The sequence below is a fragment of the Arachis stenosperma genome, chromosome 8 (genome assembly GCF_014773155.1).
Source record: "Arachis stenosperma cultivar V10309 chromosome 8, arast.V10309.gnm1.PFL2, whole genome shotgun sequence".
In the NCBI taxonomy this organism is placed as follows: domain Eukaryota; kingdom Viridiplantae; phylum Streptophyta; class Magnoliopsida; order Fabales; family Fabaceae; genus Arachis; species Arachis stenosperma.
This window is the reverse complement of record NC_080384.1, coordinates 37,336,117-37,480,295: the sequence shown is the minus strand read 5'-3', so window position 1 is coordinate 37,480,295 and position 144,179 is coordinate 37,336,117. Positions and strand designations below refer to the sequence as shown.

The 144,179-nt window shown below is 35.2% G+C and overlaps 9 protein-coding genes, 1 non-coding gene and 1 pseudogene across 10 annotated transcripts; 2 read left to right on the top strand and 9 right to left on the bottom strand.

Moving 5' to 3' along the window:
• Positions 1–427: 427 nt before the first annotated feature.
• LOC130945930 (uncharacterized mitochondrial protein AtMg00240-like) lies at positions 428–793 on the bottom strand. Its single transcript, XM_057874619.1, has one exon. The coding sequence runs from the start codon at positions 791–793 to the stop codon at positions 428–430; it is 366 nt and encodes a 121-aa protein (XP_057730602.1).
• A 7,840-nt stretch (positions 794–8,633) lies between these two features.
• LOC130946886 (probable terpene synthase 2) lies at positions 8,634–13,340 on the bottom strand. The gene is made up of 7 exons (XM_057875778.1): positions 13,115–13,340; positions 12,255–12,534; positions 10,636–11,014; positions 9,773–9,991; positions 9,499–9,640; positions 9,130–9,381; positions 8,634–9,006 (listed from the first exon to the last, which is right to left on the bottom strand). Exons 1-7 carry the CDS (start codon positions 13,253–13,255, stop codon positions 8,707–8,709), a joined length of 1,713 nt encoding a protein of 570 aa, XP_057731761.1. The 5' UTR covers positions 13,256–13,340; the 3' UTR covers positions 8,634–8,706.
• Positions 13,341–23,950: 10,610 nt separating this feature from the next.
• On the bottom strand, positions 23,951–25,693 carry LOC130945929 (uncharacterized). The gene is made up of 2 exons (XM_057874617.1): positions 25,358–25,693; positions 23,951–24,562 (listed from the first exon to the last, which is right to left on the bottom strand). The coding sequence occupies exons 1-2, from the start codon at positions 25,691–25,693 to the stop codon at positions 23,951–23,953; spliced, it is 948 nt and encodes a 315-aa protein (XP_057730600.1).
• A 5,268-nt stretch (positions 25,694–30,961) lies between these two features.
• Positions 30,962–36,137, bottom strand: LOC130943967 (coatomer subunit alpha-2-like; annotated as a pseudogene).
• Positions 36,138–51,546: 15,409 nt separating this feature from the next.
• LOC130947112 (small nucleolar RNA R71) lies at positions 51,547–51,654 on the bottom strand. The gene has a single exon (XR_009072522.1). It is a non-coding gene; the product is annotated as a small nucleolar RNA R71 (small nucleolar RNA).
• Positions 51,655–74,045: 22,391 nt separating this feature from the next.
• On the top strand, positions 74,046–76,380 carry LOC130945928 (uric acid degradation bifunctional protein TTL-like). The gene is made up of 5 exons (XM_057874616.1): positions 74,046–74,064; positions 74,268–74,485; positions 74,595–74,696; positions 75,998–76,091; positions 76,190–76,380. The coding sequence occupies exons 1-5, from the start codon at positions 74,046–74,048 to the stop codon at positions 76,378–76,380; spliced, it is 624 nt and encodes a 207-aa protein (XP_057730599.1).
• A 6,430-nt stretch (positions 76,381–82,810) lies between these two features.
• Positions 82,811–87,621, bottom strand: LOC130945927 ((-)-germacrene D synthase-like; the record flags this gene model as incomplete). Its single annotated transcript, XM_057874615.1, has 7 exons — positions 82,811–83,104; positions 84,740–84,985; positions 85,087–85,228; positions 85,372–85,590; positions 86,184–86,556; positions 86,784–87,066; positions 87,550–87,621. Coding segments are annotated over 7 exons (1,629 nt in total), but the record flags the coding sequence as incomplete, so codon positions are not given.
• Positions 87,622–91,158: 3,537 nt separating this feature from the next.
• On the top strand, positions 91,159–93,388 carry LOC130945925 (protein MAIN-LIKE 1-like). The gene is made up of 5 exons (XM_057874614.1): positions 91,159–91,230; positions 91,801–92,073; positions 92,620–92,963; positions 93,079–93,166; positions 93,257–93,388. Exons 1-5 carry the CDS (start codon positions 91,159–91,161, stop codon positions 93,386–93,388), a joined length of 909 nt encoding a protein of 302 aa, XP_057730597.1.
• A 23,677-nt stretch (positions 93,389–117,065) lies between these two features.
• Positions 117,066–120,640, bottom strand: LOC130944146 (probable terpene synthase 2). The gene is made up of 7 exons (XM_057872325.1): positions 120,442–120,640; positions 119,991–120,273; positions 119,520–119,898; positions 118,717–118,935; positions 118,272–118,413; positions 117,898–118,146; positions 117,066–117,593 (listed from the first exon to the last, which is right to left on the bottom strand). Exons 1-7 carry the CDS (start codon positions 120,556–120,558, stop codon positions 117,291–117,293), a joined length of 1,692 nt encoding a protein of 563 aa, XP_057728308.1. The 5' UTR covers positions 120,559–120,640; the 3' UTR covers positions 117,066–117,290.
• A 4,845-nt stretch (positions 120,641–125,485) lies between these two features.
• LOC130944109 (chitin-inducible gibberellin-responsive protein 1-like) lies at positions 125,486–128,872 on the bottom strand. Its single transcript, XM_057872274.1, has 2 exons — positions 128,631–128,872; positions 125,486–127,821 (listed from the first exon to the last, which is right to left on the bottom strand). Exon 2 carries the CDS (start codon positions 127,784–127,786, stop codon positions 126,023–126,025), a length of 1,764 nt encoding a protein of 587 aa, XP_057728257.1. The 5' UTR covers positions 127,787–127,821; positions 128,631–128,872; the 3' UTR covers positions 125,486–126,022.
• Positions 128,873–138,322: 9,450 nt separating this feature from the next.
• Positions 138,323–138,857, bottom strand: LOC130945924 (uncharacterized). Its single transcript, XM_057874613.1, has 2 exons — positions 138,666–138,857; positions 138,323–138,553 (listed from the first exon to the last, which is right to left on the bottom strand). Exons 1-2 carry the CDS (start codon positions 138,855–138,857, stop codon positions 138,323–138,325), a joined length of 423 nt encoding a protein of 140 aa, XP_057730596.1.
• Between the last annotated feature and the right edge of the window lie 5,322 nt (positions 138,858–144,179).

Below are 144,179 nucleotides of genomic sequence, written 5' to 3'. Positions count from 1 at the left end.
AGTGACTGATTATTGGTTAGGCTAGTGACTAATTAATTTAGATGGTCCATAATATCCTCCCGTCTCAAGTTGGCAGATAAAGATTTATCATGCCAAACTTGGAAATGAGATTGTTGAATTGAGCTGGCGTCACTGGTTTGGTAAACACATCGGCTAGTTGATGTTGCGTCCGAACATGAATGAGCTTAATAAACCCCGCAACCACCTTTTCACGCACAAAGTGGCAGTCCACTTCTATGTGCTTAGTTCTCTCATGAAAAGTGGGATTGGATGCTATGTGAATAGTAGATTGAGAGTCACAAAACAGCATAGAAAAGAAAACATCAACTTGAAAGTCAAACAAGAGGCCTTTCAACCATGTGAGTTCAGCAGTAGCTACTGCCATGGCCCGATACTCAGATTCTGCGAATGATCTAGAGACTGTGGTCTACTTCTTCGATCGCCATACAACAAGAGAATCTCCAATGAACACACAAAATCTAGTGACACTCCGTCTAGTATTCGGACAACCTGCCCAATCTGCATCCACATAAGCCATTAGTCTCTTCTCGAAGTTTGTCGAAAAAAGTAAGCCTTGTCCTACGGTGCTTCTGATATACCGCAGCAAATGATGAAGGGCATAAAGATGTGCAGTATGGGGTTGGGACAAAAATTGGCTTAGGGTGAAGATAGCGTAGGTGATTTCTAGGCCCGAGATGGTGAGGTACATCAATCTCCCTATAAGCCTTCTATAGCTCGCGGGATCCTTGAGCAACTCCCCATCTGAGCTACTACGCCTTAGGTTGGGTTCCATGGACAAAGAGGTAGACTTAGATTAAGCAAAATTGGTGTCTTCAAGGATGCTGAGGGTGTACTTATGTTGGCTAAGAACAATTCCCTCATCTGATCTTGCCAATTCCAAACCCAAAAAATACTTCAAATCACCAAGAACCTTCAATTTGAAGAGCGATTCCAATAATTTTTGCACCTTATACAACATGTCCTTAGATGGACTGGCCAGAATGATATCGTCTACGTATACAAGGAGATAGACTGTTTGGTCGCCACTACCATAGGTGAAAAGGGAGTAATCGCGCCTCGATTGTTTGAAGTGGTGACTAAGCAAAGCTGAAGAGAATTTGCAAAACCATTTATGGGAAGCCTGCCTCAAACCATAAATGGATGAAAATGTGTCCTTGAAGTCTATACCAGCTTGTTGGGTGTATCCTTTTATAACGAATCTAGCTTTGTATCTGTCCACAAAATCATCTACTTTGCATTTGACTTTGTAGACCCATCTGCATCCAATGGTGTGTTTGCCAGCAGGCAGGGGCACCAAAGACTAAGTATTTGTGTCTTCCATGGCTTGGAATTATTCATCCATTACTTTTCGCCATTCTGAAAACTTGACTACTTTATGGAAGAAGGTAGGTTCATGGATTGCAGCAACATTGGCAATGAAAGCACAGTGAGATTGAGAGAGATGTTTAAAATTCATGTTGTAAACATTGTGGCATTGATAATCCTTGAGATACGGAGGTGGTCTTGATGGTTGAGATGTTCGGCAAGGTTCAGTGGTGGGAATCGCCTAAGATAAAGCTAGGACTTATTGAAGTTGTGGCTCTACATTGGTGGCAGGTGAAGAGAAACTAGGTGTCACATCGGGAAGACAAATAGGCATGACCACATCAGAAAAGATATCAACAATGGTGCTGGAAGTCCTAGAGGATTGTTGAAATAGAAACTCGGACTCCACAAAGGTAACGTCCCTCGAGATAAAAATCTTCTTAGCGATTGGATCATAGAGCTTATATCCCTTGTAGCCAGAAGCATATCCAATGAAAACTGACCGCACTGCATGTGAAGAGAATTTGTGTCATTTGGAAATGAGGGTGGAAGTATGAGCTAGACAACCAAAGACCCGTAAAAAATGGTAGTCCGGCTGTTTAGAGAATAACTTCTCATACAGTGAGCTATATTGAAGGGCTGGACTTGGCAATCTATTGATTAGAAATGTGATAGTCAGAACACATTCGTCCCAAAATTTAATTGTGAGCCTTGGATTGGAAGAATAGAGCCGGAGCCACATTGAGTAAATGCTGGTATTTTTGTTCAACTACGGAGTTCTGCTCAGGCCTTTCGACACATGAGAATTGATGCACTATCCCTTTCGAATTGAGGTATTCGGTGAGAAAAAGTTCACCTGCATTGTCCGATCGCATTTGTTTTACCCTGGTCTTAAATTGAGTCTCAACAATATTGAAGAAATTGATAAGAGTATTAGCAGCATCAGATTTATATTTCAACAAGAAGGTCCAGGTGAATCTAGAGTAATCATTCACAACAATAAGAAAAAACCTTATACTATTATATGTAGGGACACGATAAGGCCTCCAAATGTCACAATGAACCAAATAAAAAATGGCAGAACAAAAGGTATTATTTGATTGAAAGGATAAATGCCTAAGTTTGGCTAATCGACACACATCACAATTGGAGTGATTGAATTTTAAGGGTGTTGAAGACAAAATAAAATTCAATCTATTGAAGACTTTTTCAGACGTATGACCTAATCTTGCATGCCAAGTAGAGCTACTAACAGAAGAAACTAAATGACAATTATCAACATCAAGAGAAGGAGCATGCATTAAAGGTGGTGATTGCAGAACAAACAGATCATCAACTTCATCACTTTTGCCAATCACCTGCTTGGAGTTCTTGTCCTGTATCACAAATGATAGGTCAAAAAAATAGACACTACAATTTGATAATTTTAGAAGGGAACTAACCGAAATCAAATTGACTCTATAAGATAGAATGAATATGACATTAAAAAGTGTTAAAGAGGGGTTGAGAACAACATTACCAATGGCTAATGCATGAATTTTGGTATGATCAGGTAAAGAAACAAAGTGGTTAGATAATTATTTTGGGTCAATTAGAGAATTAAAGGAGTTGGTGATATGGGTGGTAGCACCTGAATCAACAATCCAGGCACTTAAAACTGCCTTTTGGTTCAGTAACAAGAAGAGAACACTTCACCTGCACATATCTCAGGTTCAATGTCTTGAACAGCTTGCTGTGGTTGAAGAAGAGCCATCAATTGGTTGTATTGAGCTGCCGTGAGAGAGAAGGGAGACGTGAGTGATGAATCTTGCACTTCTTTTACATGATTCACTTGAGCTATATGATGCACCTGAGGCTTGGGAGTCTTGTTTTGCAGATAGCCTGGTGGATAGTCATGAAGACGATAACACTTGTCTTTAGTGTGTCCCATGAGTCCACAGTGAGAGCAAGTTGGACGATCTTTTTTACCCTTTGACTTCGAATTTTGGTGCATAGAGAACTTCAGAGACTACTTGACTGCAAATGCCATGTGCTGGCTAGGTTGAAGAGAAGTAAGTACCCTTTATTTCTCTTCTTGCAAGACCAGAGAGAAAATTTTGTCAATTGAAGGGGAAAATCTGATAACAAGATTTGGCTTCTAACATTTGCCAAATTTTTATTGAGCCCCATGAGGAACAGCATGACATATTCTTGATCGAAATAGGTTTGAATCGATTTGACACCGCCGCAGGAGCACGAGACTAGAGGCTTGAAGGTATTCATTTCTTCCTAAAGGATCTTCAACTTCGTGAAGTATTGTGAAACAGAGAGCACGCCTTGGGTCAGTGACATGAGAGATCGTTTAAGCTCAAAGATGTGAGGTGCATTGCTTTGAGAGAAACGAGTCTCCAGGTACTGCCAAAGGAGAGCGGATGAACTTGCATAGATCACGCTCACAGCAATGTCCTTGGAGATCGAGTTTAGCAACCACGTCGTGACGATGTCGTTGGTGCATTGCCAATATTCTGCAAGCACGGGATGAACAGTTGGATCTGGTTTCTGCAAAGAACCATTAATGAAGCCAATCTTGCGTTTGCCACTCAACACAAGACACATCGATATGCACCATGAAGCATAATTGTCTTCTTGGAGCGGCTGAGAAACAAGCACGAGTCCCTGGATAATCGCCGGACTGAAGCGAATAAGCCTCGAGAATCGGCGAAGACTGTGCCGGAGAGTTCGAATTGCCTTGAGAGGGATTTGATTCAGAGATTGTGAACATCTTGATCGGAATCAGTGAAGCAAGCAGCTCGAAAAGGAAAGGAAAGAGAAGAAAATTGAGGCGAGAAAATCAGAAATTTTTTTCGAAAAATCACAATGAGAAGAAAAGTATAACGGAATTGTGAAGAGAACTTCTGATACGATATTATAATATGCAAATGCAGAGAGAAAATGAGTCATTTCATTGTAGAGAAGCTAACTAAGTTACATGAGTAACTGACTATTAGTTAAGTTAGTGACTAATTAACTTAGATAGTTTATAATAGAATTGACGTATTGACTTTTGTTTGATTATGAAATATACAAACATGATGACAGACACCATGACAAAGATTGTGATAAAGTTACAACTTTATCAAAAAAAAATTTTTTGCTTAAATTTTTTTTTTTTAAAATAATCTTAAATGAAATTATTCCTCTAATAGTTCTTTTATTTTTTATTTAATTTATTTAAATAAAAAAATTAAAAATCAAATTTAAATCAACATGGATCTTTATTGCAATGCTAATAAAAGAAAGAAAAAGAAAAGACAAAACACAATCCTAATAAATCTCCGATAATAACGGTTACTGACCCTCTAACCCTGTAGCATCTATCCTTATTTTTCAAATTATAACCATCATCCACGACCCCATCCCTATATTATTCACCCAGTTAAACCTCCATATGTCTCTCCTCTGTCTCAGCTCATCCACGACCCCATCCCTTTATATATATATATATATATATATATATAAAATTTAGATACCACCATTTTTATTAAAATTTAGTTAGTATTTAATTAATAAAAAAAATAAATAATTTTATATTATTAGATATAATTTTATATCATTAAAAAAATTAATAATAACTAATTAATGATTATAAATTATAAAATTTATTAATTTTTTAACATTTTTTTTAACTACTAAAACAAATTATTAATATAAAATACATGTTAAAATATAAATATGTATTTTTATAATTTTCAACATGATTATCATAAATTAGTTTCCTTTCCTAAATTAATCTCATCATCAATAACTGCAATTTTCAATCCGATATATCTCATTCAAAATTTTAACATTCATGTGAATCTTGATTCCGGATATTCATGAATACCTACCTCATCACGTGTTTGATATAGTTCCAATTCTTTTTTTTTTTCTCATGAATTACAGATAAAATAGGGACACGGTACACCAAGTCACCAATTCAACAAGTTTGGATCCAGGGATTTTGAAGGGATCGAAAAGAAAATGGAAAAAAAGAAAATAAATAGAAAAGTAGGATTTTTATTATTTGGATAAGAAGAGAAAATAGAGAAAAAAAAAATAACAGTGTAAGACCCATAAAATTATTTTCTTTTCATAAATGAAAAGAAAATGAAGAGAAATAAGAGCAATAGGAATAAAATTACACATTTACTCCTTATCATTAATAAAGTATAATTTACATATAATATATATAAAGATATTAATATAATTTTATATTATTATGATTTTTTTTCTCTTTTTTTTTTCCATCCAAACAAAAGAAAATTTTCTCTCTATTTTCTTTCCATCTATTTTCTCTTAATCTAAACAACATACAAATAAACTCACCAAAAAAAAAAATAACAATACAAATAACCCTATTTTTCTTTCTATTTTCTTTCCACTCATTTTCTTTCTTTTATTTTCTTTCCTATACCCAAACAAAAGGGAAATAATTACGTTGTGCCAGGATAGTGTATATGAGAATAATCAGTGTATTCAGTGTTCATATCTCTGCTTTCAAACACTTTTTAAAAATATATTGTCCATATCTTTGTATCCTATCTTCGAAAACAAACGCTACCTAAAAGAATGTAGTGTAGTCAAAACTAGAAAGAGTGAGTTAAAAGCAAGAATCTTTATGTCTATACTGAGTCAGCAGTTATTAGTAAACTGGTAAAGAATTAGGAAAATTTGTCCAAAAAAAATAAATTGATTGAATTGATTCCGTTTGTAGCAATTAACCAATTTAAAATAATAAATCATAACAAAATAAAAAATTATATATATTATATATAAATATATTATTTTATTATATTTGATTCAACCTTACATAAATTTTAACTAAACCTTTAGTTCAATTAGTTTAGTTTTCATAATCTTGTTTGAAAGCATGGCCTTCACAGCTCAATCAAGCTTCACAGAAAATCCAATTTCAATAAAGTTAGATGGAGACTACAAATAACCTCCGGTTTTTTTTAGATTTGGCGAGCATCTGGAATAACTAGTGAATTACAACTTTATTGCACCGCAATTGGTGCATTAGTATTTGCAGCCTTAATGCTTTTTGCTGGTTGGTTTCATTATCACAAAGCTGCTCCAAAATTGGCTTGGTTCCAAGATGTAGAATCCGAAATTTGTTCTATACATATGACCAGCAACAAGAAAAATAAATGCAATAGCTAAATGATGGTGAGCAATATCAGTCAGCCATAAACTTTGTGTTTGTGGACCCAAGAAGAGTTAGAATGGCCGTTCCTGATCCTTGGGAGGTCCCAAATAAGTGACTACTTGAATCTTTCTACAATGGAAAGATAAATAAAATTCACCATTAAAGGGCATGATCTTGTAAAACACATAACTAGAACAATTAAACTAAGTGGCGTTGTGAATCCTAAATATTCGAAGTTAAAACAACAAGATGCTTTATTCAAATCATGGTTGTTGGCTTCGATGACAAATCCTTCCGCCACAAAAATGGTTGTATGCCTTTTCACTTTTTCAATTTGGAAGAGGTTAGAGGCATATTTTTCCCCTGTCATGTCAAGACAATTGATTTGTTAATCTCAGTAGGAGAACAAGTTAGTGAAGATGATCATGTTAATGGAATGAAAAAGTATAGATAGATAATGAAAGTACTAAACAATGTAAACAATAGATATATCGGATGTTCAATTTACTAGGTGTGCAGATAATTATCCTAATATTAAGATTTAGGTAAATAATTTAAAAATATAGTGTATTTTTTATTTTATTGAGCCAATTTTAAAACTCATTGTTCACATTGTTCACAAAAATCATTATCTACCTAACAAAATCCATATACAATTTTGCATGGATTAATTACAAAATATGGATCTTTGATTATTGTTCTAGTGTCAAGACCAATGAGTATAACGGTTGCAGAATTAGCGGCATGCTTCTTGCCCAGGAAAGCATGCTAGAAATATTTGGAAACTAGATCAATTTGTTCAGATATATGTAGCTCAATACAGTCATCAAAGTGGTTTCAAAGGAAATTTAAGAGGTAGTCTTGGAGGAAATAGAGGCAAAATAGGAGGAAGAATGAAAAGAGGAGGTTATAGTAGAGGATATGGTGATGGCGGAGATGTCAATGGATCATAAATTCATAATTCACTCCAAATTGATTGTGAATTAGCATAGTGAAAGAAAATATCCTGCCAAATGCTAGGAGCAAATTAAGTTTGCACAAGGTCGCTCATGAACAGAACTATTACTGTTCAGAACAGCAATAGCTCTGCTGCCTCAGTTGTCGTCTTGTCGATCTTAATACGGTTTGGTGCGATACTGTATCTAAGTCGTACAAGAATCGCTTTTATGAGTTGGGGTAGTTTTTTACCAGCAACCTCAACACTTTCACATTAACGGATTCGTCCACCTCTATCACCAATCCTGCCAATCTTGAGGACAATAACATCGATTTGAGAGAAGAGGTGCAGAATCTCACCTAGAGTCTTCACCAACAGGCTCAGCAACTACAGTAGGTTGAGGAGAGGTATAACGCGATCATCGCACGCGTATCAGACAAGATTCCTTTAGGCTGGAGCTTATTTTAGCCAATTGCAGTAGCGAAATCAGTGGATGGAGTAACAGATGGCAGTGTACTAGAAGTAAATGCGCACTAGTGACAATAACGCTACTAGAGGGATACCGACATCACTGCTAGACCACCGTCTCAGCAAGACCAGTGGAATGACGTCAACAATAACAACTATTAGGATCCGTAGTTCTTAAGATTTTCTTCTACTTTATTTGATTTTTTGTTTTGTATACTTTATATTTCATATTGTAAATATAACTGACTGTGTTTAATAAAATCTTTATTTGATTGTCATTAATTAAGATTTGACTGCTAATTGTGCTAAAAAATTTTTAAAAAATTTAAAAATTATTTGAACTTATCATCGAATTTACTGGGATAAAATTTAATGGTACGCAAGTTCCAAATTTTGTCACCAAAATTATCAACTTCTATTTTGTCACACTCTTTACAGAATTTACCAGTAATTACAATCAAATTTAGTAATTCAGTAGTAAATAGTTATCGGTGAAAATATTATCGTCGGCTTAAATTCGACAATAATAAATTTATCGGCGGATTATTTCTATAATCTCACCATAAATTCAACGATTTTCAGCGTATTTGTTTTAATAAAAATTATAAGATAAACTATTTAATACGAAATACAATGACATGAAGTCATGAAAAATACATTATAATATATCTTTATTCAATATAAAAATAACAGATAATTATTATATAATTATTCAATATACAAGATTTAGGACGACTACTATGTATATAGCCTCACCCCCTATTTCAAATACATCTTCAGCAGCATTTTATGTATAATTTATAAAACTCTAGTAGATAGTGATGGGATCTAAAAGTAGCTCAGAAACACGTTCTTTCATAAACTCTCCGTTTGTGAATCTGTCTTGAAAATTTGCATATGTAAACTCAGATATACGTCCCAAATTAACAATACATTCAAGCACTGCCTTTGGGATATCATTATTTGGATTGAGGCACACTTCATTTATATCCTTCCAAAAATCTTTGATTTCCTTTTGAATGAGTTTGTATGTCTCTTCTTGTGAAATTCCATATTGTTTCATGCAGCATTCAACTGCTGAAGCAACATGATATCTTTCCCGCTCAAACTACAAATAAATTAACCAAATCCGAAATTATAACTTGTAAAACAATTAACGATTAGAAATTTTAATGATAAATTTGATAGAGAAAAGGATATGATATATTATTATTAGTGAGAAATAATTAACCTTATGTGAAGCCAGATCATCCTTGAGTCTGCCAACAAGTGATACAGCTTTTATGATTGTTGTTGGATCACTAAAAATCCAATCAAAGACGTCTTTGGTTGCAAATTCACCAAGACCAACAAATGCTACTATGTGAAGTGGCAATGAAGAAGATATAGCTCCATTATCCTTGTATTCATCATATGTTGGAACATAATAATCCTCATTGCACCATTTTGCTTCCAACAAGTATGCTTCTGCCAAATTTAGAAACTGCACGTATATACAACAATTATAATGATGATTAATTAACTAAAGTGGAGGTTAATTACTAAAGCATTATTTTTTTTCACTATATGGATACAAAATTAGCACTAGCTTTAAACCTACCGCTTGTTTAACATTTTTCAATACTAGGGTTGATTTTTTCGCATCTACTAGTGCTGATTCAATTTCATCCACCACTTCTGAAACTGCGTTAAAGACCACTTTGAAACATGTTGGAAGAGATTTGATCGGATTAATATTCCATCTGGAAATCAAAGTAACATAAGAAAGTTAATAAGTTTTGTTGTTGTTTGAGGATTGCTAATATAAATTAGAATTTCAGCATAAAAGAAATTTTTATTAAGTGAAGATAACTTTTTTTTCCTTTTTGGTTTACCTTTTGATTGCCTCTGTGAAGAGCTCAAGTTCTTGAAGTGTGCCATAAGCATCATAAGTATCATCAAGAAGACACATACATGCAGTCATTTTGCCCACAATCCTTCTATGAGTGCTATGTTTAGGCTCTGAAGACATAGAAAATGGCCAAAGGTATGCCTCAACCACCCTTTCTCTAGCATAAGGAACTTTAGTTGCAAAATCTGATTTTTTCCACCACCTGCAATTAATAATATAATAATGATTCAATGTTAAGTCATAATGTTGGTTGATAGAAAATGGTTTCATGCTGATTTTTATTTTTTAATTATGATATTTCATCTATTTTTTACCTTTTATTTTGTCAATTTCATCGATTACCTTTTAAACCTTTTTTTGTCACTACACTACTCACACCACTCACATTATGAGGTTTTTAAACCATATTCCAGTTTTAACTAAAATTGAAACTTGGTGTAGCTTTTTAAAAGACAGTCAACTCTGCTGTTTAATTAAGGCCATAGTTATTTTTCACCTATATTTTTTTTAGGTCAATTCTATAGTGTCTATGAGTTATTGTCTAAATTTTGTCTAACTTATCTTGCAGTAAATTTTAATTTTTTAAAAATTATTTATTATTATATCTTTTAAATTAAATATTATTTTTAATAAATAAGTACCACTGTTGGACTTCAGCTTCAAATCATTTTTATTTTGTCATTATTCTTTTGAGAAGGAGCATTTGTTGCCTAGTCCAAGAAAGCAAATGTAGGAGTATTTATCATAACCAAAAAAAAAAATAAAAAAAGAAAGAGAAAGATAAGAAATACTACTACTTGGTTATATACTCATATGTAAAGTTATGTCACTTAATTAAGTACGTACCTGGTAATATTTCCAAGTTCTTTTTGATGCATTTTCTGTAAAACATTAAAATCTAATTTTGCAAAAGTTAAAAGAACTTTGTTGTGAGAAGGATCCTCTTCATAGAAAGACATATAACATCTTGCCGCTATTCTTGCAACTCCCTTGTGAAAAGGTAGCATTAAGCTCTGATCAATTTGCTTAGCAAGATATGTGCTCAACTTATTATTGGTGATCATGGACTTGAGGTTAGTGTATGTAAAATCACGTGCTTCATCTAGTAAATCTTCTCCATGAACACTTAATTGTGCTGCTTCATATAAGTTCCATAATCCTTGAACATCTTCGGTAATGGTCTCATTGAACTTTCCTTTACTGTTCTTGAATTTGTTGAATATATCTATGTAAATTAATCACAAACATTATTATATATCTGTGTAACATAGGAAGTGTACAGTATAAATAGAAGCTAGTAATGTCATGATATTACTTTTTTTTTAAAAAGTTAAATTGATATATATATATATATAATATATATATATATATAGTCATATTTTTAATACGTCCTTGTCATGTAAGAGTTTTTTTTTTTTTTAGTTTACATAAATTTTTATATAAATATTTTTCTTTACTTGACTTATGCTAAAAAATTTTTTTTACTCAATAGGAGATTGAAGTCTAAATTTTGAAGTGATAGAAGTTATACTACTAAAATAATTATTTTTATTGGTCATTTATTTTGTTTTTAACGACAATAAAAATAACCGCTAATATATTTACTAACAATTAGATATTAGTCGTCTTATGCTTAATCGTTAAAAGATTTTAGCGGTAATTATATAATTTCTGGTGAAAAGTTTTGATGACCAAAAAGGTATATAATTATTATTATAATTATAATAATAACAAAAAATATATAATTAATGCAAAAACATAATTAAATAAGACATACAATGATTATATTATATTATTGTCACTAAAAATAATTTTTAGAGTAAAGTATTGTTTTTGTCCCCAACGTTTGGGGTAAGTCCTATTTGTGTCCCTAACGTTTAAATCGTCCTATTTGTATCCCTAACGTTTATAAAAGTGATTCAATGTTATCCTACTATCAATTATACTAACAAATCATATTATATTTTTCAATGATTCTCACTTGGATGCATTCATTCTCAATTAGGTCTCACTTGAATGTGTTCGATTTTAATATTATACCCACTATTTGTGTTTAGATTCAATTATGTCCCTAGAAAAGTGAATTATGTAAATGTTGTAGGAATTAGTTTCAACTTTTGATGAGCTATTTTTCGGAGTGGATCATCGATTCTATCCCAGACATTTGTATTCTAACTTCAAGAAGAGATTTTTAAAACTCAAACTAAAGCGTTCATGATGTGTAATTAATGGCAGGATAACATTGAATCACTTTTACAAACGTTAGGGATACAAATAAGACGATTTAAACGTTAGGGATACAAATAGGATTTACCCCAAACGTTGGGGACAAAAACGATACTTTACTCTAATTTTTATTTTAGTAACTTTGATATCACGTTATGATACATTATTTCTATAAAAAAAACTTTATAGAAAAAACACATAAATAATTATATTTATAACAAATAAATATATAAATATACCTGATAAAATGTGATATCCTTTTTGTCTAAGCAAACGAAAGAATAATCCAAAGTGTAGGTCATCTTTCTCTATGTTGAGTGCATTGTTGATGAAAATATTTTGAATTTGTTCTAATGCTTCATTAATCTCACGTTCAAAATGATAAGATATACTCAATCGTTGCATTGAGTCGATAATATTTAATTTTTGTGAGATATTGGTTGAAGATAGAAAAATCTTCTTCACTTCCTCTTTACATATTTCAATTTGTTGCCTCATCATGTTTTCATTCGCTACATCCTGCAATAGTTTACATGAATCAAAATGTCCATGTGGATGAATATATAACTCAAATTTTTACTTAAAATAATGGTTAATTAGGATACATTTTATATTGCTTTTATCCTCTAACAAAAAATATTGACGCAACTAAACACGTGGAACCCATGCATTTTCAAAACACATCAAACTAAACAATATAATATATATATATATATATATATATATATATATATATATATATATATATATATATATATATATAGGTGAAAACTCAGGTGTACTCGACTTCACGTGAAGTTGATACTTGAGAATTGTTAGATGATTTGACTGATTTGATTAAATTTTTATCTAACGACTCTTAGATATCAACTTCACGTGAAGTCGACTTCACCTGAGTTTTCACCATATATATATATATAATAAAATTATCGTTCATAGAAGTTAATACATACAGTTTTAGCCCGATTAAATATTTCCTGAGTTTAAAAGTAAAAAAAAAAAAAAAAAAAAAAAAAAACCTTGAGAAGGTATGTATAGCTACTTATATTTATCTCATCATACATGTATGTATGTGCATATACAAAATTAAATAACATACGACGGATTCAGAATCAGCATATTTGAGGAAAGTATCGTGCCAAATGCTAGGAGGAAAATTTGCAGTGTGTCGCTTTGAGTTAGAAGGGGCATGTTGAGTGGAAGTCATCACGGGAACCGAAGCTGATGAAAAAATAGACATGGTGGTCAGGTGGTGCTTTTGATATGTATGGCATGCACTTGATAATGGACGATTTTAATTCGATGATGTATGTGGTGAATGTAAGGATAACAAATGAGCGTCGGTGTAATTTTTAAATCTTTTTCCTTTTTCTATTGATAGGGTCCACCGGTCCAGGTAAAAAATGACCCGACCCGAACCGGATAACACCCCAACCCAACAGGATCCTACTCTAGACGCCCTATGTATACTTCGAAGGTCAGAGAAGAAGATTCAGGTGTCATCGCCGCCACTCGGTGCCTTCGATCAACATCTCCGTCGCTGCTCCGTCCAGTCCTTCTCCATCCTCCATCGCGTTTTCCAGGATCATCTCCTCCGTGATGGTGCCCGCAACGGTGATGTTGTCGGCGACCATTTTCTTCCACAGTATTCTTTGTTGTTGCTCCATTAATGGCTTCTTTGTGAATCCTTCTGGCATTGCATTTCCCCTTTTACCATCGCAATAAACTTCCCACACCGCGTTTTACATTCGCCTAATTACACATTACTGTTGTAATGCATAACAGCCATCTATCCTCACTTAATCCGCTCGCCATGAGGTTGGCAAGTAGGAACTGTATTTCTGGTTTCAAGTTTAGAGAGCCAGGTTAAAATTAAATGAGAATTAATAAAAAAATCATATATTAGTCTTTTTAAAATTAATTCTTAAGATATTTTAGTCTTTCTAAAATTAATGTTTAAAGGAATATTTTAGTTTTAGAATTAACTAAAAGAGTAGTTGTTTTAAAATTAATAAATTTCTAATTTATAATGTAATTAAACAAAATTAATCTCAAAAGATTATCTTAATCTTTAAAACATTAACTAAAACTGTGTTTTTTAATTTTCATAAGATACGTTTAAAGAGTTTTTCTGTGAAACAATCATAAAAATATTTTTTATAAAATTAGTTAAATAGCTATTTCAGTAATTTTATAATTAATTATAAGACCATTTTAGTATAAATTATTATATAATATATATTTCAGAAAAAAAAAAACCGATACAAATAATATGATCCACATATTTTTTTTACTCATCAACATTTTCATCATATTAATAGTACCGAAATAAGTATCTAAATAAGACTAGTTAATCTCAATTCATAAGTCTTAATTAACTTACTAATTGAATTAGTAAGAGATTAAAGTTAATAAAAATAATATTAATTAATAACTCTAAATCACCAATCTAAATTGGGTATTAATGATTTAAAATCGTCTAATTTCTCTTTTTAAGTCAATAATGCTCAAAAACTACTCTAAACTTAAACCAAGCATTTTGTCAAACACTTGAAAGACATAAAAAAAGTATGGTAAAATAACAAGAACTATAAAATCTAACAACTACCAATTGCAAGGAAACAATAATAACAATTCAATTAAACAATAAAGGAACATAAAACATAAATTGCATTAAATGAAAATCAAAGTAACAAGAGTGCTCATAAACATAAAAGTGGCTCAAAGGAGAAATTAACAACAGAAACTAAGAGAATAAAGACGTAGAAACAAGAAATTGCAAAAAAAACAAGATGAAAATAAGAATTAAACCATAGATCTAAGAGAGATTAACTTAATTCTACCCTAATTCTAAAGAAAAAAGGGAACTTCTCTCTCTAGAAAACTACCTAAAGCATAATCCTAAGTTAATCTAATTTCTCCTCCATTGTTTCCTCTTGAATTCTGTATCAAATAGTCTCAGAAATGAGTTGGATTTAGGATTAGAAGGCTCAGAAATCACCCCCAGTATATTCACTTTAATAAGGTCACGTGACCAGCATCAGGCGTGCGCGTAGATGACGCATACGCATCTCTTGGCAAATTCCCTCCTCACGCGTACGCGTAGGTGACGCGTGCGCGTGGCCTTGAATCCTCCAAATGCTCATTTCTTTATGAATTTTTTACTTTGCATGCTTTTTTCTTCACTTATTCCATCCAATCCTTGCCTTATGAACTTGAAATCACTCAACAAACATATCAAGGCATCAAGTGGAATCAAAGTGAATTAAATTTAGCAAATTAAAGGCCCAAAAAGCATGTTTTTAACCATTAAGCACAATTAGAAAAATTCATAAAACCATGCTATTTCATTGAATAAATGTGGGATAAGTTAATAAAATTTTCTAAATTCAACACAAGATAAACCACAAAATTGGAGTTTATCAGTTACTAATATAAATGACATTAGCAACTTAACAATAAAAGATATACGGTGAAGTATTAACAAAGTTATGTTCACCGAAAAGTACCGATATTTACTCATATCGATGGAGATCAAACTCGATAATAATATTATTAACTAGACTTTATTTTTAAATTAAAAATATCAATTACTCAAATTAAAAAATATATATAATTTTTATTATTTATAAATTATTAAAATTATGGTTTTTTAATTATATAAAATATTTTATCATAATAAATATATATATAAGAATTTGAATTTAATTAAATTCAAATAATTATAAAATTAATTTAATTATTTTTAATAAAATAATTTTTAAAAATAACGAACTCTAATTTATAAAATGAATTATACAACTTATTTATATTTATATTTTTAAAATTGTGGCTCGTTACATGTTGCATTTCTATGGTATTTAGATTTTGATTCATAGAAGAAATATAGTTTTAATACGATTTATATCGGTCGTTTTCATCATCTGCAAGTAGCCCAGCAAGTAGGTGTCATCAAGTTCTACCTCAAAAAATCGGATTCTCTTTCACAACCAATCTCATTTAAGGACTCATCTGAATGGAAAGACACTAGTGTTAAAGTTAAAGTTGATGAAGAAGGAGGAAACACTATCAACGTTGCAACCTCAGCTTCATTTTCGCTTTCGGAGCTCAATTGTGGCTCCTTGGTATCTCCATATGGTTCATATATATTGGAAGCTGCAGTTCTTCTTAATAAGATCGTTGGTGTTTCTGTTGCATGGTGAGATTTGGATGTTACTATAAAGAACAAAAGGAAGTACTTTAATGATGTTATTAAGAGTTCAACTGGTTATGCCTTACATGCCATTGCAAGTCTTAAAGCGACTTCCTTTATCGTTGTTCAATAATAAGTGTATTTGTATTCTTAAAGCTAAATTGGAAATTATGTTCTTTACTTCGAGAAGATTGCATCCCTCAACCAGGACTTATGGTGAAGTGTTTGTGGATGGGGCAAATCATACTTTATTTATTAGCATGCGTTGTAATTTGGCTTTTTTGTTTTTTGTGTTTAGGTTTAACTTCTAACATACCAACTAGCTATTTATTTTGTTGTGGAAGATATATGTGTTTCTGTTGTTGACTTTTTTCAATGGATTAATATTTTGTAATGAGAAAGTATAGGGAGCTAATGGCCTAAGCGTACAATGTGTACAATTGAGGTTTAGGAAGTATTAGAGATATGACTATTAGTGTTACATTATCTTGTCAGGTTACGTTTTTGGAATGAGTGAGTTCATGACATGGTATTAGAGTTCTAGATCCGAAAAGTCAAGGGTTCGATCTTTAGTCCATTGTACACATTGTACGGTTAGGTTATTAGCTCCCTAGCACTACCCATAATCATACTATAATAATTAATTTAAAAACTAAGGAATAAAGCTTACGGTCTTATTAAGACATTGCAACACCAAGTTTGATTCTCCACTCCTAGTATTCAATTCTATTATTTCATCACGGAATTCTACAATTGTATTAAAAATCAAGCACTCTAGAAGAGATGCAATGTAACTAATATCCCATCTGAAACACAAAAGAACTAAAAATTAAGAAAGAGACGTTATCGTGGAATTGAATTATTACACTACAAGATAAAATTCATATTACATTTAATAAATGATGTTTTTGAATGAAAAAGCGTAGCCATAGATATTATAGTAAGGCTATGCTTTAAAGCGACATTTCTTGTATCTAAAAACTGCTTTCAAGTGATGTTATAATATTAGTGTTACTATTACTTAATCACCTTTAAAAAGGCAACAGATCAGAGAAAAATATATAGGATATGCTTTTCAAACATAACCTAAAATAATGTTGCCTTAAGCATAAATTTCTTGTAGTGTTAATAAGATAATGACTAAAATAAATATAAAATGATTGTTATGATACCTTACAAATGGTGTCTAATTTTCCAAAATAAATAACTAGTTAATATTTAATAAATTTTAAATATTTAATTTTTTTACTTTAAAAATAGAATTCACTTAATAAATATAAACTCGTTGATCACGTATAAGTCCTTTTTATTTAGATATGTAGCATAATGTAAAATTGGTCAGTTCTTTTTTCAGTAAAATCAAACCTTTGCATGGCCTGTGTAAGGAGCTCAAATTCTTGAATTGTTCCATAGACATCATAAGTATCATCAACCATAGTCATCCATTGAATCATTGTGGCCACCACCCTTCTAAAAGTAATATATTTAGGCTCAGTGTTTATAACAAATGGCCAAAAATATAACTCATCTGCCCTCTCTCTTCCACAAGGGATCTTTGTCCCAAACTCTAACTTCCTATACCACTTTCAATCATACAAAAAGTCATATCTTGTTGATTATAAGATTTTTTTAATATATTCTCATAAGGAATTAAGGAGTACCTAGCTAGATTTAAAGTAGTTATTACTTGGTGGTATTACCAATTTTGTATTATATCATTTCTGTAGCATATTGAAATTTAATTTTGCAAAATTTAAAAGAATTTTTCCGTGCATGCAAAGATTCTTCTTTGTAAAAAGACATATATAACCTTGCCTTCATTTTTGGAATTGCCTTGTGAAGAGATTGTACTAAACTTTGATTGATTTGATCAACAAGAGATGGGCTCAATTTTTTGGTGATGGACTTAGAGTTTATTGTATGTGAAATCATGTGCTATGAACCTTTAATTGTACAGCCTCATACAAACTCCACATTCCTTCAACATCTTGAACAACAATAATTTCATCGAATTTTCCTTTTATTTATTCTTGAATATGTTAAAAACATCTGTATAACACACATATATATTCAACTAGTGTGAACCGATAATTAATAATTGGTATGATTTTCTTTTTTCTAATGTAATTATATAAAAGATAGAAAAAGGAGTTTCGCTACAAGAAAGACGTCGAGTATCGTCGGATTTATCGTTAGACTTTAGCGTCGAGTTTATCGATAAATTTAGCATCGGATACAGCAAGATATTCGTCACTCTAAAGTATTACCATCGGATTGGGGCTCCAACGATGACGTCGACAGTAATATTTGGAGAGAAAATGGGTAAATTTGGGCGCATTCACAACTGTCAAATTTACCGTCGGATGATCTGATAGTAATCGTTCGTTAGTGAAACGTTGCGTTTTGGTCACAAGGATCACTTTACCATCATTACTCCGACGGTAAAGTTGGGCTAAATTTAAATGTGCAGCACTTCTCCCTCACTTGTCCGAGTTCTCCTCTCGTGCTCTCTGTCTTTCCTCTCCCATCCTTTCCCATCCTCTCGTTCTCTCTGTCTCTCCTCTCCCATTACGTGAGTTTAGATTTTTTTTATTAAATAGTTTATGAAATTATTGATTAAGTTAGTGTAATGAAATTTGTGATTAGAATTTGATATAATTTTTTTAGTGGTTTTTAGATTTTTTTTTTCTGTGCAGAATTTTGTTAGGAATTTTACCAAATTAATGATTAAATTATGGTAATAAACTTTGTGGTTTAGGGTTTGGGTTAGGATTTTTAGTGTTTTTATATTTTTTGGTGAGTTTAGGATTTTTGATTATGTATTTTATTATCAAATTATTAATTAAAATAAGATAATGAAGTTTGTAATTATGATTTTTTATGTTAATTTAATGTCAATAGAAATTATAATTAAGGTAGGTTAAGTAGGGTGAGATTAAGAGTGTTCGACATTGTTAGATGAGAAAGTCGCATAGAGGTGCCTTCTCGAAATTCTTGTTTGTTAGAAAATTGTGGAGTTATAAGGGGTTGCGTACTAGAATTGTTAGAATTTGATGTGTTATTGAACTCGTGTTTGTTTTAATTTATGCTTGCAGCTATTTTTAATGTAAAAATTGTTATATTTATTTGATGAATGTCTCTGAATTAAGGGAAAGTTCTGCAAAATTTTGGTTAATTTGTTTTAAAACTTGTTTGGTTTGTAGAAAATGATAATTGTATTTGGCAGAAGATTCTAATTATATGGTATGCTCAGCTGATTTCGTAAAAAAAGTTTATTGCATAAAATTGTTCGTTGAATTCTAGGATATGTATTTTAAAATGATTCTAAATTATCGCTATAGATATATGATAGGAATAATGGTGGACGGGGAGATTAAAACCTGAATTCTTTGATGGGATTGATATCTTTGTTGCGCATGTGTTTAGCATGAAACCATTTAAGTCTAAAAATATATCTATGTATCTGTATACAAAATGTCAACTGACTAAGTGATTAGAACGTATAAATATAACGCACTACCTATATCGTAACACATAACTAATAATATAATTATAATAATAATAATAGTATCGTTGGCTATTCAAAATATACTAAATTTATCTTACAAAAATTTCACAATTATATTTAACTTCTAACAATTAATTAACAGAACTTAAATATATCTAAAATATAATTCTAATATTTATTATTAAATATATTAAAAATGTATCTTTTAAATATCTAAACCTATAATAATAATAATAATAATAATAATAATAATAATAATAATAATAATAATAATTAATGACTTATTATTAACTAAATAATTCTATAACCAGAAATTCTAAAACGCATCTAAATTACTCTAATATCACTATAATAATATTTAACACTAAATTTATTATAATAATATTTAACATAACTAACTAATTCCTTGTTCATGTTCACGTAAGGCAAAATGATATATGTTAATTACTTATTAACTAATGTGATTATAATGATAGCAATAATTATTATATCCAAAAATTTAAAAACATCATTATAATACAATAAATATATTAATTAAATATCTAATAATAATTAATTAATTATAAAATTTAAAAATATCTAATTTTTATTACACATAACTAATATATTTATTTTACAAAAATATTCAAAATTTATTTGATAGAAATTTTACAATTAGCTTCTAATAATTAATAAAATTTAAATATATCTAAAATATAATTCTAATAATTATTACTAAATATACTAAAAATATATTTCCTCATCAACATTTACTAACTAAATAAAAAGATATCTCTAACAATTCCACATATCATATTATTAACAAATACAAACTGTTCGGTGATCGGGTTCTGGACAGGTCGGGTATGCAAGTGAAGGGGCGAGGATGCCTTAGCTCGGGTCGCGCTGGTAGCGGGCTAGGCGAGCTGACGAGCACTTGAGCTGGTGAATGGACGAGGGGGGGTGCCACCTGCAAAGACACTCCGACGCCTAAGTCAGAAATCGTGCAAGCAGGGGGAGTGATGTGGAAAGTGACGTACCTCGGGGGAAGAGCCAATCTTCCCCTCATATACATGTCAGTAGCGGGCCCCAAGACGAGGACAGGCCCATATTTCCGAGGACGTTGTCCTGCAGCCGCGTGTGTGCCGTACAGGACGCGTGTCCGGGTCGGTTGGAGGGCACGTGACCGGGTCGGGTAGAGATCGGGTCGGACCGACCCGTGCGGTTTTTGGGCCAGGCCGTAACAGTGCCCCCACGCGCCAATGGTAGTCGTAGGAGCTACCAATGGCGTGTCGTCTCGCGTTTCGTCTGGTCGGCTGCTCGCGGGAGGGATGTGCCTCCAACGCGCGTCTCTTGGTTGCTCAAAGCAACCGTTTTCATCGCTTCGTTTCCTGCGCCGAGCATTAAATGCTCATAATGGGGTGAAAAACCCCGTTTGAAAAGACCATTCTGCCCCCAGGTGTTTCGCGCTTTGGAGGTAGTTTTTAAACGATCGGTTTTGATATTTCTACACTTTTCTCACACTCCCTATTCTTCCTTTCTTTCTCCTTGCTACAAGATTCCAAGGCGTTGCTGTGGTGCCTCCGTTCGTGTTCCTTGCACTTTCCCAGACTCGCAATCATCCTTTTTTCCATCAACTTAGGTAATTTTCGAATCATTCCTCTTTTTAGGCATTATTTTCGGTATGCTTGTTGCTTGGTTCTTTTGATGTTACTGCGTAGCCTTAGTTGCGAGTAGACGTGTTAGGGGGGAAAGTACCATTCTAGGGTAGGCTTTTTCTCGTTCCTTTAGCCTTTTAGTCTTGTTTGCCTTTAGTCGGGAAGTCGTGGGGGGTGGTGTTTGTTTTCGGCCTGAGCAACCGATCTCTTAGACTAACTGGATGGTACCCCCATGTAGGTATGGCCCGCACGGTCTCCCGAGCATCCGTTAACCCTGCGGCTTACGACCAGTATGCTTGGGTCGTCTCAGATGTAAGGGATTCACCCAACCAAATGAGCGAAGAGGAGCTCACCGAGTTCCGACAAGCCGGGTATTTGTGTGGCGGGACTGACGAGGAGGCCAATTATGACGCCTTCGTCCCGGCTGCTCACGAGCGGTTGTATGAAATCAACTTCCAACCCCGCCAGGTCGCCGACTGGATTTGGTTCTACAAGGCCATGTTCACTCAAGTCGGAGTTCGCATTCCGTTCTCAGCCTTTCAAATGGCGCTCTTAAACCGAATTTCTGTGTCACCGTCGCAGTTGCATCCGAACAGTTGGGCTTCGATCCGCTGTTTCGAGATGGTTTGTGAATATCTCGACCTGCCGGTGTCCGTAGATGTCTTTCTCTTTTTCTTCACCCTCACAAACCCTACCAAGCAGGGGAAACATAGGAAAGGGTTCATGTCCTTCCGGGCTGCTCAGGGTCGGAAGATTTTCGGCTTGTTCGAAGATTCTTACCATGGGTTTAAGGACAAGTATTTTAAGGTCCGTCCGGCCAAAGGTCGCCACCCCTTTTGGTTGTCTCTGGAGGGGGTACGGCTCATCCCGACTTATTGGAGATTCGGGGCAGGAGCCAATAGTTTTATTAAGGTAGTTTATAAAAACATGTCGGCAGAAGATCAGCAGATTGCCGAGGTGCTAAACGCGGTTTTTGGGAAGAACCCAGTAAACCCCCACCTCCTCATGGGTGATCGGGATTCCGGTCGTAACTATATTTGTGAGGAGCTTTTTACTTTTCCCTTTGTCTTTTTCCTTCTTGTTGATATGTGTGGCGACTAACCGACCTTCTTTGTTTTCCTGCAGTGGATATGTCTGCATCGGTGACGGGCCTTGCCGATTTGTTTCAAACCTTTCTTGCCGGCGGCGACGACGAGGAAGGTGACGAGCAGCCTGCTTCCGAGGGGCCTGATGCTCCCCCGGAGGGCCAGGATGTTCCCGAACAGAGGGTCGCAACCGACGGGATCGGGACCTCGGCTCAGGGCGCCTCGGTTGAAGGTGGCAAGGCGGTCCGTGTTTCTCCTATCCATGAGGTTGTCGGGACTGGGGGTTCGGTGCCCAATCCGGATGATGAGGAGGAGGTGGTGGAGGTCTCTAGCCTGAAGAGAAAGAGAAAGAAGACATCCACGGCGTCATCTAGTCCTGAGGGTGTCCTTACCGTCATGGAAAGAAATTTCGATGCCAGCAACTTCATAGATACCCAACTCATTCCTGGCACTGAGGAGTACTTCCATGAGTCTTCCCTTGCCGGGCAGGCGAGGTGGATGTACCGAACTCTTCTGCGGGGCGCCGTGATAGCCCGGAAGGCCGAGTTTGAGCTATCCGGGATGGAGTCTCTCCGTCGGAAGTTGGACTCCGCTGGGAAGGCCAACAATGATTTGAAAAGTGAAGTGGAAACTCTCCGGGAGCAGCTGACTCAAACTTCGGAGAAGTTGGATGCCGCCGAGAAGAAAGCCACCACCGCCGAGCAGAAAGCTAACAGCTGCCGAGAAGAAACAGAAAGAGTCGGACGCGACGATTGAACGTCTGGTCGAGCGTGAGATGGCTCTGGAGAAACAGGTCGGCGAGGCGCAGAAGCGTACGGCCGAAGTCGAGAAGGAGAAGCAGGCCGTGGAGGCCGAACTGGCAACATGGAAGGCCAAGTACAAAGACGTCGTCAAACAGGGTAAAGGCGCGATTTTGGGTACCGAGGAAGCCCTGAAGGCTCAAATTAAAATTGTTGCCCCTGAGTTCGACACGTCGGCAATTGGCGTTTTTAAGATTATTAAGGATGGCCAGGTTGTTGATGTTCCGAAGAAATGAACTCTTTGTTTCATCGTTTTTGTTTAGCCGTTTTGTTTTGGCTTGTAGACAGTTGTTTTTAGCCGTTTTGGCTTACGAACAGTTTAATCTTAGCCGTTTTAATTTTGGCTTGTGAACAATGACTCTTTGGCCGCTTGCTCGTGTTGTCGCGATGACGTTTTTCTTACTTGTCCGATCGTGTTATCGTTTTTAGTAACCGTTTTTGGTTTATAGTTGTTTATATCGGCGGCCCGTGGGCTCTCGTGTAGTTGTTCGTTACAACGGTAGTTGATGACCTCCCGGGGTGATCAGTCCCGGGTTAGGTGTTGTTGCTAGTCACGACAAGATGATTTATCTGAAAAACGGAGGTAAAATAGAATGGAGAATTTGCACAAGTGTATCTTATTCGGTATCCACATAAAAGACTTGAAAGTTACTATGAAATTCAAATGGCAAATTAACTACTTAGCTAGATTAGTTGGCAGGTCGCTGCGTCCTCTAGGAGTAGAATCTTCTAAGGTTGTCCGCGTTCCATGTTCTCGGGACCTCCTTGCCATCGAGCCTTTCTAACTTAAAGGCCCCTTTTCCCATCACTTTCTTGATTCTATATGGGCCCTCCCAGTTGGCCGCTAGCTTGCCTTCTCCTGGGGTCGGCAGGCCGATATCATTTCGCCTCAGGACGAGGTCGTTTGGCCCGAATTCCCTCTTGAGCACTTTGGTGTTGTAACGGAGCGCCATTCTTTGTTTTAGCGCCGTTTCTGTCAAGTGGGCCATTTCTCGGGCTTCCTCTATCAGGTCCTTTTCTACAGTTTCCTCTACTCCTTTCAAGAGCAATCGCGGGCTTGGTTCACCGATCTCCACGGGTATTACTGCATCCACCCCGTACGTTAGTCGGAAAGGGGTTTCCTTGGTGGAGGATTGCTCGGTTGTTCGATAAGACCAGAGGACCGATGCCAGCTCGTCGGCCCAAGCACCCTTTTTGTTGTCCAACCTCTTCTTTAGCCCTGAAAGGATAACCTTGTTGGCGGACTCCACTTGTCCGTTCGTCCGAGGGTGTTCTACCGAAGAGAACCTCTGCCTTATACCTAGGCCGTTGAGAAATTCTGTGAACTTTTTGTCAGCAAATTATGTGCCGTTGTCCGAGATGACGACTTCTGGTATCCCGAACCGTGTTATCACCTGCCTCCACATGAATTTTCTGCAATTGGCTGAGGATATGCTAGCCAATGGTTCGGCTTCTATCCATTTGGTATAGTAATCAATTGCTACTATGAGATATTTGACCTGCCCAGGGCCGACAGGGAAGGGCCCTAAGAGGTCGATTCCCCACTGAGCGAATGGCCGGGAGGTCGTCAGCAAGCTCAACTCGTTTGCCGGTGCCTTGGCAAAGTTGGCGTTCTGTTGGCACTTTATGCACTTTTTGACAAACTCTTTGGAATCTGCCATCATCGACGGCCAGTAGTACCCAGCTCGGATCAACTTCCTTGCTAGGGCTTTTCCTCCGATGTGGTGCCCACAGCAGCCCTCGTGGACTTCCCTGAGGACGTAGTCCGTTTGGTCGGGGTGTAGGCACTTCAGTAGGGGCTGGCTGAGCCCTTTTCTGAACAGCTGTCCTTGGATGACGGCGTATTTGGCCGCTTCTCTTCTTAATTTCACCGCCTCCTTTTCGTCACCAGGGACTTGGCCGTGTTCTAGGTAGTTGGTGATGGGGTCTAGCCATGAAGGACTTAGGGTTGTTATGTGTAGTGCAATTGCAGGTTCCTTTGTCATGCCTTGGATGAGAGACCGGTTTCCCTCCCCTGGCTTCGTGCTGGCTAATTTTGATAGGAGGTCTGCTCGTGTGTTCCTTTCTCTGGGTACATGCTGGACCGTGACCTCGTCGAACTTTTGGCTCAAGCTTTTGACCTTTTCCAAGTACTTCTGTAACAAGGGGTCCTTGGCTTGATAGCTGCCGTTTACTTGGGAAGTGATGACTTGGGAATCGCTGTATACTTCCAACCTTTTTGCGCCGACCTCTGTTGCTAGGGTCAAGCCTCCTATGAGGGCTTCGTACTCTGCTTGGTTGTTCGAGATGGGGAACTCGAATCTGACCGATTGTTCGTATACGACCCCGTTTGGACTTTCTAGGATGATCCCGGCTCCTCCGAAGGTCTGGTTGGAGGCTCCGTCCACATGGAGCTTCCACCGTGTACCCATGTCTTCGCCTGGGTCTCCTGTTACTTCAACCAAAAAATCCGCCATTGCCTGCGCCTTGATGGCTTGCCGGGGCTCATACCGTATGTCATATTGAGAGAGTTCGATGGACCAAGTCATCATTCTTCCCGCCAGGTCGGGTTTTTGGAGAACTTGTCGGATCCCTTGGTCCGTTCTGACGACCACTTGGTGACTCTGGAAGTACTGTTTTAACCTTCTCGAGGAAGTTAGGAGTGCTAAGGCTAGCTTTTCCAACTTGCTATATCTTAACTCTGCTCCTTGTAGGGCCCTGCTTATGAAGTAGACTGGTTGTTGGGTCCTCCCGTCCTCCCGCACTAGTACTGCGGCCAGGGCTTCGCTTGTTATAGCGAGGTATAGGTACAGTGGTTCCCCGTCCCTTGGCTTCCCGAGAACGGGAGGTGCCGCTAGGATTTCCTTGAAGTGTTGAAAGGCTTCTTCGCACGCGGTGTCCACTCAAACGCCATTCCTTTCTTCATGAGGTTGAAGAATGGCAGGGCGTTTGTCGCCGAGGCCCCGAGAAACCGGGAAAGTGATGTCAATCGCCCTGCCAACCTCTGGACGTCCTTGACACAGCCCGGGCTCTTCATCTGAAGTATTGCCTGGCATTTCTCCGGGTTGGCTTCTACCCCTCTCTGAGTTATCATAAATCCCAGGAACTTGCCGGCTTCCATGGCGAAGGCGCACTTGAGGGGGTTCAGCCTCATACCATGTTGACGGAGGGACGCAAACACACTTGCCAGGTCGTTCAGGAGGTCGTCAGGTCGTGTTGTTTTTGCCAGGATGTCGTCCACGTAAACTTCGACCGTTTTCCCTATGAGGTCGTGGAATATCCTGTTCATCAGCCTTTGATATGTCGCCCCTGCATTTTTCAAGCCAAACGGCATTACCTTGTAGCAGAAAGTTCCTCCTGGCGTTATGAACGCCGTTTTGTCTTCGTCTGGTCGGTGCATCGGTATCTGATTGTAACCGGAGTAGGCGTCCATGAAACTCAGATACCGGTACCCCGCCGCAGCGTCGACGAGTGCATCTATATTGGGGAGGAGGAAGCAATCTTTGGGGCATGCTTTGTTAAGGTCAGAGTAGTCCACGCACATTCTCCATCTGCCATTGTGTTTTCTCACCAATACCACATTTGAGAGCCATGTCGAGTAGTCCACTTCTCGTATGAAGCCTGCTTCTAGGAGGCCGGCCGTTTGCTTGGCTACCTCCTCTGCTCTTTCCGCCGACATCTTTCTCCTCCGTTGAGCCACTGGGCATGCTTCCGGCTTGACGGCTAGGTGGTGTGAGATGATTTGTGGATCAATGCCCGGCATGTCGGCTGGCGTCCATGCGAACAGGTCTTTGTTGGCCCTTACCATTTCAATCAAAGGCTCCTTCAACTCATGTGGGAGGTTCTTGTTGACGAATGTGAACTTTTCCCCTTCGTCACCGATGCTAAATTTCTCCAGGTCCCCTTCTGGTTCCGGCCTCGGGTTGTCCTCTACTCTGGCATCGAGGTCGGCTAGGAATACGCCAGATGCTTCCTTGGACTTCTTTCTGAGGGAAAGGCTGGCGTTGTCACAAGCGACCGCCGTCTCGAGGTCTCCTCTTATGGTCCCTATGGATCCATCATCGGTGACAAACTTCATAACCAGCAGCTTGGTATTGATTATGGCTTCAAAATCATTGATTGTTTTTCTTCCCAAGATGATGTTGTAGGCTGTGGAATCTCGGAGGATTACGAACTCGGCCATCGCCGATCTCCGGCCTTGCACCTGTCCCACCGAGATTGGTAGGGAAATGACTCCGTCTGGTTTGATGAAGTGGTCGCCTAACCCGCTAACCCCGTGCTGGTGTGTCGTTAGGTCGGCATCCTTCAACCCCAGTGCGTCGAACACGTTGCGGAACATGATGTTTGAATCAGCTCCTGTGTCGACAAGGATCCGTTTGACGAGGCCGGTTCCCACTCTGGCCGTTATGACCATGGGAGGGTTTTCCGGGGCGTCGCTGAACCATTGGTCTTCTGGGCCAAAAGAAATGGACGGGGGTTTTTTGGTACTCTGCATTGGTAGAGATGAGATCGCCAGGACCTTGGCGTCTTTCTTGTGTGCCGATCGGGACTTTGGTGCAGTGTTCTTTGCCGTTACCACGTTTATTACAGTGAGGCCGTGATCTCTGTCTTCGGGCTCCTGTCGCCGCTTGGCCGAGCGTGTCTTGCCTTCCTCGTCTTGGTCACGATAACGCCTTCTCGGCTCCCTGATGAGATGGGAGAACGCTGCCAGTTTTCCTTCTCTTATTGCTTGTTCTAGTGCGTCCTTCAGGTCGAAACAGTCCTGCGTTTGATGGCCATATCCCTTATGGTAATCGCAATAAAGGTTCTTGTTTCCACCCGTGCGGTCCTTGAGTGGTCGGGGCTTCGGAAGAATTCCCTTTTCAGCTATTTGTTGGTAGACCTCCACGATGGGGAGAGTGAGTGGGGTGTAATTATTGAATTTCCCGACCCTGGGGAACGGTCGAGGTGCCCTGTTTGACGCCTCTTCCCTAGCTTTTTCCTTTGCTCTCTCTCCGTCGACGGGCTGCCGTGCTTGGCTGTAACCGGACTGCCGTTTATTGGCAGCCACGACTCGGCTGACTTCCTCGTCGTTTATATACTCCTTGGCCACTGTTTGGATTTCATGCATCGTCCAAACTGGTTTCGTGGTGAGGTGTTTCCGGAAGTTCTCGTTGAGGATGCCGTTCGTTAGGCAAAGGCTGGCCACCGAGTCGGTTAAGCCGTCAATTTCCAAGCATTCGTCGTTGAACCGATCCAAGTATTTCCTTGTCGATTCTCCTTGTCTCTGGGTTATCCCCAGAAGGTTGATGGGGTGCTTAGCCTTCGCGATCCGCGTTGTAAATTGGGCCAGGAATGCACGACTGATGTCTGAAAAACTGTAGATGGAACTTTGCGGGAGGCCGTTAAACCATCTGATCGCTGGCCCTGCTAGTGTTACCGGGAAGGCGCGGCATCTCACTTCGTCCCCTACTCCCTCTAGATTCATCCTGGCCTCAAAGGCCGTGAGGTGTTCCAGAGGGTCTTGAGTTCCGTCGTATCTCATGTCCGTTGGTTTGTCGAAGTGTTTCGGCAACCGGACCTCGAGTATAGATCGGTGGAAGGGTGTGACGCCCATTATCACGGGTTGTCGTGTTCTCCCAGTTCTCCCTTCTCCGTCTTCACGACCTCTTGCTGCTCGGCGGGATTGCCTGCCACGAGAGTAGATGACTGTGTCATTCCGTCTTCTCGGAATGGGTGACTCCTCCCGCGTGCTCTCTGCTTCCGTCCTGGATGCAGATACGCGCCGCGGGCGGCCTTGGTGAGAGTCTTCCTCGTCTTCCCCGGGAGACGGGGTATAGCTCGGATCGGTGAACTGTCCATCTCGCTCCTGGTCGGCCAGCTGTCGTTCCAGGTTCTGGACTCTGTGGCGGAGCTCCTGCATTATTATGGCGCTATCGCCGCCCGTTCCCCCGAATGGTCGGGTTCTCGTGTGTCGTTGGGGGGATTTCCGCCCTCCTCTTTGCGAGGCGACGGAGGCTGCCCCCTCCACTCCGGCTGCTCGAGCTCGGTCGCCGGGACCTGGCGCGACTTCCATTCAGGCAAAGGGGTCCCCACAGACGGCGCCAATGTTCGGTGATCGGGTTCCGGACAGGTCGGGTATGCAAGTGAAGGGGCGAGGATGCCTTAGCTCGGGTCGCGCTGGTAGCGGGCTAGGCGAGCTGACGAGCACTTGAGCTGGTGAATGGACGAGGGGGGGTGCCACCTGCAAAGACACTCCGACGCCTAAGTCAGAAATCGTGCAAGCAGGGGGAGTGATGTGGAAAGTGACGTACCTCGGGGGAAGAACCAATCTTCCCCTCATATACATGTCAGTAGCGGGCCCCAAGACGAGGACAGGCCCATATTTCCGAGGACGTTGTCCTGCAGCCGCGTGTGTGCCGTACAGGACGCGTGTCCGGGTCGGTTGGAGGGCACGTGACCGGGTCGGGTAGAGATCGGGTCGGACCGACCCGTGCGGTTTTTGGGCCAGGCCGTAACACAAACTATCATTTAATCTCTAATATTATTACTATTATTTTTATTAAATCAAAAAATTTAATAATAATAATAACTTACATAATAAAATGACTGAGATAATTAATAACGTAGAGTTTAGGACGATCAATTTCTTTTTTTTTTATCAATTGAATTGGACCGCCTTCAATCCTAAACATTAGTCCCATAATTTACACACTCACATAATACACTTACACTTATACACATTACATAGATGCATACTATGAGTAAATAAAAAGAGCTGCATATGCAACACGTGACAAAAGAATGCAAATTAGACGGTTCAATTTGTATACCCTAATTAAATTGTCAGATTACTCCGCTCATCACATTAGACTGTCTAATTTATTCTCTCTTTCATCACAATAGCGTAAAACACCGTATTTTCCAATAACGCTGCCACTCCCCTCACCATTTCAAAGTTAAAAAGTGTGAAATAGTGAGTACAATAATGTAAATATACCAAGCAATTGATTTACTTACAATATTTTATTCATGCATGCAATAAGAGAGAAGTTAATGCGTCTAACCACCCTTCTATGAACAAGTTGCAAGTGAGATAAAGGTAGCATAATTGCAAGATAATGTTTTTATCGGAATAAATTCTCTGAATTTTTTTTCAATTATTTGATAAAATATGATTTAAACCTTATATTTTTTAAGTAGAATAAAAAAAATATGCAAAAAAATATTAAATGATAAAAATTTATACTTTACCAAACAATTAAAAAAATTGAAAAATCTATTCCCTCATTTTGATACTTGAAATTTTATCAACGCCTTAATTTGGTCTTTCAATTTTTTCTATAATATTTTTTATTTAATTATATTTATTAGTTAACAAAATATTTTCATTGATGTTATATTTTTCCAGGCATCACTGCATCAGTTAAGACCTCAAAATGTAGCGATATCCAACTCAACCTAAAAGTTAATTCAGCATAGTACATGAATAGAAACTTCACATGCCCAAAATATTGATGGTGTTTGATATGGTAATTAAAAAATATTGTCTAATTGCTAAAATAGGTAAAATAATTAATTTTAAATTTAAAAATATAAAAGTTAAAAAATTTTAAATATTTTAAAATTACTATAAAAAGTAATTTAGGTAAAAATTAGACACCAAACAAAAAACACCATAAAAAAATTAAAAAAAAAGAAACCATGAAAAATAAGAAAGAGAAGCGAAGAAACACACTAAAACTTCTTTTAGCTTCTATAGGGAATTATATTAATTGAACAATAGGGACTAGTATCTGCTGCTGAAAATTGAGCTGAAACAAAAACTGAACAAAGTGCTCCTGTTCCAGCAAGTTCAATCAACGTATCTGGGAAGGAGAACAGAGCAATCCAGAAGCATCAGCCCCTACAACTGCAAGGTCACATACAGTGCATAGCTGACCCTCCTGGCTCAGCACAAAGCGTGCAGTGCAATATGGACAAGAAACATCCTTCTGTCCGCGGTAAATTGGCACATAAGTTGCACCACAAACCACAAATGGGTTTCTGAAATCATAGTTCAACTGTGTGGTATTGGTCATGTTCTTTTCCGCAGCTCCCAGAACTTGCCTTGCTGTCTTGGCATGGTTTTCGACAGTAGGATTGGTCTCGAGTAGCCTCCTTGCAAAGTTGGCAGCTGTGGCAAGGTTCTTTGCCTTGTAGCAGACAGTCATTGCATTAAGCAATGCTAGCCTCAAATGAGGGGTTTGGAGATTACAATGGGTGAAATATGCGGCAAGCTCCTGCTGGCGTGCTGGATTGTCCTTAATTTCCCTTCTCTTCAGCTCCATCTGCAGACCCAAAACATATTCTTTGACTATGATAATCAACTCCTTCACATCATCAACTTCCCTCCTCGACTCAACGACAATCAAAGGAATTGTATGAAGGATACTGGTAAATGTCTTTAGAGCCTCGGTGAATTTCCCTGCGGTAGTTGATTTATAACCAGCTTTGAGCTTTTCATCTAATTGAGACAGTTTGAAAGGTAGTGCGGGTGGGCCTCTTACATTTGGACTAGATGACTCACTCCAACCTCTTTCAACAGCAAGTGATATAACTGGGGCAGATGAGAAGGCACGCAGGTAGGAGTGGCTGCTAGTATGAAGATCAAGGAAAATGGATCGCAAGGGAGTGAAGTTCTTTATTGCAAGTTGCCTGTTCAGTAACCTCATGGCTGTATCAAAATTGCCAGCAGCCGCATGATCAGCTGCAAGAGATGATTTCTGAATCCACATCTGGCTAACTGTAATCCCAGGTGTTGGGGCCACGAAAACTGAAGATCGTGTACCGGTAGAAGCTTTTGGAGTTTCAGCTTCAGGGGGAAGCTCCAGATCTTCCAGCTCCCATCCACCTTCTCGATCATCCTCTTCACCCGGCTCTCCATCATCCAAAATTGCAGAAATGTCTCCATTTTGTATGCCATCCACATCAACCATATCAAGCTCCTCACCCCAGTCACCATTAGTAGCTTCATACTCTTCTTCTTCAGCATCGCCGTCTGTATTGCTAAAGCCACCATCAAATATGCCTCGCATGACCCTAAGAAGGGGCCAATCACCACTGGTTATTACAGGTGATGATGGCATCAAGAGAGATGGTTTTTTCCCCTCAGGCAAAGATGGAAGATCATCCCCCAGTTCAGCCGCAAGCCTTTCAGCAACATCATGTAGTCCATGGACTTTGGCAGCGAGGTATGCAAGATGCAAATGACCCACATTCTCCAAAATCTTAACACGCTCTCGGACATCACCCATATATAAGGCATTGTGAAACTGGCCCATCACATCATTCTTGACTTCGGCAATTTTCAACATCTTCGCAAGTTTCTCCACATTACCAGTAATGAGATAAAGGAAAGACAATCTCTCAAAATTTTTGGTCCTCTGGTATGCATATTCTACTATACCAGCATTGCCTTGTCGAAGAGCTTCAACCCCTAATCGATACCAGTGATCTTTCTCATCAATTGCAGTGGCTGATGCAACAGCAATTTGAATGTTCCCACTCTCTAACGCCAAATTGAACCGAATTCTCTCATCTTTCACAAAATGAAGGGCAACTTCAGGAAACCCTTTCTGCTGTAGATATGCAATCATAGCCTGCCCACAAAGTTGAGAGTTCTTTATCATGTTCATGACATGGTCATATCTTTTCTTTAAGAGAGATAGCTTAAAGATATATTCAGTCGCATCAATAGCTATAGCTTTGTTTTTCCCATCCCGACCCAAGCAGAATATGGTGTTTCCAACAACCTTTGTGATATAAATTGGGACATCCAGTGTTTTTATTATCCCGCTATCTCCATTAGGAAGGCAGTACTTGATATGATTTAATGTTGTGTAAATAAAAATGCCGTTTTCATCCCATGCTCCACTTTTCACGCGGATTGTCTCATGAAGGGTGCATTGGTGAACAAGCTTCTTGCTTGCGATGACAATGGCATGTTTGCCGAGCAAGGCAACAGTTTCCATGTCATTAGACCAGACAACATACTTGATAAAAGGGGTCTGAAGATCACCGATAACAAGCCTCTGCTGAAGATCAAATATAAAAACCCTATCCTCTGACCTACATAACAAGTTGCCTGTTCCAGCATAAAATATGGCATCTGTGGCAATCGGGAGAGCACTCTTTTTAACAAGCTCATTCTTCAGATTTTTAACTAGGACTTGATTGCTGGTTTTGTCGAGCACAGCAAACCTATTCCTAGCCACAAAGACAGCTGATCCACCAAGACCTTTCTTTGGCTCTTGCATATCTCCCCACCAATAACTGAGTCATCCTTGGATATGGTATACAACTCATAAGACCCGCCCTCCACATCTGAACAGAGAAGAACCGCATTTTCAGATGGGCTATAGGAAAGAGTCTTCGGACTTTGATTCAGAGTTAAAGAACCAGGTCGTCGAATTGGAAGTACTTGTGTCTCTCTCTGTGTTGAAAATTCATAGTAACGCAAAAAACGGTCTTTTGCATAGAATAAACAATCACCACTAACTGCAAAAGCCGGCCTTTCTCTCTCCAGCTTAAAGACAATCATTCCACTGTCATGACCAGCAGCCAACAGATTCATTTCAGGATGTATTGCAAGAACCCAAAATCGATCATGCTCTCTGCGGAAGGTTTGAATTCCAGTGCGCTTTGTCGCATCCCATACTCGAATACTTTTATCTTCAGAATTTGATACAATGATGTCCTGTTTGGCATGGAACATAACACATGAAACATTATTCATGTGCCCTCGCAGAGTATCCACTTCCCATGCCTTAGTATCTGAACACAACATAAATTTTATTAGTGAAATGTGCGAGATGACAGCAAATACTTTTTCTTCTTGGTTAACCATCTAGTACAAAAGTTAATGCACACAAGAAATGTATTTTATGAAACATTTTTGTTGCCAGCACTAAACAATGATATGCTAATATTTTTAATAACCACAATGGCATCAATGGGTATAGTATATGAAAGCCTACGGCAGCTCAACTATCGTATGCAAAATAGAAAGTCACAGATACTACCACTCGGTTGTTATTCAGGACAACAAAAAAGAAAATAACTAGGCTTCAATTTTACCATTCATCCTCCAAAGTTTCACTTGTCGGTCATCAGCTCCAGAGACAATGAGAGGAAGTGTAGGATGAAAAGAAGCCCAGTTGACCCCGCGATCGTGACCTTCCAACACATATTTAACAACTGCATCAACACCACCAAAAAGATCCGTGTTCATCTGACTAAAACGCAATATATCATCTGAAGGAGGCCCAGCCTTCTTTTTGAGAGAACCAATATCCCAAACACGAACAGTCTGATCTAGAGAGGCTGACACCACAATATCCTCTTTTGGATGGAATGAAGCACACATAACATAATGATTATGCCCTGTTAGGACAGATATACATGTTCGTGATTGCCAGTTCCATATGCGAATAGTCTGATCATCACTTGCACTCACAATCCACGGGTTCTCATGATGAAATTGCACAGTGCGAATATAATCAAGGTGTCCTAGAAGAGTGAACAAACACCTATGCAACTTGTAGTTCCAAACCTTAATCTTGTAATCATCCCCTGTCCAAGGGAAAAAAAAAAAAAAAAAAGCAAAAGAACAAAACCATCACCAATAAGCAGCAAATAATATGAAGTAAAACCTTCCCCTTCTACAAGTGACAAGATTTTTTTTTTCTTAACAACAAAATACACCAATTTCCCTTCCTCTCTTTATCAAGTGACAAACATAATTACGTAAGTGCAGGAAAAATCACATTTAGACCCAACCAATCTCACACACAGAGCTTAGTTTAAAAGAACGGATTTGTTACTAAATTAACAGATCTAGATAATCTCAATTACACCAAAGATATATCCTTTTTATATAAATTAGAGCCAAAACAAATCACGAAAAATTACAAAGTGTACCCCTCATGTGTACTGCTCACTGTATCAACACCATGGGGCAACCAAAGATTAACAGGTAAAGAGATAATATGATTATCAGCATGGTTACTAGAAGCATACTTATTACTACACAAACAAAGGCTTTCTAAAACGTAAATATATTACCTACCAGAAATGTTTAGGTGGATCCTAACATAATTTAGATGTGTACAACATAACCTAGATTATGTTTCCATAGTTGACTATAATAGCGTATGCACAATCAATGGAACAGAGTATTAAGCAGTGAATGGAACAAATCAAATGCAGAAACAACCGAATGGCCTTACCTCCAGAGACAAAGAGAGGCTGAGAATTGTGGAAGTAAACACCTCTAACGGGGCCATCATGCTCGTCAAACCTGTCGATGAGGGTTCCCATGCGGTAATCCCATAGTTGAATCACACCACTGTGAAGACTCGCAAGGATCCAGGGCCTTTTGCTGTGAAAACTAAGCCCCTTCACTCTGTTACTCTTGGTCTCGAACTTGGTCAACATTTTCTTCTTCTTCTTCTTCTTCCTCCCCCTCAATCACTAAGCACTCTTTCGTGCCCTCTGCAGCACCATCCAATAAAAATCAAAACGGTATCAACTATCAAACCAAGACAAAGAAAAAAAAACTTGTGTTTTGCATCGCAATTGAACCTCAGAATGTGAATATGAGCATAGTAATAAGATTTTCATTAAAGGAAAGAAAAATGGGAATCTAAGCGCATGGAATCGTTACTGTATTGAAGTCTTTCAGGAAGCGCAATGTGGGAATGATGAATCATGGAATTCACCTCGACGAATCGGAAATCAAGTTCACCGACACAGGTGAGCTCATATATCTAGAGAGAGAGAGAGAATATTGAGTGATGTTGTTTCAGATGAGATCTGTTAGACAAAAGCTCTCAAAAGAAGAAAGTGGAGAAAAGAGAGAGAGGGCGGAGAGGGTAGAGGAGCAAAACGAGTAACCGAGGACGAGGGTTTAGGAAATGCATTTTATTTGCTTACACATAACTAGTCGTTGATTTAGACACATTTTTAAGTTACACTGAATACATTATTAGAGACCACCAGGCCCCAAGTCAAATGAGTATTTTTCTGTTTATAATAAAAAACAATTAAATTAAATACATCCCGTATACCATTTTTGGCTACGATATCTATAACCAGCTGAACAAAACCCAACCATAAGTAGCCAAGTTATATCATAATCCGTGTAGGTACATTGCTACCTCTATCACAACGCACTAGCTTCATGTCCCTTGAAGCACCTTAATTAACAATCTCTTCCGCTCTGGTTTCGATGTCGAAAAGGAGTAACATCAGTTAAAAAGAAGATAAAAGAGAGGTGAAAATAACTGGTTGACAAGATATATGTAAGCAGTAATCACACTTGTAGATTAAGAGTAGAACACTACATACTAGACACACCATCCATAGACTACAATATAAAAATGACTAAACGAGCAATGCTACAGGATTAGCGTAATTTCTTCTCACCAATATTTAAAAGTATTATGATGCTGATGCTAGGCTGTTGAGGTTCACGTATGGGATTGCTGGCCAAAAATACTGGTCAATATAAACTAAAATGGTTAGTCATTGAGTTTTTCTCAATAAGAATTTACCTGTGTTATTACCTTGGATTATGTTTTCAAGGAATTGTTCATCCTTCAAAACTTCTGTCCCTGCAAGAAGAATGCATATATGAAAATTCCCGGGTTTTTTAGATCCTAACACGCCCAATCCACTATTCTTGATAACATACTCATCTAAATTTATAAAATTCGCACCAAATAAACCTTCAGAAAGATATAATAGCTAAAAATTTACTTCTAATAATAATAATAATGTGGATGATCATGATGATGTGGATGTGCAGCAATGCTAGTGTTTGCGGGTTAATGGTACCTTCTAGGCTTCTACTGCCGCTCAAACGAAAAGCTCTGAGCCTCAGACAGAGACTCTGCTTCGAGAGAATCCGAAACTTACAAGGTTGCATAAGTGCAGTGCACCCTAAATTGAGAGAGAGAGAGACAGAGGTGAAAAGTGTGAAAGAAGCACCTGAGGAAGATGAAGTGGATTAGATGAAGGATTAGGAAAAATAGAAACAGAGCATAAACGGTAAATTCTGATTATTTTTATTCTTAATAACATTATCGGTAATGACACACCATTATATCAGTAGAAAAAATATGGGAAACGAATAGAATATTGGTAACATACAAAAACACCAAAAACCAAACCTCTACAACATACAACAATCTATGGATTAGCAAAACGGAAAATTTTGGTGGCTCGTAATTCTAATAAGCACGCATATTACTAGTATATTTAGACCCTTTTTTTTTTAATATCAGCTTATAAAAATATTTTAATTGATTAGGCAGTGATAAAAAATAAATAAATTATACTGACTATTTAACACCAATGTTGACAAAGTACATTTAATGTTATATAGCTAAAATATTATAGACGATAAATAAAGATATATGATTAATGATATTTACGCTTATAAAAAAGTGTGCATCACTTTCTTAATTTAATTAACACAATTAATATTTTTTTATAATTATCTTTTTTATTTAGTTATACTAAAGGTTAATTCCAAATTTAATGTGAATTAACTTCTAAAAATTTCTCCCTCATTATTACTATATGCATTTATAATTCTATAATTTGGTGATTATGTAAGTCTTATAAATTGATTGAGTTATTTTGAAAGAATGTGATTATTTATTTGATTTAATGTTTTATTGATTGAATTGGTGTTGTGATAGTTAATAAAATCTTGATTTAAAAATCCGATTGGTATATTTATATTGAAAAATGAGTTGCATTGAAAATTTGGTTTATGTACATTTATATTGAGGAATAGTTTGGTTTGAAACTATTTGAGAAGGAATCCTGAATTATTGATTTGAAGCTTTTGAAGTTAGTTTAAATTGCAATTGATGAGATTTGGTTGATTGAGTTTTCGATTTGTTGATTTTCTTGAGAGTTGTTGTTGTGATAATGGTTTATTGGAAGTGATTTGAATGAATGAGAGATGTTTGATTTTGTTTGGTTAGGACCCTTGAAGGGTGGCAAAGTTCGAATTTTAGAGAGGATGCTATTTAAATTTTTATAAAAATTAGAGACTTTGTTTGAAGTGCCATTTAGAAAAGTTTGGATTCAAGAATTATATTATTTGATTTTGAATTATTAAGAAAAGAAATAAATTATATTTTGGAGCTTTATTTATTAAGAAAAGTATTATATTTTGAGTTCGATTTATTAAGAAAAGAATTATACTATTTTGAATTCGATTTACAAGAAGGGAATTATGTTTTGAGTTCCAATTCATTAAAAGAAAATGATTATGTTTTAAGTTTGATTTATTAAAAAAAGAATGAGATTTATCTAGAAGTTATGCTTTTGGAAATTTCAAACAGAATTGAAGAATGGAGTATCGAGGTTAATTTGAGACTTTTGATTTAGTGAAAAATGAGTTCTATGAAGATGAAATGGATTTAACTTGTTCTTTTAAAAGAGATCTTGACATTTGAGCTTCTGGGGTAATATGCAAGGATTGTGATTTTGTTCCGGTTGGTATTTGAGTTTTTTGGTTGGAGGTAAGGACGGTGGTTTCATCCCACTCATGGAGAGGCAAATTGAGGATTTTCTCTACTCTTGTATTTTGAGAGATGTGGGGAAGGTGGTAGGACATTCATCTCCTAATTTATTCCTCTGCATTCTCGTTAATTGTGTTTTGAGGGATGTGGGAAAGATGGTAAGGGACTAATCCCTCGATGTTTGAAAGTGGTAGGGCACTCATTCTCTCGATGTTTTTTCCTACATTCTCTCTATGTTTGTAAGGTGGTAGGACACTAATCTCACAATCTGTATGGCACGGCCTTACCAGGAAAAGGTGGTAGGACACTAATCTTCCGATAAGATTCTCTTGGTGTTTTGTCTCCAAGAGAAGGTGGTAGGGCACACTCCTCAGATTATAGACCTCATGGAGATGCGCAACAGAGAAACTGTAAATCCCACGAAATTAATAAATAATTAGCCAATAAATTAATTATTATTCAAATAAATTAAGAAAATTAATTTTTATAATTTAGAGGAGTAGAAATATTAAAAATACGAATTTTGACACTAATTTTAAAGATTTTAGTCTAAAACCAGACAACAAGCCAAACCGGTTGGACTAAATCCAAATCGAACTGAAAACCCAACCTATAAAACACCCAAAATGAGCCTTCTCTTTTCTTCATTCCTGCTGGTACGAGAAGAAGGGAGAGTTACGTTAAAACGTAAACCTAACGTCTCCGAAAATTCAATCGTCCGTAACTTTTAATCCGGAGCTCCGATTGACGAGCCGTCAGTGGCCACTTGTTCGTCTCATAATTTTATTCAATTCTGTTTGAACAAAGTGATAAGAAATTAGCATTTCTCTTCCAATTCTTCCCCTTCTCAATTTTGTGATTTTAGGGTTTGGATATTGAGAAATTGAATGATTTTGATGGTTAGGTAAACTCTAGCAGCGGATAATCACTGGATTTTGTCCAATTGATTTGTGGGTAAGGTAAGAAACTGTTGAACCCTTGTGAAATATTGAACTAATGAACCCTATGATGATTATAGTGATATTGTGCGAAATAGATTGTGTTTTGGTTGATTTAGAGTTCAATTGGGCGGTTTGGATTGAATTCCGGGTAATTAGGCTTGAGGAATTGACGTTTGGAAGCTTGGAGCTTGTAAAAGGAGATGTTTTTGAGGTGTTCTAAGCTTAGGGAAGAATCGGCCAAGGTATAGTTTTGGTTTCTCATAGTTACTGTTTAATGTCACGTGAAAACTTTGGGTAGAAGACCTTAAGATAGGAATGAACTGAATGAATTATTGATGGATTGTGTATATGGTATAAGATGTGTGGTTTAGTTGTTGTTAATGATTTGCTATTGGAGTTGGTTAGTTTTGAAAAAAGATTTAATATTGGTGTTTGTTTGATTTTAAAATAATTTGATACTGGAAATGATTTGAATGACTGAAAGGTGTTTGGTTTGGTAGTTGGGACCCTTGAATGGTGGCAGAAATTCGTTTTAGAGGAGATACTGTCGAAATTTCTATAAGAATTAGAGTTTTGATTTGAAGTGTTATTTTAAAAAGAAAGAGATTATTATGTGGTTTGTGTATTTGAGACTATTTGTTGACCCGCTGTCGCAAGATGTGACTAGACACTTTAACACCCGGGTTTTCCCATGGGCATGCATATAATATGGATTTTGAATATTATATTTGAGTTTGGAGTTTGACTCCATGGAATATTATATTTGAGCTTGGAGATTGACTCCATGGAATATTATTGAGCTTGGAGTTTGACTCCATGGATATTATTTTGAGCTTGGGGATACGCGCACAGAGGGACTGTTCAATGGTTAACTACTAGGACATGTCAGGTTGGCTGTATAACCGACAGATGAGTTCATCAGCCATAGGATAGGCATACATTATATGCATTTGTATCATAGTTGTAAGAACCGAATCGGTGATCAAACCGGCCAGGTTACTGGTTCACTGGTTTACTAGTTCAACCGATATGACAAGTTATCACTCAACAATATATACATAATCAACAATCTACCATTAACCTATCAGTTATTCACTTCCTTAATCAAATTAAAATCTAACTAAATAACTAAAAAAATAAAGAACATATTTCACAGTTTGGAGACCAGCCTGGATGAGGCAGATTCTAGTGACAGAGAGGCAGCACCGCGGCAGTGATGCAGGAGACGCGACAACGACGACGAGAGATGCAGAGCCACGAACTCGACGTACTCGGACACACTGTGAAGCCAGCGAGACGAAGTAGAGACTGAGAGAGACTGCGAGGAAGAGTGTTGGTGTCACGAGGGGAGGAAGAAGACGACAGGGCGGCAGTGAGGTGAGGTGCAGTTATCAACTATGTATGGTGTGATAAGCAGCTGAGGAAGACTTGAAGGACTGCCGTTTTGGCTTTTGGGGATCTAGGGTTAAGGGGAAGGGGCAAGGGGATATTCGAGAGAGTGAAAGACATTCGCTTTGAAAAAAAAAAGGTTTCCAAACCGACCGGTTTCACAAAAACCGCCGGTTCTTCAATTTTTATCAAAATCGAACGGTTCAAACCAGATTTATCCTGTTCTATTCCTTATCTGGCCAAAATGACTAACCGGACCGGCTAGGTGACCGGTTCACCAGTTTTTTGGTCAAACTGGCCGGTTTGGTCTGGTTCTTACAACTATCATTTGTATGTTTTGCTTGGGTGTGGATTTTTTTGGTTTGCTTAATTGCTTAACTCTGCTTATCTGCTACTTGTTCTATTTGTTGTAGTTGCATCTCTGTCTGTGTTTTCCTTACTTGAATTGTATGTGTATGTTTTCTGAGAAACCCTTCTTGGCGGAGGTGTGAAGGGGATTGTTCCACCGGTGATTCGGAGGGTTGAAGGAGACAGAAAGTGAAGTGTTAAGTTAAAGTTAGATTTAGACTTGAATACCTTAGATAACTTACCTAATTTTTGGTTTAGTTGGGTCTTTAAGTTGAAATCTAAGTGTCGGAGTTCTAGAAATGCCTCTGGCTTTCCGGGGACTTTTTATATTAACTATGTGGGTACCTTTACCATACTGAGAACCCCCGGTTCTCATTCTATATATATTCTATTATTTTTCAGATGCAAGTCGAGAGGCACGTCGCTGAGCGTCTGGAGTTTCCTGTGCAAGCAAAGTTTGGTTATTTTAGGATGCTGTATTTTATATTATGATATGTATATATATATATATATATATATATATATATATAGATTCTCCTCTGTATATATTTTATGTTTTTTCCTCCTAGAGGTTGACTTGGAAAAACAGGTGTTATATATACTCTGGCCGGCCTTAACTTCGCAGGTTGAGTCTGGAGCTTGATATCTGTCTTTTTGGAACTCTGATCTGTATATTATATTTTTAGCCTTCTTTTGATCTCACCTATCTGTTTTACGAATAACCTTGTGAGTGTGACACGATTTTCTATTTTTGCTTTTGTTTAGCTTATTCTTCAAGACTCCTAGATATGAATTCTTTCTACTATATTTTTGTACGTATTTTACTTTTAGAGATTGTAATACCTCACCACCTCTGCTTTATGACTTAAGTATAAGGCTTTGTGTGGTAGGGTGTTACAGAAACGATATCGGATTAGCTACCGGATGTGTTGGATTCTGGCAATTTAATCGACACGTGAGCTCACAGTCAGTAGGACAGGCATGCATCATATTGCATTTGTGTGTATTGTTTGGGTGTACATATTGTATTTGGCTTGCCTATTTAAATAATTGTATATATATGCTAATTGAACTAATTGCTGTAACTGTTCTCTCTGTTTGTGTATTCCTTATATTATTTTACATGTGTTTGAATAACTGAGAGATTTCTTATGCTGGTGATGGTGATGCTGAGCATTGTTCCTGATGTGGTACTAGCTGTAATTGTTCCCTGATTGTAATTGCCTTGTACCGTTTGATGCCCGTATTGATTTTGTTTTGAGACTAAATTTTGATGGTGATTTGATTTGAGTTGGGCCGGAAGCCGTGTTTTGACTTGATTTGGGTCGTGGGGCAAGCTAACTTGATTTGGGTCAGAAGCTGTCACAATATTTGATTATATGTTTGGCCGGAGGCCGTAATTGATTATGTTACGAGATATTAATTGAGCAATGAAATTCTTATAACTAAAGAAATGAACTTTGAATTTTGAATAATAAATTATTAATATTTTGAACATATTCATAAGACGAATGATAATTCTTAAAAAAATTCTTTACTGAAAACCCTGTAAAAGACGATGTTCTCATCCCCTACAGATTTTCATTTTCAAGATGGACGAAAAGTTTAAGGAGTTTTTTCTGCGTATTTGGTTGTTTTGTATATTATTGTATATATTTTAGTTTTTCCTCGCCTTTATTCTTATATTTTTGTTAGAGAGATAAGAATAGTGATATGTAACGTTTGTGATATATATATATATATATATATATATATATATATATATATATATATATATATATATATATATATATATATATATATATATATATATATAAAGGATGTTCGGGATATGGAGTCGGAGTCCTTGCGGCAGGAGCTTTGAGAGGAGTTGCAGCACATAAAGCACATGTGGTGGTAAATGGACATCTACTATGAGCAGATCTGTGCAGGGGACACCAGTGTTGGAGGCAGCACATCCTCATTTGCACTTGTACTAGTTTAGACACCAGAATCCATAGTAGTGTCGTCGCATTGGAACTAGTAATGAAACCATTAAAAAGAGGATGACAACAACGACACTACAAGGGATACGGAGGATGCCTGCGGCAAACTACCTGCGGAATCCCCAAATGCAGCAATTTATGGAGGATAGCTGCGGTCCAAGCGTAAATCAACCTACCGACGGCAAATCTCTCTAATTTTGTGTCGAATTAAGAATGGCCGCCGCTAACCCCTTTCCAGCTGCCGATGATTTTACCCCAAATAGAGTACCCACAATCGATAATTCGAGGAACCCGCCAAAAGAAGAGTGCAGAGCGCGCGTTTCAGGTCCATCAGCCCCTTCTGCGACGAATCCTTGCCGCCATTCCTCTCCGGTCCCAATAACAGCTGCATCGCGCTTCCCGTCGCCAAAGGGTCCCTTGCCTATCAGTTTCGTCGATTTGCCTTCAGGTATCGTCAAAACCCCTCTTCGATTGCAAGCTTCCTGCTTGTTCTTCGTTTGATAGCTCTTTCCAAATTTATGGTTGTTCGTTTGTTAGCACTAATTAAAGCTTATAATTTATATCATAATTTCTTTGCTCAATGTTAAATGGTGCATAAAGATTTCCCTTTCAATGATGTAATTTTTCACCGCCTATCTGTTATTAGGCACCGAGAGTATGATACTAGGTCTTTTCCATATGTTCTATATTCTGTCATATAATTATATAATCAATCTGTTATAAATCATTTGAATATAGGAAGGCTTATTGCATAAAAATCCATTTGATTTGTTTGAAATCATTCATTTGTTAGTTCAGGACTTTTATTAGATAGGGCACTCGTTCATGACACCATGTTACTCCATATTCATTTGAACATGTTTTTCCATGTTCAGAACTTTTTAATTGGTTACCTTCTAAAGTAATTCTTCTATCTCTTCTTATGAATTGATGCATAAAAGCTATATAGATTATTGTTTTCTTCGAATTTTTTGGTTAAATCATACAATGCTAATAAATTTGAAAAGATATCACAGCTTTCAGTGTTTTTAGGCTATGTCCCAAGTTATTCAAGTAACCATATTATTTTTAGACCTGTCTATCATATAAAATGTAATTACATAACATACCACAGTGATATTAGCCTAAAGATAGAGAGTGAGAAGACATGTTTTCCGGAGAATGATGATGAGCTATACTAAACGTTTTAACCAAAATCAAAATTTTAAATTATAATTTGGTAGGCAAACAGTTCTCCACCTATATATGGTAACAGGATTTGGATTTAAAGACAAGACATCATTTTTTGTATTTAAATCTAATCAATTAGTTGTTTATCTGCACAGCAAGGTACTATTGTCATTCCATTCAACAACCAATTAAACTTTGGCTGTGATTCCCTGCATGCAAAAACCTCATAGAACATATTTTTATTGTTTACCAAATCTTAAGCATTTGTTATGTCTGGTTTCAATAATACTAGGATTTTGAGTGAGTTGTTTGTCTATGGTTGAAATTTCAAGTGTCTTCAACTCACTCCTCTGCTGCCGTTTGGAGGCATTCTCCTCCTCCTCCTCCAAGAGAGCTTCATCTTCATCTTCGTCATATGGAGGAAGATCAATACCATCAGTATATTGGAGCAGCTTTTGCTTTGGTTTTAATGAAAGAGGGCTTTTTGGGTTTATCAGGCTTTTCATCCTTGCTGGCCAGCATGGCAGAAATGGAAACTTTTTCCTTCTTAGGGACATCTTTGCTACTAGCCTTAGTCTTTGCTGATGGACTTGCATCTTTTGCCTTTTTTCTAACCATTGTTGAAACTTAGCAACACAATCTAAAACCACATTGATTTAGTCGTCTAATCACATCTACAGTTTTGCTATGTTCTTTTCTCATAAAATAAATATTTCACCTATCCTACAACACTAGATAACTCAAATGCTACAAATGTATCTAAGACATGTAATTGAGTTAATCAATGCTAAATCAAAAATGTGAACATAGGAAGGTCACACAATGCATACTTCAAGTAGGATAGAATACAAATGATACATTCAGCTTTTTAATAAAAGACCAAATATTATTAACGATAACGGAACAGTAATTGAGTTGTTTGTTTGTCTGCTTTGTGAGTGAGAGTTTCTCCTTTGCATTTAGTACACTACATGTGCAAATACTTTATGTACTCTAGGAATGTTTCAAGGTTGCAATGGCCTCCACCCTTAACCCATAAGGGGTCATATTTTTCCGTTCCCACAACCTTTTTCCATGAGACCAATCAACAATATCGTCATTCGTTCCCTGCACATAAACCGTTACCGCACAAAAAAGGAATAGTCAAACTAGGTGTTGATTTATTTCGTTAAGATAGGAATGCTAGTGGTATTTTTTGTAGTGCGTTTCTTATATGATGACTTTGTGACTATGAATTTTTGTTCATGCAGCTTGGCTAACGAAACTGCGGTCGATTTGCAGAGCTGCTTCGTCGATTTCCCTTAAGGTATGTACCAAAACTCCTCTTCGACTTCAAGGTTCATCCTTGTTCTTGGTTTGATATCTCTTTCTACCATATGCTTTTTTCTCCTTTTAATTTTTTAAAATTTAGTATCTGAACAGGACAAAACACACTTTTTAGAAATCTATCCCAATGATTACAGTTCAACACATGTAAAAGAAGTTGCAAACTGAACATAAAAGCTCTAGTGCAGTTATTAAATATATGAGAATGATATAAATAAAGATTGAAGAACCTTATTTTATATGGTTTGGTTTTCACAACTTTTTGCTGCCTGAATTATCTTTCTTAACAGTTCTCCGTGCTTAAATGACAAGAGGAATTAAATTGAACATATCTAATACAATTATTCCTTCTCTTGCCATAATTGCTTCTTTTTATATTTTTAAATGGGGAAGGATTAATGGGTTAATTTTGCTGTGTTTATAAATCATGCCTTGAGACTTGAAGAAGCTTAAAGTTGAAATTTGAGACTGTTATATGAGTTTTACGGCAAAGCAAGTCCTAATTTTAGAATTTTTTCCCATTGTAGTTTGTTGCTGTACTTTGCCTCAGAGTAGTACAATTGGAAATTGGGTCTTGGTCTCGAAAACTAAATCCCTCTCTTAATAAAACTGATACCCTTGAATAGTTCAGTGATACTTGTCACCCGATTTGTCTTCTCTAAAATTTAATGATTTAGGAGTGATTATTCCTTATATTTATAAAGTAGAATAGAATTACTTATAGTCTTGAATTAGTTGGGATAGTACAGAATTCAGAGAATTAACCCGGTCAATAAAAAAAAGAAAGAAGAAAATTGATAAATTGAGAAAAAATGAAAGGCACAGCCAATGATTATTGCTTTGCTTGTTAAGTGAGCAGCTATATCCATGACTACTTTGTGATGGAAATACATTAACAGTTTCATCATTTAATATAAAAGAATAATTTAAAAGAATAGTAAAGTCTAACTCAGATTTCAACCTAAAAAAAGACACACTTTTTAGAAATCTATCCCAATGATTAAAGTTCAACACATGTAAAAGAAGTTGCAAACTGAACATAAAAGCTCTAGTCAAGTTATTAAATATATGAGAATGATATAAATAAAGATTGAAGAACTTTATTTTACATGGTTTGGTTTTCACAACTTTTTGCTGCCTGAATTATCTTTCTTAAAAGTTCTCCGTGCTTAAATGACAAGAGGAATTAAATTGAACATATCTAATACAATTATTCTTTCTCTTGCCATAATTGCTTCTTTTTATATTTTTTAATGGGGAAGGATTAATGGGTTAATTTTGCTGTGTTTATAAATCATGCCTTGAGACTTGAAAAAGCTTAAAGTTGAAATTTGAGACTGTTATATGAGTTTTACGGCAAAGCAAGTCCTAATTTTAGAATTTTTTCCCATTGTAGTTTGTTGCTGTACTTTGCCTCAGAGTAGTACAATTGGAAATTGGGTCTGGGTATCGAAAACTAAATCACTCTCTTAATAAAACTGATACCCCTGAATAGTTCAGTGATACTTGTCACCCGATTTGTCTTCTCTAAAATTTAATGATTTAGGAGTGATTATTCCTTATATTTATAAAATAGAACAGAATTACTTATAGTCTTGAATTAGTTGGGATAGTATAGAATTCAGAGAATTAACCCGGTCAATAAAAAAAATAAAGAAGAAAGTTGATGAATTGAGAAAAAATGAAAGGCACAGCTGATGAGCGGATAATTTGTATACTTTTTGGCATTGTTTTTAGTATGTTTTTAGTATCTTTTAGTTAGTTTTTAGTATATTTTTATTAGTTTTTAATTAAAATTCACTTTTTTGGACTTTACTATGAGTTTGTGTGTTTTTCTGTGATTTCAGGTATTTTCTGGCTGAAATTGAGGGATCTGAGCAAAAATCTGATCCAGAGACTCAAAAGGACTGCAGATGCTGTTGGATTCTGACCTCTCTGCACTCGAAGTGGATTTTCTGGAGCTACAGAAGCCCAATTGGCGCGCTCTCAACGGCGTTGGAAAGTAGACATCCTGGGCTTTCCAGCAATATATAATAGTCCATACTTTGCCCAAGATTTGATGGCCCAAACCGGCGTTCAAAGTCACCTCAAGAAATTCCAGCGTTAAACGCCGGAACTGGCACCTAATTGGGAGTTAAACGCCCAAACTGGCACTAAAGCTGGCGTTTAACTCCAAGGAGAGTCTCTACACGAAAATGCTTCATTTGCTCAGCCCAAGCACACACCAAGTGGGCCCGGAAGTGGATTTTTATGTCATTTACTCATCTCTGTACACCCTAGGCTACTAGTTCTCTATATATAGGACCTTTTACTATTGTATTAAAGACCTTTTCGATCATGTTTTGATGATTGAACCCTCTTTGGGGAGGCTGGCCATTCGGCCATGCCTAGACCTTGTTCTTATGTATTTTCAACGGTGGAGTTTCTACACACCATAGATTAAGGTGTGGAGCTCTGCTGTACCTCGAGTATTAATGCAATTACTATTGTTCTTCCATTCAATTCCGCTTGTTCTTTACCCAAGATATCACTTGTTCTTCAACATGATGAAGGTGATGATTGACGCCCATCACCATTCTCACTCATGAACAAGGTGACTGACAACCATTCTTGTTCTACAAGCATCTGAGGCTTAGTGAATATCTCTTGGATTCCCGATTGCACGATGCATGGTTGATCGCCTGACAACCGAGTGCTCGCCTGACAAACGAGCCAACCATTCCGTGAGATCAGAGTCTTCGTGGTATAGGCAGGACTTGATGGCAGCATTCAAGAGAATCCGGAAGGTCTAACCTTGTCTGTGGTATTCTGAGTAGGATTCAATGATTGAATGACTGTGACGTGCTTCAAACCTGTAACCTACTGGGCGTTAGTGACAGACGCAAAAGAGGGATTCTATTCCGGTAGGGGAGGGAACCAAACCGGTGATTGGCAGTACTGTGACAGAGTGCGTGCATTAGCTTTCACTGCGAGGATGGGAGGTAGCTGCTGACAACAGTGAAACCCTATACAAGCTTGCCATGGAAAGGAGTAAGAAGGATTGGATGAAGGCAGTAGGAAAGCAGAGAGACGGAAGGGAAGGCATCTTCATACACTTGTCTGAAGCTCTTACACCAATGATATGCATAAGTATCACTATCTTTATCTTTTATATTATTTTCGTTCATCATCATATATATTTGAGTTTGCCTGACTAAGATTTACAAGATGACCATAGCTTGCTTCAATGCTAACAATCTCCGTGGGATCGACCCTTACTCACGTAAGGTATTACTTGGACGACCCAGTGCACTTGCTGGTTAGTTGTGCGAAGTTGTGTAATGCCATGGAATTGAACCACCAAGTTTTTGGAGTTCATGACCAGGGATTATGAGAGTTGTGAAAAGTATTGTTCACAATTTCGCGCACCAAGTTTTTGGCGCCGTTGCCGGGGATTGTTCAAGTTTTGAGCAAGCTTTTGGTAACAATGCCTGGGATTGTTCTAGTTTGGACAACTGACGGTTCATCTTGTTGCTTAGATTAGGTATTTATTTTTTCGAAATTCTTGAAGATGAATTCTAGAGTTTCATGATGATTTGTTGAAATCTGGCTGGCTGAGAAGCCATGTCTAATCTGATTGGACCGAGGTTTCAACTTATCACCACAAGAGCTTGTTGATTTTCATCAATTTTTCTTTTGGAGCAGTGATCTGCTAAGGCTTGGCTGACCTTTGGTCATGTCTAGTGTTTTGGACCGAAGCTTTCTTTGAAAGCTTGGCTGGCTGTGAAGCCATGTCTAATTCCTGGACCGGAGTCTTAGACTAGCATTGCACTGATTCCTGGAATTCTCATTAAGAATTTTGATATCTTTTCCCACTTAATTTTCGAAAAACACAAAAAAAAAATTTACAAATTCATAAAAACCAAAAATATTTGATGTTTCTTGCTTGAGTCTAGAGTCTCATCTTAAGTTTGGTGTCAAATGCATGTTTCTGTTACATTTTTCGAATCCATGCATATATTTCTTTGTTTTGATCTTTGAATTCTTTTGGCTTGAGTATTTATGTGTCTCATATAGTGTCAGTAGTACACAAACTGCTAAGTTTGGTGTCTTGCATGCATTGTTATTTGATTCTTGTTGCATTTTGATTATTAAAAATCAAAAAATATTTTTAATTTGTGTCTTTTCAAGTCAATAATACAAAGAATTGAAGATTCAGAACATACTGCAGAGGAATTATACAGAAAAAGCTGAGCATTCAAAAATGCCCAGTGAAGAAGGCAGACTGGCGTTTAAACGCCAGCCAGGGTACCTGGTTGGGCGTTTAACGCCCAAAAAGGTAGCATTTTGGGCGTTAAACGCCAGAATGTATACCATTCTGGGCGTTTAACGCCAGGATGGTGCTAGGGGGAAGATTTTGTTTTCAAATCAATTTTTTTTCAAGTTTTCAAAGTTTTTCAAAACCAAATCTTTTTCAAATCATATCTTTTCAATCAAATGTTTTCAAAATCAATTTCTTTCCTTTTTCAAAGATACTTACTAACAATTAATGATTTGATTGAACATTTTTTGCCTTTTCTATTAAGGAAGGTTTTATGTTTGAATCATATCTTTTCTTGTTAGGCAAGTCATCAATTTTTTTTTAAATCACATCTTTTCAAATTGTTTTCAAATCATATCTTCTCAATCACATCTTTTTAAAACCATAACTTTTCAATCAAATCTTTTTAATCACATTTTTTTTTCAAAATAGTTTTCAATCAAATCTTTTTAATTTCTAATTTCAAAATCTTTTTCAAAAATCACTTGATTTCTTTTTCACTTTTAATTTTCGAAAATTATCAATCAAATTTTCAAAATGTTTTCAAAATCTTTTAATTGAATTTTCGAAAATTCTCTTCCCTCCTTCCCACATCCTTCTATTTATGGAGTACCACTCCTTCTAAATGCACAATTCGAACCTTATCTAATTGAAGTTCGAATTCTTCTTCTCCTTCTTCTTACTATTTCTCTTTTCCTCTGACACTTCAAGGAATCTCTATACTGTGACATAGAGGATTCCACATTTTCTTTTTCTCTCCTCTTTCATATGAGCAGGAGCAGAGACAAAGGCATTCTTGTTGAAGCTGATCCTGAACCTGAAAGGACCTTGAAGAGAAAGCTAAGAGAAGCTAAAGCACAACTCTCTTTAGAGGACCTGACCGAATTCTTCAAGGAAGAAGAACACATGGCAGCCGAAAACAACAACAATGCCAACAATGCAAGGAAGGTGCTGGGTGACTTCACTGCACCTACTCCTGATTTCTATGGGAGAAGCATCTCTATCCCTGCCATTGGAGCAAACAACTTTGAGCTTAAGCCTCAATTAGTTTCTCTAATGCAACAGAATTGCAAGTTCCATGGACTTCCAATGGAAGATCCTCATCAGTTCTTAGCTGAATTCTTGCAAATCTGTGACACAGTCAAGACTAATGGGGTTAACCCTGAGGTCTACAGACTGATGCTATTCCCTTTTGCTGTAAGAGACAGAGCTAGAATATGGTTGGATTCTCAACCTAAAGAAAGCCTGGACTCTTGGGAAAAGCTAGTCAATGCCTTCTTGGCAAAGTTCTTTCCACCACAAAGATGGAGTAAGCTTAGAGTGGAAGTCCAAACCTTCAGACAGAAGGATGGAGAATCCCTCTATGAAGCTTGGGAAAGATACAAACAATTAATCAGAAGATGTCCCTCAGACATGCTTTCTGAATGGAGCATCATAGGTATTTTCTATGATGGTCTCTCTGAACTATCCAAGATGTCTTTGGATAGCTCTGCTGGAGGATCTCTTCATCTGAAGAAGACGCCTGCAGAAGCTCAAGAATTGATTGAAATGGTTGCAAATAACCAATTCATGTACACTTCTGAAAGGAATCCTGTGAATAATGGGACTAGTCAGAAGAAAGGAGTTCTTGAGATTGACACTCTGAATGCCATACTGGCTCAGAACAAGATATTGACTCAACAAGTCAATTTGATTTCTCAAAGTCTGTCTGGAATGCAAAATGCACCAAACAGTACTAAGGATGCTTCATCTGAGGAAGAAGCTTATGATCTTGAGAACCCTTCCATGGAAGAGGTGAATTACCTAGGAGAACCCTATGGAAACACCTATAATTCTTCATGGAGAAATCACCCAAATCTCTCATGGAAGACTCAAGAGAGACCTCAACAAGGTTTCAATAACAATAATGGTGGAAGAAACAGGTTTAGCAATGGCAAGCCTTTTCCATCATCTTCTCAGCAACAGACAGAGAGTTCTAAGCAGAGTACTTCTGACTTAGCAACAATGGTCTCTGATCTAATCAAAACCACTCAAAGTTTCATGAATGAAACAAGGTCTTCCATTAGAAATTTGGAAGGACAAGTGGGATAGCTGAGCAAGAAAATTACTGAACTCCCTCCTAGTACTCTCCCAAGTAATACAGAAGAAAATCCAAAAGGAGAGTGCAAAGCCATAGACATGGCCGAATATAGAGAGGAAAGAGAGGAGGAGGACGCCACTGAGGAAGACCTCAGTGGGCGTGTACCAATCTCCTCTGAGTTCCTCAATGAGGAACCATGGGAATCTGAGGCTCAAATTGAGACCATAGAGATTCCATTGGACTTACTTCTGCCTTTCATGAGCTCTGATGAGTATTCTTCCTCTGAAGAGGATGAGTATGTCACTGAAGAGCAAGTTGCTAAATACCTTAGAGCAATCATGAAACTAAATGACAAGTTATTTGGAAATGAGACTTGGGAGGATGAACCTCCCTTGCTCACCAAAGAACTGGATGACTTGTCTAGGCAGAAACTGCCTCAAAAGAGGTAGGATCCTGGGAAGTTTTCTATACCTTGTACCATAGGCACCATGACCTTCAAGAAGGCCTTGTGTGACTTAGGGTCAAGTGTAAACCTCATGCCCCTCTCTGTAATGGAGAAATTAGGGATCTTTGAGGTGCAAGCTGCAAGAATCTCATTAGAGATGGCAGACAATTCAAGAAAACAAGCTCATGGACTTGTAGAGAATGTTTTGGTGAAGATTGAAGACCATTACATCCCTACTGATTTCATAGTCCTAGAGACTGGGAAGTGCATGGATGAATCCATCATCCCTGGCAGACCCTTCCTAGCCACAGCAAAGGCTATGATTGATGTTGATAGAGGAGAGTTGATCATTCAAGTGAATGAAGAATCCTTGGTGTTTAAGGCCCAAGGACATCCCTCTATCATCATGGAGAGGAAGCATGAAGAGCTTCTCTCAAAACAGAGCCAAGCAGAGCCCCCACAGTCAAACTCTAAGTTTGGTGTTGGGAGGCCACAACCAAACTCTAAGTTTGGTGTTGAACCCCCACATTCAAACTCTAAGTTTGGTGTTGGGAGGTTCCAACACGGTTCTGAGTATTTCTGAGGCTCCATGAGAGTCCTCTGTCAAGCTAATGACATTAAAGAAGCGCTTGTTGGGAGGCAACCCAATGTTTTATAGTTAACTATTTTCTTTTGTTATTTTATCTTTTTTGTAGGTTGATGATCATAAGAAGTCACAAAAACAATGAAAAAAGCAAAAACAGAATGAAAAACAGAAAGAAAAACAGCACACCCTGGAGGAGAAGAAGCTGGCGTTCAAACGCCAGTAATGCTAGCTGTTGGGCGTTTAACGCCCAGTCTGGCACCATTCTGGGCGTTTAACGCCAGAAAAGGGCACCAGACTGGCGTTAAACGCCGGTAAAGGGCAACAACCTGGCGTTAAACGCCAGGAATGGGCACCAGCCCGGCGTTTAACGCCAGAAATAGCTCAAAACGTGATTTTGAGCAACATTTGGTGCAGGGATGACTTTTCCTTGACACCACAGGATCTGTGGACCCCACAGGACCCCACCACCACTCTCTCTCTTCTTCCCCCATTCACCAATCACCTCAATACCTCTTCCCCAAAAACCCTTCACCTATCAAATCCCATCTTTCCCTTCACCACTCACATCCATCCTTCATAAATCCCCACCAACCTCACCCTTCAAATTCAAACCACTTTCCCTCCCAAACCCACCCATAATGGCCGAACCATTACCCCCCTCTCTCCTATATATACCCTTCTTCAACCCTTCATTTTCACACAACCTAAACACCCCTTCTTTCCCTTCTTGACCGAACACACCACCTTCTCCCTCTTCCTCATTTCTTCTTCTTCTACTCTCTTCTTTCTTCTTTTGCTCGAGGACGAGCAAACATTTTAAGTTTGGTGTGGTAAAAGCGTTGCTTTTTCGTTTTTCCATAACCATTTATGGCATCCAAGGCCGGAGAAACCTCTAGAAAGAGGAAAGGGAAGGCAAAAGCTTCCACCTCCGAGTCATGGGAGATGAATAGATTCCTCTCAAGGGTGCATCAAGACCACTTCTATGAAGTTGTGGCCTTGAAGAAGGTGATCCCCGAGGTCCCCTTTTCACTCAAAAAGGGTGAATATCCGGAGATCCGCCATGAGATCCGAAGAAGAGGTTGGGAAGTACTCACCAACCCCATTCAACAAGTCGGAATCTTGATGGTTCAAGAGTTCTATGCCAATGCATGGATCACCAAGAACCATGACCAAAGTGTGAACCCGAATCCAAAGAATTATCTCACTATGGTTCGGGGGAAATACTTGGATTTTAGTCCGGAGAGTGTGAGGGTGGCGTTCAACTTGCCTCTGATGCAAGGAGATGAGCATCCTTACACTAGAAGGGTCAACTTTGATCAAAGGTTGGACCAAGTCCTCACAACCATATGTGAAGAGGGCGCACAATGGAAGCAAGATTCAAGAGGAAAGCCGGTTCAATTAAGAAGGCATGACCTCAAGCCCGTGGCTAGAGGATGGTTAGAGTTCATACAACGCTCAATCATTCCCACTAGCAACCGGTCCGAAGTTACCATAGACCGGGCCATCATGATCCATAGCATCATGATTGGAGAAGAAATAGAGGTTCATGAGGTTATAGCCCAAGAACTCTATAAGGTGGCGGACAAGACCTCCACTTTGGCAAGGTTAGCCTTTCCTCATCTCATCTGTCACCTCTGTTGTTCTGTTGGAGTTGACATAGAAGGAGATATCCCCATTGATGAGGACAAGCCCATCACCAAGAAAAGGATGGAGTACACAAGAGACCCCTCTCATCAAGAGATCCCTGAGATTCCTCAAGGGATGCACTTTCCTCCACAAAATTATTGGGAGCAACTAAACACCTCCCTAGGAGAGTTGAGTTCCAACATGGGACAACTAAGGGTGGAGCATCAAGAACACTCCATTCTCCTCTATGAAATTAGAGAAGACCAAAGAATCATGAGGGAGGAGCAACAAAGACAAGGAAGAGACATTGAGGAGCTCAAGCATTCCATAGGATCTTCAAGAGCAAGAAAGAGCCGCCATCACTAAGGTGGACCCGTTCCTTGATTTCCTTGTTCTTTATTCTTCTGTTTTTCGATTTTTATGCTTATGTTATCCATGTTTGTGTCTTGTGATCATTAGTGTCTTAGTGTCTATGCCTTAAAGTTATGAATGTCCTATGAATCCATCACCTTTCTTTAATAAAAACGTGCTTAATTGAAAAGGAAAGAATTGCATGAATTCTGAATTTTATAATAGTTTAATTAATTTGATGTGGTGGCAACACTTTTGTTCTCTGAATGTATGCTTGAACAGTGCATATGTCTTTTGAATTTGTGGTTCATGAATGTTGGCTCTTGAAAGAATGATGAAAAAGGAGACATGTTAAGGAGGATCTGAAAAATCATAAGAATGATTCTTGAAGCAAAAAAAAAAAAAAAAAAAATTCGAAAAAAAAAAGAAAGAAAAAGAAAGAATAAGAGTTGTGATCCAAGGCAAATAAGAGTGTGCTTAAGAACCCTGGACACCTCTAATTGGGGACTTTAGCAAAGCTGAGTCACAATCTGAAAAGGTTCACCCAATTATGTGTCTGTGGCATGTATGTATCCGGTGGTAATACTGGAAGACAGAGTGCTTTGGGCCACAGCCAAGACTCAATAAAAAGCTATGTTCAAGAATCATCATACTTTACTAGGAGAATCATTAACACTATCTGGATTCTAAGTTCCTAAAGAAGCCAATCATTCTGAATTACAAGGGATAGAGTGAGATGCCAAAACTATTCAGAGACAAAGAGCTGAAAGCCCCGCTCATCTAATTAATACTGATCTTCATAGATGTTTTTGGAGTTCATTGCATATTCTCTTCTTTTTATCTTATTTGATCTTCAGTTGCTTGGGGACAAGCAACAATTTAAGTTTGGTGTTGTGATGAGCGGATAATTTGTATGCTTTTTGGCATTGTTTTTAGTATGTTTTTAGTATCTTTTAGTTAGTTTTTAGTATATTTTTATTAGTTTTTAATTAAAATTCACTTTTCTGGACTTTACTATGAGTTTGTGTGTTTTTCTGTGATTTCAGGTATTTTCTGGCTGAAATTGAGGGATCTGAGCAAAAATCTGATCCAGAGACTCAAAAGGACTGCAGATGCTGTTGGATTCTGACCTCCCTGCACTCGAAGTGGATTTTCTGGAGCTACAGAAGCCCAATTGGCGCGCTCTCAACGGCGTTGGAAAGTAGACATCCTGGGCTTTCCAGCAATATATAATAGTCCATACTTTGCCCAAGATTTGATGGCCCAAACCGGCGTTCAAAGTCACCTCAAGAAATTCCAGCGTTAAACGCCGGAACTGGCACCTAATTGGGAGTTAAACGCCCAAACTGGCACTAAAGCTGGCGTTTAACTCCAAGGAGAGTCTCTACACGAAAATGCTTCATTTGCTCAGCCCAAGCACACACCAAGTGGGCCCGGAAGTGGATTTTTGTCATTTACTCATCTCTGTACACCCTAGGCTACTAGTTCTCTATATATAGGACCTTTTACTATTGTATTAAAGACCTTTTCGATCATGTTTTGATGATTGAACCCTCTTTGGGGAGGCTGGCCATTCGGCCATGCCTAGACCTTGTTCTTATGTATTTTCAACGGTGGAGTTTCTACACACCATAGATTAAGGTGTGGAGCTCTGCTGTACCTCGAGTATTAATGCAATTACTATTGTTCTTCCATTCAATTCTGCTTGTTCTTTACCCAAGATATCACTTGTTCTTCAACATGATGAAGGTGATGATTGACGCCCATCACCATTCTCACTCATGAACAAGGTGACTGACAACCATTCTTGTTCTACAAGCATCTGAGGCTTAGTGAATATCTCTTGGATTCCCGATTGCACGATGCATGGTTGATCGCCTGACAACCGAGTGCTCGCCTGACAAACGAGCCAACCATTCCGTGAGATCAGAGTCTTCGTGGTATAGGCAGGACTTGATGGCAGCATTCAAGAGAATCCGGAAGGTCTAACCTTGTCTGTGGTATTCTGAGTAGGATTCAATGATTGAATGACTGTGACGTGCTTCAAACCTGTAACCTACTGGGCGTTAGTGACAGACGCAAAAGAGGGATTCTATTCCGGTAGGGGAGGGAACCAAACCGGTGATTGGCAGTACTGTGACAGAGTGCGTGCATTAGCTTTCACTGCGAGGATGGGAGGTAGCTGCTGACAACAGTGAAACCCTATACGAGCTTGCCATGGAAAGGAGTAAGAAGGATTGGATGAAGGCAGTAGGAAAGCAGAGAGACGGAAGGGAAGGCATCTTCATACACTTGTCTGAAGCTCTTACACCAATGATATGCATAAGTATCACTATCTTTATCTTTTATATTATTTTCGTTCATCATCATATATATTTGAGTTTGCCTGACTAAGATTTACAAGATGACCATAGCTTGCTTCAATGCTAACAATCTCCGTGGGATCGACCCTTACTCACGTAAGGTATTACTTGGACGACCCAGTGCACTTGCTGGTTAGTTGTGCGAAGTTGTGTAATGCCATGGAATTGAACCACCAAGTTTTTGGAGTTCATGACCAGGGATTATGAGAGTTGTGAAAAGTATTGTTCACAATTTCGCGCACCAACAGCCAATGATTATTGCTTTGCTTGTTAAGTGAGCAGCTATATCCATGACTACTTTGTGATGGAAATACATTAACAGTTTCATCATTTAATATAAAAGAATAATTTAAAAGAATAGTCAAGTCTAACTCAAATTTCAACCTAAAAAAAGATGGAAATATAGAACACGGGACTTGTATGGAGGTGATGTCAGTGATTCATGTCAATCACCAACTCTCCCAAAATATATTCCTGGCAATTAGGCGTTAGTGTTGGTGTACTTATATTTTCTTGGCTGGTGACTATTCTTATCCAAAAAACCTTCTAATGATGTTAATAAGTTATGCAACCTGATTTATGGTTGGCTACTTTTTTGAGATTTTCATTTTCATTATTTAGCCTTCATTGGCCACCATACATTTAATCAAGGATACTGATTCAATTTGATCTCAGACTTCAACTATATTCAAGTATGATTTATAATTTACCTCCTTTGTCATTATGATTTTAAACTCTAACTTGTATTCGTCTTTCCTTTTTTAATTTTTTCAGGAAGCATATCTTCTCCAGTTCATTCTTTGGCATTGGACCCATAGTTTCTTTCTTCCGTAATTTTTTTAAAAGTGCAGAATTTTGCCATGAGTAAGCTCCTTCCTAACACCATTCGCATGCTATCTGTTATCCTTGATGCAAAAAAATTTATTACTATCCCCTTACAAAATCGTGATAAATTTAAGATTTTTCTTTCAACCCTTTGCCCAAATTTTTGGTAAAAGATTTTCTATCTGTATTGCGTCGTTAAATATTTATTCATCTGATTACATGATTTCATTAAAGTAGACATAGATAAGAGTTGGATATCAAAACCAAGAGGTAGTGATGAGTACAGGGCCGGCTTGAACACTTTTTTGGACTTCGCTTTTGCCAATGCATCGTCCGATGGGATGATACATTGCCCATGTCCTTCGTGTGGGTTTCGGCTTTTCCAAACTAGAGAAGATGCCTACGATCATCTGCTGCTGAAACCTTTTCCTACCAATTATACCTTCTGGTTGCATCACGGTGAGAGACGCGTTGGAGAGTGCTCAAGTGAGAGAGACGAAGGTCAACCATCTAGCATCCGCCGAGATCCAATGCGCGACATGGTTACTGATGCATTCAATTTTCACGGTTTCATTCAAGATGAAGAAGAGTCAGGCAACGACCATAATGGGGGGGTGCCGAAGAGTTACCGTATTCGTACAACGAACCTAGTCACGATGGCCGTGATTTTGATGAGCTACTTGAAGATGGCGAGCAGGAATTGTATCCGGGATGCTCGAAATTCTCGAAGCTGGGGTTCTTGGTGAGGCTATACCATATAAAGTGCATGTGCGGAGTGAGTGACAAGGCATTTGGACTGATACTAGAACTACTGGGGGAAGCATTTGAGCATGCAAAGATTCCGGCTTCACTGCATGATGCCAAGAGGATCATAAGAAAGCTCGGCATTGCGTACAGGAAGATAGATGCATGCCCGAATGACTGCATGCTATATCAGGGCAGCGATCAAGAACTATCTAGGTGCAAGCAGTGTGGGACCTCGAGATGGAAGCAGAAGACTAGGAGGAATTCGATTGTCAGGATCAACGTGGTTGTTAAGAAGAGTGGTAAGCCCCAGCCGGCGAAGGTTCTTCGTTACTTTCCCCTTGTTCCACGACTGCAGCGGATGTTCATGTCCAGTAAGACATCCGCTGAAATGTTGTGGCACAAGGAAGGTCCTAACTCAGATGGTTTTTTGAGGCATCCTAGGGACGGTGAGGCATGGAAGGCATTTGACAGAAGATTTACCGACTTCAGTAGCGATCCGCGCAGTGTCCGCTTAGCCTTAGCTAGCGACGGCTTTAATCCCTTCGGAAATCTAAGCTCAAGGTACTCTATCTGGCCCGTGATTCTTATCCCGTACAACCTACCTCCGTGGATTTGTATGAAACCCACCTCTTTCCTGCTCTCTATGATTATTCCCGGTCCCAAGATGCCTGGGAATGATATAGATGTATACCTACAGCCCTTGATAGATGAGTTGAAGCAGTTGTGGGATGGTGTTGAGACCTACGACGCTAACGAGAAAAAAACTTTCAAGATGTATGCTGCATTGATGTGGACAATTAGCGATTTTCCTGGACTGGGAAACTTATCTGGGTGGAATACGTACGGTGGGAGAGCTTGTCCTACGTGCAACTTGGATGCTGAGACTAATCGGCTCACATTCAGTCAGAAATGGTGTTTCATGGGTCATCGGCGCTTTCTGAGTCAAGGCCACAGATATCGGCAGGACCGGTTTAGATTTGATGGCAAGGTAGAGGACCGAGGTCCCCCTGTTAAACTGTCTGGTGAAGATATTATGAGATAGTTGGAGAATGTGCACGTCATTCTTGGGAAGCTGCAAACGACTGCAGGTAAAAGAGCACGCGGACAACATGTTGCATTGCAAGACGAGTCTCTTTGGAAAAAGAAGAGTATATTATTTGAACTCCCATATTGGAAGTATAATTTATTGCGTCACAACCTGGACGTGATGCACATAGAGAAGAATGTATGCGACAACATACTTTACACAATACTGAACGATAGCGGTAAATCCAAGGATCATCTCAAAGCTCGAAAAGACCTCCAGCTGATGGGGATCAGGCGTGATCTCTGGCCACGGGAAGATGGAAAGTATCCCACTGCAATCTTCTCCATGTCGAATTCACAGAAGGACGTCTTTCTTAGAACTTTAAAGAATGTGGTCTTTCCAGATGGTCACACGAGCAACATTTCTCGGTGTGTTGACTTACATCAGCGTAAGCTATTCGGGTTGAAAAGTCATGATAATCACACTCTAATGCAACATCTTCTGCCAATTGCATCAAGGAATGTTTTGCCTGCCCCAGTGTCAGTTGTCCTGGCTGATCTCTCAACTTTCTTCAGACGACTATGCAGTAAATCTATAGACCCTCAACAACTTCCTCTCCTCCAGGAACATGTGGTCCTCACCCTTTGTCGCATGGAGGCAATTTTTCCACCGTCGTTCTTCACAGTCATGGTACACTTAACCGTGCATCTGGTCGAAGAGGTATTCCTGGGGGGCCCGGTGTACTATAGGTGGATGTATCCAATTGAAAGGTAACTATGGTATTGATTTCACATTACTATTATTCCGATAGCTAACAAGCTGACACACATATCTTGCTCGTAAAGGTACTGGTGCACGAAATTGCAATAACACTTTTGCAATCCCGCACAACTAACCAGCAAGTGCACTGGGTCGTCCAAGTAATACCTTGCGTGAGCAAGGGTCGATCCCACGGAGATTGTCGGCTTGAAGCAAGCTATGGTTATCTTGTAAATCTTAGTCAGGATATCAGAAATTATCAGGATTGATTGTAAAAAGCAAAAGAACATGAAATGGTTACTTGTATTGCAGTAATGGAGAATAGGTTGAGGTTTGGAGATGCTCCATCTTCTGAATCTCTGCTTTCCTACTGTCTTCTTCATTAAACACGCAAGGCTCCTTCCATGGCAAGCTGTATGTAGGGTTTCACCATTGTCAGTGGCTACCTCCCATCCTCTCAGTGAAAATACGTCCCTGATGCTCTGTCACAGCATAGGCTAATCATCTGTCGGTTCTTAATCAGGCCGGAATAGAATCCAGTGATTCTTTTGCGTCTGTCACTAACGCCCCGCCTTCAGGAGTTTGAAGCACGTCACAGTCATCCAGTCATTGAATCCTACTCAGAATACCACAGACAAGATTTAGACCTTCCGGATTCTCTTGAATGCCGCCATCAGTTCTAGCTTATACCACGAAGATTCCGATTAAAGAACCCAAGAGATATCTACTTAATCTAAGATAGAACGGAGGTGGTTGTCAGTCACACGTTCATAGTTGAGAATATGATGAGTGTCACGGATCATCACATTCATCCGGGTTAAGAGCAAGTGATATCTTAGAATGGAAGCAAGCATGATTGAATAAGAAACAGTAGTAATTGCATTAATCCATCAAGACACAGCAGAGCTCCTCACCCCCAACCATGGGGTTTAGAGGCTCATGCTGTGGAAGGTACACAATGAAACGTCTAAAATGTTATGAGGTCATGAGGTACGGATACAATGTCAAAAGATCCTATAAATAGTAAACTAGTATCCTAAGGTTTACAGAAATGAGTAAATGACAGAAAAATCCACTTCCGGGCCCACTTGGTGTGTGCTTGGGCTGAGTAATGAAGTAATTTCGTGTAGAGACCTTTTCTGGAGTTAAACGCCAGCTTTTATGCCAGTTTGGGCGTTTAACTCCAAGTTTTATGCCAGTTCCGGCGTTTAACGCTGGAATTTCTGAGGCCGGATTGCTACGCAGGTTTGGGCCATCAAATCTTGGGCAAAGTATGGACTATTATATATTGCTGGAAAGCCCAGGATGTCTACTTTCCAATGCCGTTGAGAGCGCGCCAATTGGGCTTCTGTAGCTCCAGAAAATCCACTTCGAGTGCAGGGAGGTCAGAATCCAACAGCATCTGCAGTCCTTTTCAGTCTCTGGATCAGATTTTTGCTCAGAACCTTCAATTTCAGTCAGAAAATACCTGAAATCACAGAAAAACACACAAACTCATAGTAAAGTCCAGAAAAGTAAATTTTAACTAAAAACTACTAAAAATATACTAAGAACTCAACTAAAACTACCAAAAATATACTAAAAACAATGCCAAAAAGCGTACAAATTATCCGCTCATCACAACACCAAACTTAAATTGTTGCTTGTCCCCAAGCAACTGAAAATCAAAATAGGATAAAAAGAAGAGAATATACTATAGACTCCAAAATATCAAAGAAACATAGCTCCAATTAGATGAGCGGGACTAGTAGCTTTTTGCCTCCGAACAGTTTTGGCATCTCACTCTATCCCTTGAAGTTCAGAATGATTGGCATCTATGAGAACTCAGAACTCAGATAGTGTTATTGATTCTCCTAGTTAAGTATATTGAGTCTTAACATAGCTAGTGTATGAGTCTTGGCTGTGGCCCAAAGCACTTTGTCTTCCAGTATTACCACCGGATACATACATGCCACAGACACATAATTAGGTGAACCTTTTTAGATTGTGACTCAGCTTTGCTAAAGTCCCCAATTAGAGGTGTCCAGGGTTCTTAAGCACACTCTTTTTGCTTTGGATCACCACTTTATTTCTTTCCTTTTCTTTTCTTCTCTTTTTTTTTCGAAATTTTTTTTTTGTATTCACTGCTTTTTCTTGCTTCAAGAATCAATTTGATGATTTTTCAGATCCTCAATAACAGTTCTCTTTCTCCTCATTCTTTCAAGAGCCAACAAATTTAACATTCTTAAAAACAACAAATTCAAAAGACATATGCACTGTTCAAGCATTCATTCAGAAAACAAAAAGTATTGTCACCACATCAAACTAATTCAACTAGTTTCAGAGATAAATTTCGAAATCCTGTACTTCTTGTTCTTTTGTGATTAAAGCATTTTTCTTTTAAGAGAGGTGATGGATTCATAGGACATTCATAGCTTTAAGGCATAAACTTAAATTTTTATTAATTATGAATTAAGAACAAGACTCAGAAATTAAATATAAGATGAAACAAAAAATAGAAAAAAAGAAAACGAAATAATATAAAAAAACGAAAAAGAATAGGCTCCTAATGATAGAGGTTTTCACAGAGTTAGGACTCAACAACCTTGATTTTGAGAAGTGGATGCTCCCTCAGCTTGAGAGGAGAGCTTTTGGCGTTTCATCTCTTGAATTTCACGCCCCTGCTTCTCTTGTTCCTTCAGCAATTTGCAGAGCATGCAGTTTTGATTCTGCTGTTCTTCCTTCAGTTGCTCCATAGTCTCTTGCAACTTGTTAATAGATGCTTCTAGGTTGGCCCAGTAGCCAATTTCAGGGAATTCAGGGAGGAACTCATGCGCCCTCCTTTTGATAGAGTTGTCTTGCACTTGTCCTTCCATTGACTTCTTGGTGATTGGATGCTCAATGGGTATGAACTCATCTACTCCCATCTTCACCCCAGCCTCTTTACAGAGCAAGGAGATCAAGCTTGGGTAAGCCAATTTGGCTTCAGTGGAATTCTTATTTGCAATTGTGTAGATCTCACAAGCAATCACATGATGCACCTCCACTTCTCTTCCAAGCATAATGCAATGAATCATCACTGCTCTCTTGATGGTGACCTCAGAACGGTTGCTAGTGGGCAGTATGGAACGCCCAATAAAGTCTAGCCAACCTCTTGCAATTGGTTTGAGGTCTCCCCTCTTGAGTTGGTTTGGGACACCCTTTGAATTGGTTATCCATTTAGTTCCAGGGAGGCATATGTCCTCTAGAACTTGATCCAACCCTTTATCTACTCTCACTATCCTCCTATTGAAGGAGTCAGGATCATCTTGCAGTTGAGGCAACTTGAAGATTTCTCTTATTTTGTCCAGATGGAAGTACATAACTTTCCCTCTGACCATGGTTCTGTAGGTATGGTAAGCGGTTCCAGTCATTCTTTGCTTATCTGTTAGCCACAGATTTGAGTAGAATTCCTGAACCATGTTCCTTCCAACCTTTGTCTCAGGATTGGTTAGAACTTCCCATCCTCTGTTTCGAATTTGCTCTTGGATCCCTGGATATTCATCTTCTTTCAGATCAAATTTAACTTCCGGGATCACTGACCTCAGACCCATTATTTTGTGATAATGGTCTTCATGTTCTTTGGTTAAGAACTTCTCTTGATTCCAAAGATTCTTTGGATTATTCTCTTTCTTGCCTCTTAAATTGGTTTGTTTTCCCTTAGGAGCCATGATATTGATGAATCTTGGCTTAGTGATCACGGAAAAGCACACCAAACTTAGAGGTTTGCTTGTCCTCAAGCAAAAGAAAAGAAAGAAGAGAGAGAGAGAAAGAGGAAATTCGAATGGTGTGGGCAAAGGGGGTTCCAAACGTGAATTTATAAGGGAGGGGAGAAGAGATTTCGAAAAAAATTAAAAATTAGAAAGAAGATTTGAGAAGATATGGGGAGAAATTGAGAAAAGGGTGAGTTTTTGAAGAAGATTTGGGATTAATTTGAAATAGATTTGAAGAATGGTTTTGATTTGTGAAGATTTGAAAGTGAATGATGAAAGGTTGAAGTGCATTTATGTAGAAGAGTATGGTTAAAAAGAGGAAAGTTTGAAAAAAAATTGAGTTGAAAACAAAAATGTGGTCCCCCCACCTTTCTGGCGTTAAACGCCCAGAATGGCACCCATTCTGGCGTTTAACGCCCATTTGCTACCCTTTTTGGGCGTTTAACGCCCAGCCAGGTGCCCTGGCTGGCGTTAAACGCCAGAAATCCTTTGTCACTGGGCGTTTTTTCAAAACGCCCAGGATGCTGCACACCTGGCGTTAAACGCCCAGAATGGTGCCCATTCTGGCGTTTAACGCCCAAAATGGCACCATTCCTGGCGTTAAACGCCCAGAATGGTACCCATTCTGGCGTTAAACGCCCAGAATGGTACCCATTCTGGCGTTTAACGCCCAAAATGCCCCTTACTGGCGTTTTTTCGCCAGTAAGCTCATTTTCTCTGCTTTTTGAGCTGAATCCTTCTGTAACTCTGTGAATTCCTTCATTTTTGATACTTGCCTCCGTAAGAACTAATCATATACCTTCCTAATGACTGGGTTGCCTCCCAGCAAGCGCTTCTTTACTGTCTTTAGCTGGACTTCTGCTAAGAATCACTCAAGTCTCAGTCTTGAGCATTCCTGCTCAAAATTGCTTTCAAGATAATGCTTGATTCTTTGTCCATTAACAATGAACTTCTTGTCAGAATCAATATCCTGAAGCTCAACATATCCATATGGTGATACTCCTGTAATCACATACGGACCCCTCCACCGGGATTTGAGTTTTCCTGGAAACAATTTGAGCCTGGAGTTAAAGAGCAGAACTTTTTGTCCTGGCTCAAAGACTCTGGTTGACAATCTCTTGTCATGCCACTTCTTTGCCTTTTCCTTATAAATTTTTGCATTTTCAAAGGCATTGAGTCTGAACTCCTCTAGCTCATTTAGCTGGAGCAGTCTTTTCTCACCAGCTAACTGAGCATCCATGTTTAGGAATCTGGTTGCCCAGTAGGCTTTATGTTCCAGTTCCACAGGCAAATGACAGGCCTTCCCATACACCAGTTGGTATGGAGAGGTGCCTATAGGAGTCTTGAATGCTGTTCTGTATGCCCACAGAGCATCATCCAAGCTCTTTGCCCAATCCTTTTTTCGGGCTATTACAGTCCGTTCTAGGATTCTCTTTAGCTCTCTGTTAGAGACTTCAGCCTGCCCATTTGTCTGTGGATGATACGGAGTTGCCACTTTATGGCTGATTCCATATCTAACCATAGCAGAGTATAGCTGTTTATTGCAGAAATGAGTGCCCCTGTCATTGATTAGCACTCTGGGAACGCCAAACCTGCTGAAAATGTTTTTCTGGAGGAATTTCAGCACGGTCTTGGTATCATTAGTGGGTGTAGCAATTGCTTCTACCCACTTAGATACATAGTCCACTGCTACCAGAATGTAAGTGTTTGAGTATGATGGTGGGAATGGCCCCATGAAATCGATTCCCCATACATCAAACAATTCTATCTCTAATATCCCTTGTTGAGGCATGGCATATCCGTGAGGCAGGTTACCAGCTCTTTGGCAACTGTCACAGTTACGCACGAACTCTCGGGAATCTTTATAGAGAGTAGGCCAGTAGAATCCACACTGGAGGACTTTAGTGGCTGTTCGCTCACTTCCAAAATGTCCTCCATAATGTGATCCATGGCAGTGCCATAGGATCCTTTGTGCTTCTTCTCTGGGTACACATCTGCGGATCACTCCGTCAGCACATCTCTTAAAGAGATATGGTTCATCCCAAAGGTAGTACTTGGCATCTGAAATTAATTTCTTTCTTTGCACACTGCTGTACTCCTTAGGTATGAACCTTACAGCTTTATAATTTGCAATGTCTGCAAACCATGGAGCTTCCTGGATGGCAAAGAGTTGCTCATCTGGAAAGGTCTCAGAGATCTCAGTAGAAGGGAGGGACGCCCCAACTACTGGTTCTATTCTGGACAGATGATCAGCTACTTGATTCTCTGTCCCTTTTCTGTCTCTTATTTCTATATCAAACTCTTGCAGAAGTAATACCCATCTGATAAGCCTGGGTTTTGAATCCTGCTTTGTGAGTAAGTATTTAAGAGCAGCATGGTCAGTGTACACAATCACCTTTGATCCCACTAGGTAGGATCTAAACTTGTCAATGGTATAAACCACTGCAAGTAACTCTTTTTCTGTGGTTGTGTAGTTCTTTTGTGCGTCATTTAGAACACGGCTGGCATAATAAATGATGTGCAAAAGCTTGTTATGCCTCTGTCCCAACACTGCACCAATGGCATGATCACTGGCATCACACATTAATTCAAATGGCAATGTCCAATCTGGTGCAGAGATGACTGGTGCTGTGACCAGCTTAGCTTTCAGGGTCTCAAATGCCTGCAGACACTCATTGTCAAAGATGAATGGAGTGTCAGCAGCTAGCAGATTACTTAGAGGTTTAGCAATTTTTGAAAAATCCTTTATGAACCTTCTGTAGAATCTTGCATGCCCAAGAAAGCTTCTGATTGCCTTAACATTGGCAGGTGGTGGTAATTTTTCAATTACCTCTACCTTTGCCTTATCCACCTCTATTCCCCTGCTTGAAATTTTGTGCCCAAGGACAATTCCTTCAGTCACCATAAAGTGACATTTCTCCCAGTTTAAAACCAGGTTAGTCTCTTGGCATCTTTTTAGGACAAGTGATAGGTGGTTAAGACAGGAGCTGAATGAGTCTCCATATACTAAAAAGTCATCCATGAAGACTTCCAGAAATTTCTCTACCATATCTGAGAAGATAGAGAGCATGCACCTCTGAAAGGTTGCAGGTGCATTGCACAGACCAAAAGGCATTCTCCTATAGGCAAACACGCCAGAAGGGCAAGTAAATGCTGTTTTCTCTTGGTCCTGGGGATCTACTGCAATCTGGTTGTAGCCTGAATAGCCATCCAAAAAGCAGTAATAGTCATGACCAGCTAGTCTTTCTAGCATTTGGTCTATGAATGGTAAAGGAAAATGATCCTTTCTGGTGGCTGTATTGAGCCTTCTGTAGTCAATACACATACGCCACCCTGTGACTGTCCTTGTAGGAACCAGTTCATTTTTTTCATTATGAACCACTGTCATGCCTCCCTTTTTGGGAACAACTTGGACAGGGCTCACCCAGGGGCTATCAGAAATAGGATAAATAATCCCAGCATCTAATAATTTAGTGACCTCTTTCTGCACCACCTCCTTCATGGCTGGATTTAGCCTCCTCTGTGGTTGAACCACTGGTTTGGCATTATCCTCCAATAGGATCTTGTGCATGCATCTAGCTGGGCTAATGCCCTTAAGATCACTTATGGACCACCCAAGAGCTGTCTTGTGTGTCCTTAGCACTTGAATCAGTGCTTCCTCTTCCTGTGGATTTAAAGCAGAGCTTATAATCACTGAAAAAGTGTCACCCTCTCCTAGAAATGCATATTTCAGAGATGGTGGTAGAGGTTTGAGTTCAGGTTTGGGAGGTTTATCCTCCTCCTGAGGAATTTTCGAAAATTCCTTTACTTCCTCTAGTTCTTCTTGATCAGGTTGAGCATCTTTGAAGATGTCCTCAAGCTCTGATTCCAGGCTTTCAGCCATATTGATCTCTTCTACCAGAGAATCAATAATGTCAACGTCCATGCAATCATCTGGTGTGTCTGGATGCTGCATAGCTTTCACAGCATTCAACTTGAACTCATCCTCATTGACTCTCAGGGTTACTTCCCCTTTGTGTACATCAATGAGAGTTCGTCCAGTTGCTAGGAAAGGTCTTCCTAGAATGAGAGTTGCACTTTTGTGCTCCTCCATTTCCAGCACCACAAAGTCAGTTGGAAAGGCAAATGGCCCCACCTTGACAATCATGTCCTCTATTATGCCTGATGGGTGTTTAATGGAGCCATCAGCAAGTTGGAGGCATATCCTAGTTGGTTTGACTTCTCCAGCCAACCCAAGCTTTCTGATAGTGGATGCAGGTATTAGATTGATGCTTGCTCCAAGATCACATAGAGCTGTCTTGGTGCAAACACCTTCTAGTGTGCATGGTATCATAAAGCTTCCAGGATCTTGAAGCTTTTCTGGTAAGCTTTTCAGAATGACTGCACTGCATTCTTCAGTGAGAAACACTTTTTCAGTTTCTCTCCAATCCTTCTTATGACTTAAGATCTCTTTCATGAACTTAGCATAAGAAGGTATTTGCTCAAGTGCCTCTGCAAACGGAATCTTTATTTCAAGAGTCCTTAGATAGTCTGCAAAGCGGGCAAATTGCTTATCCTGTTCCGCTTTGCGGAGTTTCTGAGGATAAGGCATCTTGGCTTGATATTCCTCAACCTTAGATGCTGCAGGTTTATTCCTTACAGAAGTGGTTGAAGAAGCCTTGTTAGAGGGATAATTATCAGCACTCTCAGGTGCCTGATCCTCCTTGGGCATTTGGACGCCAGGAATGGGTGAAGATTGGGCGTTAAACGCCAACTTCGTCCCCTTTTCTGGCGTTTGAACGCCAGAACTAGGCAAGGAATGGGCGTTTAACGCCAACTTTCCTTCCCTTTCTGGCGTTTGAACACCAATATTCCTCTCTGGGCTCTTACTGTCCTCAGAGGGATTTTGAACAGTGGTTTGGTTGTCCTCTGTCAATTATTCCTTGTTTGGCTTTTTGCTCTTTTGAGCAGTGTTATTCAAGGTCTTCCCACTCCTCAATTGAACTGCTTGACACTCCTCTGTTATTTGTTTAGATATTTGCTGTTTTGCTTGATTCAACTGTAGTTCTATGCTCTTATTAGCAACTTTAGTTTCATGGAGCATCTCTTTAAATTCTGCTAACTGTTTTATCATCAGGAGCAATTGCTGATTAAGCTCATTCATCTGTTCTTGAGGATTAGGATCAGTGACTAATGCCATGACTTCCTCTTTTGGAACGAACTCATTGCTAGAATATAAGTATTGGTTTCTAGCAACAGTGTCTATAAGCTCTTGAGCTTCTTCAATTGTCTTTCTCATGTGTATAGATCCACCAGCTGAGTGGTCTAAAGACATCTGAGCTTTTTCTGTAAGCCCATAGTAGAAAATGTCTAACTGTACCCACTCTGAAAACATTTCAGAGGGACATTTCCTTAGCATACCTCTATACCTCTCCCAGGCATTGTAAAGGGATTCATTATCCTCTTGTTTAAAGCCTTGGATGTCCAGCCTTAGCTGTGTCATCCTCTTTGGAGGGTAAAAATGATTCAGGAATTTATCTGACAACTGTTTCCATGTCTTTATGCTTGCTGTAGGTTGATTATTTAACCACCTTTTAGCTTGATCTTTTACAGCAAATGGAAACAGTAACAGTCTGTAGACATCCTGATCTACCTCTTTATCATGTACTGTGTCAGCGATTTGTAAGAAGTGTGCCAGAAACTCAGTAGGTTCTTCCTGTGGAAGACCAGAATACTGACAATTTTGCTGCACTATGATAATGAGTTGAGGGTTTAGCTCAAAGCTGCTAGCTTTGATGGGGGGTATACAGATGCTACTCCCATATGCAGCTGTAATGGGGTTAGCATAAGACCCCAGAGTCCTTTTGGACTGATTAATTCCACTTAAGTCCATGATGGACAAAAGGGAAATGATAATAATTGCAAAGGGTTGAATTTTGTTTATTTTTAAATTTTTTTTTGAAATATCCAAAAAAAAATTAAAATGAAATAAAATAAAATAAAAAAAATTCGAAAATCAAAAAGGGAAATGAAATTAAAGCAAATTGAGAACTGAATCAATTAGTAAAAGAAAAGATTTTGAAAACAGCAATTAAAAAGATATGATTGAAAAATTTTTATGAAAGAGATTTGATTTTTGAAAAGAGGAAAGAGAAAACACAAAAAGACACCAAACTTAAAATTTTTAGAAAATCAAACACACAGTTTTCGAAAATTTTTAAGGGAAACACAAAGAGGACACCAAACTTAGAATTTTTATAAACCAAAAAGGGACTAAGAACATGCAAAATTCGAAAATTAAAAGAAAAAAAAACAAAAGCATGCAATTGACACCAAACTTAAAATATGAAACTAGACTCAACTAAAAGACTCTAAACCAACAAAATTAAAACAGTCCTAATCTAAGCAACAAGATAAGCCGTCAGTTGTCCAAACTCAAACAATCCCCGGCAACGGCGCCAAAAACTTGGTGCACGAAATTGCAATAACACTTTTGCAATCCCGCACAACTAACCAGCAAGTGCACTGGGTCGTCCAAGTAATACCTTGCGTGAGCAAGGGTCGATCCCACGGAGATTGTCGGCTTGAAGCAAGCTATGGTTATCTTGTAAATCTTAGTCAGGATATCAGAAATTATCAGGATTGATTGTAAAAAGCAAAAGAACATGAAATGGTTACTTGTATTGCAGTAATGGAGAATAGGTTGAGGTTTGGAGATGCTCCATCTTCTGAATCTCTGCTTTCCTACTGTCTTCTTCATTAAACACGCAAGGCTCCTTCCATGGCAAGCTGTATGTAGGGTTTCACCATTGTCAGTGGCTACCTCCCATCCTCTCAGTGAAAATACGTCCCTGATGCTCTGTCACAGCATAGGCTAATCATCTGTCGGTTCTCAATCAGGCCGGAATAGAATCCAGTGATTCTTTTGCGTCTGTCACTAACGCCCCGCCTTCAGGAGTTTGAAGCACGTCACAGTCATCCAGTCATTGAATCCTACTCAGAATACCACAGACAAGATTTAGACCTTCCGGATTCTCTTGAATGCCGCCATCAGTTCTAGCTTATACCACGAAGATTCCGATTAAAGAACCCAAGAGATATCTACTTAATCTAAGATAGAACGGAGGTGGTTGTCAGTCACATGTTCATAGTTGAGAATATGATGAGTGTCACGGATCATCACATTCATCCGGGTTAAGAGCAAGTGATATCTTAGAATGGAAGCAAGCATGATTGAATAAGAAACAGTAGTAATTGCATTAATCCATCAAGACACAGCAGAGCTCCTCACCCCCAACCATGGGGTTTAGAGGCTCATGTTGTGGAAGGTACACAATGAAACGTCTAAAATGTTATGAGGTCATGAGGTACGGATACAATGTCAAAAGATCCTATAAATAGTAAACTAGTATCCTAAGGTTTACAGAAATGAGTAAATGACAGAAAAATCCACTTCCGGGCCCACTTGGTGTGTGCTTGGGCTGAGCAATGAAGTAATTTCGTGTAGAGACCTTTTCTGGAGTTAAACGCCAGCTTTTATGCCAGTTTGGGCGTTTAACTCCAAGTTTTATGCCAGTTCCGGCGTTTAACGCTGGAATTTCTGAGGCCGGATTGCTACGCAGGTTTGGGCCATCAAATCTTGGGCAAAGTATGGACTATTATATATTGCTGGAAAGCCCAGGATGTCTACTTTCCAATGCCGTTGAGAGCGCGCCAATTGGGCTTCTGTAGCTCCAGAAAATCCACTTCGAGTGCAGGGAGGTCAGAATCCAACAGCATCTGCAGTCCTTTTCAGTCTCTGGATCAGATTTTTGCTCAGAACCTTCAATTTCAGTCAGAAAATACCTGAAATCACAGAAAAACACACAAACTCATAGTAAAGTCCAGAAAAGTAAATTTTAACTAAAAACTACTAAAAATATACTAAGAACTCAACTAAAACTACCAAAAATATACTAAAAACAATGCCAAAAAGCGTACAAATTATCCGCTCATCAGGTACCTATGTCGTCTCAAGCATTACGTGCGTAACCGGAAGGATCAATTGCCGAGGGCTACATATCCGATGAGATTCTCACTTTCTGTTCAAGATACTTGGACAATGTTGAGAGCAGGATCAATCGTCCAGTGCGTGTTGATGATCGACCGAGCGAAGATGGGCCTAATAACGTGACAAGCATGTTCCCTCTGATTGGCAAGGCGGTAGGGGCTGCGACTTCTTTCAATCTGTCACCAACCGAGAGATTTCAAGCACATCGTCATGTATTGGTCAATTGCACAGCTGTAGAAAATTTCTTAGAGTAAGTGCATTTAATTCAGGTTGGTTCATTTTGTACCCAAAGGCAATATTAGTGAAAAACTTTGATCTTGTATCCCCTTGGTATGCGTAGTGATTTTAGGGCCAGCAAAAAGAGACAGCTGCGAAGTATTGGAAGAAGAAACGAGGCTCACATTGATAAAGTTGTCCACAGAGAATTCGCCCAATGGTTTAAGCATGAGGTGAATCTTTTATATGCCTTCTCCATTTCAAGTTTGGATAATACCTTGCTTTCTGTTTCTCAACTATGAACCCTTAAAATGTTCATTGTCAGATACCATTGGGAAGTGCTTTTCACTCTAGAGAATTACAGTGGCTCGCATGTGGCCCCAATATTCAAGCAAGGCACTTTAAGGCATACAATGTAAATGGATTCAAGTTTAGAACCCTATCGAGAGAGGAAGGGATGAGAACCCAGAATAGCGGGGTTTGTGTCACCTCTGACACTAGAAGTTATGCAAGCGCTCGTGACAATAACGTTGCTGTTGGTGGCGTCTCGTATTATGGAAGATTGGTAGATATCATTGAGCTGAATTACAGTGGTCAATTTACCGTTCCCTTGTTTAAGTGCCTCTGGGCAGATACCACATCTGGGAGAGGCATAAAGCAAGATCTTTTGGGACACACCTGTGTCAACTTCAGAAATTCGATTCACACTGGTGATCGTGAAGATGATGAGCCGTACATTCTTGCATCCGAGGCTCGCCTTGTATACTATGTAGATGATGAAGTTGATAAGGACTGGAGTGTGGTAGTCCATGTGAAGCCGAGAGATTTATTCGACATGGGTGAATACAATGAACCTTGTGAGGTCGAACTTTCTCTCCAACCAAGTTTGACTGATGTGTCACAATGTGATGTTGAAGGTCTTTCGTTGACAAAGGACGGCGACTTAGAAGATTCCCCGACTGATGTTTATGATAATGGAGAGGAGGCTGCTGATTTATAGATGTATCTAGCTAGCACTATAGGACATGAACATTGTTACTCTATGTATAGACTAGTTGATTGTTGGACACTTAGACCTTTATTTATTGGCAGATAAGAAAAATGATAGAAATTTATTATCTGGTATAATTAGCATGTTATTTAATATGGCTTTTTTATTTTTTATTTTTTTGTACATGGAGGTATGCCTTGATTGATTGTATACTTGGAGCTCTTTGGTTAACACTTTTTGTGTTGGGACTTAGCAGGGAAATTGGAAGAGAATGACCTCTTTGTCTGCGCCAGCAGCTTCTTTTTCATCCACTCGATACAAGAGGCTTCTCCATTCTCTTCCCTTGATCATGCAACTGCATTCGCTCGAGATTTATGGTTCAACAAGTCGCCTATAAGATCATGGCTGGATGCATTCTCCGCACACAGGCACATCGGTGAAGCTATTAGTCGAGCGCCTAACGAACTTATTTCGGTACGATTTCACGTTGGCTGACCGTTCAATTTCTATTTTACTTCGTCAACTGGCAACAATAAGAAAAAGCCAATTATTGCTATGATTTTTGTCACTCTCAATTTTGTAGGAGCTGAATCAATTCGGAGCAAAGTACCGGAAGAAATTTGGCTTCGAATTCCTCACAACTACAAATAGGGGACATTCATATAAAATACTCGAGGAGGTGAAGGTAAAAACACAGTTTTCTACTTACTTAGCAGCACTGATTTTTGTGTATGAATACTTAATTAGGAATTACCTGAACATGCCTTTTATTCAAACCTGCATGGATATCTATACCTCTGCACTGCATAGGCATTTACGATAAATTCATTGCTGTTCTATTCTTGAAAAGGTTGTTCTGTGTGAGTAAAGAAAAATACGTATGTGATTTAATAAGGTCAATAGGTGTCTCAATGTGAGTAAATTGTGTGTGGTTGTGTATTATTTTCTATATGACTAGGCTTGTATATACTAGTGTTTTGTGCTTGTGAAGACCTTTTTGCGTTAGTCTTTTTCCTTTTGTGGAACTCTACTATTATCGATTGAAAATACGACAAAACAAGTACTAGAATTGATGGTGTGTGCTGTGATGGTATTCTCCCCATGTCCTGTAGTATACTAAGTATTATAACTGAAGCAGAATATATATTCATTGATCAAAGGAATGCAAGAATTTTAATCAGATGATTTTTGGCTTCTAAATTATCATCATTATAAAACTATGATAATAAGAAGAGGATGATGATAAGGGTCTCTTTCAAGTTCCTCACAGATTTCTGGTCTAATGTGATTTCAGTGTGAAAATGACTTAGAATGTCACAAAGCTTGATTTGAAGGAACAGAACCCAACATGATAGACTTTTGTCTTTCCTTTGATGTTGGCTGTGGTTCTTCAAAAACAAAGGATACAAGAAGCAAGGATTACATTAGCAATTGTGATTCTAATTTCTTCAAATAAATGCAAGCCCTTCCAAATGGTGACAAACTATACATAATGCAAATATTTGACAATGACAAAACCAATCATTTCCTTTTTCTCAATAACTAGTTGAAGAGTCAACTGTACCTAAGTTAAATCTTTGCCAAGTGCATGTACTCAAAGCAGTAAATAGTTGCCTTTTTATAACCACAAAAATTGTTATTAAACTATAGATAATAGATTTTGAGGGTTTAAACTTCACAATTTAACTTTAACATACCAAATAAACTTTTAATGATATCCTATTTGAAATAAATTGATTACCCATTTTCCTTTTTACTTTATGTTTGGTTGGAGCTATGAATGCCATCATTCTTAGAAAATTTCACCTACTTTTACTCCTCAATCAAACAATGCCTTAATCAGGATAATAATTAGGTGAAATTGTTCAATGATTTTTTTCAGTCATCTAACTAACCCTTTAGAACTGAAATGATTGCTTCATGTATACTGTTTTTCTAGCTCTTGGTTTGTCCAACTATTCTGATCCTCATTCTTTTCTGTTTTAGGCCCGATGCGATAATAATCTCATAGTTGAACTCGATATTGCATCCCGGGAGGAATTCATTTTGATAGAAAGAGGACTTACTAAGCTATGGGAACGTAAGTCCAACAAGCACTCTAGAATGTAGAAGCTTGACCATGTACTTTATAAAATGTGTAACAGACTTCATTGTGTTTTGGTATGCCGTACCTTTCAGGACTATCTCAAGAGAAGATTCAAGAGGACACAGATGAGACAGGGGAGGTAGTTCAAGACTCGATGGAAGCAGAAGTCGGGCACAGCAACAGTTCCGACGAGGTTGTGTCGACCGGACCCACGGCTGCCATGATAAATTACGACCTCAATAAGACGCCAGAGGAGAATGAGAGCATTGGAGTTCATGTGTAGTCTGATTTATTGAGATAATATTTAGAGACTAATAGTTTTGGATTAGTGTGAATCTTTTTAATAGAGACTATTTGTTTTATTTATTATTGGACGAGGTGTTGAGTCTTATTGATATAATTCAACAAGGCCAACACATTCGATGTTCATGTGAATCACTAACTTAGTATAATTTTTTTATCATACAATTCAAAGCAGGGACCAACAATTAAACCCATATATAATTGGTATTTATACAACAATTTTGTTATATTAATATTGTTTGTCTTAATTAGTTTAGTGATTGATTTTTGGTAACAAATATATAACATAACCAAATAATTCTTCTTACTCCCTTTGTAAAATATGAAGTCACATATAAAAAATGTTTTCAAACATACAATCACGTTGGATGGGATTAACAAATATTTTATTACGTTAAAAATATATACATAAATATATATAAATTTTTGTGTTTATAAGATATTTTTGTTTTTTTACTATGCAAATAAAGTTAACTCTTAAATTAATCTGAATATTATTGTATAATTTTCAAACATTTCTCGCATTTTGCATAGTTTTTATACACACTCAATTTGATTACTATACATATTAATAAGTTTCTCTGGAATTATTTCTTTTAAAGTAATCAATTAATTGATGAAATAGAACAAAGTAAAAATTTAACTGTTAAAGAAAATGTATAATTTTTCTTGTACGTGAAGTTTTCGAATGATCCTTAAAAATAATTAATGTTTTATGTTTTTAATTTAAAATAGGCTAATCCAAGCCACGTTGAACATATTGACGACACAGTGAACTTTATTTTAATTTATTTTAATCAACACAATCTGAATTATTAGTATTCTTTTAAAAAAGTCATGGCCCACATCTCTAACTAACTAATTAAATATTTATACCTCTTAGTGTTGGTCTTTTCGCACGTACACCCCCACTCTTCCATTCGCGAATCCTTATTTTCGCTGCACACGTCGTCTTGCTGTGGAAAGTCGTCGGTAGTCGAGTTCTCTTCTACACCATCGACATTCAATTTCTCTTTCGCCTCCTTCATCGTGCTCGTTTAGGTAACCAGTTTCACCCATCTTCATGTTGCTCCTTGTCTTCCGTCTCTTGATCCACTTTGTTGCATGCTCACTTATTCATTACAAATAAGAAAAAAAGATATAAAATATCAGCTATGATTTTTTGGATTATTTTCTGATTTCAAGAGGTTCCAATTACATAATTATAATATACGTACATATAACTTTTTTGAAAAAGAGATGAAAAAAAGAATTTTAAATGTCATTGATTATGGATCAATTGACAAGAAAGAAACAAATATTAATACACTTATATGTGTTGATAGAAATTTTTTAAATGATAAAGAGTACAGAGTACATTGTGTTTAATATTAATTAAATGTTTTAAATTCTTTTGATGGTCCAATTATGTTAATTATAGCGTGTTTAATAAAAATAAAATGTTTCATATTCTTTTGATGGTTCAATTATTTCTATTGTAAGTAGTATATAACTGCTTTTTTGCATAACTCTTTTTTATGTGATTTCTGAACCTTAAAGAGTACTTACTGGAGCTTTTTTAACTAGTAGTCTTGATCATGTCATTAAAGTTATTTGTTCAACTCTCAGTTTTATTTAGGAACAAGAATTAATGTTTCAGAAAAAAAAATTTATGGAATCTTATTTTCAGCTTAAATATATATTTCTCACTAATGAAATATTTGCCAATAATTTGGTTAAGTTTCAAACTTATAGTGTAATATCTGTTCAATTATATATGTGTACTCTTTGTGCGTGTATGTTACTTCTATTATCCAATTGCGTTAATTACATTACTTGTTAACATTATAATATAAGTCTATTTGTAATTAATGTTATCCTACATTTGTTTATGCAAGTTTTTTAGGATGCCAAGAAAAGCTAAGTACACGAAAGTTTCAAGGGTGGAGCCACCACGTCAACAGCCACCAGTTGCACCTCCTGTGTCCTCACCATCCGATAACGATGACTGGCTCATCCCCCCGCCCCCTATTAACGGTGGTGTCGCAGCGGCTCCTCTCCGACCCTTTCGTCCGCCTCGGACCGAACCAAGACATGAGCCATGGACCACTAACGATGTGCAGGTGACGGAACCGTGCAATGAGGACATTGATCCGGAGGCGAACGAGGTAGATTCTTTTGAAGAACACATTGATGGGATGCTTGCTGCTTCTGATGCTGAAAAGCGCAAAGGACGAAAGACTATTGAGTTTTGGAATGTTGAACTCATTGGTAACAAGTGTTAAATCATACTACTTTTTAATTGATTAGCTAATGATATTGTTATGTTTCTCACATGTTGTGCACATTGTAGACATGAATTTAATTTTTTTCCATTTATAGATTCTAATGGAATAGTCAAGCAAGCTAAAATGAGTGTGAGGGAGGCTATGGAGCGGTCTCTCAATGGAAGCAAGGTCATACTCAGGTTCAACGACGAGCTGCAAGTAGTTGGTGATGGAGCTGGGATGCTGAGTGGCATTTTAGGAGCGCTGGGTTCTGATTACAGCAAGTTTCCTATCTGTGAGAAGAGTTGGGCAAAGGTGCAGGGCAAAGACACCGTTTATAATGATTGCATAAAGGTAAAATAGATGTTCGGCATTGTTGAATCATATCAAACTTTTAACTTACAATTACTTACAGTTGGACTTTATTCATCGCAGGAGATGTTCTACTTCCAGGAAGATAGCGGTGGTATAATCAAGAAAACATTTTTGCAACAAATGGGGAGGTCCTGGAAGGATACAAGGGGGAGGCTGTATGATAAGCATTACAAAACAACTATGACACTTGAGCAGAATCTTGACAACCGCCCAGCCGGAATTTCTAGAGAGCATTGGAAGTGGTTCATTGATTATCGTAATGATCCTGCAACAAAGGTACTCCATTTATTTATTTATTGTTTTTAAATTATTTAATTTTTATCTTATTTATATTTCTTAATTAGTGTTAAAAAATTTAATAAATATTACATATAATAAAAATGTAATTAAATATATTATATGTATAAAGTTATAAAGATTACTTTATTGATTTCAAGCTTACTGTTGATTTTTAATAGGCGAAGTGCAAGCAAAACGCTTTGAACCGAAAGAAGCAACTTTACACACACACTGGTGGTTCTAAAAGCCTGGCTAGAACAAGGGAAGAAGAGGTAATATAGATTTGAATTCAAGCATATTTGGCATTTAGTTTTGATTTATCTATAGAGTAAAACAACAAAGACTTATTGAAAATATTTAAAGAAGTGGAATTCATGGTATAAATTGTAATGTCACAGTCACAAAAACAAGGGAGGACAGTTGGTAGGGGAGAAGTATGGATCCTAAAGCACAAACGACCTGATGGCAGCTATTTACACAAAGAAGCTCAGAGGATTGGTGTAAGTACACTTAATCATTTATGCTGTAACATGTTGGGTTTAGTTATTAAAATGTCTAGAGTATGCTATATTGCTTGTGTGACTGTGTAATTTTATTTATGCCTGCAGGAAAAAATAATAGAGATTAAGCAGCTGGATGAATCTACAAGAATATTGTCAGAAAATGATTCCCTTGCTCAAGCTCTCGGTAAGGAGCACCCAGGTAGAGTGCGTGGCATAGGACACGGGCCGACACCAAGTCAACTATTCCGTCCGAGTTCGCAGCCGCCGGTGGATAGAGCTCAAGTAGAAGAGGCCCAAAGGATGTTGTGTGAACTACAGACAGAGGTGACGACTGAAAAATTGAAAAGGAAAGCAATGGAGGATGAATTGGCAGCAGAGAAAACGAAGAGGCAAGCAGTGGAGGATGGATTGGCAGCAGAGAAATCGAAGAGGCAGGCAATCGAAAGTGTGCTGAGTTATCTGGTCCAACAGCAAGGTGGAGAGCTGCCACCAGACATCGCTGCACGGATGAATTCTCTGAATGAACATGGCGGGAATTAGAAATTAGGATATATGTGATATTTTTTTTCAATATATGTTTTTTTTAATAACTATGCATTTTAAATTATTAGCTAAGTACTTTACCTTTTTGGGTGAATATTGAATTAATTTATTTATATTAAAATAAACACGTTGGTTTATTTCGTAGTTTAATATTCATGCGTTTTTAAGAATAGTGCAGAATTTTAATATAAAAAAATATAAGACGCTTCAAATTAAAAATAAAACCTAAAAAAAATTATGATGTAATAAGAAAAATTAATAATATTAAATAAGGATAATATTCTTTGAATTAAAAAAAAAATCTGGATCGTAAAATAAATGTTTTATATGATTTTATATTATAAAACAAATGCTATGAATAGCGGCGGTTTAAAACCGCCGCAAATAAAATGCATTAAAAATCTCTCACTGCAAATAGCGGCGGGTCCAAACCGCCGCAAATAGTTTTTAAAATAACGTAGTGAGGATTGCGGCGGTTCAGGTTTTGCCGCAAAAGCATGCGTGAAATCACTCAAGACAACATCGCGGCGGTTTAAAACCGCCGCAAAACGAAACGACACAAATACCTGTTTTGCGGCGGTTATGCCAGCGGTTGCTGGAAACCGCCGCAAAATGTTATGCCCGCACCTTTATGCGCTGCGGATGACCTGTCGCTGGCAACCTGTTTAGCGGCAGTTTAAAACCGCCGCAAATCGGCAAGTAAACCGCCACTATTCAGCGCAAGTGCCGTAGTGCGATTACGAGGACCCATAAGATCTAGTATTTTAATTAGTGTATAGTTTTTTTTTATGAAATTACTTTATTACATTATAGTGTTTTTATTTTAACGAAATATTTAATTTTTATTAATGTATATTTAATTTTAAACAGGTTATAATTATAATAATTATAGATAAAAATATTAAATAAAATTTATTTTTAATTAAAATATATGTTACTATCGAATTTTGCGTCGAATAAATTCAACGTTACGTGTTCCGCTATTTTTAAATCAATATTCATCATAAAATATTATCGACAGAATTATCAACAAAAAATTTTGATGGTAATCAAGGAATGAAATGCAAAAATTAGCACCAACATTATTTTTATCCATCAGTATCAACACCTTAAGATTGAATATTCTACAATGCTTATCGTCAGATTTTTTCAATAATAATTAACACCAAAAATATTAAATCCGTTGATAACCAGTTTATCGACGACGTTATATCGTCAGATTTTTTTTGTCAATTTCATCGATAATTCTAACGGTTTTCGACGTTTTTTAAGTGGGATCCACTATTACCAGGATTATTTTTGAAAACTAGTTTTCAGCACTTCTGTCATCAGTTACCTTTTGTTTATCGACGATAAATAACTTGTGGCATGCTGTTAGCTACTCTTATATTAAAACTTATTATTATTTGCTTTTTTCATGCTTCATAAAAAAAGGTTTATATTGAACAATATAGTTCACAAATCACAAGAAAAGGCCTATAATTTCATTTGCAAGGAAATAAGTGATTATTGATGTCAGCGTTACTTTATTATGCTTAAATTAAATATGGCTAACGTCAATGATCGATATTACTTTTATTTACTCATACTTATTTAATATAAGAGTCTTCATTTATTATCTTATTAACTTTTTAAGAAATTTAATCTTAAGATTTAAAAAAAAAACGATTACATATATAAATATGAAGTCGAGATTACCTACCTTTAAGTCAAATTCCAATTATACAGATATATTTATATTTACACAACTTAATTATAATAAAAGTATTTTACATGAATCTATTATAATACAATATAAATACATATTAGACATAATTGCAACTCTTGTTCCTCTTAAAAAAAAAAACAAATTTAAATGATTAAAGCGAGAAAAGAAAAAACCGAAATGTTCATGAGATTGGGTGTTGATGTGCAAGCACATGCATTACACAAAATATTGCAAAGTTTTGAGAGGGTTAGTTAGGTGGCAGATTTGAACCATCGCAAAACGATTTTGTGGTGGTTCGCAAACCGCTAAAATGACCTATGTTCATTTCGTCTTCGAGATTAAAGTGAGCAAAATACGATTAATTAGTATAATCTCTATTTAAGAGAATTCTTGAAATTTTAAACTTAGAGTAAAACTTGTCCGAAAAATTGATTCATCATTTTTAATATATATATATATATATATATATATATATATATATTTAATTTTAATATACTAATAATAATATAAAATATTTTACATAATTATTTAATTTTATTTATTTTTTAGATAATTATTCTTTTATAATTAATATAAAAAATAATTATTTTTACTGACATTATATTACGAAATTTAATATACATGCAAAATTATATAACAAAATAGGTATCAAATTAAAGAACTAAGAGAGAATGTGAACAACTCTTACAATAAACTTGGGATAAGTATAGTTGCACAGCAACTCTACCCATAATTCAATAATTTTTAATACAACTGCTAGAAGACAATTGGATCCAAAAGTAGTTCAACAACATATTCTCTTAGCAGTTCAATGTTTGTGTATTTATCCTCAAAGTTTGAGTATGTAAACTCAGTTATACGAGCAAAATTAACAATAGAATCAAGCACGGGTCTTGGGATATTGTTTGATTTGAGACATTCTTCGTTTATATCCTTCCAATAATCTCTGATCTCCTTTACAATGAGTTTGTTGGCCTCTTCTTGAGAAAGATCGTATTGTTTCATGCAGCATTCAACAGCAGAAGCAACATGTTCTCTTTGCTGCTCAAACTATAAATAAACCAAATCCAAAACATCATTAGACAAAAAAGTACTTGGTGAAAAGAATACAAATAACTTTTACCCTTCCATAGTTATATATGTACATGTTCAAAAGTTATTTCCTTGTCATTAGTGACTTAATTTTAATTAATATAAATGATTTTGATTTTTTCTTTTTTGAACTTACTAGTCCTAATATTACCTGAAGATATTTTACATATATATTTCAGAATAAATTTGACTTAATTAATTCTATATATGTATACACAGATAATGATACTAATCCATGTTATTACTAATACAAGAAAAAAATTAAACAAATAATATTTTTCAATAATCAGTACGATTATATCTACTTGGTCATTTGTTAAAACCTTAAAATTCATAAACTAGTTTTTAAATAAATTATAGGAATTATTTAGAAGGAGAAAGGAGTAAAATTAAGTTCAATTTTAATTTCTTCCAGTATTATTACTAACTAAACCAAAAAAAGAAAAAAAAAATAATTAGAATACAATCGCTACCTATATATATGAAGACATCCATTTAGCAGTTAATTACAATTTATAAAGTAACTAAAAAAGTTTGAAGTTCATGCAAGTAATTTTGATAAAAAAAAAATAAAGAGAAAATCCCACTCCTCTCTCTTACGAGATGCTAAAATGACACTCCCCTCTCCTCTATTTATAAAATATACATTTTCCTCTCTTATAACTTTTAGAAAACCTCCTCTTTAATCCATTTTAAATTTTTTGTGTTAACTAAGGTTAACTTTATCTATTTTTTAAGAAAAATAAAATATTTTTTACAAAAATACCCTTTAACAAAAATTTTATTTTTTTGTCATTAAATTTTGCTTACCAAAATATCATTTAATAAATTATTTTTTATTGATTAAATTATATTTTTACCAAAATATTTTTAAAAAAATTTAATAACTAAAATTATTTTTTTCTAAAATATCCTTCAATAATTTTTTAATTATTAAATTATGATTTTACCAAAATTTTTGTTAACATTTTTTTATATTTTATTATTAATTTTTTTATATCAATGTATATTATTTTAACATTAAATAAAAATTTTTACCATTATTAATATGTATAACAATTAATATATATTGATATAAAAAAATTAATAGTAAAATATAAAAAAAATGTTAACAAAAATTTTGGTAAAATCATAATTTAATAATTAAAAAATTATTGAAGGGTATTTTAGGAAATACAATTTAATCAAAAAATAATTTATTAAAGGATATTTTGGTAAGCAAAATTTAATGATAAAAAATAAAATTTTTGTTAAAGGGTATTTTTATAAAAAATAATTTATTTTTTTTTTTAAAGTTGGATAAAGTTAACATTAGTTAACACAAAAAAAATTAAAATGGATTAAAGAGGATGTTTTTTAAAAGTTATAAAGGAATGGAATGTATATTTCATAAAGGAAAAGTCTATGGGGTCAGCAACTTTTGTGTTTTCTGGCCATTACTTAACCATCAAAAGAAAAGTGAGTAATTTCTTATCATTAGATGTAATTTTACACCATTAAAAACACGGTTGATGGCTAATTGATGGTTACACAATACCAAAGTTGCTGGTCTCTAGCATTCCTCTTTTATGTCAAAATAATCAAATTAAATACCTTATGTGAGCCCATATCATCCATGAGTCTGCCAATAAGTGACACAGCTTTTACAATTTTTGGATCACTCATTATCCAATCAAACACTTCTTTTGTTGCGAATCCTGCCAAACCAAGAAAAGCTATGATCTGAAGTGGCAATGTAGAAGATATAGCTCCATTAACTTTATACTCATCGTATGTTGGAATATAGCCCCCATGGCACCATTTTGCTTCAATCAAGTAGGATTGTGCCAAGTTAAAAAACTGCAAGTACAATTTATAAACCAAATAATAATTAGTTGACTATTTTAAGGTTATTAATCATAATATATTTTTTAGAAAATATCAAGAAATTAGAGGGCTACCTCTTGTTTAATATGTTGCAACACCAAACCTGAAATTTCATCCTTTGAAGTCATTGACTCAATTTCATCCCACATTTCTAAAATTGTATTAAATACGGCTTTCATGCATTCCGGAAGAGATTTAATGAGACTAATATCCCACCTGAGGAAAAATAAAAAAGAAGGAAAATTATATCGATAAAAATTGCCTAGTAAACGAACTACACATAAATGAGTTTGAATAATATATAGGAATTGCTACAATAAATTAATTATATAGATTATTTTTAGATGTAATAAATCAACCTTTGGATTGCCTGTGTGAAGAGCTCAAGTTCTTGGAGTGTACCATAGGCATCATAAGTATCATCGAGAAAAGAAATGCATACAACCAATTTGGTCATCAACATTCTTGCAGTGCTATATTTTGGATCACAGGATATGGCTAATGGCCAAAAATATGCTTCAACCACTCTTTCTCTGGCATAAGGGATCTTTGTCGAAAACTCGCCATTTTTCCACCACCTGTAATAATACATATATTATAATTTAATAAACAAGATTTTAAAAAATCATCTAATTCTCTTTCTTAAAAATAAAAAATAAAAAAAGTTTAATTATTCTATCAATCCTTATAGTTTTACTGAATTTTCAATTATGTCCTTATACTCTTTTTTTCGATTAAATTTCTATACTATATAAGATTTTGTAATTAAGTCTCTACCGTGTATTCCGCTAAGCAAAACAAATATGCCTAATACTTGACTGAATATTCTATATAATTTAACAGAATATTTCATTAATTTCAATGTTTTTGTCATAATAGGAGGGACCTAGTTATAAAATCTAGTATAGGGACCTAATTGAAAAGAAAAAAAAAAGTATAAGGACCTAATTGAAAATTCGATAAAATTATATGTACTGACAAAGTAATTAAACCAATAAAAAATTATAAGTATTTTTGAAAAGTCTTGCAAGAATATTCTAAAATAGCTCAAAATATTAAAATATTTTCATATGCCTAATTAAAGCAAGAATCATATTAAATTTCCCAAATTTAATAGAATTATAGTTACTAGTTAGGAGTAAAGTGTTTTGGTTAATGTTATTGGACTTACTTGGTGATATTACCAACTTCAGTTTGATGCAACTTCTGTAGCATGTTGAAATCTAATTTTGCAAAAGTTAAAAGAAATTTGTTATGAGAAGGATCTTCTTCATAAAAAGACATATATGCCCTTGTTCCTATCCTTGGAACTGCCTTGTGAAGAGGTTGTTTTAAGCTCTGGTTGATTTGTACGGCAAGAGATTCACTCAATTGATTGGTTATGGACTTTAGTTTAGTGTATGTGAAATCATGTGCTTCTTCTAATATAGCTTCTCCATGAACTCTCAATTGTGTAGCCTCATATAAACTCCATATTCCTTCAACATCTTGAGCAATTATTTCTTTGAATCTTCCTTCACTATTCTTGAATTTGTTAAATACATCTGATATTCATACATATTAACTATCATGAATCTATAACATGTGACCTACATAAAATACTTAGTTTAGTTTGATAAATTAACACTAAGAAAAAAATTTGTTTATTATTATATATTATCTAATCAATTTATACATTTAAATTAAAGTAAGGATATAAGGAGTGAATACCAAAAGTAATTACTAAGTTTGCTAATAAATTAAAGCACTTTATAATTATAATATTACATACCTGATGAAATTTGATATCCTTTTTGTCTGAGCAAACGAAAGAGTAATGCGTGAAAGTGAATTCCACCTTCTTTTGGGATAACAAAGTTATTGTTGGTAAAGTTAATGTAGATTTGATTGATTGCTTTCTCAATTTCATGTTCAAAATGATAAGATATATCTAAACGTTGAATTGAATCAATGATATTTAATTTTTGTAAAATATCATTATCTGAAGAGAGCTGCACCTTCACTTCCTCTCTCAGCTTTTGAGCTTGTTGCTTCGTATTGTCATCTGGTACTTCCTGTTTTGCTAAAACTATTACAAAAATTTCGAAGTAAAACTAAAACTACAAATTGGTGAAAGATTTATTATTTTTGGTGATCAGAATCAAAGATTTATTGTTGGGATGTCTTGGTGAAACATAAATCTGTTCTCCTCTGTTTTATAACGATATATAAACATTGAACTAGTTTTTTTGTTTTTATTATTTTTAAGTAATAACTCATCAAAAATATTTAACTTAAGTAATAATATATAATACACTCAAAACACAGTTAAAAAAAAATATATTTAGAATTCAACGAAACAAAATAAATTGAGCCATAAAAAACAATAACACCTAACTTTACAAGAGATCTGCTAAACTTGCAGTTGACACACACAAAAACTAAATCAAAACATAAAAATATAAATTTATCAATAACACTAAACTCCCTAAAAGATAGTAATTATTAAGGTAAGTTAGTGCCATATAAACAAATAATAAAATGATTAGATGGCATACCAATAATAATGGATGTGAATTGTGATATTGAAGGAACAAATCTCCCCAAATGTTGGGTCGAAAATGTGCACAAGGTCGTGTTATATTATATCAGATGATAAATGTTGATCATCATTTGTAGCAGCAAGAGACATGATTGTCACTCACTAGTTTTGTGATTTGGAAATGGATCCAAAACTCTAATTAATTTCTAATACAAACGATGGAAAGGACCCAAGTTATCGCCTTATCGGTGAGAATTGAGAAATGAGAATGAACAACTTTATTGGCTCAAGCTCTCTCTATATATAGGGAGGGATATGAAGTAATTCAAAATGATTTTTTTTTTTATTTATTTAGATTGTGGCTACAGTGATAGAAATTTGAAGAAAAATCATTGCTCAAAGTCATTCAAAGGTTGATCAAATATGTTTTTGCTAATTTGTTCATAAGTGTGCAACTTCACTATAAAATAATGGAGCTAGAAAGTCATAGGCATGACTTAGAAAATTTCACCATTTAGAACTCTTTTAAGTTAGAATTTTAAAGGTGTTTTTATATTTTATTTTGTGACCAAGTTATTAGTTATTTTTTTTGTTAGAGAAGATTTATCTATATTTTTGGTATCTTTTTTTTTATTTTGATGAAGTATTTTGTTTTTTGTTTTTTTTTTGTTATTTTCTTTAGAATTGAAAATATATACCATTTGATTTAATACTGTAAAATATTTTAGACGTATTTAAAACTTAATTTAGTCCATTTCAGTGTCTGATCATTACTTTAATATCTACCTTATTAATTAGATTTTGATTTAGGTGAAACTATCACCTATTTTATATTTTTATGATATTTCAAATAAAATATTTGGTAACACAATTCTACTTATTTTTTAAAAGGGAACCATTTAAATAAAGACGTTTAAAACGTCTTTTTATAAAGATGTTTTTTAATAATTAAAAATTTAATACATATAATTGATTAAATTGTGTTATTTTTGTCAAAATTAGATCAGATAAATTGATTTGGCTAAAAAATCGGTAAACCAAATATTGAATTGGTTTAAATTAATATTTTTTTATAAAAAATGACTAAAATACTTCTATTACATATATATTTTTTAAAGTTTTGAGAACCATAAATCATAACTCTATGATGGTAAAGAGAAAAGAGAAAGATTAAGATTTATGATTCTCAAAATTTATACATATATATAATAATAATAAGAAGAATAAGAATATTTTAGTTATTTTTTATAATAGAAATATTGTAGTTATTTTTATAAAAAAATAATTAATTTAGATCGGTTCAAGGTATAATTCATTGATTTTTTTTGTCAAATCAATTTATCTGATCTAATTTTGACAAAAATAATATAATTTAATCAATTATATATATTAAATTTTAATTACTAAAAAATATCTTAAAATAATATTTTAAACATCTTTATCTAAGTAGCGCCTTTTTAAAAAGGGACTTATGTCAAGTGCAAATTTTGTACACGTTTGTGTATTGCAAATATTATTGGTTCAATTATTTAGTCATTAATATTATTTTAATAATTAAATTTATCATAAGTGAATAATATCTACCAGATATCCTCTCTCTCTCAAAATTAAAGACTAATTTTTAATTAGTATTTTTAGTTATCGATCTAATTTTTTAATTTAATAATATATTTTTAATTTATATTTTTAAATATTATTAATTAATTATTAATAAAAAGTAATAAATTTTATTAATTTTTTAATATATTTTTAAAATTTCAAATAATGTAATTTTATTATTAAGTTCTTTTTTTTTAATTTTCTAGAAGACTTTTTTATTTAAACTTCTAGTTTTTCTGATAAAACTCAATAAAAATTGAAAACTTAATCCACTTATTCTAAACTAACTTAGCTTCTTTTGGATTCATAAAATAAGAAATCTTCAACTTTCTATATATAGATAAGCAGTTTACAAGGAAAATTCTACCCCAAATGTTAGGTATAGCCGTAGAGGGAAAATTTAATTAAATAAAATAACAGGACATGTGCCTTACCTAAATTATGCAAGGGATTTATCATAATAAATAATTTTTGGACACTTGAGTGGACTTTTAAGTCTAAATTGTTAACACTAAAATCTTGTCACTCGAGTAATATCTTACAATATCTAAACATATCATAACAAGTGGTATAAAGTGATTCACTTTCTAATGCATTTAAAATTTAAACTCGAAGAATGAAATAGTTATTATCGCCAAAATTTATTATTTCATGCGTCATAAAATCATGTCTAACACATTGGGGGTGTGGTTTTTCGGTTATTTTTTTTTGTATATTGAAAAAATTTTGTTGTAATACTTAATTATTGGATTTTATAGTGTTTTTTAAAATTGTGGGAACATTGTAATACGCTCCATCTTGTATTGTATATTTTAATTTAAAATATACAATACAAGGGAACGTATTGTCAATACAAGAAGGACGTATTACACTGTTCTCACAATTTTAAAAAATACCATAAAATTCAATGATTAAATATTATACCAAGATTTTTTCAATATATAAAAAAATTAACCTGATTTTTCTCGCAGGGTGTGAGAATTTGTTTTTTAAGTCTTCTCAAAAGTAGAACAGGATGTGACAATTAATAGAGTAGCATAGAATTTAGATTTAATTTTAATTTTATTTGTGTATTAAAATATATATATAATTGAGACTTATCTTATTCCTTATCTAATTCACACGAAAATTTTATCAACACACTATTTTATTCGTTATGAATCAAATTAATAATCTTATAAATTGAGTATCCACAAATAAAATGTTTGTTGTCACACTTAAAATAGAGATTCTTTATTAACTTTTTCGCATGGTGCCAGAAAATTTTTCTGTTTTCATAAGGAGCGAAAAGTTTTTATTTTTTAGGATTTGTGCAGATTGCGAGAATGTTATTTTAAATTTTTTCTTTTTTTTTTTGGCTTTTTACGATCTGTGAGAAGGTTTTGAATTGACAAAATCAACCTATGAGAAGTTTGCTTTTGCATATTAAATTGACTAATACAATTTCTTGCAATTTGTGAAATGACACTAAACTAATATTTTTTTCGAAAAAAGCTCTAGCTGTTGCTGTTACTGTCACGCATACATTCTTTTGTAGTATTATATTATAAAAAAAAATTAAGAGAAGAAAAGACTCATATTATTAAGGGCAAATCACTTAATTAAGTCAAGGGTAGCAGAAAATTACATAAATCAGTCAAACAAAAAATTAGTTCATAAATTTATCAATGTACATTTTTATATAGTTTGAATTAGTTTGTTTCGAACTTCATTCATATGTAATTTGAATCACCTAGATTCGAACTACACACACGCACACACTGACTAATTCGACTTAAGGTGATTCGAATTACACCCAAGGACGAAACCCCAAGTAATTCGAAATCAAATCTGGCTGATTCGAATTACTCATTTGTTAGCTCTAGTAGTAATTCGAATTGGGGTGTTTCGGATTACACTTGGTTTGCCTATAAAAGGAATTCGAATCACTCTCATTCGAATCACTTTTCCAAACTCATACCCCACCAAATTTCAGAGAAAACGACCTAGATTCGCTCTGACAAAGGCTCGAGCAGATACTTAGCCGATGGGGGACGATCCGGAAAGACTATATCGTTTGGATGGAGTTGCTCATATAGCCGGGGTCATCAACGACGAGGTTAGTAGTTAAAGTTTTTTTAGTGGTTTGTTTTAGTGGTTTTGTAAGTGATTTTGCATGTGGTTTATTGTAGTGGTTTGTGTTAGTGGTTTTGCAAGTGATTTTGTTAGTGGTTTTGTATGTGGTTTATGTTAGTGGTTTTGCATGTGGTTTATATTAGTGGTTTTACATGTGGTTTATTTTAGTGGTTTTATTTGTGGTTTTATTGCTGGTTTATGTTAGTGGTTTCGGAAGTAGTTTATGTTAATGGTTTATGCCAGTGGTTTTACACGTGGTTTATGCTAGTGGTTTATTTTAGTGGTTTTGTTTGTGGTTTGTTGTTGGTTTATGTTAGTGGTTTTGTTAGTGGTTTCGAAAGTAGTTTATGTTAGTGGTTTATGCCACTGGTTTTGCAAGTGGTTTATGCTAGTGGTTTTGCTAGTGGTTTATGTTAGTGGTTTTGCATGTGGTTTTTGTTAGTGGTTTATGTTAGTTTTTTATGTTAGTAGTTTCTGTTAGTGGTATGTTGTTAGTGGTTTATGTTAGTGGTTTTGTAAGTGGTTTTAATTATGCGGTCTTTCATATGCGCAGCCCCAGCAATGCATCGCTAGCATGCGGCGGCAGCAGGGCATGCGACTCGACGACAGGTACGTTCTGTACTTGCAGATGGCGGGATTATATCATCTTGCGAGACTGAACGATAGATGGTTCAGATTGGATGAGCCCCTTGTCAGTGCTTTCGTCGAGCGGTGGCGTCCAGAGACGCACATATTTCACATGCCGTTCGGGGAGTGCACGATCACACTACCAAGAGTTGCTTGGTGTAGGGGTGTTCATGGATCGGATCCGATCCGCATATCCGCGGTGTTTATCCGAATCCGGTCCGAAAATTGTAGATATGGATCCGATCCGCAAGGCCTTCGGATCGGATCGGATCTGCACACTAATCGGATCGGATTGCGGATTTTGTATTGCTATCCGTATATCTGATCCGCATATCCCGTATCCGAAAAATAAAGAAATAAATAACTAAATATTCTTTTTATGTTTTATTTCAACTAATAATTATCATATATGTTATATTATTTTAAGAGTAAACATATTTAAAAGAATAGAAAAAATGAATTTTATTGATATTTTTTTAATAAAAATAAGCTTTTAAAAATATTTTTGTGTTTTGCGGATATATCCGATATCCGATCCGATCCAATATGCAAATGTGCGGATCGGATCAGATCCAACCTTAAAAACTGTGGATATTGGATCCGATCTGATCCGATGATTTTAGTGCGGATCGGATCGAAATTTTGGCCATATCCGTTCGATCCGATCCGCGTGCACCCCTAGCTTGGTGTGTTACCTCCTGCGAACTAAATTCAGAAGTTTGCAGTGAACTGCACCTGGTTCCAGGAGACATTCGGAGAGTGCCCCGAGGGAGCCGACGAGGAGACAGTCAGGCGCTATGCTCGTGCCTATATCATGATGCTGTTGGGCACTCAGTTGTTTGCCGACAAGTCCGGCAACCGTGTTCACAGTAGGTGGCTACCCTACATGGCTAGGATTGAGGAGATGGGTGGCTACAGCTGGGGGTCGGCAGCACTAACGTGGTTGTACCGGTGCATGTGTCGAGTGGCCAACAGACATGTGGTGAAGTTAGCCGGCCCGTTACAGTTACTTCAATCTTGGATCTTGTGGCACTTTCTTGGGTTTAGACCTGCTGGGTATGATACGTTCAGCTGGCCCTTGGCCTCGAGGTACTGTTGTCGGACTTTTCTATTTCGTCTTAAATTATTTTATTCTATGTCCGCTTATAATGTTATGCCATTTGGATGATCTTTTCTTTCGTTATAACACCGATGTGACTTGCAGGTGGGCAGGTCACAATCCTTCCGCTAGCGAGAAGGGACCTCGGCTGCAGATGTGGAGGCTGAGGATAGACCTGTTACAGACTGGGGATGTGAGTATACTAACCGCTTTTTTTTTAAATAAGTAACATTTCATACTACGCATCACGATATGGCCTAACGTTGTTGATATGTATTTGCAGTTTATTTGGATGCCGTATAGCTCTCCCGACGTCCTTCAGGTTGTGCATCCGGAGGTGTTGGAGCCTCGTCATACGGTGTTATGGCGGTGTGTGACGGCATTGATATATTTTGCCGTCATAGAGTGGCATTAAGTTGATCGGGTGCTACCATAATTCGGTGGAGTACAGCCCCACCCCTAGCCCGCCCTGAACAACGACTTCTTGATGTCGAAGGACGGCAGAGGCGGTGATCGTTGGTTCCCATACAGTTTGCAGTTCTGGCATCTTCATTGGGAGAGCCGTGCGGATCACGTTCTCCGGTTTGATGTTGTCGCAGACCCAGGCCCCTCACATAACTTCTTGGATTGGTTGGGTCAGCATGGTAAGAGATTCTTGTCACCGGAGATGTATCTTGAGGATCCGAGAGCCGTGCCTATTCCAGCTCCACATCATCATCGTCTGGATCATCCAACAATGCATTGCCCAGACCAGCCCGTGCAGCACACTGTAAAGAGGTCGGCACAATATCCCCTATTCCAACCTCGTCGCCTCCACTACAGTTGAGATCAACAGCGAACGAAGGGGAGGCGACAGGCTTGACCGGAGGTTCATACACAGGGACGGACGAAGATACACCAAAAAATTTCTTAACCCGTTTCACGCCTTCCAGACCAAGTTTATGTAGTACAAAATTAACAAGGTCATCATAGCTCGTCGTAGGTCTCATAAAAATACTGAGAGGATCCTTATCGGTGAACTTCACACCAGATCGTGTTTTCCTCTTAATCGATCCTCTGTTATGAACCAACACTACAAAACTCTCCTCACTAGCCATTTTTTCACTCTAATGAGATTAATTCACGTTCACACCATATTTATACACGTCTGGCCCTATATAATTCGAACCAGTCTAATTCGAACTAAACATTGTGTAATTCGAATCAGCCAGTTTCAAATTACTTGGGATTGCGTACTGGGGAGTAATTCGAATCACCCTGATTCGAATTACTGTGTGTGTAATTCGAATTAGGTTGATTCGAATTAGTGGGTGTGTGCGTGTGTGTATAGTTCAAATCACATTGGTTCGAATTATATGTTTTTGGAGTTCGAATTAATCTGGTTCGAACTATATAAAAACGTGCATTGGTTGATTTATGAACCAGATTTTAATTTGATAGATTTGTGTAAAATTTTGCCCTCCTTAACTTAATATAGTGATTTGCCCTTTTATTAAGATGTGCAATAATACATTTTTTATTAATATTATATCATAAAAATATATTTTTTTATAAAATTATTTAAATCTTTAAAAATATTTAAAATATTTAAATTATTTTTTAATTAACTTAATTTAGTTCTAATTTTAATTTTACTCCACCTCAATTTTCAATTCTTTACTACCACCAAAAAATTTAGGTGAGATAGGACTGATATAGATAAGAGGAATTAGATTTTCAAGGTTTTTTTAATGAGGGTTCTTAATCTTTGCACTCTTGTTCTTATGAACTCCATTATCATTCCTTCTGATCAGAAGCAGAGGAATTGATCACCGTCAAATCTACAATATCCACCACTTTTCTCATAAAATTGATAATCGGATGCAGTTCAATTTAAAAGAAATTTCATTTTTAAAATTTCAGTGCAATTCATTTACAATAAATTATTGAAATCAACAGCAGTATTTATGTTTAGTGGCACATTAATTATAAACTGACACTCATTTATAGAGTAGATTTTGTGATCCAACATCTTTTTACTCTTATTTATAGAATAAATTGTGATTTAGCACCTTCTTACAAAAAAAACCGCAAATGAATAACGAGTATTATCTTTAGCAAAATTTATTTTATATAAAAGATAATTTACTTGGTGGTGGTGACAACCGTAATAATAAATTGAGGATCAAATAAAATTAGAATTAGAGTTAGATTAGATTAAATTTAAAAGGTATCGTAAGCTCTGGGTAAGAGAGTGAGCAAAGAGAGATTTGAAGAGAAACTGAAGAGGAATTTGTGATTGTTGTATCTTGATTGTTCAAAAGAATACACATATGAATATATATACAAAAAGGGGAGTGCTAGGTAAACAATGATTATTTTAAACAATATGAATAACCACCAATCAAATAAAAATACACTACACCCTAATTTAATGCTATTAATTAAATTTAAGATTAATTTACTCTTTTAACTTTATTAATTCACATTATTTACACATTGTTCAAATATATTGTTGGTTACCTATACTTTTCCATACAAAAAAGGGCGGTGAATGAATTGATTACTAGCAGATTATGCCAACTCGGCACAACAGAAATAGAGGATAATAACAGAAAAAGGGAAACGTGTATAACTAACTTCACTAACTGACTAACTGAATCCTGAGCTCCTGGATTTCCATCATAAGCTTCACGTGTCTTCATCATTCCTTCTATTATGTCCCCGCAAACTCAAGGGTGCTGAATTTTTCAAGTTCTGCACCTTGAGTTTGTCCTTAAGATAAAGGAAGGCTGAGGAGGGGAGAGCTTTTGTGAAGGTGTCTGTGATCTAAACTGAGCTAGGGACATGACTCACCTGAATAGCTTTGCTTGTGACATAATCCCTGACAAAATGCAAGTCAATTTCAAAGTGTTTTGTCTTTGAATGCATAATAGGATTCGCTGCTAAGAGCACAGCACTTTGGTTGTCGCAATAACCCATGGGAGTTTCTTGAACATACCATTTCAATTTTCCTACTAAGCCTTTGATCCAAATCAGTTCTGCCACTAGATCTGCCAAGGCTCTATACTCTGCCTCTGTACTCGATCTAGCTACCACCCCTTATTTCTTTGAGTGCCAGGAGACCAGGTTTCTTCCCACATATGCACAGAATCCATCAAATATAAAGCCGAGGAGAAGTCTAAATAAGAAAGGTTAGGCTTCTAAGATAATATAAGAGAAGGGTAGGAATCTTTGGGCAGAGTGACGTAACTCAAGCCTTCGATACTATATAGGTGAAGACCACATGTTTAAAGCACAGTATCGCCCAGAAGCTTATGGTCTGATCGATGGGTAAATGTATGGATTGAGGATTTCCGGAATCGTGTGTTTAGCACGAGTGGAAAAGACCTTGTTTGAAAATAAATCCAGTGACCCGATCGAAAAGGTCATTGGGAGAACGATTAGCTAATCCGTTTGAATCGCTGTTAGCTAACTGTTTTGGATAATTTTGTTCTTAGCAGCAAAAATCTTATTTTTCTCTAAAGGTAGTGAGTGGACACTTAGTCTAGTCTGCCAATCGCTGTTCTTCCCTTTACCCAACCTCCGTCCTTTATTCCAAATCTTTAGGATAAAACCTACCCGATGATTCATAGTATTTCTGGCAAAGCCCTCTTTTGTCGGGCGCACGAGACCCTCTAGAAGCGGATTCTGTTCCATGAGATACGTCCTTTCGAATCCTACTCGGAATATGAACACACTGGTTCCAACGAATCAAGTTGCACCCAGATTCAATCTTCTCAACTACGAGCGAAGTGCTGCAAACAAAGCTGCAGAGCAGCGCGCTAAGATAGGGGTCCAGAGTGGGCCATCCAATCATTTGCACCTATGCCCATAAACGTTGGGGGGGGGACTACCTCGGGTTTGTTTTCTTCTATTCAACGAAGATAGGTTGACACTACCAGGTCTAATTCAACACAAAAACGACTTCGTAGCTTGAAATAACCCTCCTCCTAACTTCTTTCTAGCATACTGAGGAAAGAGAATCCTTGGAGTCGTTTATCTATTTCCTGTCACTTGGGTCACCAGCCCAATCTGAGTCACAGTAGGTTGTTATCTTTATGGACGGATCTTTGTGAAGCTTGAGGCCAAAATTTGCAGTTCCACTTATATAGCACAATATCTTTTTTACTAGCTTCTAGTGTGATTCTAGTGGAGCTTGCATGAATTGAGCCAATTTGTTTACGCTGAAGGCTTGATCAAGCCTAGTTACTGTCAAATACTGCAGGCTTCCTACTACTGATCAATACAAGTGGGGATTGTCAAATTCTGCTCCCCCTATAGCTTGAATCTTTAAGGATGATAATAGTGGTGTTGAACACGACTTGCAGCCACTCATGCCTGCTTTTGTAAGTAGGTCTTTTACATACTTGCTTTGAGTCATTAGTAAGCCTCCATCGTTAGTTCTAATTGCCTGAATTCCCAGGAAGTAGTGCAGCTCCCCTATGTCTTTGAGAGCAAAAGCTGAGTTCAACCGTTGAGTAACAGTTGTGATCACCTCATTTGAACTCCCAGTTACAATGATGGCATCAACATAGACTAGCACATAGGTGATTGAGGAGATTATTTGCTGGACGAACACAGAAACATCAGATTTGGTTGGAGAGAAACCAAGCTTTCGAAGGGCTGAAGAAAGCTTATGATACCAGGCCCTGGGTGCCTGTTTCAAGTCATAGAGTGCCTTAGTAAGCTTGCACACCAAGGTACTGTCACTTGAGACATATCCTGGTGGCTGCTTCATGTAAACGTCCTCTGTGAGCTCCCCATGCAGGAATGCATTGCTGATATCCACTTGTTTAATTGACCAGCTTCTTGCCAATGCAACGGAGAGTATTATCCGAATTGATGTTGGCTTGACAACTGGACTATAGGTCTCAGTGAAGTCGAAGCCTGGTCTCTGGGAGAACCCTGAGCAACAAGATGTGCCTTGTATTTCTACAAGCTTCCATCAGCATTGTATTTGACTCGATAAACCCAATTACTGCCTATAACTTTTCTACCAGGTGGCAGTGGCACCAGTTTCCAGGTGTTGTTTCTTTGCAAAGCCTAATATTCTGCATCCATTGCCTTTTTCCATTTTGGATTAGTTAGTGCCTACTGCACACTTTTAGGCTCCATACTCACATGAAAGACTTTTGGTTTCAAGGAGCCAATTTTGCTTCTTGTTACCATAGGGTGAGAATTGGTTGCTGTATCATGAGGTTCAAAGAAGGTTGAAGTTGAGTCTCAGAGTAGCACAATTTCAAGGTCTGATATGGGGACAGGGACAAGTATGTCAGATGGAGCTATATATGAGGTAGAGGTGGTGTTAGGTGAGGTTTGATAAGAGTTCTGATTGGAGTTTGAAGAGGGAACACTTGAATAGACAGATATAATAGGAAAAGGTGAGAGATCTGGCTAATGATGGTTGGTGGGGCTATTCATGAGTAAAGATGTATTGTTGGGTTTGGCTAGGATGGGAAAGGGTTGAGGTTCTGCAGGAGGCTTAGGTATGATTTGTAGTGGTGGTAAGGTTAGATAGAAAGGTTGTTCTTGAGGCTGCTGTGTTGCTTTTTTGAATTCTGAGTGTGGATCCTTAAAGGGAAAGTTAGTTTCATCAAACACCACATTTCTAGTGATCACTGTCTTGCCTGAGCTAGTGAGACACTTGTACCCTTTATGACTAGTGCTATACCCGAGGAACACATAGGTTGATGACCTGAACTGGAGCTTATTCTTATTGTAAGGCCTCAAGTGTGGAAAATATTTGCAGCCAAACACTCTTAGGCTGTCATATTGTAGTTTCTTGTCAAGCAATCTTTCAGTAGGTGACACACTATTCAGCACTGGTGTGGGGAAGATATTTATGATTTGTGCTGCTGTTATAAAAGCATCTCCCCAGAACTTGATAGGCATTGATGTTGTAGCAAGTAATATGAGTCCCATTTCCACCACATGTCTATGCTTCCTCTCAGCTGTGCCATTTTGTTGATGAACATGTGGACAGAAAAATCGATGAATTATTCTTTGTTCTTGAAGTGACTTGGAAAGGCTAGTGTATTCTGCTGCATTATCACTTTGAAACACTTTCAGTTTAGCATTTAATTGAAATTCATCCATATGTTGGAAATGCAAAAATACAGATTTTAACTGAGCTCTACTTCTAATAATATATATCTAGGTAAATCTAGAGTAAGCATCAATAAAATTGACAAAGTAGTTATGGTCATTTGAATCAGAAATTAGGGCAGGACCTTAAATGTCAGAATACACAAGTTCTAAAGGCTTATTGTAAACAAATTCAAACTCAATAAAAGGTAAGGCATGTGATTTTCCAATGCAACAAGAGCTACAAGGAGACTTATTTAGTGAAAAGGAAAGATTACAGGACTTTGGAGACAACAGTAGCTGAGGCATGTCCAAGTCTGGCATGCCAAAGCATGTACATATTGGTGTCTGTGTTGAGTGAACTGGTGAGTGCAGAGGATGAGTGCTCAGGACAAAAGTTGAGAGGCCTATACATGCCTCTTGCAACATCCCCTTGCAGGATTACTTCTTTAGTATCCTGAGATTTGACATAACAGCCGTGAGAATGAAATTTAAAGAATATTTTATTGTCACAATAAAATTGGTAAACACTAAGTAAATTCTTTGTTATGTCTGGCACTAATAACAATTTTTGCATTATCAATTTCTTTGAGCTCAAGTCAGTTTTGAAATATGCTTTTCCAACATAATGAATAGCCAAACATGTGCCGTTTCCAACTACAACTTGATCTGTTCCTTCATAGTTTTGGTTTTCTGTCACATTTTCTAGATCTGCAGTTATGTGATGAGTAGATCTAGAATCTAGATACCAGATTGCATCTTGAATTATTGCAAGATTTTCTAAAATATTGCTCATGTTTTGACGATTGGATTTTTGATGGTATAGAATTTCACAAATGAATTCTCGTTGCAAGTATAGTTTCTAAACCAATCAATAATCCTTTCATACAAAAAGTTGTTTGTCACTAAAACAAACCCCTAAAATTTATAAACCGAAGTATTCAAACCTCGGGTCGTTCTCCCTAGGAATTACAATAAAGTGCTTTGTTATTGGTTGTGAGTTATAGTTGGGGTTTTTAAGATTTTAGACAAGAAATATAAATGGCAAAGAAAATAAACTAACAACTAATAAAACTCTTGGCAAGATATGAGAACTAGAAGTCCTATCCTAGTTATCCTTCTCAATTGTGATGAGAATTGTATTGCTCCCACTTAGTTAACCTCTAACCATGGAGGAAAGTCAAGTGGATGAGTCAATTTGATTCCTCAAGTCCTAATCAACTCCTAAAGGAAAGACTAGCTTTAGAGGCATTCAAATCAATTAGCAACTTCTAATTATCAATCAACAAAGGAATTAGATAACTCAAGAGTCACTAATCACTCTACCTAGGCCAAGAGGAACAAAATCTACACTAAAACTAAAAGAGACATTTCAACAAACACATAGAGTGCAATAGAAGTAATCATTATTAAATGCAAGAACTAAAGGAATCTACAACTACAAAAACAAGAGATCAACAATAGAAAAGCAAAGAAGACAAATTTATTATGAATTACCTCTTATTGAATTGAAAGAAAATGGAAGGAACAATAGTAGATCTACAACAAAGTATAAGAGCAACATAAAGGAAATTACAATAAAAGAATGGAAGAAGAAGGAATGTAACAACAATGAATTGAGAAGATAGAAGTAGAAGAAGATGAATTAAAATCTAGATCTAAGAACTAAACCTAATCCTAATCCTAATTCTAGAGAGAAGTGAGAGCTTCTCTCTCTAGAAACTACTTCTCTAAACTAATCCTAATGAGTGTGTAATGAACTAATGAGTTGGAATCCCCCTTTGCTCTTCAATCCTTGGCTTTAAATAGCATCCTTGGCGCCAAAGTTGGTTGGAATTGGGCCCCACAACCCTTCAGAATTCGTTGGCCACGTTTTCATTAAAAAATCATAAACCAGCATCGACGCGTACGCGCACAGCACGCGTACGCGTCCATGGGGTAATTCGCAGGTGCGCGCAAGCGCCAGGAGCGCGCGCGCGTCCCTGGGCGAGTTCAACTTCTTTGACTTTTCATGATTTCTCCACTTTGCATGCTTTCCCTCTTCACTCCTTTGATCCATTCCTAGCCTTTTCAATCTGAAATCACTAACAAACATATCAAGGCATCTAGTGGAATCAAAGGGAGATTAAAACCATCAAATTAAGGATTGAAAAGCATGTTTTCACATCTAAGCACAAATAAGGAGACAATCACAAAACCATGCTATTTCATTGAATAAATGTGGGTAAAAGGTCATAAAATTCCCTAAAATCAATACAAGATAAACCCTACAAATGGGGTTTGTCAACCTCCCCACACTTAAACCAAGCATGTCCTCATGCTTAAACCAAAAATGAAGTAAGGGTATGGCATTTATTCAATGGAAACTAACTAAATGCAATCTACCTATATGCAACTATCTAGATGAATGCAATTGCTTGGTCAAAATAAATTAATTCCCAAGAAGCATATATGAACAAGGGCTAAGGACTAACAAGTCTAATCCACAATTGATTTGAGTTATTAAATATTTTTACAAACTTGCATGAAAGGAGATGATCATTGGTGGAAACATGTAATTGAGCATCAAACCCTCACCGGAAGTGTTTGCACTCTATTCGCTCAGGTGTTTAGGGTCGATTCTCTCAATTCTCCTCTATTTCATGCTTTCTAAGATTTGTTTTTCTTCTCACAATCAACAAATATTTCATGCATGCATACATATATCATGAGGTCTTTTCTTTTGGTTGTAATGGGGCTAGGGTCAAGGTAGGATGCATATATGGTTAAGTGAGCTTGAAGTTTGAATCTTTGATAATCTTAGACTTCCCACCTAACCTATGACATCCTATACAATTAGGTTCTAACCTAACTACCCATTCTTCACTTTTTCACATACTCATGTATTTCTTTTTAATTTCTCAACACTTATGCATTGATTTTATTAAGCTACACTTTGCTTTGGGGCATTTTGTCCCCTTTTTATTCCTTTCTTTTTCTTCTTTTTTTCTTTCTTTTTTCATATTCTTTTCTTTTCCATATTCCTTTTCTTTTTTTCTTTTTCTTTTGTTTTTCTCATTTTTTTTTCTTTCTATATACAAGAGCATCAATGCATAAGGTTTTACATTTGATCAATACATGAGTATGTACCAAATTCCTAATATTTTCAATAACAATACAAAATTACCCTTTTATTCACCCAATGTCCCAAGGTACCCACACTTGAATGATACTCACACACTCTAGCCTAAGCTAATCAAAGATCCAAATAGGGACATTTATTGTTTTTCGCTTTAAGGCTTGTAATGTGCTAAAATTAAGAACAAGTGGGTTAATCGTATGCTCAAATTGGCTAACAAAGGAAGATAAAAGGTAAGGCTATTTGGGTAAGTGAGTTAAATGAAATGATGGCCTCAATCATATAAATGCATGAATACACAAAATAATGGACATAAAGAATCAAACAAATCAAAGATTACAATCATAGGAAGAGAATAATGCACACAAGAAGGAAAATAAATGGTTATAAGATGTAACCACACCATTAGGCTCAAATCTCACTTGCTTGTGTTCTTAGCTCAAAAATATGTTCCACAATATATATATATATTTCAAGCAAGTTCTATGAAAAATTTTCACTCAAATCAATTAAGGTGCTCTATAGATAGAAATCTTGAAAATTTTCATTATTTTGACTAAGCTTATTGTGTATACATATGCAAAAATTAAGAGAATGCAAGTAAAAATCCTAAAATCCTAGAATGAAATGCAAAAGTGTTGGTATTAGAAACTTGTCACCAAAAATCGCCGACCGGTCGGACGACCTCCCCACACTTAAAAGTTTGCACCGTCCTCGGTGCACTCAAAGATGAGCAAGGGGGTACGGCGACTCTCCGGATTGCTACGTGTTCTTAGTCTTGCTTCCGTTATTGCTCGTGGTGCATTCATAATGAAAAACAAAAATATAACACCATAAGATGAGAAAACAAAAGCAAGGAAGCATACATTGTTGGAATGAGGTAAATCACTAGAATTGAGTGAGTGAATTAGTGTGACATTAAGAAATATTAGGTGTGTGAATTCTAAATTGCGCGGTTTAGAACACACATTAGCATAAAAAGCTATGTCACCAAAGAAGCATGCACTTTACTCATTCTAGTACGCTTGAGATGCTTTAAGTAAACTTGTAAGGTAAAACAAGCATTAAAGAAGCATGAAAGCATTCAAGTCAAACACATATGGATGCATATGATCATGAAATACAATGCATTAAGGTAAATGCACAACATCATCCATCAAGAGGTTGCCTAATCACAAAATAAGGCTCAAATCACATGGTGGCCAAATCATGTAATTCAAGAAGAGTTACAAGCTCGAAGGCAATTCTCATCACTTGGTATTTTTTTTCAAAAGATAAGCATGAAAAACTCAAGACCAAGTAGCAAAATATAACCTCAATCATAGGATCCAACAAAGATTATCTAAAAACATTAATGCTAAATTAGCATTTAGGCAATAAGGGGAAAACAATGCATAGTAAACAAAGTCAATAATCCAACACTTATGATGAAAAGAGAGAAAATAAAATGAAAACTAAGCTAAAGCTAACTAATCAACTAACTAACTAACTAATTAACTAACTAATTAACTAACTAACTAAAATAAATGGTTATCAATGGTGTTTGGAAGTTTTGGATGAGGGGTAGAAGAAGGGAAGAAGAGATGAGAAGGAAATAAATGGAAAGAGGAGAAGAAAAAAAAATGTGGTGAAGGAAGGAAATCCGCGCGTACGCGCGCATGCTGCGCGCGCATGGATGGTTTATTTCGAGAGTGGCGCGTACGCGTCATGTGCGCATGCGCGCAAGTGGGGTTGTGCCAAAGGCACAACGTTGGCGTGGCGTAGGCATAACTCTCTGGAAAATGTATGGAATGTGGAACTTCTCAATCCACGCGTACGCACGCATGGCGCGCGTGCGTGGATGGTCCAAAATGCATGATGTGCGCGTACGCGTGAAGTGCGCGTACGCGTGGATGGTGCTCCATTTTTCAAAAATTTTTTTTTTGCTATGTTTTTGCACCAATCCAAGCATTCTAAACCTCCAAGCATCTACCAAAATACCATAAAACCTTATTTGACATGATAAAATACTAATTAAACTCAACCAATTAATCTAAACATGAAATTAAACTAGTTCTACCAATATGTACAAAAAGAGAAAATGAAAAGAAGTTACCATGGTGGGGTGTCTCCCACCTAGCACTTTTATTTATTGTCCTTAAGTTGGACTTATGGGGAGCTTCTCTCAAGGTGGCTTGTGCTTGTATTCATCTTGGAACTTCCACCAATACTTGGACTTCCAATAAGCTTCATTATTCAAGATTAATATCTCCAAGCTTTGATGGAGTTCTTCACAAGCCATAGGCTCCCAATGTTGATTCTCATGTGTTCCCGGATCCCATATTTTATCTTCACACCCATCTCCAAGTTGATTATCATTAATCCATGTGGGTGGTGAGCAAGGTGAATTCTCAACAAAGTGACCAAACATCCTTCTAGGCCCATGTATTCTAGTTATACACCAACCTTTACAATTAAGCTTTGAGTATGCAACCATGATGAACCTAGAATGATATTTCAAACCACTAACCATCTCCTTTTTACTCTTAAAGCCACAAATATGTCTTAGTTGACCATCCGTCTCAAGCAAACCATATTCAAGGGGAATAATAAAGCTTGAGCATAAGGAATTTACCCACTTGAATGAGAGAGTGGATGGTGGTGGCTTGGGGAGAGGTATTTCCAATGTGCTAGTAAACTCCACTCCCTTGTTTGCTTCTTTGTCAATCTCCACCTCTTCATAAACTTCTTCATTCTCAATCCTTTGTTCATTAACTTCATCTAACTCCTCTTCATCACTCAAGTCATAAATGGGAGGTTGAGAGAAATCTACCTCCACATCACTTTCAAATTCATTGGGAGAAGGTTCTTCAAATTCAAAGGATTCACCACCAAGAAGATTGGATGCATGATCTTCATCACCACGGGAACTCAACTCTTGCTCCATTCCTTCCAAGTCTTCATATGGAATATGCCTTGGAGGTTGTGCACATTCCTCCTCAACATCAAATTTACTATTCTTGGAGGGATTTTCTTTGATTTTAGCTTCCCATGGAGGTTCCGCATCTCCTAAGTCTTCAACCACTTCTTCCTTTTCTTCAATGGTCATAGGTTCCTCCAATTGTTCTAACACAAAGTAGCATTTCTCATTTTCCACCGGAGTTTCCAATCTCTCCTTCATGCTATGCTCTTTAATTGGTTCTCCGCATGTAACCATGGGAGTGCCTTGAGTACTCAAATATTGGGAGACTAAATTGCTTACTACCTTGGTCAAAGTAGCCATAAATTCTAGTGTCTCCCTTTGCATTTCTCCTTGCCCTTGAAGTATAAGGCCAAGGATTTCATCCATTGAAGATTGGAGTGGATAAGAGGGTTCATTGTCTTGGAGAAAGGGTTCATTATAGGAAGGTGGTTCTTCTTGGTAAGGTGGTGGTGTGTATTGAGGTGGTTCTTGGGAGTAGTAATCTTGAAATTGTGGTTCCATGTGTGGCTCATATGGTTCAAAAGGTGGTTGGTGTAGTGGATATGAATCATGGTCATACGGAGGTGTTTGGTGAAAATAGGCTTGAGAGTGTGGTTGAGATTCATGTTGAGGATATGACTCATAGGCATATGGTGGTGGTTCTTGAAAGTCACAAGGAGATTCACCATAGCCATTGGATTGGTATGCATCATGGAATGGCTCTTCTTCATAATGCATTGGTGGGGGTTGTTGCCATGAGGATTGATCATAAGCATATGGCTCCTCCCACCTTTGATTATCCCATCCTTGATACATTTCTTCATTGTAATCTCCACTTCCTACAACATAGTTGTAACTACACTCATAGCCAATATGAGAATTCATAGTGGAAAGAGAAAACAAAAATCAAAAGATAATAGAAAATAAGAGAAATAAAATTCTACAACTAGCAAATAAAGCAAAGAGCAAGATATTTACACTATTCACATATATACAATAACCAATAACATAACACCATTGCAATTCCCCGGCAACGGCGCCATTTTGACGATTGGATTTTTGATGGTATAGAATTTCACAAATGAATTCTCGTTGCAAGTATAGTTTCTAAACCAACCAATAATCCTTTCATACAAAAGTTGTTTGTCACTAAAACAAACCCCTAAAATTTATAAACCGAAGTATTCAAACCTCGGGTCGTTCTCCCTAGGAATTACAATAAAGTGCTTTGTTATTGGTTGTGAGTTATAGTTGGGGTTTTTAAGATTTTAGACAAGAAATATAAATGGCAAAGAAAATAAACTAACAACTAATAAAACTCTTGGCAAGATATGAGAACTAGAAGTCCTATCCTAGTTATCCTTCTCAATTGTGATGAGAATTGTATTGCTCCCACTTAGTTAACCTCTAACCATGGAGGAAAGTCAAGTGGATGAGTCAATTTGATTCCTCAAGTCCTAATCAACTCCTAAAGGAAAGACTAGCTTTAGAGGCATTCAAATCAATTAGCAACTTCTAATTATCAATCAACAAAGGAATTAGATAACTCAAGAGTCACTAATCACTCTACCTAGGCCAAGAGGAACAAAATCTACACTAAAACTAAAAGAGACATTTCAACAAACACATAGAGTGCAATAGAAGTAATCATTATTAAATGCAAGAACTAAAGGAATCTACAACTACAAAAACAAGAGATCAACAATAGAAAAGCAAAGAAGACAAATTTATTATGAATTACCTCTTATTGAATTGAAAGAAAATGGAAGGAACAATAGTAGATCTACAACAAAGTATAAGAGCAACATAAAGGAAATTACAATAAAAGAATGGAAGAAGAAGGAATGTAACAACAATGAATTGAGAAGATAGAAGTAGAAGAAGATGAATTAAAATCTAGATCTAAGAACTAAACCTAATCCTAATCCTAATTCTAGAGAGAAGTGAGAGCTTCTCTCTCTAGAAACTACTTCTCTAAACTAATCCTAATGAGTGTGTAATGAACTAATGAGTTGGAATCCCCCTTTGCTCTTCAATCCTTGGCTTTAAATAGCATCCTTGGCGCCAAAGTTGGTTGGAATTGGGCCCCACAACCCTTCAGAATTCGTTGGCCACGTTTTCATTAAAAAATCATAAACCAGCATCGACGCGTACGCGCACAGCACGCGTACGCGTCCATGGGGTAATTCGCAGGTGCGCGCAAGCGCCAGGAGCGCGCGCGCGTCCCTGGGCGAGTTCAACTTCTTTGACTTTTCATGATTTCTCCACTTTGCATGCTTTCCCTCTTCACTCCTTTGATCCATTCCTAGCCTTTTCAATCTGAAATCACTAACAAACATATCAAGGCATCTAGTGGAATCAAAGGGAGATTAAAACCATCAAATTAAGGATTGAAAAGCATGTTTTCACATCTAAGCACAAATAAGGAGACAATCACAAAACCATGCTATTTCATTGAATAAATGTGGGTAAAAGGTCATAAAATTCCCTAAAATCAATACAAGATAAACCCTACAAATGGGGTTTGTCAACCTCCCCACACTTAAACCAAGCATGTCCTCATGCTTAAACCAAAATGAAGTAAGGGTATGGCATTTATTCAATGGAAACTAACTAAATGCAATCTACCTATATGCAACTATCTAGATGAATGCAATTGCTTGGTCAAAATAAATTAATTCCCAAGAAGCATATATGAACAAGGGCTAAGGACTAACAAGTCTAATCCACAATTGATTTGAGTTATTAAATATTTTTACAAACTTGCATGAAAGGAGATGATCATTGGTGGAAACATGTAATTGAGCATCAAACCCTCACCGGAAGTGTTTGCACTCTATTCGCTCAGGTGTTTAGGGTCGATTCTCTCAATTCTCCTCTATTTCATGCTTTCTAAGATTTGTTTTTCTTCTCACAATCAACAAATATTTCATGCATGCATACATATATCATGAGGTCTTTTCTTTGGTTGTAATGGGGCTAGGGTCAAGGTAGGATGCATATATGGTTAAGTGAGCTTGAAGTTTGAATCTTTGATAATCTTAGACTTCCCACCTAACCTATGACATCCTATACAATTAGGTTCTAACCTAACTACCCATTCTTCACTTTTTCACATACTCATGTATTTCTTTTTAATTTCTCAACACTTATGCATTGATTTTATTAAGCTACACTTTGCTTTGGGGCATTTTGTCCCCTTTTTATTCCTTTCTTTTTCTTCTTTTTTTCTTTCTTTTTTCATATTCTTTTCTTTTCCATATTCCTTTTCTTTTTTTCTTTTTCTTTTGTTTTTCTCATTTTTTTTTCTTTCTATATACAAGAGCATCAATGCATAAGGTTTTACATTTGATCAATACATGAGTATGTACCAAATTCCTAATATTTTCAATAACAATACAAAATTACCCTTTTATTCACCCAATGTCCCAAGGTACCCACACTTGAATGATACTCACACACTCTAGCCTAAGCTAATCAAAGATCCAAATAGGGACATTTATTGTTTTTCGCTTTAAGGCTTGTAATGTGCTAAAATTAAGAACAAGTGGGTTAATCGTATGCTCAAATTGGCTAACAAAGGAAGATAAAAGGTAAGGCTATTTGGGTAAGTGAGTTAAATGAAATGATGGCCTCAATCATATAAATGCATGAATACACAAAATAATGGACATAAAGAATCAAACAAATCAAAGATTACAATCATAGGAAGAGAATAATGCACACAAGAAGGAAAATAAATGGTTATAAGATGTAACCACACCATTAGGCTCAAATCTCACTTGCTTGTGTTCTTAGCTCAAAAATATGTTCCACAATATATATATATATTTCAAGCAAGTTCTATGAAAAATTTTCACTCAAATCAATTAAGGTGCTCTATAGATAGAAATCTTGAAAATTTTCATTATTTTGACTAAGCTTATTGTGTATACATATGCAAAAATTAAGAGAATGCAAGTAAAAATCCTAAAATCCTAGAATGAAATGCAAAAGTGTTGGTATTAGAAACTTGTCACCAAAAATCGCCGACCGGTCGGACGACCTCCCCACACTTAAAAGTTTGCACCGTCCTCGGTGCACTCAAAGATGAGCAAGGGGGTACGGCGACTCTCCGGATTGCTACGTGTTCTTAGTCTTGCTTCCGTTATTGCTCGTGGTGCATTCATAATGAAAAACAAAAATATAACACCATAAGATGAGAAAACAAAAGCAAGGAAGCATACATTGTTGGAATGAGGTAAATCACTAGAATTGAGTGAGTGAATTAGTGTGACATTAAGAAATATTAGGTGTGTGAATTCTAAATTGCGCGGTTTAGAACACACATTAGCATAAAAAGCTATGTCACCAAAGAAGCATGCACTTTACTCATTCTAGTACGCTTGAGATGCTTTAAGTAAACTTGTAAGGTAAAACAAGCATTAAAGAAGCATGAAAGCATTCAAGTCAAACACATATGGATGCATATGATCATGAAATACAATGCATTAAGGTAAATGCACAACATCATCCATCAAGAGGTTGCCTAATCACAAAATAAGGCTCAAATCACATGGTGGCCAAATCATGTAATTCAAGAAGAGTTACAAGCTCGAAGGCAATTCTCATCACTTGGTATTTTTTTTCAAAAGATAAGCATGAAAAACTCAAGACCAAGTAGCAAAATATAACCTCAATCATAGGATCCAACAAAGATTATCTAAAAACATTAATGCTAAATTAGCATTTAGGCAATAAGGGGAAAACAATGCATAGTAAACAAAGTCAATAATCCAACACTTATGATGAAAAGAGAGAAAATAAAATGAAAACTAAGCTAAAGCTAACTAATCAACTAACTAACTAACTAATTAACTAACTAATTAACTAACTAACTAAAATAAATGGTTATCAATGGTGTTTGGAAGTTTTGGATGAGGGGTAGAAGAAGGGAAGAAGAGATGAGAAGGAAATAAATGGAAAGAGGAGAAGAAAAAAAAATGTGGTGAAGGAAGGAAATCCGCGCGTACGCGCGCATGCTGCGCGCGCATGGATGGTTTATTTCGAGAGTGGCGCGTACGCGTCATGTGCGCATGCGCGCAAGTGGGGTTGTGCCAAAGGCACAACGTTGGCGTGGCGTAGGCATAACTCTCTGGAAAATGTATGGAATGTGGAACTTCTCAATCCACGCGTACGCACGCATGGCGCGCGTGCGTGGATGGTCCAAAATGCATGATGTGCGCGTACGCGTGAAGTGCGCGTACGCGTGGATGGTGCTCCATTTTTCAAAAATTTTTTTTTTGCTATGTTTTTGCACCAATCCAAGCATTCTAAACCTCCAAGCATCTACCAAAATACCATAAAACCTTATTTGACATGATAAAATACTAATTAAACTCAACCAATTAATCTAAACATGAAATTAAACTAGTTCTACCAATATGTACAAAAAGAGAAAATGAAAAGAAGTTACCATGGTGGGGTGTCTCCCACCTAGCACTTTTATTTATTGTCCTTAAGTTGGACTTATGGGGAGCTTCTCTCAAGGTGGCTTGTGCTTGTATTCATCTTGGAACTTCCACCAATACTTGGACTTCCAATAAGCTTCATTATTCAAGATTAATATCTCCAAGCTTTGATGGAGTTCTTCACAAGCCATAGGCTCCCAATGTTGATTCTCATGTGTTCCCGGATCCCATATTTTATCTTCACACCCATCTCCAAGTTGATTATCATTAATCCATGTGGGTGGTGAGCAAGGTGAATTCTCAACAAAGTGACCAAACATCCTTCTAGGCCCATGTATTCTAGTTATACACCAACCTTTACAATTAAGCTTTGAGTATGCAACCATGATGAACCTAGAATGATATTTCAAACCACTAACCATCTCCTTTTTACTCTTAAAGCCACAAATATGTCTTAGTTGACCATCCGTCTCAAGCAAACCATATTCAAGGGGAATAATAAAGCTTGAGCATAAGGAATTTACCCACTTGAATGAGAGAGTGGATGGTGGTGGCTTGGGGAGAGGTATTTCCAATGTGCTAGTAAACTCCACTCCCTTGTTTGCTTCTTTGTCAATCTCCACCTCTTCATAAACTTCTTCATTCTCAATCCTTTGTTCATTAACTTCATCTAACTCCTCTTCATCACTCAAGTCATAAATGGGAGGTTGAGAGAAATCTACCTCCACATCACTTTCAAATTCATTGGGAGAAGGTTCTTCAAATTCAAAGGATTCACCACCAAGAAGATTGGATGCATGATCTTCATCACCACGGGAACTCAACTCTTGCTCCATTCCTTCCAAGTCTTCATATGGAATATGCCTTGGAGGTTGTGCACATTCCTCCTCAACATCAAATTTACTATTCTTGGAGGGATTTTCTTTGATTTTAGCTTCCCATGGAGGTTCCGCATCTCCTAAGTCTTCAACCACTTCTTCCTTTTCTTCAATGGTCATAGGTTCCTCCAATTGTTCTAACACAAAGTAGCATTTCTCATTTTCCACCGGAGTTTCCAATCTCTCCTTCATGCTATGCTCTTTAATTGGTTCTCCGCATGTAACCATGGGAGTGCCTTGAGTACTCAAATATTGGGAGACTAAATTGCTTACTACCTTGGTCAAAGTAGCCATAAATTCTAGTGTCTCCCTTTGCATTTCTCCTTGCCCTTGAAGTATAAGGCCAAGGATTTCATCCATTGAAGATTGGAGTGGATAAGAGGGTTCATTGTCTTGGAGAAAGGGTTCATTATAGGAAGGTGGTTCTTCTTGGTAAGGTGGTGGTGTGTATTGAGGTGGTTCTTGGGAGTAGTAATCTTGAAATTGTGGTTCCATGTGTGGCTCATATGGTTCAAAAGGTGGTTGGTGTAGTGGATATGAATCATGGTCATACGGAGGTGTTTGGTGAAAATAGGCTTGAGAGTGTGGTTGAGATTCATGTTGAGGATATGACTCATAGGCATATGGTGGTGGTTCTTGAAAGTCACAAGGAGATTCACCATAGCCATTGGATTGGTATGCATCATGGAATGGCTCTTCTTCATAATGCATTGGTGGGGGTTGTTGCCATGAGGATTGATCATAAGCATATGGCTCCTCCCACCTTTGATTATCCCATCCTTGATACATTTCTTCATTGTAATCTCCACTTCCTACAACATAGTTGTAACTACACTCATAGCCAATATGAGAATTCATAGTGGAAAGAGAAAACAAAAATCAAAAGATAATAGAAAATAAGAGAAATAAAATTCTACAACTAGCAAATAAAGCAAAGAGCAAGATATTTACACTATTCACATATATACAATAACCAATAACATAACACCATTGCAATTCCCCGGCAACGGCGCCATTTTGACGATTGGATTTTTGATGGTATAGAATTTCACAAATGAATTCTCGTTGCAAGTATAGTTTCTAAACCAATCAATAATCCTTTCATACAAAAAGTTGTTTGTCACTAAAACAAACCCCTAAAATTTATAAACCGAAGTATTCAAACCTCGGGTCGTTCTCCCTAGGAATTACAATAAAGTGCTTTGTTATTGGTTGTGAGTTATAGTTGGGGTTTTTAAGATTTTAGACAAGAAATATAAATGGCAAAGAAAATAAACTAACAACTAATAAAACTCTTGGCAAGATATGAGAACTAGAAGTCCTATCCTAGTTATCCTTCTCAATTGTGATGAGAATTGTATTGCTCCCACTTAGTTAACCTCTAACCATGGAGGAAAGTCAAGTGGATGAGTCAATTTGATTCCTCAAGTCCTAATCAACTCCTAAAGGAAAGACTAGCTTTAGAGGCATTCAAATCAATTAGCAACTTCTAATTATCAATCAACAAAGGAATTAGATAACTCAAGAGTCACTAATCACTCTACCTAGGCCAAGAGGAACAAAATCTACACTAAAACTAAAAGAGACATTTCAACAAACACATAGAGTGCAATAGAAGTAATCATTATTAAATGCAAGAACTAAAGGAATCTACAACTACAAAAACAAGAGATCAACAATAGAAAAGCAAAGAAGACAAATTTATTATGAATTACCTCTTATTGAATTGAAAGAAAATGGAAGGAACAATAGTAGATCTACAACAAAGTATAAGAGCAACATAAAGGAAATTACAATAAAAGAATGGAAGAAGAAGGAATGTAACAACAATGAATTGAGAAGATAGAAGTAGAAGAAGATGAATTAAAATCTAGATCTAAGAACTAAACCTAATCCTAATCCTAATTCTAGAGAGAAGTGAGAGCTTCTCTCTCTAGAAACTACTTCTCTAAACTAATCCTAATGAGTGTGTAATGAACTAATGAGTTGGAATCCCCCTTTGCTCTTCAATCCTTGGCTTTAAATAGCATCCTTGGCGCCAAAGTTGGTTGGAATTGGGCCCCACAACCCTTCAGAATTCGTTGGCCACGTTTTCATTAAAAAATCATAAACCAGCATCGACGCGTACGCGCACAGCACGCGTACGCGTCCATGGGGTAATTCGCAGGTGCGCGCAAGCGCCAGGAGCGCGCGCGCGTCCCTGGGCGAGTTCAACTTCTTTGACTTTTCATGATTTCTCCACTTTGCATGCTTTTCCTCTTCACTCCTTTGATCCATTCCTAGCCTTTTCAATCTGAAATCACTAACAAACATATCAAGGCATCTAGTGGAATCAAAGGGAGATTAAAACCATCAAATTAAGGGTTGAAAAGCATGTTTTCACATCTAAGCACAAATAAGGAGACAATCACAAAACCATGCTATTTCATTGAATAAATGTGGGTAAAAGGTCATAAAATTCCCTAAAATCAATACAAGATAAACCCTACAAATGGGGTTTGTCATGTTTGCTTCTGGTTGCTCAACTTTATGTTGCCTACTGTCATATCTTTCTCTATATTGAGGCTGGAAATAGGAGAGTTATGCATCATCATCTTCACATCTATACCAGTAGGTTCTTGCAGTGTGGCCAAGCTTATTGAATAATTGACACTGAGGCCTGTCTTGCAGTCTTTCTTGGCCTTGTGGTGGTCTTCCATGATTCTGGTGATTTTGAGTTCTAGATCTATCTGAGTAAGACTGTTGTGGCTACCTTCCTCCCCTAAAGCTTTGGAATATGCCTCTGCCTCTAAAATTGCCATACCCATTGGTTGACTTGCGATCATCAATATCACTGGCCCAATCAGAGTCGTAAAACCCATAGATCCTGAAGTTTGTGAATTTGCTGAATCTGAGAGGTTGAGACCATACTCTGTGGTGCCTGCGAGGTACCTAAGAATTATTTTTACTACTTTCCAGTGGGACTCAAGAGGATTGTGAAGGAATTGGACTACTTTATTCACTCAAAAAGAGATCTCAGGCCTTGTAAATGTGGCATGCTGCAGACCACCCATAATGGACCTAAACAGGGTGAGATTGCTGAAAAAGCCATCTCCAAAGGCAGACAGCTTTAGGGAGGAGGTCATGGGAGTAGCTACAGGTTTTGCATGGGTCATTTCTGCCCGTTTCAAATGGTCCTTAATATACTTTGTTTGCCTGAGAGTCATTGTGTTATTAGGGATTTTTACAACTTAGATGCCAAGGAAGTAGTTCATTTCTCCCAATACTTTCAAGGCAAAGGTGCTGTGGAGTTCATTCACGAGTGTCTTAATATCAGATTCAAAGTTACCAGTTATAAGGATGTCGTCTACATACACCAAGATGTATGTGGCTGAGGATGATGTGAACTTTGTAAATAGGGAGAGACATCTGACTGAGTGCTTGTGAAGCCAAATTTTTGAAGTGCAGAGCTGAGCTTTGTGAACCAGGCTCTAGGTGCTTGTTTGACGGGATTTTTGGAGCTTACAGACTTGGAGGGAGTTTGGGGTCTTGAACCCTTCTGGTTACTGCATGTAAACAGTCTCGTGAAGATCCCCATTGAGAAATGCATTGTTGAAGTTGAATTGATGAATTTCCACCCTTTTGTGAGAGCCACACTGAGCATGACTCGAACTATAGTAGGCCGCACTACATGACTAAAATTTTGGTCATAGTCAACTCCTTGGTATTGGTGGAAACCTTTGACTACAAGACTTAGTCACCCCTCCAACAATATCACCAAAGCCATCCTCAACAACCAATAGATCCCCTTCTGTACCACTAAAATCACTTTCCCTTGCAATTCTTGCATCATCAGCAAAATTCACTAGCTCTCCTTCTTTTCCTCTCAATCTCAGTACACACAGCCCTTAGAACTAGTGTTCTTTGACCTTTGAGCCCCTCACCACAACCCAGCAGGTTCGGCTTCAGATACTATGTGTGCTTCATTGATGCCTACAGTTGATACACCTGCACCTATCTACTAAACACCAAAAATCAAACCTTCACAGCCTTTCTCCAATATAAAATTCTGATGGAAAAATAAACAGGCAACACTATCAAAGCCCTACAGACTGACCATGGTGGAGAATACCTCTCCAACACCTTTCAACAATACTTTAAGAAGCAAGAAATTCATCACAGACTTATCTGCCCTCACACACACCAACAAAATGAGTGTGTTGAGCGCAATCATCGCCACCTAGCTGAAACGGCTCTCACTCTTCTCTCCCAAGCCTCTTTGCCTCTCTCCTTTTAGGATGAAGCAATCCTAACCTCCACTTACCTAACCAACAGACTCCCCACCTCAGTACTAAACTTTAAATCCCCACTAAAAATACTCTTCAACACCACACCAAACTATACCTTGTTAAAACCCTTCAGCTGCTTATGCTATCCCTGGCTCCGAGCCTACAATAAGCACAAATTTGACCACAGATCAACAAAGTGCATATTCATAGGCTACGCTCCTTACCATAAAGGCTATAAGTGTCTATCCCCTTCAGGTAAAATCTATACTGCTAGGAATGTTGTCTTCTATGAACAAGAGTTTTCCTATATATCCAACCCTCTTCCTCAATCCTTCCCAACCTAACCATACATCACAACCCTCATACACTATCCCTCCAGCTACATACACCTTTCACCCTCCTTATCTGAACATGCATAATATGCCTCCCACTAATACTAATACTATGTCTTTATCTTTACCTTCTATATCTGTTGAAGTTACTAATATTGCTGAGAGAACTGCTGATAATGTTGACAATGCAGATTCCCTTGAAACTGTTCCACAGCAGGTGATGATCGGACCAAATCTGCAGCCTTTTAATATTGTACCTCAACCCACAACCTCTCAGCTTCACAATCCTGTCCTTGCTGAAACAGCTATTCAAAACAGCCACCACATGTAAACCAAGAGCAAAAGTGAAATCTTCAAACTCAAAGTTCTCAATACAGTAGTGGATTCAGCATCAAGTTCAGTCAATATCCTACCTAAGTCAATCTCTGAAGCACTGACAATCCCACAATAGAGAAGGGCCATGGAGGAAGAATACTCAACTCTGATATCATGTAAGATATCGGAAGTTTACAACAGAGTAAGGATCACAGATTGAAGGAGATAATTACACAAGGAGAACAGAAAATAGGAGAAAGAAAAAAGAAAGGAACTGCATCGTGATTGAACATACAGATTGTTACAGAATTAATAGTAAACTAGTACTTATATATATATAACTTAAATTTTAAAGAAAAATAGTTCATAAGAATAGAAGATAAATAATCAATTGAATTACTTAATTTATGGATATTTCACATTTGAAATGTTTATATCTAATAAAACGTGAAATGGAGTATTATAATAAGTTTTACATCTATTAAAATTAAAATATAACCTCTATAATAATTCTTATAAATATAAGCCAACATTTATTTCTTAAGGTTTTTTTTTTCTTTTCGATTAAGTTAGATGCACTCAATCCTATGACACGTATTTATTAAATATATTGATTATTGAACAAATAAAATATAAAAGATAAACATTGAAAACAAAAATCATAGTTAATGATATTTTTATTCATTATATTTGAAGTACAAGGGTAGGAACAATAATACAATAATACAATATCACAATATCTTTATTCAATACAAAATAACAGATAATTATTGTATAATTATTCATTATACAAGATTGATGACATTTTCCATAGATTGACCTAGCTAGATTTAGGGCAACAACTACTATATATAGTTTCACTCCTTATTCCAAACACATCTTCAGCATTTTATGTATGATTTATAAAAAACTAGTAAATAGCGATGGGATCTAAAAGTAGTTCAGAAACGCATTCTTTCATAAATTCTCCGTTTGTGAATCTATCTTGAAAGTTTGCATATGTAAACTCAGATATACGTCCCAAATTAACAATACACTCAAGCACTGCCTTTGGAATATGATTATTTGGATTGAGGCACACTTCATTTATATCCTTCCAAAAATCTTTGATTTCCTTTTGAATGAGTTTGTATGTCTCTTCTTGTGAAATTCCATATTGCTTCATGCAACATTCAACTGCTGAAGCAACATGATGATCTCTTTCCCGCTCAAACTATAAAAATAAATTAACCAAACCCAAAATTATAACTTGTAAAACAATTAATATCATAGAGATTATAATAATAAATATGGAGGAAAAAGGATATGATATATTATTATTAAAAATTTAATTTTTATACATTATCAATATAAAATAATTTTACATGTGTATTTAATTATATATCGCCATATTAATAAAAATAATTGTGTTTTTATTATTAATGATTATTTATAAGATCAGATATAATTAAATGACTATGTAAAACATTTTACGAGACATTAAAATTAAACTATATTATTAGTGAGAAATAACTAACCTTATGTGAAGCCAGATCATCCTTGAGTCTGCCAACAAGTGATACAGCTTTTATAATTGTTGTTGGATCACTAAAAATCCAATCAAAGACTTCTTTGGTTGCAAATTCACCAAGACCAACAAATGCTACTATGTGAAGTTGCAATGAAGAAGACATAGCTCCATTAACCTTGTACTCATCATATGTTGGAACATAATCCTCATTGCACCATTTTGCTTCCAACAAGTAAGCTTCAGCCAAATTCAGAAACTGCAAGTATATACAACAATTATAATGATGATTAATTAACTAAAGTGGAGGTTAATTATTGCAAACTAAAGCGTTCTTTTTTTTTTCCAATATGGATATAAAATAAGCACTAGTTTTAAACCTACCGCTTGTTTAACATGTTTCGACACTAGGGTTGATTTTTTCGCATCTACTACTGCTGATTCAATTTCATCCACCACTTCTAAAATTGCGTTAAATACCACTTTGAAACATGTTGGAAGAGATTTGATAGGATTAGCATTCCAACTGATGAAAATGAAAATGAAAATAACATAAGAAAGTTAGTGAGGAAGATAGAAGATATATTTATATATGAGAAATTTTTTTAGAGAAATGTTAAGGACCAGCAACTTTTATAATTTGTAATTATTAATGATGGTTTTAATGGTGTGAGATTGGTGTGAAATTTCGTCCAATGATTCACTTTTTTTTACTGGTTACATGCTGGTTAGAATTTAATAAAGTTGATGGTCTCTAAACTTTTCTTTTTTTAAGTCATGCTTTTTTATCAAGTTCAAGATAAGGTTTTTTTTTCTCTTCTAGCTTAACCTTTTGATTGCCTGTGTGAAGAGTTCAAGTTCTTGAAGTGTGCCATAAGCATCATAAGTATCATCAAGAAGACAAATACATGAAATCAATTTGCCCACAATCCTTCTATGAGTGCTACATTTAGGCTCGGAAGACATAGAAAATGGCCAAAGGTATGCCTCAACCACCCTTTCTCTAGCATAGGGAACCTTAGTTGCAAAATCTGATTCTTTCCACCACCTGCAATTGTAATAATAATAATAATGCAAAGTTAAGTCATAATGTTGGTTGATAGAAAATGGGTTCATGCTTATTTTTATTTTTAGTTATGATTATTTTGTCCAAATTTTCATTGATTATCTTTTTAACTTTTTTTGTCATTACATTACTCATACACCCATCAACCCACACTATGAGATTTTTAAACCATATTCTAGTCTTAGCTGAGTGTGTTTTTTTTTTTTGGTATAGACTTTCACCTTATATATTTCCATGGTATCTGTAAGATAAGTTGTCAAGTTGTTTTGATTTTTTATTTTTGGTCTTGGTCTAGTATTGTTATTACTTATTCCTTCTTTTTTTTTGGTATTAATTATTACTTATTCCTTTACATGTAGTTTTTGTCACCCCAAAAGCCCTATAGTGATAAAAAAAAGCCTACTACGGTATTGGACTTGGGCTTCGTATAATAATAATTTTGTCATTATTCTTTGTTTCCCGGTCGAAGAAAGCAATTGTAAGTAACCAAAAAAAAAAGAGAGAGAGATAAGAAACTTAAGTCACTTAAGCACTTGACTAAAAAAAAAAGTCACTTAAGGACGTACCTGGTGATATTTCCAAGTTCTTTTTGATGCATTTTCTGTAAAACATTAAAATCTAATTTTGCAAAACTTAGAAGGACTTTGTCATGAGAAGGATCCTCTTCATAGAAAGACATGTAACGTCTTGTCTTTATCCTTGGAACTCCCTTGTGAATTGGTAGCGTTAAGCTTTGATCAATTTGCTTAGCAAGATATGTGCTCAACTTATTATTGCTGATCATGGACTTGAGGTTAGTGTAAGCAAAATCATGTGCTTCATCTAGTGAATCTTCACCATGAGTGCTTAATTGTGTTGCCTCATACAAACTCCATAGTCCTTGAACATCTTCCACAATGGTTTCATTGAACTTTCCCTCCTCATTCTTGAATTTGTTGAATATGTCTATATAAATTAATCACAAACAATATTATATATCAACATAGGTGGGGTGTAGTATAAAAAGAAGCTATAGTAGATTATAAATATATATGTACCTGATGAAATGTGATATCCATTTTGTCTAAGCAATCTAAAGAGTAATCCAATAGAGTGTAGGTCACCTTCTCCTATGTCGAGTGCATTATTCATGGAAATTTTTTGGATTTGTTCTAATGCTTGATCAATTTCACGTTCAAAATGATAAGATATACCCAAACGTTGCATTGAGTCGATGATGTTTAATTTTTGTGAGATATTATTGCTAGAAGATAGAAAAATCTTCTTCACTTCCTCTTTACATGTTTCGAGTTGTTGCCTCATATTTTCATTCACGACATCCTGCAAATAGTTGGAAAATAATATTTTTTTAAAGCTCCAAATTTCATGTCAAAATAATGTATGAAACTTAATTTTATATTTCCCGAGTGTAAAAAATAAAAACCAAAAAATGTTAAACTCATATTTAATGATCATGAGATATCTAAGCTAAGTAACATATATATGTACCAATGGTGAATTATGATATTGAAGGAAAATATCCCCCCAAATGTTGGGACGAAAATTTGCACATGGTCGTGCAATGTAAGATGATGCATGTTGATCAGAATTAGCTGTAACAGTCATTATTATATTTTTAATGTAACTGGCTTTGAGATATATGGTAATGTGGAAGCTAGGGTCTTAATTAAGGATGTGTATATGAGAATGATATGATGAAGGATCTTCGTTAATTGGGTCTATTTATAAGTTATTTCTGATTCATGGAGTTGATTGCGTGGCCAAACCGGAAAGTTGTAAGATTGATATGGATCATCATTCAACGTGGAATTCCTTTTACGAGTTTTAATTTCTTTGCATGTGTTCAACATGAATAATGAAGACAGTGTTGACATTGTTACGTTCTGGATTTCGTACATGTATGTGAAGAAAAACAATTTCCAATTTACACGGAGGTTCAACATGACACAAATAAATTGTTTTCATTTCTAACGAAACAAAATTGATAGATTAGCTTTGAGAAATGCTATTTGTACATCAAAATCAGCTACTAATGTATTTGTGTATAAATACATGTGTGGTTTAATTTATTTTTAATATGTATTTATATTCCGGCATATATTTTATTATGTGGTTAATTTTAGTAGTTGATTTTGGTGTACACGTAGCATAATCTATTAGCTTTTAAGCATTAAGACATATTAATTTCTAGAATTTAATTTTAATACGTAGTTTTACATGTATATCCTGTTAAAATATAATTAGGATCAATTAAAATTATTTAGTATATCTGAATATTTAAAACATTATATATATTATATAATGGCATATTAGTAAAAATAATTATTTTTAATAAAAAAAATTTAAAAAATAACGGTCTTTTTTAATTTTATTAAAGATCAGTTTGTCCGAAATATATGTTGTCTGTCCATGTGTAACATGCAGAGCAATTTCTTGAAATTGATGGAGGAAGAGAATAGGCTTAGAGAGATGAGAAGAATGGAGAAATTTCCAAAAGTGCAAAGTGTTTTACTAATACCATTTAATTGAATTTGAATATTGAATCCACAAAACTTTGGGGGGAGACCGTAGATGACTACTGCTCATGTAGATTTCAAATTTAAGCGCACATTATTGTTGATCAATGTAAGAATATGAGTCGCATAGGGTTAGGGGAATGTTCAATGTTGGTGGATTATGTCATGTATGTATTTTCCTCCAATAATCTATGCTCCAAATCTCCAAATCATTCACGTTAACTGTTTTTCTTTCATTCTTTTTTTTGAAAACTAGTAGTAATAATATAAGAGTTTGATCTATCCTTCGATTAATCACAAGCATCTAAACACTGAAATGGTTATTGAAGGTGCAAAATTAGAAATTCACAAATTTAAATATTTAATCAAGATTGAATTGAATTGTAATATATTTTTATATAATAAATATATATTTTCTAAAAAAATATTTTTTAACCAAATTTTCAATAAAAGAATGGACTATTATTTAACCAATTTAGGTTTAATTATTCTATCGATCTCTATAATTTCATTGAATTTTCAATTATGTCTTTATACTTTTTTTCTTTTCAATTGAGTCCCTATATCATATTAGATTTTGTAATTAAATTCCTACCGTGACAAAAATATTGGGATTAACGGAATATTCTATTAAACAAAACGAATATGCTTAACACTTGACTGAATATTCTGTATAGTTAAATAAAATATTATGTTAGTTCTAATGTTTTTGTCAGATTAGAAATTTTCTTACAAAATTTGATATAATATGGGTACCTAATTTAAAAAAAAAAAGTTATAAAAACCTGATTAAAAATTTGATAAAATTATAAAGACTGATAAAATAATTAAACCATCAATTTACTAGTTTTTGACTAATTTTATCATTTTTGACCTTTTGATTGCCTTTTCCTTTGCTTAAGCTAGATTGGTTAAGTGACTTGAACCATCATTTTAGTCTAATTTTTAAAACTATTGTTAACTAAAAAACAATAATATTAGATATAAAATTATTTATAATTTTATAATTTTTATAATCAATCAATCTAGAATTTAATTTTTATCATTGTAAATAAAAAGTCAGAATAATAAAATACAAATATAAACTTTTTTTTATAGCAAATACTCAGCTCAATTTATGTTTATTTTTGTGAAAACCCATCGGCCCTTGCAGAAAAACAAAAAAACCCACTACTAATAAAACATATTATTATTTGAGTTTGTTAAGAGTTTGTTAAATTAATAACCATAACCACTTTGTGGCCGTGAGTAGTTAGGCTTATCAGGAAGCTAGGTAGAGTATGTATCTAATTTGTACACATACAATAATGACTTTTTTTTTTTAATTCTATTTTCTCTAATCTTCTCTTGCATAACTCTCAGAATTGAGTGCAACCCTTTTAGTTAGAAGACTGCTTAGCCATTTTCATTTTTTTAAAGCCGTGAGATATGAGAGAATTAATTTAAAAGTTCAAAAGTTTAAGTCTAATATAAGTTGAATTGGATATAATAAAATAATATATTTATATATTAAATATATTTTTTATAATTTATTATTTTAAATTGATTAATTACTAAAAAATTATACTAATTCAAATGATTAATTAATTCTTTCACTGTTTTCTTTTAATTTTTAATTGGTTCACGGTCAAATAATATTATTATTAAATTAGACCAGTCTAATTCTTAATTTCTCAAGTTGAATCCATCAATTTGATTTGATTTCCAGAATCATGATCGATATTATTTTTTTTCTTTTTTTTTAAATTTTTTTTATTGATATTGATATATGTGTATATATATATATATATATATATATATATATATATATAGGAGTAAGAGAGTACATCATAAATTATATTAGATATAATAGAATTCACAACAAAATAAGAAAATAGAAAAATTGTATGAAATAAAGTTTATTATTTTTTACATGTTGAAAATAATAACAAATGTAATTCGAGAATAATAATTATATTGTCTTCATAAATCATAATGTATGGATCTAGTAAAATTATTGATGATCTTATGCTTAAAAGTCAAAAAACTAATTTTCTTTAATTCATCTTAGTAAAAAAATTCCAAGTTTTGCTTACAATATAATGTTTTAAATTTTAGTCTTTCAACATTTTTAATATATTAAAAATTATTTCTATCAAATTTTTATGGAAAGACGAAAAGTAGAATATCGAATATAACTAAATCGTAATATATCTATCATGACCATAAAAGACATACAATGAGAATTGAAATAATATTCGAAAGCAGAACAATGTAGAGATCGAATAATAACAACAAATGCTAGAATATTTTTAAAAAATTCTCTCAGACCAAATAAATTGTAAACACAACCTTATCCAGATTTTATTTCCCAATAGATATCTATCTATTATCTATGTATGACCAAATGATGTCAGATTCATTTCCATAAAAAAAGACTGGCTAAGTGATATGCATATCTGATACAGTACCATCAAAATGAATGGCTCAATTATTTCATAGTGCTTTTGGCACCTGATGATGATGATCTGGATAAGGTTCCTGAGAACGGTTTTAGCCGTTTAGGTAATGATTGATTATTAAAACTTTACATTTGTCTCGAAAGATGTGATGTAGTTAACCCAAAAAGAGTGAAAAATAGTAAAGTACAGAATAATTTGAGGGATAATTAACATGGGTTAATTGAGTTATCAATTCATTTATTTGTAGTAATTTATTAGTTAATGATAAATTTTTAAATAAAGTATAGAGTTTAGATTTATAACAAATTAAAAATATTATGAAAAAAATTTAATAATTCGAAGAATAAGAGAGAAAAGACAAATACTCGATAAGAAAAAATCTTTTTAAAATACTATCCTCACCAAAAAAATTATTATTAAATTAATTATTATATATTTATGTATAAATATATATTATTTAATTTATTTTAAATATATATTTTATATTTTAATATATATTATATATCTATAACTGATTTAATAATTGATATTATAAATATATCTAACATGATGAAAAATCTTTAAAAAAATTATTAAATTAATAATGACCACTAAATTTTAATGACATAAAGTGTTTATTATGGATTGAAAGCTCATAACAACAACAATAATAACCATAATTCATGTCATTCTCTATTACATGAGTGGGATTGGTTTATCATTCTCTCTTGCTCCAAGAACAATATTCTTTTGCTTGTTCCTCTTCCTATTTTTAATTAAAACTCATAATTCATCTATAAAACAAAAAGTTATAATAAATTATTATATATAGTAGAACATTTACATCACGACAGTTCTATCATAGAAAGTTATAAAATAAATTACTACTTATTAAAAAGTAAATCAATTTAACAAAATTTATTTACATCAGTTTAAATAATTGTCAGGTACTTTATTTTTTTATGAATATAATTTAATGTATATTTTTTATAAAGAGATTTTTTACCATCATTTGACTGGTACAAATTTTAAATAATATTTAATAAATATATTTTATTAATTTATGTATATAAACTCTAAAAATATAATATAAATTATATTAATTTATGTATATAAATTTTGATAAACATAAGAATAAATTATATATTTTTTATGTACAAAACTTTTATAAAATATAGATACAAATTATTATTGACAAAATATTTATCCAAAATAATAATATTTATTAGTTATATAGCATTATTCTTTTTTATAAATGGAACTATTAAAGTGTTTAAATGTTCTATGATTGAAAACAATAGTTTACTTTTTAAACTACGTTTATAGAACAAAAGACATGATAAAGAAAATCCAAACAAAAGTACTAAATATAGAAAGAAAAAATATTCTTTTTTTTTTGGAGTATATCCACTAGAACATGATAATTTAGTCTCTGGGCCTCACCATATTATTGTCTCTTTTTACGATTTTGTTGAACCAATCATTAACTCATTTATATCCATTCATATCTCCATATTTTGTGATGCACAACCTTCTTGTTAGACCTTATTCAGCTTCACAAACCCTCTAGATATAGGGTTATGAATAAATGGCAAATTCAACAAAAAAAAATGCTATGTAGTTAAGTTACCATTTTCCAGATGCAAGTACCAACATCAACTTGAAGAATAAGTTAGACCCATGCTTCGAGTTGTTTCATGCCACAAATAAACTCGAACACTTAAGAAATCTGTAGGACAGGCAAATTCACACCTCTTACAACCGACACAGTCCTCCGTTCTTGGGGCAGAAGCTATTTGCTTAGCTTTACACCCGTCCCAAGGTATCATTTCTAATACATCGGTGGGACAGGCTCGGACATATTGAGTACATCCTATACATGTATCATAAATCTTTACTGAATGTGACATTGGATTTGGATCTAGACTGCCATAACCTAAAACATTCTATAAAAGAATGGTATAAATAAAGCATGACTAGTAACTGAGACTTTTATGGACAAAAATTTAATTTAAGAACCTAATAAGGATACATGGCATTGGAAATCTAAAACCTCAATCAACAACATATATAATTTTCCTAATACTACAGCAATTATTTCCTATATATATGTATATATATATAATCCTTTTATCAGTGCCATGCTGAAGCTGATATCAAATTTCTGTTCTTCCATGCCAACAACATGGCTCCGTCCTTCTCCACCAAGGAATAGTGTTCAGAATAGCACCTGAGAAGGCTTCTTATAACAGAATTCACATAGGAGCTCAAAGGACACTGCCGGAATCCAGCCATAGTCAACCTCGACTTCCACTTGCCGAAGAGTTCGTGGCGCTCGACCCTTTCCTTCCCTTCACAAGCCACAATGTTGACAATATCCCTGGCCAGACAATGCTGCTCCACATTAATCCTCTCCTTGCTGTTTCTTGGGAGTGTGACATCAATAGACTCGAAGATCGCCAAGTAGTAGTCCAAGGTCTCCATGAATCTGTTGAAAAATGGTGTTGTGTTTGTGTTTGATTCCTGCTCCACCAATGTTACCACCTTGGGCGAAAGCGACTTCACCAGTCTAAGGATTCCATCTCTTGGGTTATTCACATCAACACTCTCATCAGCGGTATGGTGAAGTTGCAAAGGAAAGTTCACAGCCAAAGCCTCTCCGGACCTGATATTTAGCATGTCTCTGGTCACATCCGGAGCATAAACCGGCACTCCATGAAACTCCACCGGGATGCGAAATTTCTCAGACATCATGGCCAGCCTTTTCCCAACTACCTCTAGTCCTTCGCCACGAGCATACCTGGAAACAGGGTCATCAATCCCTGTGATCCTCACATGGGGCGGTCCACGAGGTCTTGCGGCGAGAGCTTGGAGGAGAGTCATCCATTGAGTTCCTTGAGCAATCTGAAAGTCTATTATGTGTATGTGATCCTCATCTCGGCACGCTTCGGCTATGGCTCCATTGGCTGCCATGTAACCAAATTTCAGATAGGGACAGATTTCAAACAGCATTTGCATGTATGAAAGTAAGTCTTTGCCTTCCGGCTCTCTGCACTTAAGGGCGCGATAGATGCCGGTCCCTGATGCTTCCTTCCTAGCAACAAGCCCTTCTACCATGTAAGCACCGAGCCGTTGCAATGGCTCACCGGTTATAGATACAGCACCTTTAGCCTTTGATATCAATTGATCAAAATCATTCATGTTGCCATCAGCCATGGCCTCTGCACAAGCAACCAGCAATTGTTTCAAATTTCCCGAGGGGAAACCTGGGGGCGATGATGCTTCCACTATCGATTTCTGGCGCTTCATAACATGTTCAAACTCACTTGTTTGCCTGCTTCCAGTTACATATGATCCCTGGCTCTGAACAAATTGCGAGCCGTAGTGATCATGACTCCATGACCTGTTTCTTTGGCCAGATGTTGTTGGTCCACTGCTCTCAACCATGGAAGCATTCGATGTAGTGACTTCTTCTTCGTCCGGGGCCATCAGAGCAGATTCTAATTCCAGCAACACGTTTCGAATTTTCTGGTTACAATTTGCATTCTGCAGAAGAGAGCTCCTGGCAGAGTAGAGTTGAAAACTGCCCCTATTACTGTCTGCAGACGAGACTGATGTATGCAAGTAATGGTTGGTTTCGAAAGGCGAGTTGCACGAGGTGCTGACGCCGGATAGGATTTCTCCAGGGCTGTGCTGCTGGTCCTGGCTATCACTAAAGGCTGAAAGAGTATCAGAATCAAACTGAGTCGAAAAGGGCGAATTGGGCGAGTTTCCAGTGTCAAATTTCAAGGATCCAAGAAGCCTGTTGGGTTGTGACGACGGAATTGTGGGGAAGGATGGAATATAAGGTAGTCCTGCACTTGTCACACCAAAACTATATAGCTGTTGTGAATCCATACTATGATGATGGCATCACCAGTTACACCAAATTTCTGCAATTATAGAGAGGCACTTGTTAATATTTATGGAAGAATCAGGACACAAGCATAAGGAATAAAGAAACTAACCATAAACTGGAACATCCAAGCTGATCAAACCTTACACTTACCATAATAAGCTAACAATAACATGTGCAGGAAACTTTAAACTTGTGTATAAATTTTCAGAAACAAATAAGGAAACACAATCTTTAAGAGTGAGATGTGTTATTTATACACATCTTTTCCGCTTTCAGCAAAACAAGCACACTGTCCACAACTAGATAAAGTGGATAAAGATGAGACATATGTGACGGCATGATTCATGTGACCTCTTCCTAAATTTATGGGTAGAACAAAACATTTCACCCTTCAAAAAGAAAATACAAGGTAAAGATGTAATACTAATTGATCTCATGTGGATGAGAACAAAAAACAAAAGACCAAGCACACATTTCTAAAAGATTGTGACTGGCAAGAATAACACGGAAGCAAACAAATTCAACAGAAGAAAAGATTAACACAAAACAAGGGCAAAAAAGTCAAGATTCTCTCATTGAATCCCCAGTTCATTTGCTCAAAAGTTCAACAACGTGATGTAGCTGAATCACATAGTCAAAGTAATCATCTTTATTATTATTATTCCAATTAGTCAACAAATATACATATCTTTTTACCCCTGGAAATTTCTTACTTTTTCTGTTTTCCATAAAGAAACATAATACAACTCTTCTATACCAATAAAAGCAATTCACCATCACAATATTGATAGGAATAAGCAGTGAAAATGGATCAAAGTTGAAGAGGAGAGAAAAGTTTGTTACCTCAAGGAAGCTGCAAACGCACACAGCTCGAAGACTTTGAGAGCTAGACAGGGTTCCTTGGGAATCGTGTTGAATACGAAATTGGTTTTCCTTTTTCTGGGGGTTTTCTATTTTATGAACGTTTCCTTGTGTGGTGGTTTTGATGAGTTTCCTGAATGTGTGTTTTGGTGTGGATGGTTATATATAGGGAAGACGCAAGTGTGTTATGTTCTGTGTTTTGTGGTGCGGATATAAATAAAAGAAAAAGAAGCCGCAACAACTTGCAACAGTAACATAATAATGGTGACGGTAACGATGACGGAAGAAAAGGCGTGTGTTTTGTATTGGAAATTTGGAATATTGGGGGATACTGGAAACTTAACGGAGCCGACCACACACATTGGCTTCGGACTTTGAAAGAACATTCGTGGCATTTTCTACTCTTAACTGAAACGCGGAACTCATACTCGTATAGTCAGTCGTATTTAATTATTTATATATTTACGTGGTATTTGGATTAAAATTTACAAACAAATATTTATATCAAATTAATTTTTAAAATTTAATTTTAATAAAAAATAAGTTAATATTAATATAATATATCTTTAATTTTTATCTTTTATTATTATAAAGAATACGGGATAAATAATATAAATCAAATACCTTAATATTTTTTATATATATTTAAATAAATTAGTGAATAGGAATATAGGATATTAATAAATATAAATTCTGTTGTCATCTTTAATACTACAAAAATAGCTAATAAAAATATTTAGATTTATGATATATAATTCATTTAAAACAGAGAGAGTCGTTAGCTAAAATAGAACTAAATTGATTTTATCAGAAATACATAAAGAATAACTATGAAAATTAATTATCAATATAAACTAAGAGTTATAACTTAAATGGTATAATTTTTTATTCTTACTTAAAAATTACGGTTAAAGTCTTGCTCCTAATTTCAAAAAAATAATTATCAATTGATTTGATGATTTTTTTGCGTTTATATAATTTTATATATATATATTTTTTTAAGAAAACAATGAAGTTGCTCAACTACAACTCAAAATTAAAACTTAGATTTTGCCTTTTGTACATTGAAGGCATGAAATTTAAACATATATATGCTAAGGGATTCAAATTCTTATCAGTATCACCTAATTGTTGTGTGAGAGAATTACTTTACTTAAACATTGTAAAATAATTATTACAACTAATGTGATTTTTGTTTTTGGAAAAATATCAAAACAAAGCAAAAAGAACATGATACAAAAATTTATATAATTAAAACAATGACATCCTAATATAAAACATTTTAGAGATGTTGGGTTATAAACTGAGTTTTTTTGGGAATCACATTCTTTGAGAGTTGCGTTTTTTTAATACTAGCCCATATTTTCATAATTCAAATTCATTTATACTTTTAATACAAATTACTACCTGTTCTTTTTAAACAATTATTTTTAAAGAGTTTCGATTCATGATTTTAGTGGATCAAAAAGAGTAGCACATTATTAGACAAAGACATAAGAATAGTTTATCGTGTAGCTAAAAAATAAGTATGATATTCAATAATTTCAGGAGAGGAAGCATATTTTTCAGCATTTCAGAGAAAAAGAGTCTAATTAACCTATCTAATTTGTAACGAGTTGGAGATAGTTAGTGTATCGAATTTCGGCTTAAATTTTAAGCTTTATCCATGACAAAACAAAAAATTATTTTTCAGTGGGTCTATAACTTTCCTACATATTCAGCACACCAATATTACTGTTCTTTATCCTTTACAAGTTTGAATATCTAAATTCTAGTCACATTCTTGTTGCCACGTTGGAAGATTTTTTTAAGTAACATTTTTCAATATTTTAACCTTCAATTATGTTTGTCCAACCTAAATAACTGATAAATTACATTTGTGTCTCTTATATTATGATTAATTTTAAACGATCAGTGAATGATAATAAGAGAGAATTATCATAAAAGAATAAAAAATAAAAGGGTAGTGCTAGGGAGCTAATGGCCTAAATGTACAATGTGTACAATGGGTTAAATCTTTGGTCCATGAACATCACCTACACTATCCAGAATAATCATCCGAATACCAGGGATAATAAACATCTCATGTCATAAAATCACTCATCCTAAAAACTTAAATTGATTTTGGAGTCTACGAAAGATTGAACCCTTGACCTTTCGGATCTAGAACTCTAATACCATGTCATGAACCCACTCATCCTAAAAGTATAACCTGACATGATAATGTAACACTAATGATCATATCTCTAATACTTTCTAAACCTCCATTGTGCGTTTAGACCATTGGCTCCCTATACTTTTCCAAAATAAAATAAAATATTAAAAAAGATAAATTTTATTAAATATGTTAAATAAAAAAATTAATTACATCAATAAAAAAGAGAATATTTATGAAAAAATAATTTTAAGATTAATAAAAAGATCAAATTTAATTTAAATTAATAAAAAATTTAAGTTAAATCAAACTAATTTTAAATAAGAAGAAATTAATTATTAATTATTTATAAAAGTAATAAATCAGTTTTTAAATAATTAAAAAAATATTTTAAAATCAATTTTATATAAAAATAAATTTAAAAATCAATTTTATATAAAATAAATTTTAAGAGAATTGACAATTGATATTGTTGAAGTGTTTGACGGTGTAACTTACAATCTCATAGACTCATACAACGTTATATAATATTATCATTGAAGATTATTACTGTGTTTTTTAGTTCAAAGAGCGTATTATGAGAGTATTAACATATTACTGATACTAGATACTACTGTCTTTCCTACACAACATATCACTGATACTACTATATTTTTTAATTTAAGATATTTGAGAGTACTAACATAATATTAATCTGTCTTAAAGTCGCACAGATGTCCCTTTCATATCATATCACTCATATTACTGTATTTTTAGTTCAAGAAGCGTGAGAGTACCAATATAAAGCTAATTTATTCCTATAACCAAGAAACATCTAAGAGTATCAAGATGATAATAATCTATTCCCACGACATATCTTAGATTCTTTTTATTTTAGGTGGCAATATATGTCTCTCTTACAAATACTTTAGACTCTTATAATTTTATACGGTAATTCTTCACACGTGTCTCGAACAATTTTTTCTTCTATTATTTTCTATGATATATGAACATGTTAATTTATTATTTATATTTATTTTTATTTGATTAAATTATTTATAATTCTACTAATTTAAAATGAAATTTACATTTTTGTGAAATAAAAATTAATACAACAATAAAACAAACGAATAATTATTCTTACATTTATAATTTTTATTATTTTTATTAAAAATTAAATATTTACTTTCTAATTAAATATTTTGAAAATAGAATATTTTTTAAGTCTTTTAGATTTTGTCAGAAATCTTTTTTAAAAATATGACATAATTATTTGTTTCCTTTCAGTAAAAAGGTTAATAAAACAGTATCAGTATCAGGTTACTTCTAGTGAAGGAAGTTACCATAATCTTTAGCCTCTTGCCCTCTTCTCTCTCACCAGGACAAGTGTCAGGTTTCTTCCAATCCAGTGAAGTAAAGGAAGTTGTCATCATCTTTAGTCTTTTCTCTCTTACCAGGATAAGTGTCAGGTTTCTTCCAGTCAAAGAAATTATCATCGTCTTTACTCTTTAACCTTTCTCTCTCATCATGATAAGATTACGATGTAAATGTACGACAGATGTAAGTGGAAGTAATTTGGGATACGAGAATAAACTAGATGAGAATCACAATACTTGTCTATATTTTTTTAAATATTATTTAATATATATAAATAAAAAAATTAATACCTTAAGCTCTTTGTTCTTTTAAACTTAGCAAATACCAATCAACACTTATTGCAAATCATCTAAAAATATTATCAACTTTTGAATACAGTGTCATTAGACTATTACTAAATTATGTGAATCTAATTTTTTTTCTTTTATTTTTCTCCTTATTAATTTAGAATATATTTTATATTTTTTAATTAATTAAATAATAATTTTTAATCAAATTTTTTCATATTCAAATAATACAAATTTATTGAACGGACTTCAATAAAATAAGAAATGTTAAAATATCAATCTATGATTTTCGTATTTTTTTTATTTTAATCAATCTAAACTTAATGATAAACCATACTTAATAAGTTAACAACATGTATGTATGTACTCTTTTTATGTTAAGACAATTATTATTTTAATTTATTTAATATATATAAAAAAATTAACATTTATTTTGTGGTAACAGAATATAAACACTTTTGATCTTTTATTTAAAAATTAATTAAATAAATAAATGCATATAAATTATTATTGAATACTAATAAAGGATTCTTGAAAATAAATAAATGCATAAAAATTTTTGCTTCTCTCACAAACATCTTTTTTTTCTATTATTTTTTATGATTTGTGGACGTATTACTTTATTATTTATATTTATTTTCATTTGATTAAATTATTTGTAATTCTACTCATTTAACATGAAATTAATATTTTTATAAAATAAAATAATAAAATAAATAAAAAATTATTCTTACATTTATAATTTTTATTATTTTAATTTAAAAAATTAAATATTTATTTTTTAAATGTATAATAGATATAATAGATAATAAATTTGTGGGGTTTTTTTGTAGTAATGATAATTTCAATTTTTTTTATTCAACACATTTTATCTCTTTTATTATGAATTATTTTAAGCTATTAATAAACAGTAACAGGAGAAAATAATTAGAATAAAAGAAAAAATAAATATATATATATAGTAAAGATAGATTCTATTAAATGTATTGAATGAAAAAGTTAATTACATCAACAAAAAAAAGAATATTTATAAAAAAATATTATTGTGTTTTCTAGTTCAAGAAGGGTATCAGAGCCATACAAGTATACCCTCCCTCTCACACAACATATTACTGATACTATTGTATTTCAGTTAAGAAGCTTATAAAATTACTAACATAATACTAATTTATTCCAAAGCTATGCATATGTATCCCTCTCACAACATATCACTAATACTATTGTGATTTTTAGTTTAAGAAAAGTGAGAATACTAAAATAACACTAATCTATTTTGAGAATCAAGAAATGTCTAAAAATACCAAGATAATATTAATCTGTCCTGAAAGTCGCACAAGTGTCCCTCCCACAATATACCATGAATTCTTTTAACTTTAAATGGCAATATGTATATCTCTCATAACATACTTTAAATTCTTTTAATTTTATATAGCAACAGGTGTCTTCAGCAATTTTTTTCTATTATTTTTTATGATTTATGGACAGTGGACATATTAATTTATTATTTATATTTACTTTTTATTTGATTAAATTATTTATAATTTTACTAATTTAACATAAAATTTATATTTTTAAATAAAAAATTAATAAAATAAAAAATAAATAAGTAATTATTATTAAATTTATAATTTTTATTATTTTAATAAAAAAGAATTAAATATTTATTTTCTAACTTTATTGGAAATAGAATATTTTTTAAGTTTTTTTAGGTTTAGTCAGAAATTCTTTAAAAAAAATAAAAAATATTAATATTTTAATTAATTAATTTTTTATTATTTTTTTTTATATTACTCTATTTATTTGATTAAAATATTTAGCATTTTAACTAATCTCAATTAATAGCTTCTTTAGCAAATTGTAATCATATTCAAATAAAAAATTTGTGATCCTTCTTCTTGCAATTACAATTTTAATTTTTTTTGTAAATTATATTTGTGTCATTTTCATCAAGATTGATTTTAAGTGAATAGTTAATGGTAATAGTAAAGAATAATCAAAATAAATGAAAAAATAAAAAAAATAAAAAAACCAAAAAATAAAGAAAAAATGTTAAATAAAAAAGTTAATTTCATTTACGAAAAAGAGAATACGTATGAAAAAGTGATTTTAAAGTTAATAAAAAGACCAAACTTGATTTAAATTAATAAAAAATTATGTTAAATTAAACTAATTTTAAATGAAAACAAATTAGTTATTAACAGTTTATAAAAATAATAAATCAGTTTTCAGATAATTAAAAAAATAATTTTCTGTTTAAAAATCAATTTTTCATTTAAAAATTAGTTTATTTATTGAAAAATTAATTTCATATAAAAATAAACTTTAACTTATGAACTAACTTTTTGCACTTTAAACAAATAAATTTAGTCTTTTTGTCTATCTATTATAAAATTAGTTTAGGTTTATAATAAATTTATATTTAAATAATTAATTTTAAAATTTTAAATCGTCAAATCAATTTTGGTTTAATTAATCGAGTTACAAATTAATTTTTATCAATTTGATTAATTGTTTTTTAAAACTAGTTATAGGTTATAAACTATTTTAAATTTGGTTAAGATTTTTTAAATTTTTATATCAAAATAAATTATAATAAATAAATTTTATTTTAAAAATTATTTTTAAATAAAAATTATTAAAAAATATAAATTTAAATAATTTTTATATTATTTTATTATTTTATTTTAAATATATATAGAAATATTAATTTTGTATTTTTTTCAATAATTTTTTTATTATTATTTTTAGCATCCTCAATACCCTTATTTTTTAATATGTTTTAGACTATTTTTTATTAATTATAATTCTATTATTATTTATAATTAATTTTTATTTAATTTATGTTTTTATTAGAATCAGTAATTTATATTATAAAAAATATAACAATAAACTATAAAAAAAATTATAATTACAAATTTTACCATAAAAATAGATTATATTTTTTTCGTATTTTTAATATTTTTTATTATAATTTTATTATTATTTTATGGTTAATTTTTTATTTTTATCATTTTTTCTGATTTATAACACTTCAAGGTGAAAACAAAGGAGTAAATCCCCATAATAGTTCCTGAGATTCGGGTCGTTACCCAATGTGAGCCCTGAGATCCCAATTGCACCATTATAATCCTCCAGATACGGCTCCGGGCACCATAATAGTCCCTGGACAGTTTTCCGGTGATGAGTCATCACCGACGATCTGATGTGTCACGAAGTTGCCACGTTGGATTAAGCCAAAACGTTGGCGTTTTGGGTTGGCGCCCCAACTTGACAAAAACGTTGTCGTTTGGCCCAAAAAAAATATGAAACGCGCTTCATCAAAAACACACTATCTCCTCACTTGTCTTCTCCACTTCCACCCTCTGTCTTCTTCTTTTCTTCTTCTTCTTCCTCCCTTCTTCATGAATGCCATTACGTTAAGGTTCCTTTCGTGAGATTGAAATTCTTGCAATTAGAAGACATCAAAATCAAGTTTCATTCCATCATTTGTTTCCTCCTTCGTCAGAAACAAGAGGTTCTGCCATTTGTAAAGGTAATTTTTTTATTCTTTTTTTTTGCAATGCATGATGATTTTTGTATATACTTTTGTTGTTAGTGTGGTTGGAATTATGATTTTTTTTTGTTCTGTTACTATGGTTCTAGGGTTTGATTAGGTTGGGGTTTCATGGGATGATCAATTTGATAATGGTCATGCTCTGTTTGAAAATAATGCTCTTTTACTTTTTTAGGGTTCCTTTGGTGAGGTTGAAATTCTTGCAGTCAGAAGACATCAAAATCAAGTTTCACTCCATCATTTGTTTCCTCCTGCGTCAGAAACAAGAAGTTCTGCCGTTTGTAAAGGTAAAATTTTTTTTCTTTTTTTGCAATGCATGATGATTTTTGTACATGCTTGTGTTGTGAGTGTGGTTGGAATTTTGGTTTTTTTTTTCTGTTACTATGGTTCTATGGTTTGATTAGGTTGGGGTTTCATGAGAAGTTCTGTTTGATTATGGTCATGCTCTATTTGAAAATAATGTTCTGTTTTATAGTCATGAGTGTTCTGTTTGATAAAACTCTTATCTATTGATGTCTGATATCTGTTTGATAAAACTCTTATCAGTTCTTATGTATAATGATGAGAATTTTTAAAAGATCTATTTAACTTAAGCCATTTTAATTTTATTAGAAGATTGAAAATAAATAGCAACATATTACCAGAAAAGTATACTCTTTATTAAGTATGTAGAAGATGTGAAGGAACTTGAAACATACATATTCAAATAAAAATTTCATGTCTAGCTACGAGTCAATATTATATTTGTTACATACTTATTATGGGATTGCCAACTTGCTACCAGAGGACAAAATACAAACTGACTCTTAAGTTAGGCCTATCTATATATGGTTATGCACGTTTGTTTTCAATTTTGTTTTTTGTTTTTTAGATAAGTAAGAAAAATGAAAATAAGTGGAGACAATCTTATTTAGCTTTTCAAAACATGTTTCAATTTAAAATATGATTTATTGTCACAAAAATTGAAACAGACACATACAGAGTACAGCACATAAAACTGAACTTTGTTATTCAATTATTTAATTTATATATAATACATATTAAAATATAAAATATATAATAAATATATGTATGATAACACACATACAAACGTGTATATACACATACATACAAATATATTTGTATAGCTGATTTTTGTGTATTTTTTAAAAAAAATAAACCTCACAATTATGAATTTACGTTTAAAGGTTTAATTAAACAACAATATTATATTTATCTTGTACTAAATAAAGGGTGGTGGAGGATCTAAAAAGTCTAAAGCTGATCCCAAGCCTCAGAGTAACAATGGAGATAATGTTCATCTAAAGAGGCAGTTGGGCCCCTTTACTTGCAGTTTCTGTGGTGATAAGGGACATACAAAGAGAGATTGTAAGAAGAAGAGAGATTGTGATGCTGCTGCAGCTGCTACAGTTGCTGCTGCTGCTGCTGAGGCTAATAAGAAGAAGAAAAATGAAGGAGGTGCCCCTGCATCTGAGCAGCAACTTCAGCAGCCTCAAGATGATGGTAACCAACATGATGGAGAAGATAATCCTGTTGTGCAGTCTACTGAGATTGGCCAAGCCACTTCTGATGCACAACCTGTAGAAATAGATATATCTCAGCCAACTGCTTCTGATGTAGAAGATTCTCAAAAGGTAACTTCCTATTTACATTTCTTAATTTTTTGTGATTCAAGTGAATCATCATTTATGTGTAATGTAAATAATTTCTATCTAGGATCATGGAATAAAAAGGCCTTCAAAATTATCACCAAGGAGAAGATCCTCTCCACTAGCAACTTCTGTCCCAGTGAATCCCATGCAGGGTGCTAGTTCAGGAACTGCAACAAGACTTGTCAATTACATGAAGTTCATCCCAACTCCAGGATTTAAGGCTCCAAGAAAGAAGAATTGAAGACTTTAGCTTAATATGTATAGGGCTATCTGTTTTGATGTTAATACTTTTTGCTAGACAAAGACTACACAAGGAAAAAACAATCCTTTATGTTTTGCTGTAAAGTCCTCCCTTTTGAGGCAACTTTGTTTAACATGCTCATGTTAGATGGCTGTCCTTTGTGTTATGTGACTAACTATGTTAAGTTGAACCATTATCTTAATACAATTATCTTTTAAGTTTGAACCATTATCTTAATTCAGTGTTGGCTAGTTTTCAATCACTTATGCTGCCTTATTTAGCATAATACTGTTTTAATTAATTGAGTTATCCAAGTTTACATTCCATCAACAAACACTATTCAACAGTTTCTAATACCATAATCATGTTATTAATTTTTACATATTGTTCATTCAGTGAATACAGGGTACACACCACCAACTCTTTTAACTTAGGCTTTACAATACAGGATAACAATTAACACAATCAATACAGGCACAACTAATACCAACAATTGGTTAACCAATTTTTGATTCCGGACATCTTCTTCTAATCTCCCAAGCCTCCAATCAAAGTTCATCTTCACTTCATGATTATCTCCATAAGATTCTGGTTTCTCAACTGGTTCATCCTGTGCCGTATCTGCCCACACAAAAAGCCCACACCATCTCTTTCCACTTGTCTGTAATCAAGCAAACATGTAACATGCTCAAACTTCAGGGAAGAAGAACAAGAGAAGAACAGTCAGGTAGGAAGGAACAATCATAACAACACAAGTAATACTGATAACTCACATTATAATTGGGACAACCAAAAAATGGTTTATTTGGGTTTGAATCTGTCCCAGACCACCTGAGAACTGGCCGGCAGCCGCAACCGCACCATTCCGGCACCCCGGATCTTCTGCTCCTGCTTTGCGTTCTCGTCCAATGGCCACTGCACGGTGAACTAATAGAGCTTCCAACTCTAGTGCTTCCACCACCCATCATGGATATTCACTTCCAGCTCCAGGAACAACAGCAACAACAAGAATGGAAAAAGAACGATGAAGAAGAAGAAGAAATTAACTTACTGAACAGTTGGGAATTTAGGGTTAAATATAGGGGGAGGGACCACATTGGGTATAAATTGAAACTGTGCCAGCTCAACTAGCCGTTGGCACCATCCAGCGTGGCAAAATGAGGCCACGTCAGCGTCTTGTTGATGACTCATCACCGGAAAACTGTCCAGGGACTATTATGGTGCCCGGAGCCGTATCTGGAGGATTATAATGGTGCAATTGGGATCTCAGGGCTCACATTGGGTAACGACCCGAATCTCAGGGACTATTATGGGGATTTACTCGAAAACAAAGACTAAGTCTATAGAGTAAAAGATTCGGCCAAAGAATAACGATGGAGTTCACACCCGCTTCTATTGAGAAAGTTGACAATTGACATTGTTAATGTGTTTGACAATGACAATCACGTGACTCACTCATGATGTTGTATTATATTATCACTGAAGATATTATTGTATTTTTCAGTTGAAGAAGAACGTGCGAGTATCAGTAACAATATTATTATATTACTATATTTTTTAAAGAAATAAACGTGAGAGTACCAATGTAACACTAATCTATCTTTGGACCGCATACATGTCCCTCTCACTGTATGGAACTGTGTTTTTTAATTCAAGAAGCGTAAAGGTACCAATCTAATACTAATCTATCTAGAGAATCAAGAAGTGTATGAGAATTCTAAATATAACATTAATTTATATCAAAAACTAAAAAACAATCTATCTCAAAAATCGTACAAGTGTCCTTCCCACAATATACTTTTAAATTCTTTAAACCCTACCTAATAATCACCTATCTCTCCCACAGTATATTTTAAACTCTTTTAACCTTACATGACAACTGTTCACACGTATTTCCAACCATTTTTCTTTTATTATTTTTTATAATATGTGAATACATTAATTTGTTATTTATATTTATTTTCATTAGATTATATTATTCACAATTCTACTAATTCAATATGAAATTTTCATTTTATTAAATAAAAAATTAATAAAATAATAAAATAAATGAATAATTATTATTTAATTTATAATTTTTATTTAATTTATAAATAATTAAATATTCACTTTCTAGCTTTATCAATCTTTTCATTTAAAAAGAATTTGAAATATTGAGAATGGAATATTTTTGTAAATCTTTTTTAGATCTTGTCAAAAAATAAAATAAAAACAAATAAAAAATATAAATATTTTAATTGATTAACTTTTTAGCATTTTTTTAAAATGCTGATTATTTTTTTATATTACTCTACTCATGTGATTAAAATATTTAGTATTTTAACTAATTTTTATTAATATAAGAATTTAATTTTAATGTATTAATAATATAAAATATTTTATATAGTCATTTAATCATATTTATTTTTTTATATAATTATTTATGTGATTAATATTAAAAATAGTTATTTTTAAATATGATATTATATAATTACATAGATATACAAAATTATTTTATACTAATCATTTTATTAAAATTAAGTTAGGTTTAATTATTTTGTTGATATTTATAGTTTTACTAAATTTTTAATTAGGTCCATGTACTTTTTTTTCTTTTAGTTGGGTCCTTACACTACTTTTAATTTTATAATTACCTCATTTTCATGTTAAAAATATTAAAATTAACATAATATTTTTACCAAAATACATGCGGTCAAATATTTAATTATAAAATATCTTCAATTTGTGAAAAAATATTCAATTAACTCCAATATTTTTTACACTAAGAAAACGTAATTACAAAATTAAAACAGTGTAGGGACTAAATTAAAAAAAATATAGGGATCTAATTAAAAATTTGGTAAAATTATAGAGACTAACAGAGTAATTAAACCATTAAATTATTGATATAATATTTATTTATTTGTTAAGGTCATAAAAATTCTATGCTTTGTGGACTATGGGTAACTAAGTCAATTTTTAGAGCAATTTTAATGTTTTTTTTAATTAGGAATAAGATTCGAATAAATTATCTTTAAGTGAGTATAAAAATACTATGTGGTAATCTTATATAATTGTTTGAATCTTAAATTTTAATTTTATATGCTAAATATAAATATTATAAAAATAAAACAAAATTCACAAAAATGAATTAAGATATTAATTTTTGCTAATCATAAATAATAACAAAATAATTTTTATATAATAAATTAGGATAATACAAAATCCTACTCCTATTTATTTTGATATTATGACTATTTTTAAGTGCTGCTATGAAGATGAATAATCACTTTAGATTTAAAAAGATAAAAAATTTAAGTGAAGAAAAGTTAAACAATTAATATCCTTAGTGTGTTTGACGGTTTTATTCATGATATTATATTACATTATCACAGAAAATATTATTGTGCTTTTTAATTTAAGAAAAGTGTGAGAGTAGTAATATATACTATTATATTTTTTAATGAAAAAAAACATGTGAGAGTATCAAGATAATTCGAGTAAATTATTGTCTTTGAGATTGATGTAATGTATTAAAATTGTTCCTGAAATTCTAATTGCATCAATTACGTCTCTCGAATTGAAAAAATTGTACCATATTAGTCTATGACCCATTTTTCGTTAACGCTGATGTGGCTTGATGACATTGACTATTGGTGACACGTGTCACCTCATGATTTGGCCACATAAAATAGCATGATGATGTGTTGGTTAGCGACACGTAACATGCTGACGTGGATGGTTATGCCACGTGTCATAATGTTATTTTGTCACGTGATAGATTATGTCACGTGCTATAATATTATTTGTCCACGTGTCATCAACTATGTCATCATTATATATGCACCAAATTGGTCCCTTACTTTGCATCAAATGACTCATTTTTGTCCGTAAAATTGAATATCGTGCACCAAATTAGTCCATTCATCAGTTTATTCTCGTTTTTTAATAAATTCAAAATTTTTAATATCTTTAAATACACTCATTTTAATTTTATCTTTTCACAAGTTATTTAAATACAAGTGTTTTTATAAAATATTTTTAAAATGTTAGTTTTAATTATACAATTTTTTCTACAATATTTTATTAAAAGAATTATATGAGATATTGATATTAATTTAGTAAAGAATGTAAGTTAAGAGTATAATAATATTTTTTAATATTAATTTTTTAATATTTAACACCTTAATAAATATTTTAAGAATACTTGATAAGGCACTTGTTAACTAATATAAATTCATTATTCACATCCATTTTAAGAATGTTTGATTCTCTATATAATTGACTTCTCACTAAATTAATAAGACAGATTTATACTGTTGATTATAATAATTTATTTTATTTGTAACTTAATTAAGTAGCCTTTTCATATATTACAATATTAATTAATGTAAGCATTTATTGTAACCATGTTTTAAATAGTATTAAAACAGATACAAATAAATACAAGAGACAATAATAAAATTTTGGATTTAACTAACATGTACTCTAATGATACAAGTTAAAATTATTAATTAAGAAATTCATTATAAAAAATTGTATAATAAAAAATTAAAATTTGTGTATAAAAAATATTGAGAGTTTTAAATTTACAAAAAAATGAGAATAAACTGATGAAGAGACTAATTTGGTGTACGATATTTAATTTTAGGGACTAAAATGAGTCATTTTAGGTAAAGTGAGGGACCAATTTAGTGCACATATAATAATGACATAGTGGATGATACGCGCAGTGGCGGAACTTGAAATAAAATTTTGGGGGGCCACATAGAAGATAATTGTCAAAATGCTTTTGATATGGACTCCATTTAAGATAAGCTCGTCTAATCTCATTTCTCTGGTTTTGGTGATATTGCCAAATTTAAAGCCGTTTTTCAAGGTCTCGTTCCAAAAAATTAAGGTCAAACTTATCAGATGTAACTTTTTGAACTTTTAAAAGTTGTATCTCACTTTTTTCGCGATTCATTAAAGTAGAAAAACTATCTACATGTGTTGATATTGTAAAAATTATATATTCTCCTTCTTAAATATTAGTCTTCCTCTTAAAAAATGTATCAATTCTTTAATTTTTTATTATTATTTTATAATAAAATTTGAATATATATCCTGTAAAATATGTAAAGAAGAAGTTAGAAGAATAAATATTAAAATTTATAATATTTATTGGATTTTTTTTATCAATTTATACAAATACAATAATATTAATACTTATTGAATATTCAATTATTTTTTATTATATAAAAAATTAAATTAAATAAATAGTAAAATATAAAATAATATTAAATTAAATAAATAAAAATATCTAATTTTTTATATTTAAACTTAAAGGTAGAAAGCGTGTTGCTTATTAAATTTATTAGGTACTTTAAGTCATAGTAAAGTATTTAAACCAATTGAATTATTTTTTATCTTTTGAAAAAGTACTACTAATTTTTTTATAAAAAGTTTGGGGGCCGTGGCCCCCTTGTCTGAACTAAACTCCACCACTGGATACGCGGACAAATAACATTGTGACACGTGGTATAACAATCAACGTCAGCATGCCACATGTCGCTAACTAACACGTCATCATACCGTTACATGTGGTCAAACCATGAGATGACACGTGTCACCAAATATCCATATCATCAAGTCATGTCAGTGCGTCGTTAGCGAAAAACGGAACAATGATTAATATGGTGCAATTTTTCTAATCTCAAAGACGTAATTGGTGCAATTAGAATTTCAGAGACAATTTTAGTGCACGACGTCAATTTCACGTACCATTTTAGAGATTTACTCATATAATACTGTGTCTTAGAGTAGTGCACGTATCTCTCCCACACCATATAATTGATACTACTATATTTTTCAGTTCAAAAAGAAGAAGCATGTACCAACATAGCACGGGAGTAGATTTCTTAATTTTTTTTCAATTATTTGGTAAAGTGTTATCTCTCATCATTTAATATTTTCTCTCACATGTTTTCTCTTGATTTTATGAAGGATATTATTGTGTTTTTTAATTCAAAAAAAGTGTGAGAGTACCAATATATACTATTATATTTTTCAGTAAAAGAAGCATATGAGAGTATCATGATAATATTAATTTGTCTCAATGTGGCACACGTATTTCTCTCACACCATATCACTGATACTATTGTATTCTTCAGGTCAAGAAGCGTGAGTGCACCAATATAATACGAAAGTGAATTTTTTCAATTTTTTTTCAGTTATTTGGTAAATTATAATCTCTCACCATTCAATATATTTTCTCTTTTTTTTTTTGTCTCATTTAAAAAATATAAGGTGAGATATCACACTTTACC

Coding starts and splice junctions, on each gene's coding strand:
- LOC130945930 (XM_057874619.1), bottom strand. CDS start 793: ATGGAACCCAACCTAAGGCGTAGTAGCTCAGATGGGGAGTTGCTCAAG.
- LOC130946886 (XM_057875778.1), bottom strand. CDS start 13,255: ATGTCTATTTTTTCATCAGCTTCGGTTCCCGTGATGACTTCCACTCAA. Junction 12,535..13,114: donor ATGCTGATTCTGAATCCGTC/GTATGTTATTTA, acceptor AAACTATTGCAG/GATGTAGCGAATGAAAACAT. Junction 11,015..12,254: donor AGGATATCACATTTTATCAG/GTATATTTATAT, acceptor TAATTTACATAG/ATATATTCAACAAATTCAAG.
- LOC130945929 (XM_057874617.1), bottom strand. CDS start 25,693: ATGGCGGATTTTTTGGTTGAAGTAACAGGAGACCCAGGCGAAGACATG. Junction 24,563..25,357: donor TACAGAAGTACTTGGAAAAG/GTCAAAAGCTTG, acceptor GCTGACAAAAAG/TTCACAGAATTTCTCAACGG.
- LOC130945928 (XM_057874616.1), top strand. Junction 74,486..74,594: donor CGCCTAACGAACTTATTTCG/GTACGATTTCAC, acceptor TCAATTTTGTAG/GAGCTGAATCAATTCGGAGC. Junction 74,697..75,997: donor AAATACTCGAGGAGGTGAAG/GTAAAAACACAG, acceptor TTTCTGTTTTAG/GCCCGATGCGATAATAATCT.
- LOC130945925 (XM_057874614.1), top strand. CDS start 91,159: ATGGGGGACGATCCGGAAAGACTATATCGTTTGGATGGAGTTGCTCAT. Junction 92,074..92,619: donor ATCCGATCCGCATATCCGCG/GTGTTTATCCGA, acceptor ACCTGGTTCCAG/GAGACATTCGGAGAGTGCCC. Junction 92,964..93,078: donor AGCTGGCCCTTGGCCTCGAG/GTACTGTTGTCG, acceptor TGTGACTTGCAG/GTGGGCAGGTCACAATCCTT.
- LOC130944146 (XM_057872325.1), bottom strand. CDS start 120,558: ATGACTGTTACAGCTAATTCTGATCAACATGCATCATCTTACATTGCA. Junction 120,274..120,441: donor AATATCATAATTCACCATTG/GTACATATATAT, acceptor AACTATTTGCAG/GATGTCGTGAATGAAAATAT. Junction 118,936..119,519: donor GAACTTGGAAATATCACCAG/GTACGTCCTTAA, acceptor TTACAATTGCAG/GTGGTGGAAAGAATCAGATT.
- LOC130944109 (XM_057872274.1), bottom strand. CDS start 127,786: ATGGATTCACAACAGCTATATAGTTTTGGTGTGACAAGTGCAGGACTA.
- LOC130945924 (XM_057874613.1), bottom strand. CDS start 138,857: ATGGGTGGTGGAAGCACTAGAGTTGGAAGCTCTATTAGTTCACCGTGC. Junction 138,554..138,665: donor TTGGTTGTCCCAATTATAAT/GTGAGTTATCAG, acceptor GCTTGATTACAG/ACAAGTGGAAAGAGATGGTG.